Source organism: Manis javanica, chromosome 9, assembly GCF_040802235.1.
Source record: "Manis javanica isolate MJ-LG chromosome 9, MJ_LKY, whole genome shotgun sequence".
Taxonomy (NCBI): Eukaryota; Metazoa; Chordata; class Mammalia; order Pholidota; family Manidae; genus Manis; species Manis javanica.
Window position 1 is genome coordinate 24,069 of NC_133164.1, and position 133,502 is coordinate 157,570.

Genomic DNA, 133,502 nt, shown 5'->3' on the forward strand with positions numbered 1-133,502 from the left:
GGGGCCATACAGGGAGATATAAAGCTGGTAAGTGAGAGAGAATTAATGTTCTTTGAAAATGTTAGCTTTTCACTTCTTTGAAGATTTATGCCCCATGGCTTCTATGCCCAGCACTTGTCTTGAGGTATTATTATCACTTGGAAGAATTATGGTACTTGGTAATTTCATGTATGAGGCACAAATTCTAGTAAAGGGCTGTAATTAGGAAGGAAGAAGAAAAACTATGGAAGTAGCAGATGGAAGAAAACATGAGAAGATTGATTAAGTGTCAAACAGGGTTATTCCATTCAGTATTCCCCTATAATTCTATTTCTCTAATTTTCCTATAAAACTCTTCATCACTAATTTCACTAGCATTACAAAAAAGAGGGGCATTCCCACTTAGGTGGAGATGGGGTAGTCAGTGACTAGCTGCCTGCACATTTTGGTATTCTATGCCAAGATTGCCATCTGGCCTCTGCATGTTCTATTTTTCAGGACCACTATCATGAAAAGCTTCTGGGAAGTTTACGTTCTCCTCCTTTCCGTGCCGCTTAGCAAAGGTTAGCTTAGCCCTTGGCAACAATGCAAGCAAACACAAAGCCAATAGTATAATAGAGAATAACAAAATCAAGGTGGGTAATAGAGGGAGCCAGCTGTGAAGGCCCTTGATTTGTGGGGGGTCTTTCTCCAGCCTGAGCTTTGCTACACAGCTTGAGTAGCATGGCTCCCATCAAAAATGGAATACTACTCAGCTGTAAGAAAAAAAACAAATCCTACCATTTGCAATAACATGGATGGAGCTGAAAGATATTATGCTCAGTGAAATAAGCAAGGTGGAGAAAGCCAAATACCAAATGATTTCCCTCATTTGTGGAGTATAACAGCAAAGTAAAACTGAAGGAATGAAACAGCAGCAGACTCACAGACTCCAAGAAGGGACTAGCAGTTAACCAAAGGGGAGGGTGGGGGAGGGCAGGTGAGGAGGGAGGGAGAAGGGGATTGAGGGGAATTATGATTGGCACGCATGATGTGGGGGATCACGGGGAAGACAGTGTAGAACAGAGAAGACAAGTAGTGCCTCTGTGGCATCTTACTACACTGATGGACAGTGAATGCAATGGGGTACAGAGGGAACTCGATAATACAGGTGAATGTAGTAACCACAGTGATTTTTCATGTGAAACCTTCATAAGAGTGTATATCAATAATACCTTAATTTTAAAAATTTTTTTTAATGGGACACTCATTAAAAAAATTCTCCATAGGCAAATTTTTATGCAAAATTATAAAATTTGTTGGTAAAAGCAAAATCTACACAACCTTGAAGACTTTCAACACCCAAAACAAAAGGCCTATCCACAAAAGAAAAATAATCACATGGTCTTTATAGAATTATAATTTCTACTCTAAAAGACCTTGCTCAGAGAACCAAAAGACAAGACACAAACTGAAAGAAAATATTTTCAAAACACATATTTGATAAAGGATTTGTACTCAAGATATACAAAAATCCATAAAACAAAAATGAGCCATTAAAAATATTTTACGATTTTAAAAAGTCTCACCTTAACATCCAAGAATTACATTGCCCCTATTTAGACAACTGCTTTGAAAAACCATGCCCCAACAAAAGCCACCATGCAATTTTACACAATAGCTCTGTTCATAAAGGCTAAAAACTTAAAGAAATCAGGATGTGTTTCAGCAGATGAATGCTTTGGCAAATTGGGGTACATCCATTACATCTCACTACAACCTGTACAGTGATTTGCCCAGTGAAGCTGGTGCCTTGATCACTGGAGGTTACAGGTCTACACCACGTGAGAAATGGTTTCTAACAGCTTCTTTGGGATTATGAAGGCATCAGCCTTCGGCCAGCAGAAGGCTTCATTCTTCCCTGTGGGATTGGAACGCATCACCCTCCCAGTACATGACATGGATGCGTTCACCAACCTGGAAGCTCTCCAAAGTCCGTATTTTGAGACACTGGTATGACATATTATTAACTCCATTTTGATCCCCTCCCCTTTCTCTGGAGAATGGAGGGGTGAGACTGAAAATCTCAAGCTTCTAATCATGGCTTGGGCTTTCTGCCTGTCAGACACCCAGAAGAACCCACCCAGAACCACCTACTTCGAACAAAAGATGCCACATTTATTCAGGAAATACCCAAAGCTTTAGGAGCCCAGTGTCAGGATTGAGGCACAGACCAACATACATGTGTTCTACTGTACTTCCATGTTCACGGTAGCACATCCCAGGGAGAGGGTTGGGAAGTTGTGCTTCCACTATCCCAGGAGAAGGAGGATTTAAAACAGAAACTAAGTAAAGTTATATAAAAAATATAACGTATAACGTGTGACCCCAAGATGTACAGACTGAGATCCCAAATAAAAGGCCAATTTAGCTATAGAGACAAGTATCAGCTTCCATGGCTATTTGAGAGTCTGACAGGCTGTGTTTCTAACTGTCCATTTGCAGCTCTGGGTGGAGAGTGAAGGCCCCTCCCACAGGGTGATAGAAAGAGACTTGTGCTCAGAGGAGAAGCCTGTCTTTTTTTAAATTCCATCATTAAATAAAGTGAACATTAATAAAATACTAAGAATAGACTTAAGGTGCAAATTTTGTGCATTGAAAATTATAAAACATTGATAATTTAAAAACTAAGTAAGATTTAATACATGTAAAGTCTACTCATGTTGGTGGAAAGACTTAAATACTGTTAGGGTGGCAATGACACAAATGCAACCTACAGAGTCAATGTGATTTCTTTGAAAATTCACAGGCTTTAATGTACCAGCTCATCCTGACACGTGGAATTTCAAGGGAACCCAAAGAGCCCTTGAAAACAATCTTGACAAAGAAAATCAAGCTGAAGGCTCAAAGCCCCCAATATCTTATCTTAGTACAAAGTAACAGTAAATAAAACACTGTGACACTGGCATAAACATACACAGTTGGCCCATGGACAGCAGGGGTGTGAACTGCCCAGGTCCACTTGAGGGGATTTTTTTCCACAAATATATATAAAAAATGTTTAAAGGCTTAAGACGATTTGAAACATTTGCTTTTTTCTAGCGTACCTTACTGTTAGAATACAGCACAAAACATGTATCATGTACAAAATATGTGTTAATTGACTGTTCATATTATTGGTAACTTTCAGTCAAAATAGGCAATCAGATTTAGGATAATACTTAAGTTTGGGGGAGTGAGATATTTTATATGGATTCTGACTCTGTGGGATGTCAGCTACACAAAACCCCATGTTGTCAAAGGTCAACTGTATGTATAGATCGACAAAACTGAGTGGAAAGCCCAGAAGTGACCCCAACCATCTACAGTCAATTGCTTTCTAACAAGGGTGGACTACACCAAATTAGGGAAAGAATGGTCTTTTCAGCAAATGGTGCTGGGCAAATGACTGTCCATGTATGGAGGAATGAAACTGAACCCTTAACTCATGTCACATACAAAAATTAACTCAAAACAAAGGGCTTACATAATAGGTAAAAGTATGGACTCTAGAAGAAAACATGAGGATAAACGTTCATGACCTTGGATTTAGCCATGGTTTCTCAGATCTGACACCAAAGGACAAGCAACGGAAGAAAGCATAAATTACAGTTCCCCCAAATTAAAAACTTTTCTGCATCAAAAGTCACCAACCAGAAAGTGAAAAACAGCCACAGAATGGAAGAAAATATCTCCACATTGTACATCTGACAAGAGCCTGTAACCCAGAAAACACCACAAACTTGTACAAGGCAACAAGACAACACCCAAATGTTTAAAGCGGATGAAAAATTCCAAGCAAGACATACAAACGTTCAACAAGCACAAGAACACAGCATTACTTGCTATGGAAATGCAAATTAAACCACAGTGACCACCCCCTGCAAGCACACAGCAGTGGCCGTCCTCAGGAAAATTCAAAATCACATGTTGCCAAGGATGTAGAGGAATTGGAGCCCCTAACCTTTACTTGTGGAAATATAAAACATGCAGCTTGTGTACAACAGCTTGGCATTTCCTCATAATATATAATACAATTACCTAATTGTGGGTAAAGACCCACTCCTAGATACATATACCAAAGAAATGAAAAAGCTGTTGAAACAGAAACTGGTCCATGAGTTCTTGGCAGCACTGCTCACCACAGCAAAAAGGTAGAAACAACTCAAATGCACTTAACGGGGTGAACGGATGAACAAAACAGGGTTGACCCATAAACTGCATTATTCTGCCAAATACAGAAATAAAGAAAAATGGTCCAAAGCTGCTTTGAAAACTGTGTGTGTGGAGGGCGTCCAAAGAAACTCGAGCACAGAATTAACATATGATTAGCAATTCCATTTCAGGGCATTTACCCAAATGACATGAAAGCAGGGACTTAAAAATTGCACACCCATGTTCACAGCTGCATGATTCACAACAGCCAAAAGGTGGAGATGACCCAGGTGTCCAGACAGATGAAAAAAATGTGGTCTCTACACAGTGGAGTAAAGGAGTTCTAGAACCTGCTGCACACATGGACACCAAAGCCATTATGCTCAGTGAAATGTGCCCCTCAAAGAATGACAAATATTATGTGATCCCACTTATGTGAGGTCCTGGAGAGCCCAACTGAGGTAAAGTCTCGGGAACAGTTCCAGAAAAAGGAAACTGCATCAGGACAGAAAGACGTGTGCACACAGCTGGGGCGGGTGGTGACAGCTGCGGTGGGTCTGTGCATTGGATTATCATGTGGAGACCCTAATACTTCCCTAAATTTGGAGTCAGGTGGTGGTTTCCTGGAAGCATGTCCCCGTTTGGGGTAAACTCTACAGCATTTTGTGTTTAGTGGCAACTGTGGTGAAGTGAGACACTAGGAAATTCAGCATAAAGAGAATCTGTACTGACACTGCAAGATTTCTGTATGTTTGAAATTGCTGGAAAGTAAATTACTTTGCAAAACAACCGTAAGAAAAGCAGAGGAGATATAATACCCTGTTAAGAGAGGCCAAGCCCTCCCCATCCAGTTCACACGAAGGGAATGCTACTCACCTTGCAGGGGTCCAGGGCTCATTAGAAGGCATGTCAGAGGATCACATGTAGCCACTTGTCCTTGGGCATTGGGACGACCTGGGGTACAAACAAGTGGGATTTTAGAATTCCAGTTTCCCACCCAACTCCACCAAAGACCTGTTAGAACTAAAAATGAATTCAATAAACTGGTAAGATACCAAACCAACTGTAGATAAAAGGAGACTTCCTGTGGCCAGGATTTTCATCTGGCCCTGGCTGACTAGCTCACTGCACACCTGTGGGCAATACATGGCTGTTGAGCTCTGCCAAGTGCTGTTGGCGTGACACAGTGTCACTGCTGCAAGGCTGCAGGAGAGCAGAGCAGAGGCTGGAGTGGTGGCAGCGCAGAGGACAGAGGCCCAGAGGATGGCTGTGTGGGACAGCTGTGCAGGCAGAGAGGCCCAGAGGACAGCTGTGCGGACAGAGGGGCCCAGAGGATGGCTATGCAGAGGGGCCCAGAGGCAGAGAGTGGTTTGCTGCATGCATCCTTGCTCTGAGTGAATGGGATTTTAGTGACTGACCTGCCACCTGGAAATAAAGTGGGGTATAATCTTTTACCTGAAGAATTTTGCTGTCAATTTCTTTGGTCACATTGTATCCATAGCAAACTTGCCCAGGGCTGAAACCCATTGGCAAGACACCAGTGGACAAAAGTCGTCTGCTTGTATTCACTAATAACCAACCATCAGAGAGGTTAAGAAAACAATGCCCTTTACAACTACATCATAACTAATAAAGTGCTGTGGGTAAAACTGCAATATTTCCAGAATATCTCGCATGGCCTTAGTGCATCTCCATATGAATAGGTGCTTCCAAGGGGAGAGAAGTAGTCCATCTCTATATCAACAGGTAATTACAAGGGTGAGCAAGGGCGTATCTGGATTGGAGAAGTTCAATAGGGCCCCTTCTTCTGCAGCCAGGTTGTGAGAGACACTAGTGAGTAGAAGTGGACGACTGCTAGTAAGTAATAAACGGGTTTCTCCCACTTTATTTCTCCCTTTGACTGATCTCGGTTCAAAGGTATTTTGCCCTGGGATTTTCCCCAAAGTTACAAGTACCTAAGAACAAACCTAAGCGAGAAGGCGGGAGGCCTGAGCTCTGAAAACTGTGGACACTGCGGACGCGGATGGGAAGAGTTAGGTTACCACAAGTCCCCTCCACCCACAGCAACGTGCAGACTCCGTGAGACCCCCACCGAAATTCCACCGCACGCCTCACAGAAGCAGAGCAAACACACTACAGTCTGGATCTAATCCCCACAGCCGTCCTGGGAAAGCAGAGCTAGGGCGTTGCACGCTGACCTCCCACTACACTGCGGGGCTGCAGCAACTGAGATGCCATGTTGCGCCAGAGCAGACGCGGGTGTGGAAACAGGGCACCACTCACCCTCCGACTCCCCAAACCCGCTCTGACCGAGAAGCCTGCTCAGGAGGCTTGTACCTGGGTTTTACAGCGAGGGAGGTGGACCCTTGCGTCAAGGGGAGGGTGGAGGTGTCAGGGCAGAGCGCCCGGCTACTGCAGTGGGTTTGGCTGACGACTTTTTCCCATTCCTCAGTGCGAGACTTCAGAGACCTTCTGGTCATTTAAGTATGTCCGGGAAGTTTTAAGGACTGTGCACGGGACAAGGGGAAGCCTTGTGGGTTTCCAAAAGGATGATGTTCCTCCTCAACCCAGGGGGACAGAGATTCAACTGGGAAAGCTTTTACTGTGGCTGTAGACTGTGGATATTTATTTCCATCTCTTGCTTGGCCTGAAGAATCTGGGGGGAGGAGGAAGAGCCAGAAACCAAATTTGTGGCAGGGGCAGATGAGTTGCAGGTGTTCGTGGGGTCCCCAGGGCACTTGAAGCCTTAACCTCGGGGATCCCTTGTTCTTCTCACCGCCTTGGAGCATCGAGATCAGCCAGGCTCTAGTTAGCCTGGTGGGTTTTAATCTCAGCCTCCCCATCGAGTGCTGTGTACTCACTTGGGCAGCTGGAGGTGGCAAACTCAGAGATCCTTGGGGCACACTGGCAGGCTCCTGCAGCCCCGGGCCCCAGTCATCAGCTCCCTGCGGTGCCACCTCTCCTGGAGGAGGTGGGCACATGGGGCCCTCCCCTTCTGAGCCTGACGACTTCAGATTTAACACCAAATGTAAAGGGACTGAGGTTGGTAGCAGGATCATCCCTTATGTCCCATAATTAGGGCCCTGTGACACACTGCTTCTGTCATTGTTCTACCCTAGAAGCAAGTCATGTTTCTGTTTTGAGCCCCATTACACAGGGCCGGCAGTCTGCACAGTGGCAGCCCACCTCCAGGGGTGTGAATCTAAGCCAGAGGCTCAAAAACTCACCAACCAAGCACCCGGCTATGCAAGGCCTGTGCCTGGCAGGCACCCCACCCTCTGCCAGGTAGTGCATGTGATCGCAGGGGCCTCCCAGGCGGCCGCCACCCCGGGGACCCTTCCCAGGAAAACTCCCCGTCTGCTCGGCGCACAGCAAGGGCTGCACCCCCGGTAAGCGGGCCGCCTCAGCAGCCAAGTTCTCTGACCCCATTCCTGTCTCAGAGCCTCGTTTGGAAGGAGGCCTGGAGCCTGGCGGGTGTCCCGCAAGTGCGCGGCCAACCCACCCGCTGCACGGGGCCCGGGGCGCGCGGTGCGGGACATGGGATCCTGGGGACGAGCTGGACACCGCCCACCCGCCCCGGTCCCGCCGCGACCTGGCCCGGACTCGCCCCGAGCACCGCCCACCGCACCCGCAGCACGAACTCACCCGTGCCACGAACTCGCCCGAGCGACGCCCGCCGCACCCGCAGCCTGAACTCACCCGCGCCCCGAACTCGGCCCAAGCACTGCCCACAACACCCACAGCCCGAACTCACCCGCGCCCGCCTCGCCCCCAAACTCCGAGAAGACCCCGTTCCCCGCCGCAGGCCTTCCTCCCCCGGCCCCTGGAGGGGGGCGCTCGGCACGTGGCTCATGGGGAGCCTCTCCTTTCCGTTCCGTGGGTCCCGAGGAAACCGAGCCGTCACTGAGGACGCGGCCCGCAGAGTCCCGGGGCCGCCGCGGAGCCGGAGGAATCCCCACTCCCTTCAGCGCGAGGAGGAAAGCCCCGCGGCCAAAATGCACGTGCTCTGCGCGGGTCCACAAAGAGAGCACAGGCTCCGCTTGCGGGCCACGGGGGGCTCAGAGGAAGTGGCGCCGCCTCGTGGCTAAAGTGATGAACCACAACACTTTGGAAATTCAAACCCCAATGGGCACGAATTTCCTAACAATTTGTTGGAGACCATACACAATGAAATTGAAGGTAGATACAGCTTTACAACTTACCCCGAAATTCACTCACAATTCTCCATAGGCAAATATTAAATGCAAAATTATAAAATTCTAGGTGAAAGCAAGAAAATCTACACAACCTTGCTGATGACTTTTAACCCCAACACCAAAAGCCTATCCACAAAAGAAAAATAATAAATTTCGTTGGCTTTATAGAATTAAATTTTCTACTCTAAAATATCTTGTTCAGAGAACCCAAACACAAGACACACAATGGTAAAACATATTTTCAAAATATACATTTGATAAAGGATTTGTACTCAAGATACACAAAAATCCATAAAACAGATAAAAACCATTAAAAATATTTTCCCATTGAAAAGGTAAGTCTCACCTTAGGATCAAAGAATTGTGTCACCAGTATTTAGACAACTGCTCTGAAAAAATGTCCCAAGAAAATCTACCATGCATTTTTTCACAGTAACTATATTCATAGAGACTAAAAACTTGTGCTCTCCGTATTTTGAGACACTGGTATGACCTATTATTAACTCCGTTTTTATCCCCTCCCCTTTCGTTGGAGAATGAAGGAATGAGGCTGAAAATTCAAAGCTTCTAATCATGGCGTGGGCTTTCTGTCTGTCAGACACCCAAGCAGAACACACCCAGAACCACCAACTTAGTATAAAAGACACTCTTACCCAGGAAATTCCCAGGGATTTAGGAGCCCAGGGTCAGGAATGAGGCATAGACCAATATATGTTTTCTGTTGTGTTTCTGCGTTCCCGGTGGCACATCCCAGGAAGAGGGTCGGGAAGTTCTGCTTCCACTATCCTAGGATAAGGAGGATTTACAACAAAAACTAAGTTGACTTATTAAAAATGTTATAATGTCTGACCCCAAGGTGTATGGATTAGATTCCAACTAATAGGCTGAGATGGCTGTAGTGACAAGTATTAGCTTCCACGGCTATCTGAGGGTCTGACCGAGGCAGTTTCTATAACTGTCCATTCGCAGTTCTGGGTGGGGAGTTGTGGGCACCCGCACTGGGGTGGTGGAAAGAGCCCTGGGCTCGGAGAAGAAGCCGGTCTTACACCAGAACTGGAACTTTCGTCTAAAGTTGCCAGACAAACACAAGTTAAATTTGAATTTCAGAGAACAAATAATTTTTGGACATACCTATATTAAAATATTTTTTGCTATCATCTGAACTATATCCTGTGTTTTTACACCAAGTCTGGCAGCCCTACCTTAGGCCAGTCATGTAAATGCTTGGAGCTTCACTTTCCTCATCTGAGTGATAGAATGATGCCCACTGTAGAGTGCTGTGCTTAGTATTGACTGGGGCCACTGCAGGGGGTGGGGAGTTGTTCTTGACCCTCTGAGGGTTGCTGGATTTGAAAACTAAACTGACAAAGATTAACCAGAGAAAAGTGCACCCATTTATTCATAGCTTTTATGTGATAGAGGAGACTTCAAAAGGAAGTGGGGACCCAGAGAAGCGTTTGGCCCTGAGCATTTTTGTGCAGGTTTGATAAGAGGTGGGCAGCTGTGGAGAAACAGGACGGGGTAAGGAGCAGGAGGCAGCGCGGTGAACAGGGGGAGCTTACCAGGACCTGCTCGTTAGGATTCTTCCTTGTGTCCCTTTGTCTTCAAAGAAAAGGATTCTCCTCTCTTCTGGGTATAGGGGGGGTGCCTCCCACATAAGGGGTGTATGATCTGTTTCAGGGGAAAAGGATGTGGAGAAGGTCAGAGTGAACTTCTTGCTTCTTTGATTTTTACCAAACTCCTTCGGCTTTAAATATTCAATATTCCAAGTTACCATCGTTTGGGGTAGCATATCCTGGACCCCATCCTTACAGTGGTTGACATGACCTAGAATCTGTAGTCTTAGGCACTCCTAGAATAGTTCTGCAATAGTTATAAGTCTGTGTGGAGTAACACAAACTTATGTTTTAATTTTTCTACTTAATAGATATTCTTCTTGGATATCCATAAAGTGAGGTAATAATAGTATCTACCTCAAATTATATTTATGAGACTTAAGTGAGTCAATGAATGTAAAACGTTTAGTCCTGAGCATGGTACATTATAAATGCTTAATAAATAATGCCTAGTTACCCCTGCAGTTGTGCAAATATGATGCAATATCATCCAAATGAATTGAGGAGACTTTGAAATGAATCATTCAACTGAGGATGATTTACTGAGTCATATTTCAGCACTGAGTGCTGATGGGCAATACTTGTCCTTCCCATTGGTTATGAGAGAGGGACAGAAATGGCCAAGTTTAGATGGGGAAGACATTCACAAATCTTCCTGAGTATGTAAGAGACAAAGATAACACCTTTGTGATACTTTTCAAAGGATATAAAAAAAATTCCTGAATCTTAGCCCATTCTTTAAACTCAGAAGGAATTGACAGCTGATGCCTGCATTTTACCAGAGGCAAAAACATGCCTCCTCAGCAAACGGTGGGTTGACTGCAGTCTAAGGTGTACTAGCGGCAGAGGCTAAGACTCTCCCTGCTTATCAAATGAAGCTGACCCAGTCTTGGTCACAGCATCGCCGAATGGAAAGCTGGCCTTGCAGGATTTCCCTAAATCCCTGATGGCAGAAAAGAATGAATTAACCAGACAGCCCATCAGGGCATTTCAGGAAAGGCTCTTAATAGAGGAAAGCATTAACATGTAACCACACCGAAAGGCGGAAACACAGCTAGATATTAGTGGCAGCAGTTTCAGTTTGTAACATTTCTTGAGCTTGTTTAAAAAACATGGATATTCGTTCAGCTGCATCTCCTGTACCGTCAGTGCTGACACGTCAGGGACCTCAGAGATTTAATGGAAAAGTGAGCTGAGATGCAAATGGCAGCATCAGACCCGGCAGCTATCAGACAAATGGAAAACCCAGCTTTCCTCCCCAGCCCTGAGCCCATCCTGATTTGGGTTGCAGATTTTTTATGCTCTTTTCTCTCTTTCTCTCTGCTGTTTTCTTTATCAACTTTCTCCATCCTAAAACTTTCACGACCCAATCTCCATGTTGCTGCCTCCTAACTCATTTCTAACATTTGGTAGGTGTACTTGCAGAAATAACTGTGCCTTTCCTTGAACTGATGTGCTGGGTGTGGAGCGGAGAAGTATCTGTTTATAGCACTTCAAGGGCAATAGGCAGACTCACGTCAATCAAGTGACTCAGTATGAACTGACATGTAAGATACCCCTTGGGAGTGATTTTTTGCTTTTTTGATCAGTTGAAGTGCTTGTCATTTCCTTAAATTTCATATTTCTTCAGATGCAATGGAAGCATTGTACTGAATGTAAAATGCACAAGTAAAACATTTACTTAAAAAGCAACAGCCTTGAAACAGTATAGCATTCACAAGTCAGATACAGTTTCTTATTCCACGGTAAGCATTTGCTAATGTGAAGCTTTACTGTGTAAACCCACCTGCATATGCAATGGTACACAATTCCCTGACAACATTGGTGAGTCATGAAATAGTCTTAAAGCTGAAAAATAAGTTACATTTTCCGGTAAGACCTAGGGTCTTCTGTGAGGCATCAGGGGTTTGATTTCCCGTGAACCTCTTTAGATTACCTTGTGGTTCCCAAGCCTCTGTTTTGGTTCTTTTTTTCTCATTTTCTCTTTCTTTCTCCCAGAAAAATTCAGAAAGTCATCATTACTGAACATGTGTTGACTGTTTCCCACCATACTCTCCATGTGGCTTTGCATCCCAGAAGGGGGCAGCTAGGCAGTGGGAGTGGCAGCCTGGGGGCTGACCAGCTGAGCAGGCTGATAGAACCAGTCTGTCACCCTCATCTCCCCTTCTCCTCACTTCCACCCTCTGCCTTCCCACCTCTTCCCACTGTCCCCAGCACTTTAGACAAAGGCAATACAACATGAGCTTTGGGGTCAGGCACTCCTGTCTTTGAATCCTCCCTCCTCCCAAGCTGTGTGACCTGATAAGCTGCCTGCTCCACCACGTCAGTGTTTCTTCACTTGACATGTGGCCAGGGTCACCATTTGCCCTGCTTTTTCTGGGCCAGTCTAGATGTATGCTTTGTGTCCTGACATACTCATCAATATTACCTCTGTTCAATGTCTCAAGTATCCTGAACTGACCGTAAAAATGAGGCATTTTAGGTGTGTAGTATAGTGCCCAGTACATAGTTCCTTGAGATGGTAACTTCTGCTGTTATTCATAATGATTTGAAGTGATCCTCCCACCAGATCTCAGTGGATTACTTGATGTGGTGAGCTGGATGTGAGCTTAGAAAAGTCCATTTTGTTTTTGGACTTTGTTTTAGAAACAATTAATGCCTACCTAATTCTTTTACGATCTCAACTGAATGTAGGGCTCACCAGAATAAAGTAACCAAAGCAAGAAGCTGTAATGACCTGTTTAGGCTGGAAAGGAGAAGGGAAATTGGGCACAATTTCATTGTGAACAGGAAAAAAAGTGACATTTAAAGCAAAAACAAAACAAATTAAGCATTTCAGAGCAGGATAGAATAAATCTCAGGCATAGATGGCTTTTCCAAAAGTAGTTCTCCTCAGTGAGCTCTGTGGGTAGAGCCTGAGCTGAGCAGCCTGCCAGCACAGGGCCTTGGGAAGACGGGTGAGGTGTCTCAGCAGAGAGGAGGGGGCCCCAGTGATGCTCAAGGTAAAACATCATCTATAGTGGAAATGGCAGACGAATCCACAGGAAAACCTCTGTTAGGGAGAAAACCAAGAATTGGCCTTGTCTTAGTTTTTCTGAGTCGTAAACCCACTGCCGAAGTGATTAACTGCTCAAAGTTATGTGCCAGACCCTGAACTACACCCTGGTCATGTGGGATGTGACACACATTCCCTGCCCCAAGTATCTCAGACTACAGACAAGGAGAGACACATGGCAGTGACAGCACTCTGTACTTTGGAAAGGCATGCTGTGTAAATTGGGAAGGGTAACCTCGGTAACAAAGGGCCCCAAGCCCTGTCACTAGCCACAATAGACGGCATTTCCAACTGGTATTGCAGAACAGTGAAGGAGTTTGCAAGATAGTCCTCATGTGGCTCTAACTATTCCCATGGCCTTAGAGTTCTCTTTTGGATACTTCACAGCCTGTCAACAGGTAGAAGAAAGAGGAAACTACAGGGTGTCACAGGAATATTTTTTGGACGAGGTTTGGAAGTGGTGCCCACAAGCCATTTGTCAGAGTTAGTCACATTGGCCCAACATAATGCAGTACCTGGGCAGCCACTTCCTGGTAACAATTCTACAGGATGAAGGGGGAGAATTAGTCTTTTCTGAACAGCCAGCTGTTCATGGGACTTATACATGGAGGAGTATGTGAGGGAAGCTCAGAAGAGAGAGAGAACCCAAACGTGTGTGTGTGTGTGTGTGTGTGTGTGTGTGTGTGTGTGTGTGTATTTCTGGAGTGAGGGATAGATCCTAGCAATGGCTTCATGGAATAATTGATATTTTAACCAAGTTTTACAAGAGAAATAGTACTTAACTCATGAAGGGCATTAATAAAAGACAGTTTAAATAGAAGGAACAGCATGTGTAAAGGTACTGGAGAATTCATTCCATCATTTATACAACAAATCCTATAAAAATGTCTTTGAAGTGCCAGAAATCATTAAATATGTTGGGGATGCTGCTGTACACAGAACAGACAAGGGCTCCACTCTCCTAACCCAATATTCTAGTGGAAGGAGACAAACCACACAGAAACAACTAAGTACACAACTCCAAACATCAAGGAGCATGTTGGGTGGAAGAACCACATAGCTGTAAGCAGGGCAGGAGCAAAGGGTTAATGTTGAAAGTGCAGAAAAAGGAAGTGAGAAATGATGATACTGGAGAAGATGGAAAAGGCCAGCCAGGAAGTTGCCTTTGTGCATTAACAGGTACCAGCAAGAGGAGATGGGCAGAGCTGTGAATTATGGAAGGTCCCTGGCTTGTGACGGAAAGACTCCAGGTGTGGCTGCAGGGAGACCGAGTATAAGGCTGTCTGAATAGCCTCGGTGTAAAGTAGGAGCCATGGTTGGAGGGGTGGAAATGTGAGTGGGTGCAGTGTACACAGGGGGCTTGCCCCTCCTTCCAGGTTTCAGGCAGAAAATGGGCAGAATGTGTTTCCCTAACCCAGTCCAGTCCTTCGGGTTTGTGTAAATTTTTACTTTTAAAATTTTGTATATATACCATCACAGAAAAATCTAAAAGTTAAAATGTTACCCATGTTATTAGACAGTGCTGGGTACAGAGGAATACATGTACATGTCTGTGTGTACACAGACACATATATATTTATGTCTATGTGCATAGATATATTTTGTAAACTCTGCTCCACCTGTGTGTACACAAGCTCCCCCACTGTCTCTGCCCCTTTCCCCACTGCAGATGCTCTCCTCTCCCCACCTGTACTCCGATACTTGCATCAGGTGGAATCACTGTGTGGAAGCCCGCACCTTGCTGGGGCTCCAAGGTAGCCCCCCCTTGGAATTCCCTCCACACCCTGCTCAGGCTCTGACTACCCATCCCATGCCATTCTACCACCTCCTGAGGCTGCCCTCTTTACCCTGCCTGGGCTCTGGGCCCTGCCTCAGTAACCACAGCATTCCCGCACTCTGTCACAGCCACCAACCTCACTCAGACCTCTTGAGGAGCTCTACAACAACACCATTCCAGATGAGAAGGGGGGAAAGAACAAGGGCAAGACAAAAAGTTGAAACACACAAATTTTTTTTAAATCAGAAAATGGAGTTGACAGAGATGGAAGCAAGACCTGTGTGTTTTTATTTAATGTTGATTTTTTGACCAAGTAAATCCTTAAATATTTAAAACAAGAATTCCTAAAATTGAAAGTAAGTATACTTACATCCCTAATTGGTAACAAATACATCAAGAAAATGATTGCTGCAATGCTTTAAGGCAAATATTTTAACATGCTTAGAGGGATGTGTTCTCAGGATGAAAGAGATCTAAAGTTTAACTCAGAAGTTTAAAGTAATAATACTGATATTGTTATCTTAGAATATATGTATTAAAAGATATAGAAATGAATATGTTAATATTAGCAACTGTTTGCAGTGTAAGAGAAAAGCAATGTAAGTATACATTTTTTAAGTTAAAGTAAAACTTCACTATTGTTAAATTTGAATAGAAAATTTCAATATGAACAAAGAATTTAAAAGTACATACATGTGTGTTTTCCCCTACTTTTGCCCACTGAAGGACCTAGAAGCATTGATGACCCAGTGGCAGTGAGCACCCTCAACAGCCAGAGTTATGTCTCTAACTAGTTTCCCCATGAAAGGAACTAGGGCTTTTTAGAGAAGTGACTGGTTTTGGCTCTGGGAGAGGGGGTGCACTTGGTGAGCCGGGGACACCTTTTTGTGCCAGGAAAAGAGGCAGTTTGAAGGGGCTCTTACTGGCCAAAGATGGGAAATTGCAGCTTCAAAATGAATGAAATACACTGACTATATGCAAACCTGTAAATCAATAAAATGATATTCAGAAAAGAGAAAAACAAAGATAAGACAGGCAAAACACATTTGAGGTCTACTTACTATTAAAGGGACAATTCAAATACATAACTATATACCTTGCCTTTCCAGAAGAAGCAGTTGATGAGCTAAATCTCTCCCTCACTCCTTCTCTCCAACAAAGACTGCCAACTAATAAACAAAAGGAATGATAAAAATAGAGAAATCAACATTTTGCAACCCCTGGTGAAGTCACTGCTGGAGGCAAGAATCATCAATGGATGATTAAGCCATTCGGTGATACACTGACGGAGAGCTGGATCCCCTAGTACTGCTCAAGTCTGACTCCACAGATTATCTGATGGTTCAAAAAGAGAAATAGAACTTTATGAGGGAGAGATGAGGCTGTGTTTGCTACTGATAAAGAGTCAGTTAGATGTACCTCATGAGGTAATGTAAAATCATACAGCATCAATGATGATGTCTTGCCTGAAATGTTTAACCTCAGTGTAATCCAGCCTCTGTATCCACACTCCAGATTACAGAGAATTCATGGGTAAGTGAAATAAGGTAAATGCCACCAATAATTCAGAAGCTGGACAAATTCAGAAACTAGGCCATTCTGTGGGACAGCTGGCCTAGTCACTTCACCAAGTTAATGTCATTCCAGAGAAAGGGGCAGGGGAGCACCACTATAGATTATAAGTGACTTAAGACATGTAACGACCAAACACATAAAGGAGTGGATACTGGTATAACTAAAATAGGAGTAACATACGTTTTTTTTGGAACAATTGGCGAATTTTGAATATGGATCAGGTATTAGATGATGATAATAGAAAATTATCATTAATTATGTTGGCTATAGAATGGTGTTGATTTTAAGAAGAAAAAAGTTCTGATTTTCATGGTGTTCATTTAATTTAAAATATTTTGGCTAAAAAATTGATGATGTAAACATGGCAAAACTGTTGATAACTATTCATCTAGGTAACGAATATATAGGCAATCACTATACTCCATTTTCCTGTGTGTTTGAAAATATTTATGATAAAAAGTTAAAAGTAATTCTGATTCCTAGGCCCCAAACCAGACCTACCGAATGAACCTAAAGCCTTGCTGGCATCTGTATTTTATCAAATATCCCATCTTGATGAAGGAATGAGTGAATGAAGGACTTTTTCATCCATTGTAATCTTTTTCAACAAATAAGGCCCCTACTACAGGCCAGGAACTTTTCTAGGTGCTGAAGATTCAACTCTGAACAAAACATACACAAAGGATCATAAACCTGTGGAGCTTGGCACCCCGCCTTGTCCACAGTAGACCTCTTTTTAAGTTAAAGTAAAAATTCAGTATTGTTAAATTTGAATAGAAAATTTCAATATGAACTCACCCTCACCCGGACAGGAGGCACCTCTTTAAAGCAAACCAACTTTTTAAAACTGTTACATATAATACAAACCCAGAAAACTGCCTAAAACAGATGGACAGATTAATGAATTGTTAGACAGTAACACCCCCACCTCCCACAGAACCCAGAACCCTGCCAATCAGCGGGGAGCCTCTCAGGCCCACGCTCACCACTTCACCCTCCCCAAGAGCAGGGCCTCAGATGCCACTGTGAGGATCAGAGGCAGAGTTCAGAACCCGGCACCCAACATTCTTCTGAGCATTACCTTGCCCCACAAAAGGAAGATCCTACATTTTCTTTCCCTTGGGTTCAAAAGGACCTATTGGCAAACTTTTACAGAACAGCACAACTCAGACGTGTATTACACACGTGACTTTCACTTTAGAATATCAAGTAAATGCAGCAGCTCCAGGCAATCTTATACCTGATTCACAGCTAATTTCAAGAACATAAAGTCATAAAAGGTACAGACGCATAATTCTATCATGGTGGGGTGAAGAAACTAAAGTATTATTTAGAATAACCTCAGTGTCAGCCTCAAATGGTAACATCGGGGAGGCTGTCTGCAGTCGTGTGGAGTGATGTTAAGAGGTGACCTGAGGTGTTGCTTGTTACCTAGGCTAGTTGAATCAAATGAGAAATAAGCTTTTCTCCATTTTTTCTTTTTCTAAAAAAAAGAGAACTTTAATCTTCTCTGCATTTTATATGACTTTTTTTCCTCCTCTAATCTAGGTCTTTCAGACCCAGAGCTGAAATACTGTGAAAATGGACCATGTGTCCCCTGCCTGACTGTTCTCAAAATGCCCAAACCTTGGAAACGATGCAAGGATGGAAAAGTGAAGAGACTGCATTTCATGCGGCAGTCTCAAAGCTCTGACACTAGGTGACTGTAAATGCACAGTGACACACCACGTAGGCAGGCTGCCATGAGCATTAGGTAAATAATAGGCACACAGTGCAGCTTGGGGCATATCCCAGGAGAGTGAGAGTTCAGGGGCAGCTGATGAGAGTGGGCAGGTCTCCCCTTCCAGCAACTCCATTTCCTGCCGATGTGGCCTAAGGCCCATGCGGAGCAGAAGCCTCAGCCCCTTGTGAGCGAATGGGGAAAATGCCGATGCCTCCCAGGGATGCCGTGAGGACTGATGACAACTCCCATCCACCTGGTGCCCCCAGGGCCACTCTGCTTCCATCCACTACCTTGCACCTCCTCGAGGTTTCTACCCCCTTGCTACTCTAGAGCAACTAGAAAATGTAGGAAACGCATGTCTTTTTAAAGGGGGCGCTTTTGCCATTTCCACCATCACCAGGAAAGGAGGCACTGTCATTGCATCCTGAGACATCTTTTAATGGTTGTAATCACTTTCAAGCTACGTAATCTCTCTAAATCTCAATGTCCTCACATACAAAATGGGGATGGAGAGGTCCTTGCAAGGGGTCTGAGTGAAGAGTAAATGAGATAGGGAATTTTTGTTTCTGTTAGTGGTGAGTCTGCGATGTTTCCCCAGGTCCCCTGTGCAGACAGGACCCACATCATCCCTCCTGGCATGAACGCGGCTGAGACAGCGGGCCTTGAGATGCAGCAGCGGGGGCTGCAGGGTGACAGACGTGGCCTCGGGGACATGATGCGAAATCCTGCCACAGCCCAGGATCCCCATAGCCAGATCCGGAAAATGTCAGAGACAGAGATGGTCAGGGGAGGTCGCTCTCCACTTCTCTCCACCTCTCCCTGCCTTTCCTGGGCAGTGAGTCTCCCGCTACGACCTCAGCATCTTCCTTGGGGTTTAGACCTTGGCACTCTAAGTTTTAATGAAGAATAATAGCCACATCTGGCTCTTTTTTTTCTCTCTTGTTCAAAGCTTTATATTTGTTTGCTCTCTGGATGAAAAATAGAAAGGTATTATGTCAGTCTTGGGCTGGACATTAAATGAAAACTCAGACAGAATGGAGTGTTGGCAGTGGAGCAATGGGATTTATCCTTGGCTCTGGGCTTCAGGGCACAAGCTTCCTGGCCCCTGAGTCAGTGGGGGGTGGGGTCCCACCAGGAGCCAAAGGCACAGGCAATTTCTTTCTGGAAGCTTCTTAAAGGGCCTGTTGTATCACAAGGCTGCTGGGCTGTGTTCTCAAGCAGCCCTATGTTTTCTCTCTCCTCATGTGCTCACGTAAACACAGGGTGCAGGCCAGGACCAGAGGGAGTCAGGCTGCTCCTGGAGCACCAGAAGACCCTTGCATGCCTGAAGACCTTCTTTGCCCCTGGCCTGAAGCTCTGTCCCTGGCCATTGCCTCCAATAGGCCACTGCTGAAATGCCACCATCAAGAAGCTCTCACAGGCCATGAGGCCTGATGCCAGGACCCCTGCTGCAGGGCTTCTCCATAGGCAGCACAGAAGTGAGAGGTGGGCGTGTGCCGGCAGGCCAGCTCCACGGGTCAGCTTGTGCCACACGTGGGCAACACATCCTGCTTTACTGTCCTGCCAGGAAATACAGAACCAAACAAGACTCGAGTGTAGCCATAGCCTCATCCTCCTGGCTTGTCCCTTACATAAGTCCCTAACCCTGGGTGTTCATCTCCTATCAGGTTTTGTGTCCTAGCCCTGATTCTTTGTTCTTAGTACAGTATGTTGGCATTTTTGTGTATGCTTTCTTGTAGCAAGCTGTGTGGAACATGGCACAGAACGTAAATACCTCAAATATCTCAAGTGATGCTCCCTGCTCCCCGTGTCAGTACTGGCTTCCTCTCTACGGAGGGTATGAGCCTGCATCTTATGAAGGACAGTGCCAAGACAGGGCTCGGCGGCAGACCTCTTATTACATCGTCTATCTGCTTCAGGACATTTTGTGAGCTGCTGTATGAATTCTACACAGAGACCACCTCATCTATTACTCAAGACACCCCATGAAAAGGGCAGGTGAGAGAGTGTGGTGGGTGAGCCAGAGGGGTGCTCCAGCCTGGTCTCGAGAGACTGTGTCCTCTCTACCTGTCTCCCTCTCAGCCTCCCTCGTTTTTCTCCCCCCTCACTCATAGACTATTTAATAAACCAAATCAAACTAGCTCTATTTGGTTTTCCACCTTAATACATAACCTTAAAATGAAACACTACATTGTCATCTAGAGGTCATGAGACACTCAGAGCAATTTCCTAATGCTATTTCACTATGGGATGTCCTTAGGGAATGCTCTGAGGGGGGTCTCCCTCCCACCCCCTCGGCTGGATGCTTCACTTCTGACTGTTATGGTTTAAAATGCCAACCTACAGCTTGATTTCTTAGACCATGCTTATTCGCATGCTCTGTAAACTCTCATAACAACATAGTAAGAAAGGTCACTTAACAATGAGGCAATTAACATATCTCCTCCCCAAGAATGAATTTTGGTGTAAAAAGAAGCAAAAATAGTGCCAGAAACAAATTACTGGCTAATAAACATGTTTATGAAATGCATCATACTTGGAGAAGCAGATGTGAGAATGACAAAGGATAAATGCCAACAGCAGGCTGCTCGGTAGATTCCTTGGCTTGCTGCTGAGAATGAGAGGCTGCACGTGGTGGGAGCTGCCGTGGGGTTACAGGCTCCTGCGGTGCTGCTGCTCAGGGAGCCGTGATCAGTGCCAGGAATTGTCTGGAGAAGTTTTCCTTTGGTGTTAATAGAACAGATGACTCCTTTTAACAGAAAACTTTTATAAGTTCCAATACTTTTCTGAATTCACAATTTCCTTATGTCTTCAATTCCAGTTGTGTGTGACACTTCAATAAATAAGTAAAATTGATTAATAAATCTATCAAACGTAATTCAGGATTACCCCAATTCCTGCCTTTCCTCAATCCTTGCAAATAAAGGACTGTTTGTTCGAGATGGATTAGAATAAGCAGAAAGGACACAATAAAAAGATGGTAACTGTTTTTGGCATTTTTAAGTCATATTTCTGCTACAGAAATTGGCATATCTTGCAATAAAGCTGTTGATGTGATTAGGAGAACTACAAATTCCACACTATAGAGACAGAGACTCCTCCTCATGCACAATTTCCTATTCACAGATCTGGCGTTCTTCTCATTTCCTATTTAGAACAGTATTCTCTGGCCCTGTTGACAAGAATAAGTCATTGGAAGCTCTGGCAAACAATGCTGTGTGGCGAGTCCACTGGAGTCAGCCGCTCCCCTTTGAAAACTGCCATTGCTGTTGGAAGCTCCCAATTTTGCAGTCAGGAGGTCATATAGAATCAATTAAGTCAGAAGATCTCTGGGGAATCTCCTCTGAGGGCTGTTGCCCAACTATGATTATTTGCCAACATGGCAGCTGACTCCCCAACTCCTGTGAAACTCGGGCTGAGAGTCGGCCTCCACCTCCTGGCAGCCTCCACCTCCTGGCAGCCTCCACCTCCCAGCAGCCTTCACTTCACCTCCTGGCAGCTCAGCTTTCTCCCTTGGCCGCCCATGCTGGTCCAGCTCAAGCTGCGTCTCCCCGAGTCTGACCCCAGCTCCACTCTGAGATGCCAGGAGAATGCCCTGCTGTGTGAAGAGGTTGTGGCTCTCAGTTCCTCCTCAACAGCAGGAAGGAAGCTGGAAGAAGTATCACAAATGGCTGCTGTTGCTATGGCAACGAGCTGCTGCTCAGAAGAAAGTGGAGGAAAGTGCCTTTCATCTTTTGATTACCTTTCTGCACCTTCCCCTTCCTTCACCCATTATTAGGCCCCTAAGCAATCATCTCTCCTAACATCCATACATCTCCCCTAAGGCTTAAACATCTGAAGAGCCTTCATCCATTAGTAAGCACCAATTCTTGAACCAAAAGAAGAAAATATCATATTATAATATCTATTATAATTGTATGCACCATTCAGCTGGGTGGAGAAAGTATTTTTATGTACAGGGCAGGAAATTATTCGTTCATTCAGGCAATTAATAAATACTCACCAGTAACTACAATGCAAAATGCTAAGCCCTGGGGATTCAGACATGACAAAACACCGTTTCTACCTTACCGTCTGGTGGAGATGCAGATATGACAATAAATGCCCATGATAAGGCATTTCTGGTGTCTGATAAAAGTCCAACTGGGCCTGTGGGGCTGTGAGCTGCTAGGGGCCCAGAGGGGCTGGGAAACGCTCGCCAAGGAGGTGAGCTGTGAGGCAGACGCAGGCAGGCATGAGCACACATCACCCTGGAGGCCTCTTCAAGGCTCCCCCCGAGCTCATTGCTTGGTCTAACTTATTGGGTGGTGGGTCAATACCCAGGAAGCTCCAAGAGCCTTTATGAGATACAGTGTAAATGATTCAGAGGAAGCCAGTGGTGTTTCATGTGAGTTTTGGAAGGTGGGGATCAGTGTGATGGAAAAAGGGGAGGTGGAGGCTGCAGATGGGGAGACAACTAGAGACCAGAGTGTTACCAGAGACGGGTCCTTGGCTCCTGTGAGGAAGAACTCAAGAACAGACACAAAAGGCAGCTGAGCACTAGGAGTTTAGAGAAAGGAGAACGTACAGACCTGTGAGGTGAGGGCGGATCAGAGGAAGTAGCACTGAGGAAACAATAAGGGCCTTTGTTATGTAAAGGGAGATGAACATTCACTAAGTGGGCTCAGGTTTCAGAGGTAAGGTCTTCTTGGGGTTTGGACTTGCTCTACCCTCACATCCAGGGGAGTTTTGGTTATATTTGGTTCATACTGGGACTGTCATGGTACACGTAGGTGCAATTTTTACCGTTAATGAGGGCATGATTTTGGAGTGAGGTTTAGGCCAACTTCTCCATGTTGGAACCAGCCATTTTCAGCTGGTCTGTTATCTATACCCTCACTGCCCTCATCCCACAAGAACAGCTCACACGGAAATGTGCAGAATGTAAGCACTGGACAGACATCCCCTCCCCCTGCCTGCTCACGTGTGCTGTCTACCTACTCTGACGGGAGGAGTAGTGGGTGTAAGGTAATAAACCCCCTGGGAGTGTGGAAGCCCGAAATTGGGTGGGACAATGACAGGAAAAGACCCATCTGACTGTGATTATGGGCAACACATCTGATTAGTCATGACTCTGCCACCACTATCTGGAGGCGGAAGATGAGTCGCAATCTTTTGAGGCCTATTTTCTCAGCTGTAAAATGGGAAATATAGATCTTCCATTGGTTGACTTCCATGGTCCTCTCTCAAAATTCCCATCTTGAAGTCCTAACCCTCAAATCCATAGAGTTAGGATCTCTAGAATGTGACCATATTTGGAGATAGGATCTCTAAAGAGATGATTAACTTTATGTAAGCTCATTAGGATGGGCCTTAGGTAATGGGACTGGTGTCGTATAAGAGGGAAATGTGGACACAGGCATGGACAGAGGAAGCGGGTACGAACACACAGGGGGAAGACGGCATCTACAAGCCAAGGAAAGGGGCCTGGGGTGGCGCCTCCCTCACAGCCCTGAGGAAGAGCCAACCATCACTGTCAACACCTTGATCTGGGCATTCGACCCCAGAACTGTGAAAGAACAAGCCTGCTGCTCGAGCTGCCCAGTCTGTGGTACTTGGTTATGGCAGCCCTAGGGAACTGGCCCACAGTGTCATTGTGAGGACTGAATAGTTTACACAATGACCAAAGCATGTGATAATATTCAATGTGTGGTGGCTCATATGGTCAGTAACAATACAATTGGCTTTACTTTAAATAAAAACAAACCCCAACTTATTTGCATAATTGGATTTTAAGGCTATCAAGACTGATTTCTCTAGTTAACTCAATGCCAGAGGACCCTTTGTTTCCATTCTGATGCTGAAATCTTTTAAATATGACTCATCCATCCTTATACTATTAAAACTGAACATTTTTTTGATTTACAGGCCCAAGTGCATCTTTAATTCTAAGAGATTAAAACTGAATGTGTACTGCTCCAAAAAAGAAGTTTTGTTTGGGTTTTAATAAGTCAGTTGTCAATGTTTTCTAATGATTTCCTTTTTTTTCCCACAATGAAGTGTTGACAACTCCAGCTAACTTCAGGGTTCTGGACAATTGAACAAATCCAATGTGTCAACATTCTTTACTTTCCATGAACACATTAAGCGAAATAGAGTGTTACATAACTGCCCTACATTGTAAGGACTCAAACTTGTTACTGTAACTTTAATTCTACTAAAAAAATACAAATTACTATCATTTTCTCCATTTATTTTGGACCAGCTGCCTCTGAACAATTAACAAACAGATCATGTAAATGTAATTAGTTACAAGAAGTACCAGGCTCCAAACAGAAAACAGAATAAATTTGATTGTTTACAATCATCCAGACTATGCTTCTCAATTGTGTTTATGAGAGCTGGCACCAAACAGTAAACTGTGCTTTACCATTGCCCTGATCTGACATTTCTAATTAACTTCTAAGAGTGACATTTACTTAGCTTCTTTCTCTCCCTTGGGAAGAAGGTTATAAAACATAGAACAAATTTTCTATCTCCATTGGTAGAGGACCCTTACTGGTGTGTGGATTAAAATGCCATTCCTCCCAAAATAATCGAACACATCACAGAAATACACAAAACTCCCAACAGAAAGGACCCAAGGAGGACAACACCAAGACACATAATAATTAAAATGGCAAAGATCAAGGACAAGGAAAGAGTATTAAAGGCAGCTCGAGAGAAAAAGATCGCCTATAAAGGAAAACCCATCAGGCTATCATCAGACTTCTCCATAGAAACCTTACAGGCCAGAAGAGAATGGCATGATATATTTAATGCAATGAAACAGAAGGGCCTTGAACCAAGGATACTGTATCCAGCATGATTATCATTTAAATATGATGGAGGGATTAAACAATTCCAGACAAGCAAAAGTTGAGGGAATTTGCCTCCCACAAACCACCTCTACAGGGCATCTTACAGGGACTGCTCTAGATGGGAGCACTCCTAAAAAGAGCACAGAACAAAACACCCAACATATGAAGAATGGAGGAGGAGGTGTAGGATCTGAAAAATCAAAAGTTAGCATAAGTGCATAAGTACAGCCATCTTAAAGGGTTAAACACCACCCTTTAGCCTAGGAGAAGGAAAATTATTAGAATCTTGAAAAAAAACAAATTAGTCAGCCAGTGTTAAATGTAGTGACCTTCAGTTAGCTAACCTCAAATCAGTTAATCATGAACAACAGGTGGTGGGCAGCTGCGGCCTTCAGACTGCTAACCTTGGTCGGATAGTCGTGCATACCAAGCTTATCTTGCTAAAACACTGTGTAAGAAAATGCTGTCTTTTTGAAAATGCTATGCTATAAAAACCTCTGGCTTAGACTATTCGGGGTCCTCGTTGAGACCCGCTGCGTCGGGCTAACTTGGACCCCTGCTAGCTGGTTCCTGAATAAATTCCTCTTGCTTATTGCATCAAGAGACGTCTTTCGTGAGTGATTTGGGGCGGCATCCTCCTCTGGGAGAATCCAACATTTTGGGGGCTCGTCCAGGATCGTGCGCTCACCCCGCTTCACTCCCGAAGCCGTTCTTGGAGGAAGAGGTAAGGTTAGTGGCACCTTGAGTTGTCTGTGTTCTGTTTTCTGTTTTTCAGTGAGACCGGTCAGAATTCTGAAAGGGTACCCTCTGTCTGGCAGTCGTCCCGATCCCGTAAAGGGGTCGGAATTCTGAAAGGGTACCCTCTGTCTGGCAGTCGTCCCGATCCCGTAAAGGGGTCGGAATTCTGAAAGGGTACCCTCTGTCTGGCAGTCGTCCCGATCCCATAAAGGGGTCGAGACTGCAGTCGGTAGACGTACTTGGAGCACCGCAGGCTGCAACCCTGGGGGACGCCTCGGGGAGAGTGGAGGGCCAGGGACGCCTGGTGGCCTCTCGTCTGTTTTTCCGGCAAAGTGAACCTGATGAGATAGGGTTGATTTTTGGGCGCCGGGAATATCAACCCTCTGATTCCTTTCGGTTTCTGTTTGAAAATCTGAGAAAAACAAAAAGCAGCCGCTGTGTGTCTAATGTGTGTGTGTCTTTGTTCTCTGTGTCTTTTACGTGCCTGATTATTGTTTTACTGACAATGGGACAGACAGTGACGACCCCCCTTAGCCTGACGTTAGATTATTGGATGGAAGTCAGAGCGAGAGCGCATAACTTGTCAGTAGAAGTAAAAAAGGGACCATGGCAGACTTTCTGTACCTCCGAATGGCCCACCTTCAATGTTGGGTGGCCCTCGGAGGGGACTTTTGATCTCCCCACTTTATTAGCAGTAAAATCCATTGTCTTCCAGGATTCGCCTCAAGGACACCTGGATCAGCAACCCTATATCGTGGTCTGGCAAGAGTTGGTGGAAAATCCACCGCCCTGGGTGAAGCCCTGGGTGCAGAAGAAAACGGGCCCTTGAGTTTTAGCTGCCCAGACCCAACCCCAGAGCAAGGGAAAAGAAACTATTAAAGTTTACCCTGACACTCAAGATTTGCTTATGGTTGATGATCCCCCTCCTTATCCTCCTGCCCCTACGGCACCCCCGGCCCCGGCACCCCCGGCCCCCTCAGTCCCTGATGCCGAGGCAGTAGGGCCGGCTCCGGGACCTGCCCAGGGAACTCGGCGCCGCCGAGGGGCCACCCTGGACCCACTGGGTATTTTTCCTCTCCGGTCTTATGGAGTTCCCATCCTTGGGGAAGAGGGGGAGCCACCCTTCCAACCTTTGCAATATTGGCCATTCTCCTCTGCTGATTTATACAATTGGAAAGCTAACCACCCTCCTTTTTCAGAGGAACCGCAGAGACTAATGGGACTGATAGAGTCCCTGATGTTCTCTCACCAACCCACTTGGGATGATTGTCAGCAGCTCTTACAGGTACTCTTCACCACGGAAGAAAGAGAAAGGATCCTTCTGGAGGCGCGGAGAAACGTGCCTGGAACTGACGGACAACCATCGCAACTTCCTCATGACATAGAGAGGGGGTTCCTGCTGACCAGAACCAATTGGGACTTTAATTCTCCAGAAGGTAGGGAGCGACTAACCATCTATCGCCAGGCTCTGGTGGCAGGTCTTCGTGGAGCCGCAAGGCGCCCCACCAATTTGGCCAAGGTAAGAGAGGTTAGTCAGGGAGCCGCTGAGGCACCCGCAGTGTTCTTAGAATGCTTGATAGAAGCTTTCAGGTGGTATACTCCTTTTGACCCCACTTCTGAGGAGCACAGTGCTTCAGTGGCTCTTGCCTTTATCGGGCAATCAGCACCTGATATTGGGAAAAAGCTTCAGAGACTAGAAGGCTTACAGGATTTGTCACTGAGGGATTTAGTGAAAGAAGCTGAGAAAGTTTATCATAAGAGAGAGACTGAGGAAGAGAAGGAACTAAGGAAGGAAAAGGAAAGAGAAAGTAAAGAGGAAAAGAGGGACAGGAAGCATGAGAGAAATTTAACAAAGATCTTGGCAGCAGTAGTAGAAAATAAGGGATGCCCGCCCTCTAGTGGTAGAACTAGTAAGGCAGGGCCCCTGGGCAACCGGCCTCCTTTGGATAAAGATCAATGTGCATACTGCAAAGGAAAGGGGCATTGGGTGAAAGAATGCCCTAAGAAGCCACCGCGGGGACCTCCGAAGAAAGCGTTGTCTCTGCTGGAGGATGAGGATTAGGGAAGACGGGGCTCGGAGCCCCTCCCCGAGCCTAGGGTAACCCTGAAGGTGGAGGGGCAACCCGTTGAGTTTCTGGTGGATACCGGTGCTCAACATTCTGTACTGACCCAAGCTAGAGGCCCTCTTTCTGGCAAAAAGTCTTGGGTGTTCGGGGCCACGGGCCAGAAACAATATGCATGGACTACCCAAAGAACAGTGGACTTAGGAGTGGGACAAGTAAACCACTCATTCCTTGTCATACCGGAATGCCCCACACCCCTGTTAGGAAGAGACATCCTGACCAAAGTCGGGGCCCAAATATCCTTTCAGGCTGAAGATGCCTGAGTGACAGATCGAGAGAAAAAACCTTTGGGCCTAAGTATTCTGTCCATAAGATTGGAGGACGAGTACCGCCTTTTTAAGGAACCAGAACCCTCCCTAGTTAGTCGGAGGTGGCTCAACCAGTTTCCAGGGGCCTGGGCGGAGACAGTGGGTATGGGGCTTGCCATAAACCAGCCCCCGGTGGTCATAGAATTGAAAGCCTCAGCTTTACCAGTGACTGTGAGACAATATCCAATGAGTAAAGAAGCCAGAGATGGAATTAGGCCCCATATCCAGAGGCTCATAGAGCAGGGGATATTAGTAAAATGTAAATCCCCATGGAACACTCCCTTGCTGCCTGTAAAGAAAGCGGGAACAGGAGATTATCAACCAGTGCAAGATTTAAGAGAAGTTAATAAGAGGACACAGGACATTCATCCCACTGTGCCGAACCCTTATAACCTGTTAAGCTCTCTGGCCCCGGAAAACACCTGGTATACAGTCTTAGATTTAAAAGACGCCTTCTTTTGTTTGCGCCTGCACCAGAGTAGCCAACTGCTGTTTGCTTTTGAATGGAAAGACCCCTCCACAGGAACTACTGGACAATTGACCTGGACTCGCTTGCCACAAGGATTCAAGAATTCACCTACCCTCTTCGACCATCAGGACTTGGCTTTTTACCGAGCCTCCAACCCACAGGTAACTTTGTTACAATATGTTGATGACTTACTGATAGCAGCCCCTACTCAGGAAGCTTGCCAAGAGGCCACTGGAACCCTTTTGACTGAACTTGCTAAATTGGGATACAGGCCATCTGCCAAAAAAGCACAGATCTGCCAACAACAAGTGACTTATTTGGGATATTCCCTGAGAGAGGGGAAAAGGTGGCTTACTGAAGCCCGAAAGCAGACTGTGACGCAGATCCCGGTTCCTACTACTTCGCGCCAAGTTCGCGAGTTTCTGGGGACGGCAGGGTTTTGTAGACTATGGATACCCGGATATGCCACCTTAGCCGCCCCTCTGTATCCCCTAACCAAAGGGGCGGCCCCATTTGTTTGGGGACCTGAACAACAGCAGGCCTTTGATGATATCAAAAAGGCCCTCCTGTCGGCACCCGCTCTGGCCTTGCCAGATGTGACTAAGCCGTTCGTCCTTTTTGTGGATGAACGAAGCGGAGTGGCTCGAGGAGTGTTGACCCAACAATGGGGACCTTGGAAGAGACCTGTCGCCTACTTGTCAAAAAAATTGGACCCAGTGAGTAGCGGATGGCCTGCCTGTTTGAGAGTAGTGGCGGCCATGGCCCTCTTGGTTAAAGATTCTGACAAACTGACACTGGGACAAAAACTCACTGTGGTTGCTCCACATGCGTTAGAGAGTGTAATCCGACAACCACCCGAGAGATGGATGTCAAATGCCAGAATGACTCACTACCAAACCTTACTCCTGAATCGTGATCGTGTGGAGTTTGCCCCCCCTGCCATCCTAAACCCGGCCACTCTGCTCCCCGATTCGGGGAAGGAAGTGCTTCATAACTGCCAGGAAATCCTGGCCGAGGAGACAGGGACCCGCCGGGACTTACAAGATCAGCCCTTAGAAGGACCGGGACTCCTGACTTGGTATACAGACGGGAGCAGTTACATCATGGATGGTAAGAGAATGGCTGGAGCTGCAGTAGTGGATGATGACCGGATCGTGTGGGCCAGCGGACTCCCAACGGGCACTTCTGCACAGCGAGCAGAACTCATTGCCCTGACTCAGGCTCTAAGGATGGCAGAAGGTAAGAGACTTAACGTCTACACTGACAGCCGATATGCTTTTGCCACCGCTCACATACACGGGGCTATTTATAGACAGAGAGGGCTGTTAACTTCTGCCGGGAGAGATGTTAAAAACAAACATGAAATTTTAGATTTGTTAGACGCCATCCATAGGCCTAAGGAAGTAGCGATAATACATTGCCCTGGACATCAGAAAGATGATTCTCCAATAGCTCGAGGAAACCGGAGGGCGGACCAAACCGCAAAGCAAGCGGCTCAGGGAATGAACATTCTACCTCTCCAAGTGTATCCGGAAGCCACCCACATTAAAAGCTTCCAGTATACACCTGAAGATCTTGCTTGTATAAACAAATTAGGGTTCAAAAATTCCTCGCCCCATGAGATATATAAGTCTGAAAAAGGGAAAGTTGTTCTGCCCCAGAGAGAGGCAGAAAAATACTTAAGGCAATTACATCAATTGACACATCTGGGAGCAAAAAACCTAAAGACCCTGGTTCGGGACTCCCCTTATCATGTTATTGGATTAGGAAAATTGGTTGACGAGGTTGTAAGAAATTGTGTTCCCTGCCAATTAGTGAACGTGAGTAAAAATCAAGCAATATCCGGGAAGAGACTTCGAGGAGATCGCCCAGGAGCCTATTGGGAAGTTGACTTCACTGAAATTAAGCCTGCTAAGTATGGATATAAATACCTTCTAGTTTTCCTAGACACATTTTCAGGATGGACAGAGGCGTTCCCCACCAAAACTGAGACAGCTCAGACGGTGTCTAAAAGGATACTTGAAGAAATATTTCCAAGGTTCGGAATCCCCAAGGTAATCGGTTCCGATAATGGACCTGCCTTTGTTGCCCAGGTAAGTCAGGGATTGGCCAAGATCCTGGGGACAGATTGGAAATTGCATTGTGCATACAGGCCCCAGAGCTCAGGACAGGTAGAAAGGATGAACAGAACTCTAAAAGAGACCTTGACTAAATTGTCCATAGAGACTGGCTTATGTGATTGGTTAGTCCTCCTTCCCTTCGCCCTGTTTAGGGTCAGGAACACTCCCGGCTGCTTTGGACTAACGCCTTTTGAAATAATGTTTGGGGTCCCGGCCGCGCTCCAATCAGCTCATCTTCATACATTCCCCGAATGTACAACTAATAAGTTTCTGCTTGAAAGGTTACGAGCCTTGGAAGCCGTGCAGAAAGAGGTGTGGGCCTCCATTAAGGAAGCCTATCGGCCAGGGGACCTCTCAGTACCTCACCAGTTCCAGGTGGGAGACCCTGTCTACGTGAGAAGACACCGGACGGGAAACCTCGAGCCGCAGTGGAAGGGACCTTTTATCGTCCTCCTGACTACTCCCACAGCCGTGAAAGTAGATGGTGTCTCTTCCTGGATACACGCTTCACATCTGAAGAAGGCACCCCCACCGGACCCGGACTGGCGAGTAGCTCGGACTGATAACCCCCTTAAACTCTGTCTATATAGAAAGAACCATGTTGCTAGCGATTCTGATGTTTCTGCCACTTCCAACCCTCCAGAACCCCAACCCCCATCAGCCCTATAGGCAGACATGGATCCTGACAGATGGACAGACTGGTAAAACCCTTAATGAAACTTCACACACTGCCCCTCTAAACATGTGGTGGCCAGATTTGTACTTTGACCTCAGGGAGCTTTTTGGGCTTATGCAAGGGAGGGAACACAATTACCATACCCTACAAAAACGGGCACTCGTTAACACTGCTCAAGGACGAGCACAAGGGTTCTGGGCCTGCCCTGGCAATCTAAGAAATAACTGGAAAACCTGTGGGGGCTTAGAAAGTGTTTACTGCAAAAGCTGGAGTTGTGTAACCTCTAATGATGGGCCTCAGAAGTGGGCAGTTGGGAATCGAGATTTAGTTAAATTCACTTTCAGAGACCCTGACAACAGGGTACCCCAAGTGTGTGTGCAATTTAACCAAGAACAGGCCAAAAATGAAAAGTCCTGGGTGACTGGAATAACTTGGGGTTTTCAGCTTGATATGGGCCATTTCGCTTGGGTCGGCCCTTACCCAAGTGGACTCTTAACTATCAGACTTAAAATCAAAACCCTTCCGGACGTCCCAGTAGGACCGAATATTGTTTTACAAGATCAACCACGCCTTCCAACTCCAGCCCCGAAGCAAACCCTAATTCAACCAGTAGACCCTGTCATTATGCCTGCTGTCCCCGTCCTCACACTTGATTCAGTAACCCCCTTTTCTAGCGCCGGGCAACGCCTCCTTAACCTCGTTAAAGGGGCTTTCCGAGTTCTGAACACCACCAATCCTAAAACTACTGAATCTTGTTGGTTGTGCTTCTCTTCTGGGCCGCCTTATTATGAAGGATTAGGATTGTTGGGCAGTTTTAACAGGACAACCCGTCACGAGATCTGTAGCTGGGGGAGCCATAGGAAACTAACCCTGACTGAAGTAATTGGAAGAGGAAGATGTTTAGGTACAGTTCCCCCCTCCCATAAAGCTTTGTGTAATGAAACCATAGCTGTAACCTCCTCAGGTGAACATGAGTATCTAGTCCCTCCTCCCGAGGGATGGTGGGCTTGTAACACTGGAGTGACCCCATGGGTCTCTACTTCTGCCTTCAACTCTTCCCGTGATTTCTGTATCATGGTCCAGCTGGTGCCCAGGTTGATGTATCATGATGATCTCTCATTCGTAGCTGAATTTGAACCTAGGCGTAGATATAGAAGAGAGCCAGTCTCGCTGACCTTAGCTGTATTGTTAGGGATAGGTGTCGCAGCCGGAGTGGGAACAGGAGCAGCTGCTACTGTCCAAGGGAACCAACATTATGACGGGCTAAGGACAGCTATTGATGAGGACCTAAGGACCATAGAGCAATCCATTACAAAACTTGAAGAATCTCTGACTTCCCTCTCTGAGGTAGTCTTGCAGAATAGATGAGGGCTGGATCTGTTGTTCCTAAAAGAAGGAGGACTGTGTGCAGCTTTAAAAGAAGAATGCTGCTTTTATGCAGACCATTCCGGAATAGTAAGAGATTCAATGTCAAAGCTTAGGGAAAGGCTAGACCAGAGAAAGAAAGAACGAGAAGCCAGCCAAGGGCTATTTGAATCTTGGTTCACTAGGTCCCCGTGGTTTACAATCCTGATATCCACTCTGGCTGGGCCCTTACTCATCCTTGTGTTGCTCCTCACTTTAGGACCCTGCATACTAAATCGGCTGATAACTTTTGTTAGAGAAAGAGTGAGTGCCGTTCATGTGCTGATGTTGAGGCAACAATATCATTCACTCACCCCACAAGGAGACACAAACATTCCATGATTGGAATGCCCCTGAAGAGAAGTGGGGAAATGTAGGATCTGAAAAATCAAAAGTTAGCATAAGTGCATAAGTACAGCCATCTTAAAGGGTTAAACACCACCCTTTAGCCTAGGAGAAGGAAAATTATTAGAATCTTGAAAAAAAACAAATTAGTCAGCCAGTGTTAAATGTAGTGACCCTCAGTTAGCTAACCTCAAATCAGTTAATCATGAACACCAGGTGGTGGGCAGCTGCGGCCTTCAGACTGCTAACCTTGGTCGGATAGTCATGCATACCAAGCTTATCTTGCTAAAACACTGTGTAAGAAAATACTGTCTTTTTGAAAATGCTATGCTATAAAAACCTCTGGCTTAGACTATTCGGGGTCCTCGTTGAGACCCGCTGCGTCGGGCTAACTTGGACCCCTGCTAGCTGGTTCCTGAATAAATTCCTCTTGCTTATTGCATCAAGAGACGTCTTTCGTGAGTGATTTGGGGCGGCGTCCTCCTCTGGGAGAATCCAACAGAGGAATAAGAAGGGAGAGAAGAAAAGAATCTCCAGACAGTGTATATAACAGCTCAATAAGCGAGCTAAGTTAGGCAGTAAGACAGTAAAGAGGCTAACCTTGAACCTTTGGTAACCACGAATCTAAAGCCTGCAATGGCAATAAGTACATATCTCTCAATAGTCACCCTAAATGTAAATGGACTTAATGCACCAATCAAAAGACACAGAGTAATAGAATGGATAAAAAAGCAAGACCCATCTATATGCTGCTTACAAGAGACTCACCTCAAACCCAAAGACATGCACAGACTAAAAGTCAAGGGATGGAAAAAAACATATTTCAGGCAAACAACAGAGAGAAGAAAGTAGGGATTGCAGTACTAATATCAGACAAAATAGACTTCAAAACAAAGAAAGTAATAAGAGATAAAGAAGGACACTACATAATGATAAACGGCTCAGTCCAACAAGAGGATAAAACCATTCTAAATATATATGCACCCAACACAGGAGCACCAGCATATGTGAAACAAATACTAACAAAACTAAAGGGAGAAATAGATTGCAATGCATTCATTTTAGGAGACTTCAACACGCCACTCACCCCAAAGGATAGATCCACTGGGCAGAAAATAAGTAAGGACACGGAGGCACTGAACAACATAATAGAACAGATGGACCTAATAGACATCTGTAGAACTCTACATCCAAAAGCAACAGGATATACATTTCAGGAATGTTCAGCCAGTATAGAATAGAATGTACAACCCACAATCTAGACCTGATTTTAAGTTGTCTTGTCAGCGATACGAAAATGACTTCAGTTTTGTTTAAAGCAAAAAGGTTTATTTGACGTTAAAACCTATCAGCTAAATATGGCTCAGGAGTCATGCTAGCTCCTGGAGCCCGTATAGTGTTTGTTGAGGCCTCTCTGGGGTCCATATCACAGCTCAGTCTCTCCCTTTGCCCAACCCTGCCTCCTTTTTGTCCCTCCGCTTCAATTGGTGTTGATTTGAGACCTCTCCCTAGTAAATGCCCTACATGTCCACCTCTCGGTTCACTTCCCCAGCAACCCAACTTCTGACAAAGGCTCAACTGTGGCTAATTCTTTAGGGAAGAGGTTGGCACAGGGTTGTAAAAACCAGATACAAAATATTTTAAGTCTTGCAATCCTAAACCGTCACAACCACTGCACAGCTAGTCAAAGCTGCAACATATCCAATATGTAAATAAATGGATGTGGCAGTCTGCCAATAAAATTTTATTTGTCATAATAGTCAGGGGGCCAGGTTTGGCCAGTAGGTCCTAGTTTGCTGATTACTGATCTATGGCAAAGCCTGTTTATCACCAACCCTTCACTCTTCAGGTGACATTCACTCCTATTCCTATTGATAAGAAAAAAGAGATGTTCCTCCCTCAATGGTCTACACTATCCATAGTAACTTCTACTTGGCCCCAAGTAAGATCATCATTAACTTGTTCATGAAACAGAGGAAAGGAAAGGGAGTGAGCCTGTCAGAACTCTCCATAGGCCAACAGCATTTGGAGGTGTGGAGATGGAGAAGCACAGGCAGCTGAAAGCAGGGTGCCTCAGGAGAGGGGCCCCCAGAGAAGGTGAGGTGCCCCTGCTCAGCAACTAGCTGGGCCATGATGTGGGCGGCTCTACAAGAAAGTAGGAATGTGTGAAATACTACCATTTTTGTTATTACCATTCTAACAAACACTTTTTTCTGTGATCAAGGAATACCACACTATATGTATATATGATTTGAACTTTAAAAAATTTGAAAATATGGAGTAAGCAGCATAACTTCCAGTTTAAGATGATGAACCTGACTCATCAGGCACCTTTGGCTCTAACCCATACTATCTAGCTTTGGAGAAAGTCTTTTAATCTCTGAGCTTCAGTTTCCTCATCAGTAGAATCAGAATAACGCTGCCTGTGCTAAACGGTTGATGTGATAATGACATGATGTAATGAGAAAATGTCACCTGGTTTGATGAATGAAAGTCATATGGATTTTGAACACAGCCTGCTCAGAGCAGCGCCATTCCACTCCACTTTGGGTTGGCACACACAGTTTGTGAATGTGACAACTTTCCTTACTATTTTTTAAGTCTACTACCTGCTGAAATTTCACCCCCTAACACAGATCCTAACACTGCTGGCCATTTACCTCTCCCTAACCCTGCTCAGTAAAGGCAATCTTAAAACTTCTTTTAGCTACCTGCAAGGTACTACCTATTCCCTCATCAAGCACATAGGTAGATTAAAATTCCTTAAATTCTGACAGTCTACTCTATCTAGGTCCATTGACTCTGAAAACTACATTGAGTATTTTTTTTTATCAATATCCGTAAGAAGCTGGTCTGCACTTCTCTTGCAGTGTCTTTGGCTTTGGTATCAGGGTCATGCTGGCTCCACAGAATTAGTTAGGAAGTGTTTCCTGTTCTCTCCTCTTTAATTCTTTGGAGAAGTTTTACAAGAATTAGTATTAGATTTTCTTTAAATGCTTGGTAGAATTCACCAGTGAAACCATTGTGTACAGGGATTCCTTTTGTTGGGAAAGTTTTGATCACTGAGTCAATCTCCTTACAAATTACAGATCTATTCAAAGTTTCTATTCTCTTGTGACCTAATTTGGGTAGGCTTTGTGTTTCTAGGAATTTGTCCATTTCTTCTAGGTTACCAAATTTGTTGGCATACAACTGTTCATAGCACTCTCTTCTTTCTTTTTTTTTTTTGGTTGTTAGGTGATCTCTGACAAAGAGGCATGTTTGGTTTTCTTTTTGAGAGGGCATCTCTCATATTTATTGATCAAATGGTTGTTAACAACAATAAAATTCTGTATAGGGGACTCAATGCACAGTCATTAATCAACCCCAAGCCTATTTCTCAACAGTCTCCAATCTTCTGAAGCATAACGAACGAGTTCTTACATAGTGAATAAGTTCTTACATTGTGAACAGTGCAACGGCAGTCATATCACAGAAACTTTTGGTTTTGATCACGCATCATGAACTATAAACGATCAAGTCATACATGATTATTCGTTTGATTTTTATACTTGATTTATATGTGAATCCCACATTTCTCCCTTATTTTATTATTATTATTTTTTTAATAAAATGATGAAGTGGTAGGTAGAAGCAAGATAAAGGTAGAAAACAATTTAGTGCTGTAAGAGGGCAAATGTAGATGATCAGGTCTGTGCCTATAGACTAACTATTAATCCAAGCTAGACAAGGGCAACAAAACATCCACAGATGCAGAAGATTTCTCTCAAAACAGGGGGGGTGAGGTTCTAAGCCTCACCTCTGTTGATCCCCAATTTCTCTCCTGATGGCCCCCCTGCGACTGTGCCTATCTTAGGTTGTTCCTCCCTTGGCCCTCTCTTATTTCTGGTGAACTGGTAGAATGTTTCCACTTTCATTTCTGATTGCAGTAATTTGGTCTTCTCATTTTTTTATTTGTCCAACTAGCTAAACTTTTGTCAATTTTGTTGATCTTTTCAAAGAATCAAGTTTTGGTATCACTGTTTTTTTCTACTGTTTTATTCTCTATTTCATTTATCTCTGCTCTAATCCTTATTATTTCCTTCCATCAGCTAGCTTTGGGTTTGCTTTGCAATTCTTTTTCTAGTTCCTGAAGTTGTAAAGTTAGGTTATTGAATTAAAATATTTCTTATTTTTTAATGTGTGCCTTCAATGTACAAACTCCATCTCAATGTGGTCAGAGAAGACATATGACCTGTTGAACACAGACGTATGATTCTTCATTCACTTACACTTTCACTAGGCTCTCCTTCCATAGTAACCTCACATGCTGCACAATCTCACAAGGATCATTAACCTTGTCTTTTACTTTGTCCTCTTCCTTGGAGCTGCTTATAGCACCAAAGTGGGTGTTGGTTGATAACATCTGTGTTGCAGAGCAGATATGAGACATGGAGTCAACACAAGTCATGCCAGGACCCCTGAGGCTGAGCCAGAAAGGTGGAATCGGTATATAATTCTGAGAGGTTTCATGGACTCTCAAGTTTCTGCCCTAAATCCAACATTCCTTTGCCAATAGTATATAACCCATCCCTCACCCAATCAGGCAAGGCAGATTTGGAGGAGGTCCTCTGCCATGTCATTGGGCTGGCCTTCCTATAATAAAACTCTCTCTGCTTCAAACTTGGTGCCTCAGAGATTGCCTTATTGTGCATCAGGCCCTTAAATTAGGATTGTGGGTTCAATAACACTATCCTGAAAAACATCCCATGTACATTTGAGAAGAATGTGTATGCTCTTACTGGGTGGAGTGATCTGTATATGCCTGTTAGATACAGTTGGTTTATTGTGTCGTTTAAACACTCTTTTTCCTTATGTATGTTCTGTCTGGATTTCTATCTGTATTTGTGAGTGGGGTATTGAAGTCTCCAACAATTATTGCCCAACTATTTCTCCCTTCAATTGTGTCAGTTTCTGCTTCATGTGTTTTCATGATCTACCATTAGGTACACAAATATTTATAACTGTATCATCTCACTGTATTGAAACTTTTAACATAATATCCCAAACCAAATCCCTCCCAGACTGAACCTGAAGAGGGTTGAATGTGCTCTGTACCACATGTGAAGTCTGGAGTTGTACTTCGACATCAACCCTTCCTGAAGGACCCTAGATGCCAGATGTCACATCCTCTCACATCCCAAAACCAGTCCCTGGAAGCACAAATTGGTTTGGATCAGACTCGATCAGATCAGCCTACACAGGGCGATTCACAGCTGGCCACCCCCTCAGGAATGACAGCCAACTCCCAGCCACTGCTTGCTTTGTCCTCTAGCACCAGCCAGAGAGGCCACACCCTTTCAAGGCCAATGTCACACTGGTAATGACCTCAGGGATCCCAGGTGACATCCATCAACCACCAAGTGACCACCAAGAGCACATTAGTAGGTGATCCATTTTTCCTGTAGAAATGGGCTTTTACTTCTTTGCTGAGCCTCGGAAAGTGATAAACAGACTCGAGATGATCCTTTGTCTTCAAAACTAATTTGGAGGATGCTAATCAGATTTTGTTATGTAAATTTCCTAAGAGGAGCAGTTAAATGACTATATTAAGAAACAAAAGCATAGTAAATTTAATCTCTGAATTCTTATATAAGTAGGTGTCAGTAGGTGGAATTAGCAGCTAAATACCTCTTGAGTTAGGATTCTACCCGTAACTCCAGCACTTAGTATTTGTGTAACCTTAGACAAGTTTTCTCCCCTTTAACACTGAGACATCTCAGAGGGTTATTTTAGTGAAGAGCATTGATAAAACCCCATGTTATAGACCTGGAGTCTTCACATTAGGCACACAAGGGCACTTGAAGGTCATCCATGGAAACAAGTATCATACACCCTTATTTCCATTCACTAGACTGGAAATGCCTGATAACCACGTCAAAAATATTAGTGGACTTTATTATCATGTTTATGCTTGAATCTTATTTTTATTTAGTTTACAAAATATTGTCCAGAACATGGCAATAAGACAAAATAGTGACTGCATGGCTTTCTGTCATTTTTGACAGGCTAAGGGTTTTTTACTGTTTTATCTATTATTTCTTTTTAATTCAAGCCCTAATTAATTAATTACATTACCCATTACCATGTAGATTTTTGTGCAGTGGTGAAGTGCATGATTTTTGACAACATACAGGTTTATTGCCCTGTGGGGCATTAACCACCTTCGTATGCAATCAGCCTTCCTTTGGCAACTGTATGCACTCAGTCTTAGGGCTTCTATTCTTGACTAGTTTACCTTCCTCTAAGTCACTCATCGATGAGTTAATCAATCTCTGATACATCACACTTCGTGGTTGTGTGAGAGTCATGTTTTTTCCCCTAACTTCGAAAGCATAGTCTGACATTCCCCCAAGTCATACTCATCACTAAAATAAGTAACATTACGAAACGGGGTCCAGCGGCATCTGGGAGCAAAGCGTCAGCAAAGCCGGGTCTCCTTGCGCTGCAACGTCCCGGTCGGGCACGTAAGGGCTACGGGCCTGTTAACTGGAGACCTCAACAAAAGAAACCAGCCTGAGCCACAGAGCGGCCGGGCTCGGCCCCTCAATCTGGCGGGGGGCTAACGGGCCGACCGCCCGCGCAGCGGCTGCGCGGCCCTTTACCTGACAGGCCGGCGCGCGTGCACTTCCGGAGGCAGGACCGCCTCCCGGCGTGCCGGCGCGCTCTCCGCAAAGCGGCGCCGGGCGATCAGCGATCTGATTGGCTCGCGCTGCAAGGAGCGCAGCGCCAAACTCGCTTCCCGTCAGTCCCCGCCCGTCCGTCCAGCGGCCGCGCGCACGCCGGCGCGCCCGCAGCCCGCGCCCGTCCCTCGCCGCCATTCGGGAGGCCGCTGCGCTGCAGGCCCTCACGGAGCTCCCAGGACCGCGAGCCGGCCGCCCGCCGTCTTTCGCCCACCCGGACGCCGCCCGTGGCCCACCGGTGAGAAGGGGTGCTGGCGGGGTGGGGCGCCGTCCCGGCCGCTGACCCAGAGGCCCCGGTCCCGAGGAGGGGCCTGCGTCCCTATCTTCTCGCGCCCGGCCTGCGGCGAGACCCCCTCCACGGAGGCCGCGGGCCCGGTGCTCGCGGGGGGCGAGGCCTGCGTTCTCTCGTCGGAGGCAGCAAACGTTTGAAACCGCGCTGGGAAGTCGGGATCTGGCTCGGCGGGGAAGGCATTCTTCCCGTGTCAGTCCTGGACGCAGTTTTCTCCGCGCTTGGTCTGCGTGGGCTTTTGTCATCGTTGCTACTTAGAAGTCAGGACGGGAGAGAGGTGATCATATATCTCCAAGGGGGTTAGTGTCCAGAACCAATAAAGAACTCCTGCAGCTCAACAGCAAAAAGCCCAGTTCAAAGATGGGCAAAGGACTTGAGTAGGTATTTCTGCAAAGAAGATACACAAACGACCAATGAGCATATCAAAGGATGCTCAGTAGCCGTCAGAATGACGAAATGAAAACCAGAATGAGATACCGCTTCACACCCACTAGGATGGCGAGTGAGAAAAATCACAAGCCTTGGTGAGGAGAAATTGGGACAGTCGTGCATTTCTGCCAGGGATAGAAAGGGTGCAGCCGGCCGCTGAGGACAACGGTTTAGTGGTTCCTCAGAAATTTAAACATAGAGTTAGCAAGACCACCCCGCAACGCTGGGTCTAAACTCCAGCAGCCTCATTAAAACGTCCAAAATGAGGAAACCACGCAAATGTTAATGAGCAGATAAATGGAACACAGATTGTAATATATACAATGAAAGATCATTGATCCTTAAAAAGGAATAGAATCTGATAGGTGTGGCAGTATAGATTCCTAGGCCAACTATGCCAGACACAACAGGAGAAATACTGCACCAGAGAGGCAGGAAATGGAATACTGATCACCAGGGGCTGGTTGGGGGCGAGGGGTGATGAAGAGTTCCTGTTTGATGGACACAGAGTTTCTGTGGTGATGAAAAGTCCTGGAAATGGATAATGGTGATGGTTGTATAACACTGTGAATGTTCTTGATGCTGCTAAGTTGTGCTTTTAAAAATAGGATGGTAAACCTTTTATTTTACCACAAAAATTTTAAATGTATAGGAAGAGGCAAAACTACAGAGGCAGTAGAGATCAGTGGTTGTGAGGAGCACAGGAAATTGTTATGGCAGTGAAATTATTCTGTAGGATTCTGTAATGGTGTACGTGTGACATCATGCCTGTGTGAAAACGCATAGAATGTACAAGTAGTGATCCCTAATGTTAACTGTGGAGTTTACAATAATATATCAATAATCTTAAGTTCTTAAAAATGTGCCACACCTAGTACAGCATGTTACTAATGGGAGAAATTGTGTGCAGGGGAGGAAAGCAGGTATATGAGAACAGAACACTGGTTTTTCTTTACACCTAAAAATTGCTCTAAAAAATAAAATTTACTACTTTTTTAATAATTGAAGAGCAATGCTAGGGTGTATATACAAACAGAACCCAATTAACTTTAAACATGCTCCACATACTGAGTTTTTATTTTAAAAGCTATGCATCAAAATGTTTTAAAATGGTGTTAGACTTCAAAGAAGAAACTGAATGGGAAATGGGTGTGATGCCACAGAACTTCATTCAATGAAAAATATGGGCGATGGGCTAGCAAAATACTAATGATTACAGCTTATGTTTTTTTAGAGACATGCTGTCTAGAGAAGTGAAAAGTACGATGAAGAATTTTGGTTAATCTGTACAAATTAAAGTTACTTTCATAATTAAGCTTAGGAGCTCTGGAATTAAGTAGGGGGTGGCAGGAAATTGCTAGAAGCTTAAAGATGGAAGGAATCTGAGTTACCTGGCCTGTAGCCCCAGTTGAATCGTCTACAGAAAAGACAAGATGGTATTAAAACAGAGATCCAGAATCAGGAACCACAGTCTTGTGTTGCTTCCTCTGGCCAATTGGTGTTATCTTGGAAAAATCACTTATATCCGTCAGCTTTAGTTTTCTCAGTTGTAGAATGAAGAGGTTGGACTCCAGTCCTCTGAGGACTTTTCCAGCCCCATTCTGATAGGCCTGTGGCCTCCGATTACGGGGGGCTCTTAACTAACAAGGCAGCTTATTCTATTTCATGATTCAAGCAATTTGTAAAACTTACGTACTGACCTGAAGTCTGTTTTTCTGCTGGCTCCCACTTGTTCCTACTACAACAGTTTGTGTATTGTTCGTAATTCTTCCCCTTTTGAAGTTAAGTGTCTATTCAAGAATGACATTCTTTAAAGACTGCTTGCCATCCTGGTTACTTTCTCTGACATGTTCCCTATTGTGCAGGACTCTTAAAGTGTGTTTCTTTCCAGAGCTGGAGACAGTGTTCTGCTGAAATACTCCAAAGATGGAATACAGTTCTCTATAGTTCATATTCAGCGATTGATACTTGGAATCGAAATGTTTGGTAAACTTCATCTTGTTGGTTTTGGCCCATTGTACTGGCTTATCAAGAGCTTAATAAATTCCACTATATTAGTTTGGTCTAGAGAAAGTAGAAAGAACCTAGATAGATAGCAGAACTTTATTCTGATATTTCATCAGATGCTCATTATTTGCATGTTACTGTCTAGGTTTGAGTTTCTTCATCTATAAATTGAAGTTTTAAAGTACATGATCCCTGAAGTCTCTTGCCCTAAAATCCAGTGACTCCAAGACTAGATGGTAGATCGGGTCTTTTCTAGTTTTAAAACCACGTGACTCTAAGAGCAGGTCCCCAGGCTTCATAAGAGAATGTTTCAGATTGAACAGGTACTTTCTGAGCACCTAACGTGTACCAGGGATGTGCATGGGTCACAGAGGGGAAATGGGTCCCTTCCCCCAAGAGCCCACAGCCTGGTGTGGAGTCAGGCTCTAGTGCTAGAGGGTGACCATTAACACTGGAGGTGTGCATACAGCAGGGATTCTAAACATGGGTGGGATGGTGTGGGGAATTGGCCAGTATTGAAGAAGTAATCCTGCCTGAAAGGAGGAGAAACTGGTCTGATGGTTGGGTGGCAAGACAGGGAGTGTAAAGGAGAGGAAGTAGCTTGTGCAAAGGCTCAGGCGCTTTAATTGTTGGGAAGTTAATTACAGGTGGCTCAGTGCTTTGAGAACGGCAGTCCTGTCAGGGACCAGACTGAAGAGCTTTATATGCTATGTTCAGATTTTGTGCTGTAGGTCTTGGTAATACCTTGAGGAACTATGAGCAGACAAGATGCACTAGATTTTCACGTAAGGAAGGTGACTGGGAGCAGTGTGAGCAGATGGGAAGGAAGTGGGACTGATGGCAGGGAGGCCAGGTTTCAGAATTGAAGCAGTTGACAGGAGGGTGGTAAATGTGCTGGGACTTAGCAAAAAAAAGTATTGTAAGCCATTATCTAGTTTGTTCATGGGCAGTTTATCCCATTCCGTTCAAGTCAGTTTACCAGACCCTGATGCCATTTCTTTGAAATTCATGTGTGAAAAGGCCTGAGTGGTCCCTGTAGCACCACTATCCTTTGCCCTTTTGACCTTTTGATTATGTTGTCCCTTCCTCTACTCACTGTTAGTATGCTGCCCTGCTGCATGGTCCAGGTAATTGGCAATGTCGCTTGCTTCTGAAGTCTGCACCACAGCAGCAGTCTTCCGAGTGCTTGTCCCTTCAGCTGAGGTGAGATGGCAGGATTGAGAAGAGTTTGTTTATACATGTGGGCATGAATTCCATAGTGGAGTGTTAAAGTGGAATTAGACAAGGATGGCATCCTAAATAGTATCTACTGTCATCTTTGGTGTTTCATTAGAGCAAGTGCCCAGGCTTGGACCCCTCTCACTGTTGGACCAGCAGGTTAGAGAGAAATAGACAGAATTCTATTAATGGGGGCACAGGTCATCACAGCGATAAGAGTTTGATTAACATTCCTTTCGTTTTTTCAGGTTGAACTTGTCATCTTGGTCCTTCGTGTGCTACAGGCTGTTTTCTGTGGTTCAGTCAAAAAGCCACATAGGCTAGCCTGCCCCTTGAAGACCACTGTTAAGAGGGCTGGTAAGTCTGCTAAGGTAAAGCGTGTCTGTCTATATTTCTTCCCCACTCTGAAAGTGCTGTCCTGGATTTATAAAGTGTTGTTCAACCAACATTACTTTGCATATATTTTTGTTGACTTTTTATATTTCTCACTTTCTAATGTTCAGGAGAATATTTTATGATGGGAACATTTTTGAAAAGTACTTAAAAGTGCTCAAGGAAAAACTAAAAGCATAAAGCATATACACCCACACATATAATGATGTACGAACATGTGCTAGTAATGGGTATATATGGTACAATAGGGGGTTGCAGAAAACAATTCTTTTAAAAAAATTTTTTCTTAAGTAACAGATTGTTAGACATGATAAGGAGACTTGATAGGCAGGTGTGGTTAGTAGAGGCTCTGAGATCATCAGCCAGAGTTGGTGGTAGGAAGAGGACAGAGGGAGGGGTGGTTGGGAGACACGGGGGGTGATACAGAAGTCCAGGCTGCCTACAGGGTTTAACACAGACTGAAAGGGAAAGGGAATGGATGATGATGTGTTTACCGGGCGACTCTAGGTGAAAGGTGGGGATGTTGGTGATTAGATGGATTTAGCAGGTAGCAGTTAAGGACAGAAGGAGTCCATTCAGCCAGAGAAGCTAAGGTTGGCTGGAGGCTGCTCAGGAATTAAGCAAAGCTATTTATTCATTAAAAATACAGGCTAATTTATAGGAGCGGCTGTAAAATGCAGGTTAGTATAAAATTTCCAAAAAGGCAAGAAAGGGGGAAGTACAGTCAAAGGAAAATAGGAATAAGGAGAAAAACTGGTAGAGCTTTGTCAACATAAAGGGACCATGAGACTAGGACAGCAGTAGGGAAGGTGGCTGAAGAGACGACCAGCTCTTCCTGCTGTGCTACGTTAGAGACACCACTTAGGAGATGAAGTTTTGCTTTATTCTTTCATTTGGTAAGCTTGCTAGAAGGATTTTTTTTAAAACTTCCTGACCATTCAACAGTGTGCTCAGTCATCTCAGTGGGAATAGAAGAACAAGGCTTTACCCTTACAGTTTCTAAGCTAAACCCTGTATTGTCCACTCACTAGATTCTTTTGATGACCTCTATTTTATGTTAATTTTGGTAAAAGTTGATGAGTTAGTATATAGGAAAGGAAGATACTTGTTTTGTCAATGGGCCTATACATTATGCAAAGAGAGGAGAGGTGTAACTGAGTGCTACCCTGAAGTGAGAAAACAAAAAATACTTCCTTTCTACTGAACTTTGTAATTTTGTAGTGTAATTTGACACTAAGTAATTTGTAAAAGCACCTCCTTTGTAATTTCTTGAGAAGATGGGAAAAGTTTCTATAGGTAACAGTTTGTTTAACTAAGAATAAGAAATTTGGACAGAAATCATAGAAGTAATGCCTCTCTGCTGGTCACAAGTAGGACTTAAGTATCTTTTGCATAAGCTATTGCATGTTGGTCAGCCATAACTTCGCCAGGTTCATCTGAGACTAATTACCAACAACTGAAGGAGCATATTTTTTAGAGGTTACCTTGTAGTTTCTAATATAATAATAATAGGTAACACTGAGTGTTTGCTACGTATCAGTTATTGTTCTAAACACGCTCCAAAATAGTACATGCATTTTACATTTGAGAAAATAGAAAGGTTTTGTAACTTGACAGAAGCCCCATAGTGGAACCAGGAATCAAAGCCAACAAGCCTGAGCTCTTAACCTGTTATGTATAGGATATATATATGATATGATGTATAATGTACCTCACATCTTTAGTATGAGCAACCCTTGATGTATTATTGCTACTTACAGCCACCAGGGTTATTGAGATACATCTTCCCTTTTCTATTAACGTCTTCTGGTTTTATTGAACATTGGGCCCTGAGGTGGATAGTCAACCTTGCTACCTGTTTTCTTCATTATATTTTTAAGTTGAATATTTATTTTAGAGGTTTTCATTCAATACTAAGTGATTATGTTTGCAATCCTTCTAGCCCTAGAAACAGTTTTCTAAAAGACAGGGTAATTGCAGAGTAATTCAGGAAGAGCTAATACTTTATGAAAGCACTACTTTGGTTCATCAAATATCTGTCACCTTCTTAACTTTAGGAACCCTCCCCCGCAAATGCAAATGATAGACTACTGATACAGATGATAGAAAACAATCTTTAAGAACAAGTTATCAAAATAAGAAATATTAATAAAAAATTTAATGAATATTTTTTAATTAGTAAAGGGAGATCCTTTGATTATAAGTTTCTAGTCTGGACTGTATTTTGAGGAGCAGTAACATGGAAAGAGTATATTTTGACTCTGTCATTACCATTTGCACAGAGCACACATTACATGCTCTCAGTAGTATCTGGTACTTCTGGTAAATGATGGTGCATAATTTAGTGAGAAAAAATTCTGTAATCCGCTTGGTGAATAAACTCACTGTGTGTGTTGGTTATAGACTATTCCAGCAGTTGTTGAATTCTCATGCTGAGAAGAGCATATACAAGGTATAACTGGTGGAGAATAGAATGGAGTCCAGAACAGAATTATAATCCCAAGATTCTATAACTACTAAATAGAACATTACACATTAGTGAGAAAAAGCGTTGTGTAATCAAAGTTAAGACAACTGAACTATCCGTTTGGAGTGAAAGAACAGGCTGGATCCCTACCTCACTCCTTATACCCGATAGGCTAAAGATACAAATGTAAAAACAAATTATCAAAGTCACGGAAAAAAATATTGAGTAGTTAAAAAAAAATGGACTGGGAAAGCAACACAGTCATAAGGAAAAAACACTTCGATGTTCTTAGTTCTTGTGTAAACCAACTGTGTGTGGTAAAAAAAAATAAATGCCATAAATAGTCAAGTTAAAAATAATGAACTCAGAAAATATTTTCAGTTAAAGGGCTGATTTCTTTTATATACAAAGACTATTTACAAATAATGAAGAAAAATGGATAAAACACATCCTAGAAAAAGAAATACACATGGTTAAAAAGGAAGAATGTTCCCTCTTTCTCCTTAAAGAAGAGCTTTAAACAATAGTGGGGTACCAGTTTTCACCTAAGAGGTAGCAAGGATTAGAAGTTTAATGATGCTTATTGTATATGAGGGAGGTGGGGACTTGTCCCTCATATATACACTGTTGGTTGGTATGTGGTAGTGTTGCACCTTATTGAGAGTTTAGTAAAATGCATCAATTTTAATTGCAAATAATCTTTTCACCAAGTAATCCACTTCCAGCAATTTTCATTTCAGAAATGCCCTTACATTCAAAGATACATATAAGGAAATGCAGTGCTTACTATATATATAGAAATTTCCTAGAAAATACCCTCTAATTCAGTAGACCTGAAGCCTATTCCTGCCCTTCCCATAGAAAAACAGAAGCTTGGCCCTGTTTTGTTTTCAGAATCACACAAACCTACTCTCCTTACTTGCCTGGAGCCTCAGAAGCCTGGGCCTATTGTCCACAGACACCTTCTCTTCCTTAAATGGTAGCAGGTTGCAGAACAATATGCTTAATACCCCATTTGTGTAGAATGTGGACATATCCATATATATATGGAACATTCTTTCAATGTCATGTAAGTACAGTGGTACCGTGGCAAGTGATAACTGCATATCTTCTATGACATGAAGTATGAGCTTTTTTTTACTTTTAATACCCAAGAATTCTTACTTAAAAGTCATATCTTCTGGTGAGCAAGTTCCCACCTTGGTGTCCTCTGTGGATTGTCCTTTGCTTGGCAAACTCCTTCACGTCGTTCAGGATTTCCGTTCAGGTGTCTTTCCTGGGCAGCCTTCTCTGTGTTGCCATCCACACTCTTACCTCCCCCAGATAATGTGAGCTCCAAATTGCAAGATACCCCTATGAATCCAAGTGCCTAGAAAAGTACAGACACATAAAATGATTCATTTGTTAAATGAATGAATACTGTGGATCAAACATTACAGGGTATGTCGATACTTTTTTAAAGCCATCTTTTCATAGTTACATTTAATTCGTTTAACACATGGGTCTTAAAATTGATCTACAATTTCTTGCTCAGCCTTAAATAGCCTAGCTTTAATTTTTGATATTCACTCAGCTTTCTGTGCTGACAGCTTATTCATTCAAGGTTTTAGAGTTCAAGGTGTAAGGCTCATGCAGTAGATAATTCTGGGATCAGGCTTCAGTTACAGATAGCCCTTTAACCTGGATAAATCACTTCTCTGAACCTCAGTCTCTTCGTCTTTAAGTAAAAGAAACACTTGTATTGTTAGGAAGATGAAGCAAGATGATATATATAAAAAGCAGAGTTCCTGGGACTCAGGTAAAAATTAGTTCCATTTCTCCTGTCTCAAAATCTTTGTACAGATATTATCTAAAAGAGATGCACATGCTATTCTTTACTTAAAATTATGCAGTTACAGAATAGACTAGAACAGCATTTTATTTAAAATTATGTTCCCTGAAAATAATTTATTTCTACTTTATTGCAGCACTGTTCAGTTTTTAAAGAATATAATAGTGTGTGTTATAACAAAGAAAAATGGAAGTATTCCAGGAACTTCATGAACTGTCGGCACGTTTGGAGTGTGACCACTGCAGTTTCAAAGGCACAGATTATGAAAATGTACAAATCCATATGGGCACCATCCATCCAGAATTTTGTGATGAAATGGATGCTGGTGGGTTAGGTAAAATGATATTTTACCAGAAAAGTGCCAAACTATTTCACTGCCATAAATGCTTCTTCACCAGCAAGATGTACTCTAATGTGTACTATCACATCACGTCCAAACATGCAGCCCCGGAGAAATGGAATGAGAAACCAAAAAATCAGTTAAACCAAGAAACTGATCCTGTGAAAAGCCCTCCCCTTCCTGAGCACCTGAAAATGCCCTCTAATTCAGCAGAACTCCTGAATCCTATGCCTGCCCTTTCCATAGAAACACAGAAACTTGGCCCAGTTTTGACTCCAGAATCACCCAAACCTACTCCTCTTACTTCCCTGGAGCCTCAGAAACCTGGCCCAGTTGTATCTCCTGAGCCACTGACAGCTTCTCTTCCTTCTGAGCCTACAAAACCTGCCCCTATTTCTTCTGAGCTTTCAAAACAAGTACCTGTTGTTTCTGAATCTCAGAAGTCAGTCCCTACTCTTTCTCCAGAACCACAGAAACTTGCTCCTGTATCTCCTGAGCAAGTAAAGGCTACTCTTAATAATCCCAAACCCCATAAGCACTCCCATTTCCCAGAAATATTGGGGCCACCTTCAGCCTCATCTCCAGAGCCACCAGTTCTAGCTGCTTCCCCTGAACCTTGGGGGCCATCCCCAGATGCGTCTCCAGAGTCTCGGAAGCCAGCCCGGACTGTCTCCCCTGAGCCAAGAAAACCATCCCCATCAGAGTCTCCTGAACCTTGGAAGCCATTCCCTGCTGTTTCCCCAGAGCCTAGGAGACCAGCTCCAGCTGTGTCACCAGGTTCTTGGAAGCCAGGGCCGCCTGGGTCCCCCAGGTCTTGGAAATCTAGTTCTTCAGCATCGTCAGGACCTTGGAAGCCAGCTAAACCTGCTCCATCTGTGTCTCCTGGACCTTGGAAGCCAATTCCTTCTCTCTCATCTGGACCTTGGAAACCCACTCCATCTGTGTCCCCTGCATCCTGGAAGTCTTCATCAGTCTCATCTGGTTCCCGGAAAACTCCCCCTACGTCTCTTGAGTCATGGAAGTCTAGCCCACCAGAACTCCGAAAGACAGCTCCCACCTTGTCACCTGAACATTGGAAGACGGTTCCCGCGGTATCTCCTGAGCTCCGTAAAGCAGGGCCTCCCTCGTCTCCTGAGCTTCGCAAACCAGGCCCACCGTTGTCCCCAGAGATCCATAGTCCAGCAGGATCTCCAGAGCTCAGAAAACCATCAGGGTCTCCAGAGCTTTGGAAGCTTTCTCCCGATCAGCGGAAAACTTCTGCTTCTCTTGATTTCCCTGAGTCCCAGAAAAGTTCCCGTGGTGGTTCCCCTGATCTCTGGAAGTCTTCCTTTTTTATTGAACCTCAGAAACCTGTCTTCCCTGAGACCCGGAAACCCAATCCTTGTGGGCCAGCTGAGTCCCCTAAAGTGGCCTCTGATATCTGGAAACCTGTTCTCTCTATCGACACTGAGCCTAAAAAACCTGCCCTGTATTCTGAGTCTACCAAAACAGCCTCTCCTGCTTCTCCTGAACCAAGAAAACGCTCTCTTTTTCCAGAGCCTCAGAAACATGCCCTTTTCCCTGAACTTCCCAAATCTGCTATCTTCTCAGAATCTCAGAAGACAATTGAGCTTGGTGATGAACTACAAACAGATGCCATTGATGATCAAAAGTGTGATATTTTGGTTCAGGAAGAACTATTAGCTACACCTAAGAAACTCTTAGAAGACACTTTATTTCATTCCTCAAAGAAGCTCAAGAAAGACAACCAAGAGAACTCAGATGCTGAGCTTAGTAGTAGTGAGTATATAAAAACAGATTTGGATGCAATAGATATTAAGGGCCAAGAATCAAGCAGTGATCAAGAGCAGGTTGATGTGGAATCTATTGACTTTAGTAAAGAGAACAAAATGGATGAGAACAAAATGGACATGACTAGTCCTGAGCAGTCCAAAAATGTACTACAGTTTACTGAAGAAAAAGAGGCTTTCATCTCCGAAGAAGAGATAGCAAAATATATGAAGCGTGGAAAAGGAAAGTATTATTGCAAAATTTGTTGCTGTCGTGCTATGAAAAAAGGTGCCGTTTTGCATCATTTGGTTAATAAGCATAATGTCCATAGCCCTTACAAATGTACAATTTGTGGAAAGGCTTTTCTTTTGGAATCTCTCCTTAAAAATCATGTAGCAGCCCATGGACAAAGTTTACTGAAATGTCCACGTTGTAATTTTGAATCAAATTTCCCAAGAGGCTTTAAGAAACATTTAACTCATTGTCAAAGCCGGCATAATGAAGAAGCAAATAAAAAGCTAGTGGAAAGTCTTGAAACGCCCCTGGAGGAGCAGCAAATCTGATTTTTAAATGGTGTGGCTATATGCTCTACAAAATTGTTTGTTGAAAGTATAGATAAATAGCCTGGTTGGATCAGTAGATGTTGATGTATATGTGGACCATGTTTAATTGTCTCAGTGTTACGAAGAGTAAGCATTTGGTTTTTTTTCATGATCTCTGTTTATGTGGCTATCTTGTAAGTCATTAAATTCATAGCTTTATTCCTGGCAGGTAAAATTTCTCTAATTTTTAGGTGTATTTGAATAATATAAAGAGGTTGGCATTCCATCTAAGAGTGAGTTGTACTCAATTTAAAACATCTAGGTAAAGTGTATGTTTTATGAAACTAATTCAGACATTGGAAATTATTGGCGTATTTAAGAATTAGGCATGAAAATTCTGAGAAATTGTTTTTTTAAATGTGTTTTCAGATCATGAAAGTTATTTTGAAGTTTCTGTTTGATCATATAAAATTAGTTTTTTTATAAATCTTGAGCAGGTTCTAGATTTTTATATTAGCTTTTATGTCATGGAAGATTGGAGTCTCAGGGTTGCTGATTTTCTGCTAAAGGGGGAAATTGAGTAAGCTTAATAGTTTGCAGCCTTCTCCTACGGGAAACTGCGAAAGATGAGTGTGATTTTTAGGTCTTACCCTTAGTTGTTCCTTTGGAGTCTTCCGTTCTGTACTTTTACCCCAAGATCTGGCCCTTGACTTCCCTGTGAGCTCACACCAATAGATGATCCTTAATTGCCAAATGTGTAAGTTGTATGTCCTACTCCTGGGCCTTATATACCATCTGTTGTGACTTCAGACCAGGGTAATGATTAGGAACTGAAAGTCTTCCAGATTCACAATAGAAAATTTTATAAACAGACATTTGTTTGAGGAAACGTCAACTTCATGTTTTCCTGTTACTGTAAATACCTTGTGCCTGTTCGTGGGTATTTTATTCTAAAGTATTTTGTCAAATGTGTATCAACCAAATTAAAAACAAAGGTTTTCATGTTAGCAATATCGTCATAAGTTTGCTTTCTTTTGTATAATTTTCAGTGTGTGGTATACAAATTCCATTATTTTCTAGCATACTGGTTTTTCATGTCAGGAGTGTCAGTTTTCTAAGCTATGCTTTCTGAGTTCTGTGGTCAGTTAAGTTAGGAAAACACATTAGGCACTTGTAAAATATCATCAGTGCACATTAGCACATTCAATTTGTTTAATCCCAGTGGTTGTAAATCCTGGCTGCCTCATTAACAATACAAAGCATTTAGTGTCAAAAGGCTTATTATGTGTAGGCAGGAGTGAGATACTGGCTTTAATTACACTGTTCTCAGATATTTTTGAACAGGGAGTGCTTTTCTTCATAGCACCCAATTGATAGGCCAGTTGGGAAGACCTCATGTTTAGACAGTACTGGGAAGGTCTTTTTCAAAGAAAGAGAATGATTTTAAAATGTTAACTTCATATAATGACAAATATTGGCTTTGGGCAACAGTAGAACATCTTTTACCTACTACCTAACAAACTGGGTAAGTTATACTGCTCAGGAGAAAAAAGCACAGGTAGAATAATAATCATTGTAAAATATAAAGTCAGTGAGTATCACAGGCAAAGCAAAGCATTCAAGCATTCATTCAACAAACATTTACGGAGTTCCACTAATTTGCTGGGCATAAACAGTGGTAAACAACCCAATTCCTGTGTTCATGGAGATACTATCCAGTGGGTGAGCCAGAGAGTTAAATCCAAGGTCCCCATAAAAGTAAACCAGCACAGCTCTTAGGATTTAAACTGGGGACAAGGGAAGACATCTCTGAGGATGTGACGGGTAAACCCAAGGGTCAAAGTGCTCTGCAGAGGCACAGCCTGCAGCTGGTCAGTGCACCAACGGATCTTTCCTGTATCTGAACGGCTGAACGGCATGTGTGACCAGAGCACAGACCAGGGGGTGGAGGGTGCAAGAGATGGCTGGAGCCTCGGGGAGGGTGGGTGACGTGGGGCCTTTAGTCCACGGTAAACATCAACATTGTGGTTGCTGAAGGCAGACTGAATGCAGGGCGAGGAGGGATGGAAGGGGTGTGCAGGTGGACGATGGTGGTGACAGTGAAGAGGAGCAGGTGGCATTAGTGTGTGACACATCAAGGACTCAGAGCTGCAGCTGGACTGTGAAATATCCAGGTTACAGTGGTTGAAGGGACTGGTGGGCACATGGATCCAGAGGTCAAACTATAAACGTGCCAAGATCATAATTTGGGAGATGTTGGTCTAAGGTGATATTTAAAGATGCCAGAATGTTTAAAATCACCAAGGGGAGAGAGTGAGACTGCCAATGTCGACCTGGATGCTGCTGAGAGCCCAGAGGGCCACACTACAGACAGAAGGGCAGTCATGGTGGATAGGCTGGGCAGTGGAGGACGAGATGGGGGCTGTGTGATGAATACAACTCCGGAGCATAGAAGGGAGTAGAAGTTGCAGTGGGCTAGTGGGGTATGTGGGACTAAAGAGGTTTTAAAAACTAAGTTTACTAGTTTAAAACATGACAAAATATAAAAGCTCTACTTCCACAACGTAATCTCTAATCAGCCATTGTAAACTGTAAAAGGTGATCTTCCCAGACATTTCCTGCGTCTGTTAACAGTTTAAAGCATATTCTGTACTTTGAACTCTATGCCACGTTGTGGACATTTCGTGTCAGTGTTCTGTCCTGTGGGACTGTCAGCTGTCCCCCAGAGCGGGGCATGTGGGTCGTTTCCACTCTTCTGCTGTTACAGCAAAGTGCAGTGACAGTTACCTATGTCTCTTTTTTGTGCTTGTGCAGGTCTATCTGTAGGATGTTCTATTAGGAGTTCAAAGGCTGGGTGTAAGGATATTTGCATTTTATGTTTCGATAGATATGGCAATTTTGTCTGAGGGATTCTCTTTGTCACATAGGAACTACCAAATCTTGCTTCGGTGCTGATAGAAACGATCAGGAAGAGGTTGAAGGTCCACGACGGTCCAGTGCTGCAGACGCCACCTCTGGGCTCCTTCCTCACACTTTGTTCCCTCTCGGTCCTCAGGTTTCCCGGGACAGGCGTGTCCCAGCCTGCTCAGGCTGCCGTAACAATACCACCAAGCGGGCTGCTTAAACAACAGATACTGATTTTCTCATAGTCATGGTGGCTGGATGCCCAGGATCCCTGAGCTGGCCCGTTTGGCTCCAGGCGAAGCCCTTCCTGACTGCAAACAGCCACTGTCTGGCTGTGTCCTCGTGTGATGCAGAGAGTAAGTGAGCTCTCTGGTGTCTTCTCTGATAAGGACACTGATCCTATCAGATCAGGGCCCCATCCCGATGACCTCCTTTAACTTAATTACTTCCTTACTCCTAATGCAGCCACACTGGTGGTTAGAGCTTCAACATACGGATGGCAGGAGGACACAACTTGATCTGTAGCAAGGCCTAACTCCAAATATCATGGTTTCTATCATCTATTAAGATACCCTAGAAATGCCAGCAGTTTGATGTCCAAATGGCATCTCCTACATTGGCCCTCACACCCAAAAGTGGCACAAGAATCCTATGTCAAATCAATTATTCCATTTTTCAGTTGAGGAAAGTATGGTGCTAGTGATGTAGGAAATGGCTACTCTTTGACAGTGTTGTAATGGGCAACTATATGTAGGCACACTGCTCCCCACTTGGCACGTTCATTTTTCAACCATGATGATACTTTTAAATTGTTCTAGTATCAATAATTATTATTAATAAATATATACTTATTATTAGTAAATTATTAAAATGGCATTATTGAAAAATGCCACTCCTTCTATGGGATAGACTGCTTGCACTTAACCAGAATGTATTAATGCCTTTTGTGATATGAAGTTACTTATGTAATTATTTTTCCTTTAGATGTGTAACTGAAGAATTCTGGCAAAAATTTAGAACTTTTTACAAGGTGAACATGATTTTGACACAAAGAAGATAGAGATAGCCATTTACAAGAAGCTGCTAGCTTTCCATCAAAATGCAGCCCAACAGAAGGTCCCACAAAGACAGCATTTTTCTAACCCAAACTGAAGTAACAAAATAAAAAAGGATGTAAACTGAAATTTCATATGACACCACATTAGACCTTCTCTATTAGCTGAGACTGGGTCAAAGCAAAGCAATTATCTGGTGGACTTAAATAGGATAATCTATTGTTTTTTTTTAAACTTCTTGACTCAGTACTATTCAAAATATAAACTTCATTTTTCCTTTTTTTTGCTTTTCTATTAACACAGATCAAATACATAAAATGTCTTCTTGATTCTCCACTTAATCTCCGACATGTCCTTAATTTTTAAAATAGGACTAGAGAACAAATCTGCTTAAAGTATTTATTCTATCTTTTTGTCAGAGTTAAGAGTACACCAAAATGAGAATGCAATGACAAAGATGAAAAGAAGAAATCCTTTCTCATATTGTGATGTGAAGAAATTCATGAGCTTCTCCATCTTGGATCCTTGACATGGTTAGAATTCACTTTGTCTGGAAAGAACCGTGTTAGGCACATAACTAGTGAGCTGCTGGGAAACTCACACAGCTGGAGGGGCTGCTGGACACCTGCCATGTGCTCTGCTCTCCTTCCTGAGATTTGCTATTAAGAACCTGTTATTTCATGACTTAACTCACTTTCCATGTGTTCCACTGTTGGGTGCCGCTCGCTCGGGTGAGGAGTGAACAAAGACAACACAGACAGACAGACAGACAATGGCTGCAGCAGCCCCAATGTAGCGCAGCTCTTTTATTTTTATACTGCCTTTCTCGGACCTCAGCCAAGTGCTGTACTCATCTTTCCCTTCTCAGAGGGGGGACAGGCCAGAGCACCTTGTTGATTTTCTTAGAATCTGCCCAGTAAATAGGGGCGGTGTTTTCACACGTCTCCAAGGCCTCCCTGTTTTCAGCGTGAGGCGTCCTGTCTCGTTTTCGAGGACAAGATACGTTTTTGTGGGCAGAAAACTTCCAAGGACGGCACCAGTTGTTCTCAAGCTGATGCTTTCCCGTGCTGTGTTCAGACATGGGGGATGACAAAGGGCCATCCCCTACATTCCACTGCCATGGGATTCATGAAATGGGAGAAGATTACTCAATAAGTGCTATTATTGAACAAGTGAATTTTTGCTTTCAAAGACAGAAAATGAGATTCTTATAAATATCCATATCATGTAAAATTTGGGAATTATTTCAGTTGGTGTTTGTAAAATTTATGACAAAGACTGAGACCAATTAAAATACTAATAAAGAACTTCTTTTTTTGGCTATATTCATGTTTAGAATGTAATTAATAAAAGTACTAAGTTGAATAAAACCAAGAACTGGAATCCAAAATGAGAAACAATAGAAAAACTAAGAGTTTTGCAAAGGAGTAACTAAGAAATAAAAGAACGGGACGCCAAGCCCCACCCCTGGTCACACTGAGGACCCAACCCCTCTCCACGACCATGAGCTGTGATTCCTGTGGGACACACTCATGTTAAGGGTGATTCTGTTTATCTTTTTAAAAACCAGCTCTTAATCTCACTGATCTACTGTCTTTCTAGTTTCTAGTTTATTTCTGCTTTGATCCTTGTTATTTCCTTCTTTGTACTAACTTTGGGTTTAGTTTGTTCTTTACTTCTGAGGTGTAAATTTAGGCCGTTTGGGATCTTTTTTCTTAATGTAGGTATTTATCACTGTAACCTTCCTTCTTGAAACTTTTTGCCGCATCCCCTGAGTTTTGGTATGTTGTATTTCCATTTTCATGTCTCAAATATTTTTTTATTTCCCTTTTGCTTTCTTTGACCCCAGTGGTTTGTTTGGGAGCATGTTATTTATTCTCAACAAATTTGTGGATTTTCAAGTAATCTTCTTTCCCTAGTTTCATACCATTATGGTTGGAAAAGATGCTTGCTATGATTTCAATCTTCTTAAATGTACTGACTTGTTTTGTGGCTTCACACAGGACCTATCTTGGAGAACGTTCCATTTGCACTTGAGAATGTGTGACCTGTCGCTTTTGGATGGCATGTTCTGTATATGCCTGTTAGGTGTCAACTGGTCTACTTTGTAACTTAAGCTCAATTTTTTCTTACTGGTTTTCTGTCTGGATGGTCTGTCCATAGTTGAAACTGATACCCCTACCATTATTTCCCCAATGTCTATTTATCCCTTCATATATGTTAATATTTATATGGTTAGATCCCCTAATGCTGGGTATGTAAATATTTTAATTGTTTAATCCTCATAAAGAATTAACCCCATTATCATTATGTAACACTCTTGTCTCTTGTTACAGTTTTTGGCTTAAGTCTACTTTGTCTGATATAACTGCCCCCACTTTCTTTTGGTTTCCATTTGAAAGGAAAACCTGTCTCCATCTCAGTCTGTGTACCCTTAAAGCTGAAGCGAGTCTCTTTAGGGCAACATAAACTTGGGTCTTGTTTTTTTATCCATTCAGCCACTCCATGTCTTTTGAATGGAGAATTTAGTCCATTTAAAGCAATTATTGGTAGATATGGACTTAAAACTGTCATTTCGTTGATTGTTTCCTGGCTGTTTTGAAGCTCCTTTCCCCCTTTCTTCCTCTGTGATGTGGTGCATTGCCAGAATGGTATGTGTTGATGCTTTTCTGTTAATGTTCAGTGCATCTACTATAGGTTTTTGCTTTGTGCTTACCATGAGGCTTACATAACATACATTATAGTTAAAACATCTATTGTAAGCTGGTCATGCCTTAACTTTATACAGAAGCTCTACATTTTTACACTCCTCTCCCATGTTTTGTTCTTGATGTCACAATTTTCATTTTTTAATATTTGTATTGATGTTTAGGAGTCAGCTAGTTTCTGGATTTTTCTCAGGGAATTATGTATCCATTAACAGATTATTGTAATTACAATTACTTTAATACTTATGTTAGCCTTCATACTGGAGTTAACACTGATTCACCCACTACCATTATAATATTAGAGTATTCTGAATTTAACTATATATTCGCCTTTACCGGTGAGTTTCACACCTTCATCTGCTTTCCTGTTAGTAATCAGTGGCCTTTGATTTCAGCTGAAGAATTCCCACTCACACTTCTTGTAAGGCTGGCCTGGTGGTGATGAAACTCCTCGGCTTGTCAGTTCGGAGAACCTTTTATCTGTTCTTCCGTTTTGAAGGACACCTTCACCAGGTACAAGTGTTCTCGGTTGGTGGTTTTTTGTTTTCTCTTTCCTCCAACATGTTGCATGTATCATCCTACTTCCTTCTGGCATGCAAAGTTTCTGTTGAAGAGAGACGGGCCGTCTTACAGGGCTCCCCTGTACGTTACCAGTTGCTTCTCTCTCACTAGATCGTCTTTAGCTCGTGGCAGTCGCTGTGTCTCAGTGTGGGTCTCTTACTCTGTCTTTATCATCGCTCTTTGGGCTTCTTGGAGCTGGGTGTGTTTCCACAGCTTTGGTAAGGTTTTGGCCATTTTTTTTCTAATAAGCTTTCTGCCCCTTTCCCTCTCTTCTCCCCCTGGGGCCCCTGTGATTCATACATTGGCCAGCCTGATGGTGTCCTCTAAGTCCCTTAAGCTATCTCAATCTTCCATGTTTTTTTTCTTTTTTTGCCCCTCTACTGGATGTGTTAAAGTTTGCTGATCCTTCCCCTCCACTAGATTTGGCCTGTTGAACCTTCTACTGAATTTTTTAGTTCTGTTACTGTATTCTTCAGCTCTATGAGTCTTGTTTGGTGCTTTTTAATAGTCTATCCCTTTGCTGAACTTCTTACTTTGTTCATGCTGAACTTCTTACTTTGTTCATGCACTGTTCTCCTGACCTGGGTGACTTTTGAACTCTACCAGGTAAATCTCTCATCTCCATTTCATTAACATCAGTTTCTGGGAATTTATCTTGTTCTTTTGTTTGGAGCATATTCCACTATTTCTTCATCTTCCTTGACTCTCTGTGTTGGTCTCTGCATTAGATCAACCAGCCACCTTTCCCAGTCTTGACAGACTGGTCTCATGTAGAAATTAAACTTGACAATCAGTGTCCCAAAGGGAAGGATCCCAGTCAGCTTGCACATGCAGGCTAATTGGAAGCTGGACCCTTAGGTAGCAGCTAGGAACGTATACAGTCAAGCCCATTCTAGGGAGAAACTGGGAGATTTCTGGGGTTCTGCCCACTCCCCTGTGCTGAGCCTGTGGTATAGCTCAGAGCTCTGTCACACCTGTAAAGAAAGAACTGCTTATTCGCTGTAGTCCTGTGGGACTCATGAATGCAAGCACCATTGGTGATCAGAGCTAGGTGATCAAGGGGTCTGTCTTTCAGATGTCAGCCACAAAAGCTGGGTCACCAGATCTATGCAAAAGCTCCTTCCATAGAGACGCTGGTGGCTTGGTTTTATCACTGGAGTGAGCAGGCAAAGGAGGTGCCCACCATCTGTCCCAGGCTCCAGGGAGGACCTAGATACGTGCTAATCAGAAGTTGGACCCTCAAGCAGTGGCTTATACAGTATTCAAAGCTCTTCCAAGGAAAGGGTGGGAGATGGGCACTTTTTACTGCTCCCTATACATTGAGCCCTGGGAGGGAGTCGGGGGTAGTCACAGTGTCTGCTATAGGCCTGTGGTTCCCGCGGACATGGTTTACTACAGGCCTGTGGCTCTCGCGGACACAGTTTGCTACAGGCCTGTGGGTCCCACAGATACTGTTAGTCTCAAGTCTCATGTTTTGGAGGCCCATCCCTCACGTGGGAGTCTTAAAAGTTGTGGCACTAGTAGTCCTTCGCAAAGAGACATCTTCCACAAGAAGCTGGGAGTTAGGGCTTCCCTTCCGATTGCATGGCACTATGCCAGGGTTGGGGTTTCTGGTGAGAGTGTTATCAGAATTTCCTACTTGTTCCAAATTGGGGTATTTTTTCATTGCCTGATGTGTACGAGTCACTCAGCTAGTTTCTGGACTTTTCTCTGAGGGAGTGTCTCTGTGTGTAGCTATTCTTCTGGTGTGTCCATGGGAGGAGGGATGTCCTCTGTCACTGCCCTGGCCCCTCCCTCCAGTGTAACTTCTTTTATATTAAGACTAAGACACTCTTCAACTTTTCACTCTGATCCTTTCCTGAGCATACAGTGGAGTTTTCCAGGCGCTACCTGACGTGTGCTGATATTAGTCTGACAGCTAGATGGAACATGTGTTTATGTATTCTTGTGCTTTAAACATTTCTTTTTTAATACTGAATACAGTAAACATTAACAAATATAACCTAGTTGATAAAGTTCTTTGGAGTTGTCAATAATTCTAAGAATGTAAAGCATTCCTAAGGCCAAAAGGCACGAGAACCATTCTTTTGAATCATGGAGTTTGAAAAAGAGTAGTAAAGACCTCCAGGTCTTTGAGCACCAAATACAAACAGGCCAACACAACAAGCTGGGGCCTTAGAAATGACATTCATCATAGCCCCGACCCCTGGGTCTGGAAACCTCCAGATCAGAGTCACAGTGAGCACTAAGGGCCACAGCGGCTCACTGTTCAGGAGATCCAGTCTGACACACTCCAAGCAGGGGGACAGCAAACTATGGTCCACAGGCCAAATAGTCTGCTGCCTGTTTACAGAAATAAAGTCTTACTGGAACACACTCGTGCCCATTCACCACGTTGTCTAAGGCCGCCATCTCACTACAACAGCAGAGTTCAGCGTTCATGACAGAGACCGTACAGCCTGCAAAGTCTGAAATGCTCCTATCTAGCCCCTCAGCCAGGGTTCATTCTACTGGGTCACACAGACCTGGCTGGACCCACAGCATATCCTTTTCTCCCCCCACCAGATTTCCAGAGCTCAGGAGCTCAGCAGTCACTGGTGTTTGGTAATGATAAATGGGTAATTCTTAGTTTTTTGGAAAACATTTTGTATTTAATAAGGAATAGATATAATCAGCAAATATTCATATAAAAAATGCTACATTTAAAAAAGTACTTTTTTATGTGAAATTCTATTTAAGAAAAATACTATAACTAGACTTCAAATTCACAGCAACTAACATTTTTATTTAATAAATGGTTCAAAGTGTCAAAAATACATTAACATTTAAACATTTCACTGAAAGGAAGAAATACTGCAGAACACAGTAGAAGAAAGCATCAGTCGTTTCACATAAGGCTGTGTCTGTTAACCCATCCCCAGAGAACGCCGCCTACAGCACCGCAGCGGTCCTCATGCCACGATGGTTCTGAACCAGGACACACTCACCCGAAGGTTGGGAAACCATTTTCATGACGTCAGTGGCCAAACAGCTGAAAAGGCGGGCAGTCAGTACTTCAGGCTGCAAGGTTCCTATCAGAGACTCTAACACAACAGCTCCCGGGGAAGGCGCCACAGATGGTGCTGAGAGGCCCGTTTACAAAGGTGATGATAGAATGAGAGCTGCTCACTTCCCAGAAACCGGGGTCACAGGAAACAAACAAGAACCACAATGTGCAAGTTATTTCTACATGTTCAAAGTGCTTCAGAATTCACACTGGCACAATGCTAATTTTCTTCTCTGCTTTAGTCATACTTTTCTATTTTCCAAACGAGACTTTTCTCTCTTTTGTGTAAATGACATATGTTAGTTTACAAACGGTAAAATCTATGAAAACTGTTAAACTTTTAAACGGTTCCTTCTTTCTTAAGAATGGTTTCTAGATGTTTCTATGCCACCTTTATGGTTCTAGTTTCTAGTTTCTTTATAAGGAGCAAACTCGCCTGCAGGTTATATTCCAGGTTAATCCGCACGTTTCTGGATGCCCTTTCTAATCCACGGGTTGCTGGATGGCAGTTCACTCAGGTCACAAACATGGCACATGCATCACTCACTCTGCATCTTCGTTCTTCTCAGAACCAGCCGGTTGGATCTTCCGCCTCACCCCTTCTCCCACCACATTCACGAGCTCGTACGCAAGCTCCTGGCTGGTAGAGCAGCAAGGCTGGCCAGTCCTGCTGGGACAGAGGGACGGGTCACTCTTCCAAGAGCAACAACACAGGAGGAAGCAGCAGCTCTTTCTAGGGCCTGGTCATCCTACTTATTTAAAGAGTATCAGTCTTGCACCTAACATTCAGCCTTTTCAGAGCAATAACATAGAAAGAAGGCATTCTAGAGGTAACAACAGCCACCATGGAAAGGAAGACAGTATTTTAAATAACCTGAAAGAAAGTAAAATTGGGATCTGGGAAAATGTTAGTGCTCAAACCTAGAACACTGTGGAAACAGTACAGTCACAGCAATCCTCTCTCAATTGGAGATGAAAATGTAAACACACACATCTCAGTCATATCACGGTGAATGTGACGTCTGAAACAAAGTGAGGCCTGGCCTGTCAGATGGCTCCTTAGAGCAGGAACCCTAAATAAAAGCTAGGGACTCTAAACTAACAACTGATAACACTTATCACTTGTAATAAGCGATTTCCACATACATTATTTCTTAACTGTTCCTTTCACAGGAAATACTAACCCATCATCTTATTATACTCTTAGAGGAGGTGGAATGAAAATGAGGAATAAAGTACATGAAATACAACGGAACTGCTCCGAGACATGAGACCATTGAAGCCAGGGATGGACAGGGATTCTGAAGGCTGGGCCCAGCAGTGAGGGTGGGGGGAACTCCTTTAGGGGAAGCCAGCTAGCTCTAGCGGACAGGGAGGGAGTAGCCAGACCCCAGCCCAGGTCGGCCAATGTCCAAATCGCTCACTGTGGCTAAATTAAAAAAGGCAGCTGAAAACCAAGTGTTCATATGAACGACCCCAACAAGATGACCCATGGCTGCACCTGGGGTACCAGAGGCTCAGGTCACATGGAAACCTTGAGTAGTGCATATGTGATGAGCCGCGGAAGAAGGTGGGAGGGTTCTCTTGTCTGGAGCTCTGCCTTGTCTTTATGGGAAATACTTTGAAAATCAGCATCACTGATGCCTGCAACAACCTGGGTGGGTATGAAGGGAATTATGCTGAATGAAAAAGCCAGCCTCAGAGACTCTATCTATGTGTCCATCAATACAGCATCCCTGGAATGACAAACTCATAGGCACAAAGAACAGGGAGCAGGTACAGGGTCAGGGTGGGAGGCAGGTGTGCAGCCCAGGCAGCCTGGTCCCAGCGGCCTGCCTGGAGGCCAGGCCCTGGGAGACTGAACAGTGCCGTGGGCTGGGTCCTGGTTGGAGTGAGACCCCACTAATAGTGCTGCTATGCGACCACGGGATCTGAATCTGTCTCAAACCTGAAAAATAAGCTGTCTGTTTGGCTAGATGGGCAGCCCAATCCTGTGCCGAGCATGCCCACTGATCTCATGGGTATTTTGAGCCCTTGGGTGGCCATTAGTAATCAGAACACTGCTACTGATGTAAAAGCAAGCGCCATGAAATGTCACTAATATTTTCCTTACTATCTCAGGAGTAAATTTTATAATCTTGCCATTACTTATTCTCAAGCAAATGGTATAAATGTGCTAGTGTTATACTACATAGTTTTTTTTCAGGGTTGGTTCTCTGAGAAAAGAAGATAGCTAACCACATTTTGGGATATACAGCTCCGGCAGACGCAGACTCCCTGGGGCAGCCTGCACGCAGGAGCCCTCAGGACAGGGGCCTCATCAGTGCGCAACCCTACACCTCAAGGCACTGACGGGGTTTTTCCTTCTTGGTTAAATAAAAGGATTTCTGTTAAGAAAAGCAGTTATAAGCCTGTGGAAGTGCAGTTTGTAGTTTTATATGCACTGATGAACAGAAGATTATCAAAAATGCATGAAAGAACCTTGTTTCCCACATGCTCCTTCCTGGGTGCCGGGCCGCCTGCGCTTTTCAGCTCACTCCCTGGTCTCTCTGCTTCCTCTACAGGGGCACCACTGTCCTGGGCCCCCTTCTTCCATCTGTCTGGGATGAATCCTTTCCCCCATTTCAGCTCTTCTTCATGTCTTCTTGAAAGCTTGTCAAACTCATAGTGAGCTCGATACTTTCGGCCATCATCCAAGTGGTATCTTTGAGTTTCCAGTTCTTTCTCTCGAAATCTTCTCTCCACATCCCTTTGCTCTTTAGCACTGTCATTTTGTGACCTGTGATTCAATACAAATTGTCAGTAATTGCATGTAAACTGTGGCCGATTACCTGCCTTCCCTTCCAGACTAGGTTCCCAAACTGACAGGGAATATAAGTTTGGTCATTGCGCACTGCCAAGTGCACCCGTGATGGGCATACCGCAGGCAATCACTAGGAAGCTGTTGAAAGATGAATACACAGTACTAACAGTGATATTTATTGTTATAACCGAGTGACACATGTAATCGGCTCGACGCCGAGGCGCAGCATATGTACGTTTTTCTGGTTCTCAGCAACCCTCCAAAGTGAGTAGGAGTCCTCGGCTCACAGATAAAGTATGAAGGAGACTAGAGGCCTGGGTGGCCTTCCCAGCAGTGCTGATGTGCATCCATCGTGGCAGAGCTGATGCTGACAGCTTAGCTCTGCTTCAAACAGAACTAAAATGAACTGAAATTTAGTAATATCTATGCACGTATCAAACTATTGAAGAAACAGTAAAATAAATGAATGGCTTCTTAGCTTATTTGGTTCTTAAAGTCTTTCCCTCAAAGAGCCACAGGCAAAAGTCTGCACACGCTGTATGTAGCGACCCCAACCCAGAGGCAGCAGGGCCAGTGGGACAAAAGATCTACAGGCAGTGTGAATCTGTGCCAGACATGGCGCAGCTGTACCACAGCAATAATAATACAAACACCTACAACATAAACCAATGCTGAGAGATCACAGATTTGATGATCATGTATAATCTTATAAACAAGAGCCCCTAAAAATAGGGGAAAAAACTTGATCGCAACTCTGTAAGCAAGAAAGACAGGAAGAGTCAGTCACATCACAGTGATTCTGGGCAAATGGCGGCCTAGTCTGAGTGACTCACCATCTCCCCTCCTAACTCAAACCCACTTTCAGCCACCCCTGTGCACAGAGCAGCCTGGGCTACAGCAAGCTCTATGGGTGTCCAGATGCAGTGCATGGGCAGGAGCCCTGCGCCAGGGGGACAAGAAGCCTAGCTGCACCTGGCTCTACTGGCTGTGGGTAGGTGGCCAAACCCTGAGGATGCAGGGGCACGAGGGAGGGGCTCACTCGGCACAAGAGTCCGGCTGCTCTCTCTCAGGCTCCTGCACAGAGATCACTGTACCTGCCTGTTTCCAGAGTAGTCCTACTCAGGCTCCTTCCCTGAGCTGCATGTCATGAGCAGGTAAAGCACGGTGTCCTAAGGACCCCCAGCCAGAGAGAAGCTGGGCTAGTGGAATGTATGTCAGACACAGCCAGGACCCACAGCTGCTGGTCAAATTTTGGTTGGGACCAGAGGCCTAACGACTCCAGCAGAGGAATTACAGCTGTTTGCGTGCCTCAGCAGACCTCCCTGCACCTCAAAGACTGGGTTCTCAAATTCTCAGTTGTGTAGATAAACTGTAATAGGTCTAGAGTATCCAAGAGGCAAGACATCTCAACACAGAGGACAATCACAAACTGAGCAAAATCACCAAGAGACCAGGAACATCCTGAACCTGAAGTGCAGTAACAGTGACCAGAGGAAGGGGCAGGGAGGGGCAACTGTTTGAGAACTGACAGGAGGGCATTTCCCTGGTTTGAAGGTAGAGCTAAGGTTGCAGATTGAAAGGGTTCACTGAGTCCCTACACAGCCAAGGAGAAACAAAGACATGGACAAGCAGACCCTGGGCAGTCCTTGAATTTCAAGAATATCAGGAAATGTAAGCCCTCGTACTGACAAAGGATAGATGACTGACTCAGTGACAATCCTGTGATGCTTAACGTAGTCAAAGAAATGAAAGTGCGGGGCTCACTTTTCCCTGAGCTCCTCCAGGGAGTGCTCCACAGCCCTCGGATTCCCGGTGCGGCCAGCACAGGCCCCCTGCTTTCCGTCTCCAGCATCAGCTTCCTCTCCTCTCTCGTCTGGTTTCTCAGTGGTTGGTTCCTCTCCCTTTTCTGGTTTCTTAAGAAGCTAAGAAATTATAATGGTAGTAAATATCACTTTAAGAGTATATTATGAAAGAAGTTGCATATAAATAATAAAATATATATACCAATATTGAGCCCAAACACTTGAGTAGCAAAAAAGATAAGCTGAAGGTCCAATGACCAGGTTTTTCATTAAATCCACAGGGGAGCATTCAGCCAATGAAAATACCTCATAGTTATGAAAAACCAGTTCATGTGATGAAAAGATGCCCATGTTAATGAATGAAAGAATTCCCAAAAACAATCACGTGAACTTCTATTTCTAGGATACACACACAGAAAAGTGTCTAAAAGGCTTGCACACTGGATTAAAAGTGATTATTTTTAGGTGGCAGAACTGAAATTCTTTCTTTTCATCTACAAGGTCCAGTTTTTCTAAAATGAACAAGTATTACTTTTGTAATAAGGGAAAAAACATTTTTTAAAATGTTGCTTTAAACTGTTGGTATTATAACAGTTCAGTTTCCATAACATTCTCTTTCTTGAAACAGCCTCAGCAGGTCACCGCAATGCATTTGACTACCTGTGTCTGAGTCTGGGACTCCCTCCCTGTTCTCCATATAGCTTCCAAAAGTAGGAAAAAGGGAAGATGATCTCAGCTGGTTATGAATGTCACCGACATACAACGAGAGAGATTAAAAGGACAGAGATATAGGATGAGAGGAAGAGTGGGATGGTTTCTCGAGGGGGTCAGGGAGGACCTCTCTGCAGACACAAAGTGAGAATGGAGACCAGGCGATGAGAAGGAGCCACTTGTGGGTGCCTGCAGAGGAAGCAGGCAGAGGCCTGGGGTGCGATCAACCCGCAGGGAGGGAAGTGAGGCCTGACCGCTGGAAGTGGAGGCCGTCTCCAGGCCTGTGTGCTCCCATCCAGACCTCTTCTGGGCTGGTCCCACATGCATGGAAGCTGATCTACACACACATCTGTACTTAAGATCTTTGGGAAAAAGATGACACGACTTTCTTATATAATGTAATCTACAGCCTGTATACAATCTATATATTCGGTAGTTTTTATTTGCGGCTCTGGTTCCTTGCTTCTCACTTCAGCTTCAGCCTGCTGCTCAGTTCCACTGCATCAAGGGGAAGTGAAAGCAGCCGCTGGCCCCTCTCACAGGGTGCTCTGCTGTACAGCCATGCGGCGTCTCTGCCTCCACTTTCAGACCATTGATACAAATTCTTATAGCATTTCCTCACAGGTTTTTTTCATTTTTTTTTAAATTTAAATTCTCTAAATACATAAGTCAGATTCCCCAATTGAGACAGATGCTTATTAAAAGCTAAACTTTGGCTCAGATATGTACTATTAGATTGGAACAGCAGACACTCCTAAGGACAGATGTGGGGGTTACTCATGTCACTGGGGTCTCACTGCCACCAGGATTCTGTTTTACCAGATTTACAGGAAACCCTTTCTCTTGCTGTGTTTATGTTTTGATTTTTTTCTATATGAAGGATCTACATTTACTTTTATAGACTTAAATTTGTTTTTCTCTGGCTTGTTTGGGATCCTAATTTCATACTCAGAAAAGTAAAAGTAAATCACTACACTCCAAATACTTTGTCTTACTTACAATCATAGTCAAAACTGAAAGCCACAAGTTTTGATGATTCTTCTTGAAAAACTCTCCAAGCAGCTGACAAAGTGCTCTGAGATCACAAAGCATTAGGCACTGGGTTAATGTACCATTCAGAGCTGTATGTGAAAAGGTCAGACAATATGCACATGCCTACAACCACAGCATTTGCATTAGGTATAGACCTGCTTTGCCTCTGGTCCTCATGGAACTGGATTCATATGATGTGGTGCTAAGGTTTCATGTCTCAGTTATCTTTCAAGGGCTAGTAATGTATGCCATGGAGACTACATGTGTTTGTTACAGAAAATACATTTGCTACAACTTTGTTGTGGAGTTATGTGTACACTTAAACCGAACAAACAGAAAACACACTGGGTTCCCTGAGGAACACCCCACCCTTCCTGTCATTAGGTCTGTGTCCTTGCAGATGTGGGACAGACGCTCTTTCACAGTCCTGGCTCGGCTCCTCAAGTTCATCAGTGTCATGTCAGATCACGAGATTTTAAAACAACTGATTGATCTGTCCCATTCTCATCAAAGGCAAGTTGAAAAACACTACTTAGGATGACTTTTTGTGGGAAAATGGTCATCAACTCATCTTGTACGTCAGGGATTTATCTCTATGGCCAATGTGCTTGAGCAACGTGACCTGGTCCACACCTTTCATCAACTTGGGATTTTCAGCAATGTCCTTGAAGAGACACATTCCAGGAGACAGTCTTCCGGAGTCATGTCACTCGCCAGGGCTGTTCATCAGGTGTTCTGGGTTTTCCTCTTCGTGCTTGTTCCACATGCCCCCAACTTGAGATTGGCAGGGGCGTGTAGCTTGTTCTAGGGAGTGAAATGTGGGCAGAAGGGACATGTCGCTCCATGTGGAAGATCTAAGGGCGCAGTCTGCCGTGTACATTTTTCCTCCCTCTGCCTTCCAAGGTTGTGGAAACAAATGCTGAGATGGAGCCTCTCTCAGCCTGGGACACTGAAGGGCTACAAGGAGCAGTGAGTGACGGGCACATGATGTGAATGAGAGCAAAAAGTCAGCTATGTGAGACCAGGGAGATCTTGAGGCTGTTTGTTACTGCAGCACCACCTTGCCAGTCCTGACACAAATGGTTGTGCTTTCATAGGAATACTGTTAAGAAATTATTCCCTCCATTACTAGTAAGCCCAACAAGAACACTTATGGGAGAAATTGTTTTAGACATAAAGGCCTAAAGAAAGCTTTGCTTCTCTGGAAGAAATGACATGTTTCTCTTCAGGGATAACAAAACCTATGTTTCTGATCACCTTTTCTGTTCTGTTGACAGTATCATAAACAAGTCTAAGGCTAAGTTATGGTGACTGTGACCTCCTCTACATCCTTTCTCTTTCTACTCTGTCTTCCCCTAAGTCTTGACCTTTTTCTTCCTTACATAATTTTAATGAATCGCTATGAGCCACCTTAAATCCTCTGTACAGTGAGGTAGGATGGACATTATACTAAAATCTAAGTTTAATAAGGTCATCTCAGCAGAATAAGAAGGTTTAAGGGCTGACTTCAATTTGGAGCAATAATTTTACAAAGAGAAAAATTCCCTCTATGGATCAAGCCACCCTCCTAAATGAATGCATCAGTCAGAGCAGAGACTGGGCAAGAGACATGGAACCCACTACCGCTACTGCACAAGAGACATGAAGGCCCTTCTGTGTTAGCCTTCGTGTGGGAAGCCAGCACACACTGAGCCAATGGTTCTCCTATGAGTATTTTTCAGTCAGGAAATCTTTTCTTTAAAGGAAAATATAAGCGGAAGCTCAATTAATGACATTTAAAGTCAGGCTCCTCCTCCACCCATCCACCTGCCTGGTCCTCCCAAACAGAGCATCCTAGGGAACCCCCAGGCTCATGGCACACAGTTCGAAAACTATTGCTGTAGAATAAAGAAAAGGTACAAAAAAAGAGAGACTACACAAACTGAAAATGTTCCTTAAACCCCTAAAAGGTATGACTCTTATAGCAGAATTATTTTTGGAAAAGAGAAATGTCTTCCCAAGATTACCTTAATCCTTACATCTTTCTCAGCAGCTCTCTTTTCTTGGTCTGCTTCTTTTCTCTTCCAACTTTCCTCTTCTCTTCTTTTTCTTCTTTCTTCTTCCCGTAAGCGTCTCTTTTCCAACTCCCTCCTCCTCCTTTCCTCTCGCTTCTCTTCTCGAATTCTCTAAAGACACGGGAAGGCACGTGTATAAATTATCTGCATGGACATGGCAGAACCAGGAAGGATGTTCAAAGGCCATACCTACCTGCTTTTCTAATTTTCTATTTTTAATATATTCCAAAAGAGGTGTGGTTCTTCTAGCTAAAACACAAAAATTGTAATGCAGTATTTAACTCTAAATAAGATTTCTTTCCTTTATTTTAAATATTTGTTTCTAATTTAATATTTAAAATAATGAGGGGAAGAATATTATCATGTTTAAGTTTATGTGAGCATACACTGCATTTGGGGAGTTCTTGTTCCACCTCTATAAAGTCAAGTGATTTAAGGGTACTGACAATTTTTTGAGGTAGTAATTTCTGTTCCTAAGGGAGTCTTACATATTACAAAGACAGTACACAGCAGAAAAGCAAAATGGGCACAATGCACTGAACTTCCCAAATGTTAGGAGTATCTCCACATTTTTAGGTATTTTAAATCATCACATATTTATATATTTACTTGATTCAACACATACTCTGAGAATTTCTTGCTTTTTCCACCCAATGGCTTTAAGCAATGTGGATTCTTGTAGTTTCTTATAATATACTCTATAAACTAAAATAACCAGATATAATATTTTAGAAAATGACTCCACCACGGTACTGTTGATCTAAAAAGCACCAACTACCCAGGAGTGAGTATCTCCACAAACTCTAACTCAACCCTCCACCTGACCCTGACAGGCGCCCATGCATGGCAGGCTTCCAGCGTTGCCTCTCAGAGGGACTGTTCCCTGTGGCGGCTGAGGACACAGCTGGGAAGGTGGAAGAAGCTAAGCATCTCAGGCTAAAGGGGGAAGGGAGAGTCCCTGGATACACTGCAAGACTGATGCGACAGATCAGGAATTAATTGGGAATTTTAAGAAAGCCCATGGCTAGGGGTTCCTAAATTGGAAGTGAGAACTCCTGAATAACTTGACATTGCGTACTAGATGGCGTCTGCCCCAGGTTCATGGCTGTGGTGAGGAGCTCACAGTACAGATACCCACCTTTCATCACAGGTACAGGCACCAAGAAGAGTCCATGCCCTCCTCAGGGGCTCCTGTGTCACCCATGAACTGGCTCAGAATAAGTACAGCTGATGCCCTTTGTAACAGGCAAGTCACTCCACATTAGGGAGGACTCTTCTCTGCACCAAGGAAGTTCTGGACTTGTCGGCCACAGGCAGGGCCGAGCCCAGGCCTGTCTGCTCTAATGACCTTGACCGGCCATGACACTAACCTGTGACTTTAGAGCCAATTAATATTTCCATTAGACCCTCACTGTTTATAGACTTGATCATAAGAATCCACTGAAGGCAAAAATCTAAGAAAAGAAAAAGGCAATTTGCCATGAATTGCCTGATTAAGATTCAAATTTAAATGGGCAGAAATTGGAACAGAAACACAGCTCTTCAGTTGCCTCCTGGGCTAGTGGATTCTAAGTCATATTCATTCATTCAGCAGATGACCACAATTTATCTGCTGTGTGCCAGGACTGGGCCAGGTGCCAGGAATGGGGAAGCTGTGGGATGGTGTGCGTCTGACCACCAAGGGGCTGTCTCACGACTCCCCAGAAGGGAAAGATCCTGCCATTTTCCTATACGGGGGCATCTAAAACACAGTGGGAAAGAAATGGGAGGGGAGAAAGGCGAATTCTGTAAAAAATATCTAATTTGCTTCTTCTTTTAGCTCTTCTTAAATTTAACATAATTCTAACCTAACTTCTTGACTTGCCCCCATTTTTTCTTCCCCAGGTTTCCCCATGTCAGTCATGGTGCCACAATCCACTGATCTGATCGACTCAAACTCCCAGCAGCCCTGATTCTGTTCCCATATCCAATTCCATTGGCCAGGCCTGCCAGCTCTACCTGCACCCAGCGCGTATGCTGACCGCCAGCCTCATTCAGGCCACCCTCCCTGGACTGCAGCAAAGCCCGCTAACCAGAAGCCCAGCCTTTCTCAGCACCACAGCCAACCATTACGGAGCAGACAGAGCGATGGGAAAATACATCAGACCATGTCACTCACTCACTCAGTGGCTTCCAGCTGTCCCTGAATAAAACCCAAACCTCTTACACACCAGCTCAAGGTAACGTGCCTGCCCACCTGCCTCGGGGCTCTGCTCCTTGCCTGCTATGTGCCAGACACACTGATGGGCGTCCCACTCCTGACCGAGGCTTCAGCTCCCAGTCCCTGCATCTGGAGTTCCTGCTTTCTCCACCTCTGAGCACGGCTGGTCTCAGACGGGACTTTCTTTTTATCCCATTATTCTACTTTATCACATTTGTGGCACTTATCATGAATGGAAATCACAAATGCTCTGACTTGAAACTTGATTATTTCTGCATGTGTTTACCACATCATTCCCAGTGGAAGGGCAACCTCATGAAGACAGAGGTGTCTGTTCACATTCTGTCCTCATGCCTGGGCTGAGCTGGCACCTAGCAACATGTGCTGAATAAAAATGAGCAAATGCATCCTAAGCACATCTTAATAAAGGTTTACTTTACTGATTAAAATTTTTTGAGCCACATGTTAAATCATCTATTAGAAAATTTAAAACTTCATTATTAGATTAATGATGAATGCTTTAATGTTAATGTTCTTATTAATTTACTCAACAAACACCTACTGAATACCTAAACGTGTCCAAGCAATGTACTACATGCTGGGGCTACAAAAACAAAACTACAGTTCCATCTGGGGGAGGACGGAAAAGCAGAATGAGAAGAGAGTTTACGTAGGAGAAGATGGATAAATAAGAAGAAAAATTAAGAACTGTGTGCAGTTGCCCCATCCTGTAAGCATTAGTGGCTGAGCAGGACGCAGCCAGGGAGGGGCAGGCTGGGAGGGGTGAGGGAGGAGCGCTGGGCCTGGCACCAAGAAGAGACGGACAGGAAGGGAGACTACAAGGGTGTCTACACGCCACCAGCAGAGTGCCTGGCAGAAAAAGGTGTTTCATGTCCACTCTCAAGTTTTGGGGACTGCTACTAGGAGTTAACCATTTCTAAAATATATCATTTGCGGGTGTAGGGTGAAGGCCTGATTCAAACCAGATCCTGGGCTCTGGCGGGGTTTATCCATTCATTTGCTTGCTTGCTCAGGGGGCTTGATATTTTTCCGAACAATGGCAAAACAACCTCATTCTTACGCAAAGCATCTCATTTCTGTGACTACTTAGAAAGATGACAAACTTCTACTTAGAGACACAACGCTCCTTCCCTGACACAGCCAGGCGCAGGGCTCTTCCTTGTCTTCTCACTGCTCATTCAGAAGCATCCTAACTTTGAAACAAAATGACTGCAACTGGAAACTCAGCACTCTGCCTGCACAAACGCATACAAGTATTTCCTCATGTTGTCACCTTTTCAAAACTGGGACACACTCCACACTCCTACATGCCAAGCCTCTCTCAAGTGTCAATGTTTTATAATAAACATGAGAAGGAGATAAATATATAACTCTATAAATGTAAATACATATCTCAAAAGAGTGCAGAGAAGAAATGAGCAGAACAGACCAGTAAGCGCCCTCGTCTTTGCCTCTGTGTCTCCCAGGAGAGTCTCAGGACTGGCGTTAGTTTTCTGTTCCTCGACACAGTAAGTTTCTAAAAACTTCTTATACTCTGGGTCTGTAAGTCAAATAAGAATAAAAAAAGAGAGTAAGTATGTCCCTCCCACACATGGAGAGGAACCATATTTGATCAGCGCATTTAAGTTGGTATTTCTATAATCCAGCATTTGAAAAAGGACTCACCATCTTCAATACTTCCAGTTTTGGCATCTTTTTTCTTTAGCTTCTTTCTGGCTATCTTCTGGAATGGAGCAAACTCTACCACTGCAGGATATTCTAGGCCTTTAACAGGAAACAAATTCCAAAAACCATTCTGAAATTCCACTATATTCATTTTGGAAAACAACCACCTAGCTTACTTGAGGAGTGGGCTTACCAATGATAATGTTACTGTTTAAACTCTAATTTAATTATCCTTTCAAGCAACTGCAACCTTAGCATGTCAAACTTCAAATTTAAACCAAGGACGGGTGATTACATATTTTAAAGAAAGATTCCTCACGCTGTAGTGGTGGTTACATGACTGAATACATTCAAAATTCATCGAACTACCTACTTGAGAATAGTGAATTTTATCATATATAACTAATACCTCAGTAAACCTGATCTCCCCCTACTGAAGAGTTTATCATGGAATACCTTTAAATAGATTTCTTAGTAACATTTATAATTTTTAAATTTTAAAAGGTTAATTCGATTATCAATCTGTTATGTGAGTTCAAGGAAATCACTCTGCTTAGAAGAGACACTTGGCTAAAAGGACTTCAAAAGGTGTACATAATACGCAGGAAAAATTTAGTTAAAATAGAAAAGTTTAGAATGGAAGTCATTAGAAATTGATTTTGTTATGTTGGGGAGGAAACACACAGACATGTTCACTAAGAGAATCTGGTATATGCTAATCAACACACACACACTTCTACCTTGGTACTAAACCTGGATGAGTAATCACTTTCACACGTGTCAGGAATGGTCAGGTGACTATGATATTGGAACTCTCATATATCTGGAAGACATCATGCTAACTTCAACTATCCTGAATAAAGTCAAGAACCAGGAAAGCATGGCTTCAGACAGGCAGGGACAAGGTCTAGTTCACCTTCACAATGCCTGGTACATAGTAGATGCTTATTAAAAGAGCAGTTGATACACTTCCTGATTTCAAAACTTACTAAAAAGCTATAATAATTACAATGGTACTGGCATAAACACAGACACACAGACAGAGGGCCCATAAATAAACCCTCACATGTATGTTCAAATTGTTCTCTACAAGGGTGCGGGGAAGGGACAGTTTTTTTTAGCAAACGGTGCTGGGAAAACTGGATATCCACATGCAAAAGAATGAAGTTGGATTCCTAAACCATATACAAAAATTAACTCAAAATGGATCAAATACCCAAAACTATAAAAATCCTGGAAGAACTGGGCATAGAAGCCACAGGGCATAAATCTGCAAAGAAGTAAAAAGCTAACCTTTTCAAACAATAGGGCTTCTCTCTCACTTACCAACTTTACATTTCCCTGTATGGCCCCAGAAGATGACTGGTTAGCCAGAGACGGGTAAGATTCCTCAAGGGAGGAACAACCTAAGACAGGCACAGTTGCAGGGGGGCCATCAGGTGAGAATTTGGGGATCAACAGAGGTGAGGCTCAGAACCTCACCCCCCCTGCTTTGAGAGAAATCTTCTGCATCCGTGGATGTTTTGCTGCCCTTGTCTAGCCTGGATTAATACTTAGTCCATAGGCACACACCCGATCATCTGATCATCTACATTTGCTCTCTTACAGCACTAAACTATGTTTTCTACCTTTATCTTGCATCTACCTACCACTTCAGCATTTTATTAAAAATAAAAATAATAATAATAATAAAGGGAGAAATGTGGGATCAACATATAAATCAAGTACAAAAATCAAACGAATATTCATATTTGACCTGATTGTTTATAGGTCATAATGCGTGATCAAAACCAAAAGTTTCTGTGATGAATGCCCTTGTACTGTTCACCATGTAAGAACTTATTCACTATGTAAGAATTTGTTCACCATGTAAGAACTTGTTCGTTATGCTTCAGAAGATTGGAGACTGACGAGAATTAGGCTTGAGATGGATTAATGATTGTACATTGAGCATTGACCCCCCTATACTGAATTTTATTGTTGTTAACAACCATTTGATCAATAAATATGAGAGATGCCCTCTCAAAAAAAAAAAAAAAAAATCCTGGAAGAAAATGTGGAAGAAAAGCTTGACATTGGACTTGACAATGATTACTTGGACAAGATGCCAAAAGCACAGGCAACTCAAGTAAAAACAAGTAAACTGGATACATGGACACACCTGGGCACCTAGGGCGTGGTCAGGGTGTGAAGGCAACCTACAGAATGGGAGAAGGTCACACAGCTGACAAAGGATTAATATGCATAATATAAAGTCAGCTCAACAACAACAAAAATCATTTAAAAATGGCCAAAGAACTTGGATAGTTCTCCAAAGAAGACATACGAGTGCCGAAATGCACATGGGAAGATGCTCATCATCAATGATCATTAAGGGAAATGCAAATCAAAGCCACATGAGATACTGCTGTACTCCCATTAGGATATCTGCTACCCAAAAAAAACAGAAAATAACAAGTGTTGACAAGGATGTGAAGAAACTGGAACCCTGTGCAATATATAAAATGTCAACAATACAAAATGACGCAGTCTCTATGGAAAACAGTATGGTGGTTTCTCAAAAAATTAAAAACTGAATTACTATATGATCTTACCAACACACTGGGTGTATATCCAAGACTCGAAACAGGACCCCGAAGAGATATTTGCACACCCATGTTCAAAGCAGTGCTATTCACAGCAGCAAAGAGCTGTAAGCCATCCCAAGTGTTCTCTGATAGGTGAATGGGTAAACAAAGTGTGGTGTATACATGCAATAGGTATTAACAAGGAAGGAAATTCTGACACAGGCTACAACATGGTGAACCCTGAGGAAAGTATTCTAAGTGAAATTAGCCAGTCACAAAAAGACACATACTGTGTGATTCCACTTATATGCAGTACCTAGAGTGGTCAAATTCAGAGACAGAAAGTAGAAGGTGGTTGCCAGGCAGAAGGAGACACGGGGAGATGCTATTTAATGAGTGCCGAGATCAGCTCTGTAAGATGAGTTGTGGGGATGGTTGCACAATAATGTGAATATACTCAACACCACTGAACTGTACACTTAAAACAGGACTAAGATGGTAAATTTACGTTATGTGTATCTCACCACAATTTGTAATAAGGAAAACGTCCACTTGAATGTATTACTACAAAAATTAGCATTCAACACAAATGTCAAACAGTTCAAGCATTAAATTTTCATTTACTCACAGGAAACGTCTCTTGGCCTTAGCCTTCTCACTCTTTGATCTTTTCTAGTTTGTCACCTCTCAGTGAAGGAGACGGGGTGGAGTGGAAAGGAGGACAAAGAAAACATACCAAAAGCCGAGCCCAAAAGCAGAGGGTTATACATTCAGAATAGAGGTAAATATTAAATATCCTGTCTAAGCAGGCAATGCTGTTCAACAGGGTCCAAACTGATGTCATTACATCCCCTCCACCCACAACATCATCCAGAAATGGTATGATTATGAAGAGTATTTACTCTCTGTTTAGGGAGACACAGGGGTAAGTAAAAAATGTATTTTAGGAAATTTCTATCATGATTAAAATAATGTAATTTGGGGACATAAAAATGTCAAGTTCCCTTATCCAGAAAACTAATTTACATGAAAAATTTCACTCTGTGATGATAGTACATAAACAGGTTGTCACCATTACACAGCATTGCTGGAATTCTTTGGTATACATATAATTTTAACTTTTAATATAAGCACACTTAAAGTAACAATCAAATTTTATGAACATTATTTTCAATTTGTATCTCAGAACCTCTAGATCAAAACTCACAAACACTCCATTGAAACTTAATGTACTTCAAGATTGTAATAGTTTAAAATGCCTAAGACCCAACCTTTACTGTCAATGAAGACATATCCATCAAAACGATCTCTAAAGGGAAGGATGTCATCGGGATTTCTGAAATTAATGTATGCTCTTGAGTAAAGATGGGGACAGAGACTGAAACAAGAGATAATAGTGAAAATGGTTAGTAAAAAAATCTAAGAATTCTTTAATTTTACTTTTTTTTTTGATACAGTAGACTATTTCAGATAAAACCTTTATGCCAAATAATCATTTCTCATTTAATTATAACAATCTGGATATTCTTCAGCAAATATGTAAAAACAAACACAAAACATTTAAGAGAGATCTTTCTAATGACTTGGGAGAGATAATTTAGGTCAGTTTCTCATTCATTGCACAGAGCCAAGGTTAAAACACTGGTCCTCAGAGGTTGAAAACCAAAGGCGAGGCTATTCAAAGGTCATTCCTAATCATGCATCATGTCTGCACTACAACTTAGTCATAATTCATTCATAGAGGAAAATGTTATATTGTATGAGATTCGCTACTGATTTAGAGAATACTTTTAGGTAAAGTATACTAATTGTATCACACGGCACGGGGTTTGCAGAAACACTAAGCCTTTCTCCCGTCTCATAGCTACCAATTTCCTTCACAGGCAGAAACTTCCAACCCCACTTCACAGACAAGAACACTAAGGCTCAGAGAAATCAGTTCCCTGCCGAGGGTGCAGTTAGTTAAAGGTGGGACTGAGAGTCCAATCTGAGTCACTCAGAGTCCAGTGCCTGCCCTCCTTTACCTGTACCAGTTTACCTAAACTCTAATTATTAGAAAATCATCTGTTTTTTTTACTATATCTATCTTTACCTGATGATGATATTATTTTTTGAAGGACTGACATTTTGTACTCAAATGCAGTTATTCAAAGGGAAGGTTTATATGGCTACCGTGAATGACAACTCAAGATAATGAAGGTAAAAAGGGTAACAATGATACTGAAGAAAATAATGAAAATCACTAAATTCTAGCAGAACTGTGGCCCTCTGGAGGTCTAACCTGGCAACTGCTCTTTTTAATAAAAGGAAGCTTTGAAAGTATTACAGGGTTGTCAAAGTCCTATTACTCCAAGCTGTAAAAGGAAAGTGAAAAAGATGTAACTTGGCAGGAACAGATGGGGTGTTAGTGAAAGGGAGCACAGGGGGCTTCTGGGGTCTGGAATATTCTATTTCTTCATCTGGTGTTAGTTACATGGGCATGTTCACTTGGGAAAATTCATCAGGTTATACATCTATTATTTATTCATCTTTGTTATGTATTAATACAACTTACATTTTTATTATAAATACTTCAAGAAGCTACATGCAGTAAGGCTTATGAATACTAAGTAATATGTTTTCTGTTTTTCTTTTTTGACTATGGTGGTGCTAGTAGAGGCATATTTCATATCTATTTCAGAGAACTGTAACCATCTGCCGACTTACAAGTAACTTGAAGAAATAAAGGTGTGCAATGACTTCTGACTACATGTGGGAAAGAAAACGGAAATGGAGATGGCTTCTGATAGCTACAATTAATTTCCATCAATGCCAACGCCTCTGTTTCTGAATGCTGGTAAACAGCTTCTCACCTGAGATCGGCAGTAAAGAACTCGAAATAATCATGTGCCGGCAGTGGGTGCAGCTGTTCTTCCAGCTGCTCCTTGGTGAGGCTAGGAGGAAGCCGCCGGATGACCACCTGAGGAAAGGACACAGGCTGGGTTCTGACTCCTGTCACTGTATTAAGCACCAATAACCTGAATGCTTGACCATCTGTTTATACTCAGAGACAATCTGAACCAGGGGTCCAGCGGAAACACAGGGTAGGGAAGGTCAAGGCTGTGTCCGAAAGCGCTGAATGAAGCAAAACTGAAGGAACAAAACAGCAGCAGACTGACAGACTCCCAAGAAGGGACTACCGGTTACCAAAGGGGAGGGGTGTGGGAGGGGGAAAAGGATTGAGGGATATTATGTTTAGTACACACGGTATGAGGGGTCACGGGGAAGGCAGTGTAGCTCAGAGAAGGCAAATAGTGAATCTGTGGCATCTCACTACACTGATGGACAGACAGTGACTGCAATGGGGTATGACTGGGGACTTTATAATATGGATAAATGTAGTAACCATACTGTCTTCATGTGAAACCTTCATGAGAGTGTATATCAATAATACCTTAAATAAACAAATGAATAAATAAAATAAAAAGTAAAATACATACATTGATTCACAAATTTTTAAGCACTAAATGTCAATGTCTATGTTATGTCCTGGATGTTCAAAGATGAACAAAATATACGTCCTGACCTCAAACAGATCACAGTCTGCTTGGTCGGATACTTGCCCTTTTTGGAAATATGAAAGGCAGAAAAAGTAATTTTTAAAAAAGGCGCTGAATGACTCAAAAGGGATCCGCGGGTCGAAGCGGCTGTGCCTAACACGTCTGTCCCGCGTGCTCGCCGTGTTACCAGCGGATAACTACGCAACACACGCGCTGCCTTCCCCTTCGCGCTGCCCGCAGGTTAAGCCACACTGGAAGGCCAGGTGGCCGGGCAGCGCAGCAGAAACGCACCCGAGGCGCCCCTGTTGCCGCGGCAGGCACACCCGGCGCGCCCGCCCTTCCCCGGGCCGGGCCCTCCCGTGCGCCCCAGGCCGCGGTCCTCGGCACTGAGGAGAGCCTCCGCTTGGCGCCGCTGAGCCCGCGTCACAGCCCGACCGAAACTCCCACGGCTGGAGTGGCTTTTCTTCCTCCCAGGCCCACAAACATGGCACCCGAAGGCGCCGATTCCCGGCGAGCCAGCCGCTGTCAGCGGTGCTGAAGCCGCCCCGCCCTGCCCTCACCTTGCACAGCACCGTCCTTTTCTTCTCGCGAGGTTTGCCCGAGCCACCCCGTCCTCGCGCCCCTCCACTTTGCTGAATACACCGCCCCTTCTTCTCGCGAGGTTTGCTGCCCGGCCTCATCCTCACCCTGCCCTCGTCCCTTGCCCCGCCCCCACCTTGCTCAGAAACGTCGTTTTCTCCTCGCGAGGTTTGCCTTCCCCGCCCCCAGAGACGGAGGACGAGGCAGGAGGTGACTCCCGACGGAACTGGATTTCTACAGCCGACGGCTTCCCCCTCCAGCTCGAGCCCCGCGCAACGACTGCCGCGGGGCCTCCGGTCCTCGCCTTCTCCGAGCGCATTCCGGAGCCGCCGCGGAGTCACCGCCACCTACCGCCTAAGCCGAAGCCTCGCGAGAACTGGGCCGCGCCGCCCGCACCGCCCACTGCGGCCCCGCCCACGCGGCCGGGCTCACGCGAGGGGCCCGGGCGTCGGCGAAACGGCGACGTCGCGCACCGCAGTCTGGGCCCGCGATCGGAGGTCTTTCCCGCTCAGGAGAGCCGGCCTAGGCTGCACTCCTGAGAACTATAGGCACGTGCCTAGTAAAAGTTATTCCAAGAAAATGTGAAGTTTCATCAGAGAAGGGCAGTTGCATTTTAAGAAAAAACAGGCGATTCGGAGCGCAGCTCCCCACACCGACTAGAACCGGCGCCGAGCCGAGCGCGGAGAGGTTCCTGGGCGGACCGCCGGCGGGAGGCGGCGCTGGCCCTGAGGCTGGGGGCGCGGCGCCCGCAAAACGGCCTCAGGGTTTTTCGTGTGATTTTGCTCGACTTTTTGAGGAGGCTCTCAATAGGACAGCAACCAAGCCAAGCGCACATTTTTGTTATTTTTCCCTTACAAACTATCGGTAACACTTTTGCCTCGAATAATTTATACGGAAGCTTATCACTTTGAAATGGTGCGTTTTTTCAATTTTTAAAACCCAAAACCCATGTTGGCTATATTTTAGATTCATAGCGTTTTTCTCCCATAAACTTCAAGTATAAAGACACTAGAGAATGGAGTCACTGGAGGATACCAGAGGTAAATCCAGGCTCAGCTTGCTTGCCCAGTACTTTATCCTTGAACCGCGCACTACCTGCGAACACACCTGACATGTGACATTTAAAATGGGCCAAGACTAAAAAGCACCTCCAAAACTGAGTTCTTTAAATCGCCCAAAAAGGGGCTCTTTTCAATATTCAGACGCTAAAGGAATCCTATTAGAACCGCGCCTCTGATCCAGTTTCCGTTCTTGTCTCCAGCTCAGAATCGAGAGCCGTTATGCCGATCAGAAGCTCTGATGATCTTATGATAATGAGGATAATGTGGTTGCCAAATATAAAATCATATACTGAGGGTGGGAGGTGAAGGCAGAAAGAGCTGATGGTAAAAATAAAATTAACTCATTTCCAATGTTTTGTTCAACAGTTTAAATACAGAGCATATAGTTGGAATTATCTTTGAAAAAGTCTCAAATGTATTTGCAGGACTTTCTTAATTTCTGTTATTTAAACAATCATCTATCTCAATATCTAATTTCAGCTTTAGTCCTGTTTCTAAATTGGGATAATAAGGATCCTAAATCTCACACATCTGTTCGGCGAAAATTGGTAAAGGGAAGCCTCGGGCGGCGGCGGCGGCGGGGGTAAGGCCTGAAGGGGGAGTGCCCCGCCCACCGCCCTGGCCAATCACAGGAACGGCAGGAAGCGCGGGAAGGACGTCTTCCTACCCACAATATTTCGGCTGCTTTACCGCGATGGGCTTTCTGCTTACTCCCCCTTTCTTTATATAAAGGCACCTCCTCTCCTGCTCGCTGGAAGTGCCTGTGGTTTTGCCGTTGTCCAGGATTGCAATACTTTGCCGTTCCTGAATAAACCTGTTTCTGTTGGTAAAGTAACTGACAGCTTTTTTTTTAAGGTTGACAATTCTTACGGAAGCACCCTTGCTCCAAGAAATTCTGTCACTCAGCAAAGGAACACCGGTCAGCCCAGAACACCTTGGCAGCCAAGGTGGATTCCTTTGCGACGAGACATCGCGCGCACCTCCGCCCGCTGGGTCCTACATAGTGCTCAGTGCTTGAAGGACACTCCCTACAACCAGAAATGTGACTTCACTCAAGTAGGAACTGTCCATCAATTCTGTATGCCCAGCCCAGGCCTGTCTCTGGTACCCAGAGCCACACACATGTGTGTTTTTTATAAATTTAGTTTTTTTTCCCCCAAGTAACAGCCACCACTGCCAATATTTAAAGACCCCTTCGATTCTTTACTTCCTGTTATTACAAATACAGTTCTGAAAAATGGTTTCATTCACAAAAATGACAATTTTAGAATTCAGGTTTGGCTGATGAAAATATCCTTTAAATAAAATTTCAAGATATAGTGAATGAAATACACTTGTAAAATAGCTTTTGGTTTTATATGAAAAAATAAGTATGTCACAAAGAAAATCTAACTTCCTACACATTACTCAGCTTAAAACATCTTGTTTTGCATATGCACAGAACTACAGCAAAAACAAAGCAGTAGTAATCTCCAGGCATCACAGTGAATATAGTAGGTGACTTTGCTTTTGCTTAACAGAACATTCCCCCCATGATTATCAAGGGAAAGTAAGTCCTTATCATAGGAAAGGCTACATTTCACATAGGACCACAGGTCTAACTGGTGGCTGACAGTGCTGACAGCAGCTGGTGACCATAACACTCTCATCTTCCTTTGAAGAATACAGCAGGGTCACTTCAGAGTTCACAAGGATGCCTTTGTAGGGAACTATGCATCATTATGAGATATTACGGAATTGGGTAATAACAGAAAAACATTTGGCAGTATCATTATACATTGCCTTTGATACTTTCTGAAACTAAACATTGGTATTCAACTGCTGCTGATCTGAAAAAAAAGTTTAGTCAAACTTCTTAAAGCTTGTGCCTTCATGTCTTAAAGAACTATCAGTATGGTGAGGGCTCACATCAGGAGTTCACTTTTCCAGAAACCCTAGGCCTCACACCATGGCACCAATGAAGATATCAGTGAAGAAACTAAATGAAATATTTTGGTCTGGTGGGCAAAATAAATGCAAAAAGATGCAAAAACAAGTATTAATACCTTCATTCTTATATACTTTTAAATGATTGTCATTTTATTTCCTGTCCTCAGGTAAGAGAGGGGAGGCATAAAAATAGGCACATTGCATGACTAACAAAGAATAGGTAGAAAAGACATTAAAAAAGAAAAATGAAAACTCAAAAATACACTATTTGAATCTAAGTAGCAGTAGGCAATTCATGGTCTATAAGTGCATTACTGCAGTAAACTGACATTCACTGTGATGAGCTGAGTCAGAGAATGGGGGCTGGATGCATCACTCTGTGCCCAGATTCATCTGTACAAACTTAGGCAGTCAGCATGTGGGGAACTTAAACAACAGCTTTTGTTTGTCTGCCTTATTTATTATACATTTTTTCTGCCTTAGTTACTACATTTTACCTAAAGAAGGTGGAAATATATAGGATACATTTTACATTAAGATAAAAATTTTGGTGTTTAAGAGTATAATTCAGGTGCCTGCAAAACTCATTTCTGTATATCTTCCTTGTTAGTGATGTTGTGGATAACTGTTTTGGAGTACAGTATTTTTCAGACAAAGAAGGATAATTTGCTGACTGAAGTCAGGAAGAGAGCTGAAAGAAAGGATTTCAACAAATGAAGCATATAATCCTATCTCTTTATTAGAATGACTATGAGTTGTTCTCTGATAATATAGTTTTCACCTATGAATCATAGCAAGATTCTTTTGCCAATCTCAGTGAAGAGGTAACAAAAAAAGGTTAAAGGTTAAGCAAAATTTTTTGTATAAGCCATTAAAAATAAAAGCTTCTTAAGGACAAAAATTTGTTAATATCTTTCACAAAATAAATCATTTGCCAGTGTGCAATGCCTTTTAACTTTTCTTTCTTGACCCCAACAAATGTGGCTTATCATTTCAATCAGCTCTCCCATGGATGAAACCAGATGTTCTTACAAGATAGTTATTTAGCTATGATGTAATATTACTGGCAAATCAACTGTTTATTTCAGATGGATTCAGCTTCCAATCTTGTCCCTGTATGAAAAATCATTTTAGCAATTGGGGCTAAAACGACTGAATGAAAGCAGACCAAGAAAGCCTATAACATTTACCAACAGCTAAAGGACATGTCATTAAGTTAGTATGGAAAAAGCAGGTAAAACTCATACTCATCCCCTACTGTCTCCTCAGTGGGTTTCAGCCTCAGCAAGTTCATTCTTGATTTGGTGAGACCAAAAAAATGACAATGGAATATTCTTGACTGAAAGGGTTTATATCCAGCTTTATTCTCATGGTGGCAGGTCAAGCACTAGAATCTTGTCCACTTCAGGGCAAGTCTGCACGCAGCAAGCAGTTCTCTGCCTCCGGGCCTCTCCACCCACGCAGCCATTTCAGTCTTTGTCCTCAGTGCTGCCACCACTCCCACCTCTGCTATCCTGCGGCCGTGCAGCCCAGCGTACAGGGCAGACCTCTTTATATATAGTCATTAACAATGTATTGCCTACATGTGTGCTGTGAGCAAGTTGACCAGGGTCAGGTGAGAATCCTGGCCATAGGAGCTTTCATTTTCTCTACACATACCCACAAGGATGTAGACATTATAGAGAATAATGAATCACATTTATTTTATAGAAAAAAGTTACAATTTAGCACCAAAGTCCACTCAATTTCTTTTAAGTGTCTCAAAATGTGCTTATTAGCCTGTTGAGTTTGTTAGCTAAAATACTATTATGATCTTGGAATGTTTTAATTACTTGTGATAAGTACTGTAGACAATTTTATATGACTCTCAACATTTATCACAGTAGTAACAAAAGATCTAGCTATCATTTTAAGACAGGAGTGATGTCACAGAAAATGGCAGATGATGAAGCTTTAGGAGTTGTGCTTTCACCAAAACAACCTTAAGGATGAAAACACTATCAGAACCAACTACTTTGGAACTCTGGAAGCTGTTAAGCTACTTCACAGCAATCAGACAAGTGCCTGACGATGGAAAAGACGCAGCTGTTTGGCAAAGGCTAGGAATTCACATGTGACCTCCCTGCTTCTTCCTGTCATGCCATCTGAGCAATCAGTGTTCCTGGAGGGCCCAGATCTTTGGAGCTGCGTATCTGGTTGTCTGGTGGTTCCCAAGGACCAGCACAGACGCTTGCCTGGATGTGGCCCTGCTTTGACTCCCTCAGGCCTCAGCAACTTCCTTGCCAGCATCCACCAAAAGATAGAGACATGCACACTTAAGAAAACAAAAAAAGACATGACATTTAAGCAAAACCTCTGTCAGGTCATAGGCTGACTGAACAGACAACAGAGTTGAAGCTTCAGTGATCACACACACAAGGAATACTGCTGTTTCTGGAGAAGTCACCGTACAAATGGACAACTGCAACCCTCAACAAGTAACAAAACCAATCACTGAGTGGGGAGAATCTGATTTCCAGATTTAATCACATTTCAATTTTCAGAATGTCTAGTTCTCAAAAAAACTACAAAACACATAAAAGAAAATATGGCTCTTTTACAGGAAGAAACAAATTTGACAGAACTATCTCAGAGGAAGCACAGATAATGGAATTACTAGTCAGAGATGTTAATCAACGGTATTAAATATGCTCAAAGGGCTACAGGGACCACTGACAAATAACTAAAGAAACCAGGAGAATGGTAGCTGAACCAACAGGAAATGTCAATAAAGAGAGCAAAATTATAAAAAGGAAACAAATGGAAATTCTGGAACTGAAAAGTACAATAGATGAAATTAAGATTTCACTAGAGGGGTTCAACAACAGATCTGAACAAGCAGAAAAAAAAATCAGTGAACCTGAAGATAAGGCAACTTGAACTATCCAGTATGAGCAGAAAGAATGAGGAAAAATGAATACACTATAAGAGACCTGTGGGACACCACCAAACACAAAACATGCATATAGGAATCTCAGGAGAAAAAAAGATGTAGAAAAATATTTGAAGAAATAAAGGCTGAAAATTCCCTGCATTTGATGAAAGACACAAATCTACACATTAATAATGTCAACAAATTCCATGCAGGATAGACTCAAAGAGATCTGCAACAGGCACATTAAAATTAAATTGTCAAAAGATGAAGACAAGAACTAAAACCTGGGTAATATAAAGATAAGCAACTAATGAGATACAAGGGATCCTTGATATGATCATGAGTTGATGTCTCATCAGAAGCCAATGATGTCAGAAGGCAGTGGGACAGGTGACATACTTAAAGCCCTGAAAGAAAAACACTGTCAACCAAGAATTCTATACCTGGAAAAACTACCCTTCAAAAAGGAAGGAGAAATGAAGACATTCCTAATAAACAGAAGTTAAGGGAGTTTGTTACTGGTAGGCATGACCTATAAGAAATGCCAAAGGAACCCTTAAGGTTTAAATGAAAGAATGCTAAACATTAACTTGAAATCATATCAAGAAATAAAGAACAAGGATAGCAATAACTACATAGGTAAATACAAAAGCTAGTATTAGTGTACTTTTAGTTTGTAACTCTTTTAAAGTATGAATTAAGAGGCAAATGAACAAAATAGTTGTGAATCAGTATTAAAGGGAACACAATGAATAAAGATGTAATCTGTGATAATAACAATATTAAAGGGAGAGGAGTGGAGGTATATAGAAGCAGTGTTTGTATGCTATTGATTTTAAATTGGAATTACTCAAATTAGGTTATCATAACCTTAAGATAGAAATTGTAACCCCTGAGGTAACCACAAAAAGAGCCTAAGAACTATACAGAAAAGGAGAGGATCAAAACTGCATACCACACCTGAAAAAATCAACTAACCACAAAATAAGGCAGTAAGAGAGGAACTGAGGAACAAAAGCATGCAAGACATACAGAAAACAAAGAACTAAATTGTTAGGTAGGTCTTTTCATCTTAGTAATTACTTCAAATGTAAATGGATTAAATTCTCCAATTAAAAGGGAGAATAGATTAAGAAATATAACCCATTTATATGCTGTCTACAAAAGACTTTTGTAGATTCAGACACAAAGAGGTTGAAAGTTAAAGGATGGAAAAGATTATTGCACATAAATGATAACCGATAGAGCTAGGCTGACTGTACTAATATTAGATAAAACAGACTTTGAGTTAAAACTGTTATAAGTGACAAAAGACATCATACAGTGATAAAAGGGTCAATCCATCAAGAAGCTGTAACAAGTATAAAATATGTGCATCTAAAAAAACCTCCAAAATATATGAAGTAAAAATTAACAGAATTGAGGGAAGAAACAGTCCTACAAAAATAGTTGGAGACTTCAACACCCCACTTTCAATAATAGAATAACGAGGCAAAAGATCAACAGGGAAACAGAAGACTTGAACAACACTATAAACCAACTAGGCATGACTGACATAGAACACTGCATCTAAAAAATGCAGAATATACAATCTTCTCAAATATATAGGGCACATTCTCCAGGATGGACCATAAATTATGCCACAAGAAAAGTCTTACTACACTTAGAAAGAATGCAATCACCAGGGTATTCTTTCTAACCACAATGGAATGAAACCTGCCATCAGTAACAGAAGAGAAACTAGAAAACTCACAAATGTGTGGAAATTAAACAACACAACTCTTTAGCAATGGGTCAAAAAAGAAATCACAAGAAAAATTAGACAAACTGTAAGACAAATGAAAACAAACATGTAGCATAACAAAATTTCTGGGATGCAGCAAAAATAATACTCAGAGGCAGATTCATAGCTGTAAATGCATAAACTAAAAAAAGAAAAAAAATTGTATGTACACCTTGAACAGCAAACTAAACCCAAAGTTAGAAGGAAAGAAATAATAAAGATTAAAGTAGAAATGAATTAGGATAGAAAAACAGCACAGAAAGTCAACTTGATCAAAAGTCGGTTTTTTGAAAAGATCTCTAAAACTGACAGAGTTTTTGAAAAGATCTCTAAAACTTAGCCAGAATGACCAAGAAAAAAAAAAAAAGACAAATTACTAAAATCATAAAATGGAAGAGGGGAAATTTTTACTGTCTTCAAAGAAATAAAAAAGACTGTTAACAAGATATTATGAACTCTACACAAAAAACTTAATAACCTAGTTGAAATGGACAAATTCCTAGAAACATACAAACTACCAAAAGTGACTCAAGAAAAAATAGCAATCATAACAAAGGAGACTGACTAAGCAATCAAAACCATCCTAACACAAAGGCCCAGGACCAGATGGCTTCAGTGAATTCTACCAAACATTTAAATAATTTACACCAATTCTTCTTAATTTCAAAAAAAATAAAGAGGAGGGAACACTTCTTAGTTCATTCTGAGGCCAGAATTGCCCCAACACCGAAGTCAAGGACACAATAAGACAACACACTAGTATCTCTTACAAATACAGATGTAAACTCAACAAAATACTAGCAAACTGAACTAAGCATTATATTATTAAAAGTATCCTACACCATGACCAAGTAGGATTTATCCCAGGATTGCAAGGGCTGCTAACCATATGAAAATCAATGTAATATACCACAATAATAGAATGAAGGAAAAAAACCTGCAAGATGTTATATACGTGAGCCAAAGATGGTCCATCTATGACCCATATACTGACCCCTATGTTGTTTGCAGGCTGAGATGGTTGGCTCATGCCCACCAGCACCAAAAGCCACACACAACCTGCCTGTTTTGCATGTTGGGCAAAACTATACCTAGCATCATTCAGACTTCTCCGACCCAGAGATCTCTGCTGTGCCGCCACATTAGAGACGTATGACCCCCTCTGTAATACCGTCTCCCCCAGGAATCCTCCTGCTCTCTCCCTTTCTGGGTGGCAGGCCTAGGTGGCAGGCCTACCCCCTATACAACCCACCAAAGCACTCTCAAATAAGGCTACCCAGAATAAAATGTGCCACTCACCTTGTTCAAGTCTTTTCCTTAACAGCCCTGAAATTCCAGAACTCTTTACACATGGCCATCTAAATTGATCCAAAGAATTTTGACAAAATATGCACTTTTCTTATTTAAAAAACAATAAACTAGGAATAGAAAGAAACTTCTCCAACACCATAAACGACATGTATGAGAAACTGCCAGCTAACATCATACTCAATGGTCAATGACTGCAAGCTTCCCCTCCAACATCAGGAACAAGGGTGCCTGCTTTTGCCATTTCTATCCAAAAAAATACTGGAATTCTCACAGAGCAGTTATGTAAGGAAAAGAAATAAAATGAATTCAAAATGTCAAGTAAGAAATAAATATCTCTTTTTGCAGATGACACAATCCTATTACATAGAAAACTAAATACACACACACACACACACACACAGTTAAAGCTAATAAAAACAAATCAGTATACAAAGTCAACACAAAAATCAGCTGTATTTCTATACTAGGAATGAACAATCCAAAAAAGGAAAACTAAGAAAACAATTCCATTTATAATAGCATCCAAAAGAACAAAATAGTTAAATAAATTTATACAGGAGTTGGAAAACTTACAAAAGAAAACTACAAACCCTACAGAATGGTAATAAAGACAACATTAATAAATGGAAAGACATCCAGTATTCATTCATTAGATGACATAATAGTATTAAGAAATACACAAGTTCAAGAAAACCCCCCACAACCTCAAGGGTACCTTTTTGTTGCTGTTGTTGCAAAAACTGAAAGAACTATCCAAAAATTCATATGGAAATTCCAGGGACCCACAACAGCCAAAATCACCCAGAAAAAGAGAACGATCTGTTAGGAGCACAGGACACACGGGGCTTATTCCATAAGGATTCAGAGCCCAAAAATAAGCTCATATTTATCAAATCCTGACTTTCAACATGGATGCCAAGACTATTCAACAGGGAAAGAACAAATCCCTGGACATCCACATGCAAAACAATGAAGTTGGATCCCGATCTTACAACATTACAAAAACTAAGTCAAAATGACTCAAATACCTAAATTTAAGAATTGGAACTATTAAAAAAGTTAGAAAACGTAAGTGAAAATCTGTATAACCTTGGATTTGGTAACAGATTTTTAAATATGACACCAAAGCACATTAAACAAAGAAAAACAGATAAATTAGTCTTCATTAAATTAAAATTATGTGTCCAAGGACACTATGAAGAGAGTGAAAGGATAACCCAAAGGATGGGACAAAGTATGTGCAAATCATGTATGTGGTAAGGGCTTAATAGCCAAAATCTCTAAAGAATTCCTACAACTCAACTAAAAATAAAATAGACAACCCAACTTAAAAAATGAGCAAAATATTTGAACAGACATTTCTATATATACAAATCGCCAATGAGCACAGGATAAGATGCTCCACATCACTAGTCATTAGGGAAACAGGTCAAACCGTGATGAGATACCAATTCCCACCCACTAGAATGGCTATAACAAAAAAGACACAGTGGAGATCCCCAGTGAGGATGTGGCAAAACTGGAACCCTTGTGCACTGGTGGTGGGGGTGTAAATTGGTGCAGCCACTGTGGAGTCTGCTGGCTTCTCAGAAAGCACAGAATTACGATGACCCAGCAATCCCACTTCCTGGTGCACACCCAGAGGAACTGAAAACCAACCATGGAAACCACCTGTGACCATCAGGAAAGAGACAAATGTGACATATTCACCATAAAAAGGAATGAAGTTCTGGTAACAGCCACAACATAGACAAACCTTGAAAACACTACACTAAATAGAAGAAACCAGACACAAAGGACAAACACTGCATGAGTACACATGTATGAAATTACCTGGGATCAGCAAGCAGGCTGAGATGGAAAGTAGACCAGCGGTACCCAGGAACTGGAGGCAGGGGCTGCTGCAGAGTTACTGCTTAACAGTAGTTTCATTTGGGGTAATGAAAAAATCTGGACATGCCAGTGAACTGTACCCTTGAAGATGGTTAAAATGGCTCTGTATCTGTGTCCACACATACACACAGTCACCATGCACTCCCCCAACCCCAGGCCCCGCACCATCTCACGCTGAGGTGGCACCTTCGTTATCAGTGATGATTAATTGAAGGCTACAATTTCACCTCAAGAAAGAAAACAGTGACAACAGAAAAATAAATAGATGGGGCACATCACAGGGACCCAGGGGCCACGCCAGAAGGCCTGGCAGACCAAGCTGAAATGAGCTACAAGATCCTGGACAGGATTATAACCTAAAACACAAGACATACAGAGCGGTCAATACCAGTAAATGAACAGCTGGAGGGAAGAGACAGTTTTCATTACACAATTCCACATGTGACAGATGGTCCCCCCCCAAGGGGTGGGGCTCATACCCGTTCCCCCCGAGGGCAGGCTGTGCTTCTGAAGAAATAGCATGGAGCGGGAAAAGCCGTAACTGTGCCGTCGAGACACTGTGACCCACGGCAGTCGACCAGTCCAGTCACCACCACTTCGTAAGGCATGCTGGTATCTGTGCACCTGACATCCTGTGGTCAAGAGCACTTCACATCTGTGGCATTTTTTCCCAAAACCCCAGTCCAATCACTAGAAACATATATCCAATGAACTCAAATCGAGGTACATCCTACAAAGTATCTCATCAGCCCTCCTCAAAACTGTCCAGGCTGTGAATGACAAGAGAGGTTGGAGACGCTGAGGCAGAAGGAGGCGCCGAAGCTAATGGGGACACTGGTGATTCCCACAGGAGCCTGAGTGGGCTTCCTCATGGTGACCGAGGCTCACGGGGGTGCAAGGCAGGGGGCCAGTGAGGGGCAGACAGGCGTGCTCTGTACTGTCTTTGCAGCTTTTCTGCACATCTGAAATTAGTCAAAAACAAAAGTTTATTGAAAAAGAAAAACAAAGACATAACAGAAGTTTTACCTTCTTTATTCCCCTACATATTACTATTTTGTGGGATCAGAAAACATCTGTTGCAAAAATATGCAATCCTGTCTCTGAAGGCAATGTCCTTCCTCAACATAGAGGTGTGGTCCGGATTCATGTTAAGAAAGGGGCAATTCTGACGGCAGGACGAGGTGTGAGGGAGCACCAGCTACTCTAGGGTCTTCCAGAGTCATGTGCTGTGGTCTGACATAGATGTCTCTAACATCATGTCACTTTCATTCATTTCAATTTCAAAGGTTTCTTCCAAGGAAGGTCTGGAATCTGGAGTTTTTCTTGAGGTTTCCAGTGGCGCAAGCCCCGTTTCTTCCACAGTCTGTTTCTCTACTTCAAATTCCCTGAAATCCCACGGAGGTGAAATAATGTTTTTTAGTGTCTTCATTGTATGCACATCAAAGTCATAACATTTTAATTTGTCTTTAATGTCTGCTCCTAAAAAGAAACACCAGGATAAGAATAAAATAAGAAATTCCATCTATAATTTACATTGTTACATAACACTGCCTCCATCAGTTATGCCAAATGGTAATTGTAAGAGCACAAGTATAGCTCTGAAGGAAAAAAAGTCCCAATTATTTTCCTCCTCCTCTTTTTACTCTTATTATCAAAGGAGACGGTGGGAAGACTCTTTAGAGGCACACGCATTTCAACTCCAGTGCAGTTCAACAGTCCTCCCCTGCACACACACACACACACACACAAAGCCCCCATAAATATTTATAGGAGCCTGTGGGTAACTTCTTGACTCTTACAGATGACTGCCATTGGCCCTGGCATAGTCACAAGTCTCAGCATACAGAAACCACAGTAAAAGGAAAAACATTTTCCACACATCAAAACCTTACTGGAAAGGGCCTTTCAACAGACATATTAATAAGTTCAATCATTCAGGACATAAACAGTAACAAATTTACACAGTTGGAGCTAACAGCTTTTGGTAATACATGTTTTGACAGACAATGACATGCAAGCCTTCTAAAAACAATGGCAGTGCAGCACGGTGACCAGCAAGGTCATCACCACTGGCGTATCTGAAAGGTGCCAAGTGAGCACATCTTATAAGGTCTCATCACAAGAAAACAATTTCCCAGCTACATGTGGTGATGGTGTTGACTGGACTTATCATGGTGATCATTTCACAAAATATACAAACATCAAATCATTCTGTGTACCCCTGAAATAACATATGTCAATTACATCTCAATAAAAAAATAGTACACAGCAAACAACACGCTTGAAAATCTCCTTTGCCTTTGTGAGGCCATGCAAAATGTTTGTCTTACTCAATACTACAGACACCTCCAGGCCTTTTTTCACTTTATAGTTTAGTCTTTAAGCCTCACAATTCCTCCTCGAACAAATGAGGAAACTGAGGCTCTGACTGGCCCCCAAAGCCACAGGGCTACTAGGGCAAAGCTGAGATCTCAACCTAGGGTCCTTGTGCCACCAGGGCCCATGTGGCTCCTTCTGTTTTTTAACTTGTGAATGTTGAGCCGACGTTCCCAGCAAAGCGTCCACAGCTAGATTCTCAAGCGTCCACACCAGACCAAAGCACGTTTGAGCTCCTAGGGAACACTTACCTTCCCAAGCCAGAGGTAACCCTGCTCTGATTTTTCCTATCACCACCAATTAGGTTTTCTTATTAAGTGGAATTAATCAGTAATTTTTTGCATAAAAATCTGTGCAATTCATCTATGTTACCACACAATTCAGCAGTTAGTGCTTTTAACAGTGCAGCTCTCTGTATGAGGGCACTACAGCCTGCTCCTCCACTCCCCCACTGTGGGCATCTGGATGTTCCGGCTGGTGCTCTTGAGAAAAAAGTTGCTATGCTATGAACGCTCTTGTTTGAGGCACTTATTTCTGTTGGGTGGCCACCTGGGAGCAAACTGCCACATGGTCAGATCGGTATGGCAGGTCACCAGCCTCACCCCCCAGGTGAGTTACACTTCCTGACACCCCCGCCTGAGACAGCCCCTCCCACTGTGACACGGCACCTGGTGGCAATGGATGTGCCTTTGTGTGACTTCGGGCTCTCAAGGGCCCTTGAAGCTGTAGCTCTTGTCCTTTGGAACCTGAACCCACATGCTATGAACGAGCCTGGCCGACAGCTGCAGGTGTGCGTGCGACCAGCAGACGAGCTACCAAGCCACTCGCCAGACAGCAGGACATGATGCAGCTGCCGGTTGGAGTCTAAGGCAGCAGCAGACCTAACAGGCGTGGCTGACGGACATCCAAAGAGGTTTCACATGCTTATAATGACCCCACCAATAATCAGAAAGAGTCCAACTGCTCTGTGTCATTGCTGACACCAGGTACTGTCAGTACAATGACACTGAGCATTTTCGCTTGCTTTGCAACTATTTGGATATCCCCTCTGCAAAAGCTCCTGTTCAAATATTTTGCCCATTTTTGACTGACTTGCAGGACTGTTTTGTATTCTAGACACAAGTTCCTGGACAAATCTATGGATCATGAGTAGTTTCCCGAATGACATGCCTCTTTACTCTCTGGATAGTGTTTTTGATGAAAAGATCTTAATTTTACTGAAGCTTAATTTAACAGTCTTTCTCTTACAGTTTTTGGTCCCTCTAAAGAAATCTTTGCCTGTCCCAAAGTCTACATCTCAAGATTTATCCTCCCTTCACCCTCTTTACAGTGTCTGTAACTAGGTGAATGCCCAAGAACAGCAGTTCTGTCCAAAGCTATCACATGATCGCTTATCATCCCAAAGAGCAAAGAATCACACAGCACTGCAGTATGAGTGCAGCCCGCTGGGTCCTGCTCTGAGACTGAAGGTCAGTATGCGAAGCCTGCATCATTAGACACTGAGGCCACTTTCCTTTGTTCTCAGAAAGATATCGCCAAGGCTTTCCATCATGCAGTCAGATAGATTCTTGTGTACCACAGTGCTTTACGCATATTCTAGTGGTATTTGCAGATAGCAAGTATTCAATTATAAACTGAAGCGGTACTTAGTTCCCATAGCATTATCTCAACAAAATAAGGGATTTCTTGAGATTAATGCAGTTATAATGGTTAGAAAGATGAGCTTAGAACTTCACACGAAAGTTTGAGAAACTTTAACACAGATATTTAAACAATGCAACGCTATGTCAGTAAGAACTGTAATCTTACCAATATATGCTTCCGAATCACCAATGTACATTTCAATGCAATGGCCAAGCATTGTAACAGAAAATGTGTCATCTCGCCTAAGACCAAGGGCCTGCTGGAAAAGATTCAGCAAGGTTATTACAAGAAAATGCATGTCTTTTCTTTTGTTTAAAAACATTCTGACAGCCTCTTCAACAACTGGTATTGACAAAACTGGACAGCTACATGCAAGAGAATGAAACTGGATCACTGTCTAACCCCACACACAAAAGTAAACTCAGAATGGATCAAAGACCTGAATGCAAGTCATGAAACCATAAAACTCTTAGAAGAAAACATAGGCAAAAATCTCTTAAATATAAACAGGAGCATCTTTTTCCTGGACACATCTCCTCGGGCAAGGGAAAAAATAAAAAATGAACAAATGGGACTACATCATGCTAAAAAACTTCTGTAGAGCAAAGGACACCAGCAGCAGAACAAAAAGGCATCGTACAGTATGGGAGAATATATCAGTAAATGACACATCCGACAAGGGGTTAACATCCAAAATATATTAAGAACTCACACACCTCAGCAACCAAAGAGCAAATAACCCTGTTTTTTATTTCTTATTTATTTTTATTTTTATTTATTTATTTATTCATTCATTTATTTATTGCAACCAAAAAGCAAATGACCCTGTTATTTTATTTATTTATTTTATTATATTAATTAATTAATTAATTAATTAATTAATTAATTAATTAAGAAATGGGAGGAGGATATGAACAGACACTTCTCCAAAGACATTCAAATGGCCAACAGGCACATGAAAAGATGCTCCACATCGCTAACTATCAGGGAAATGCAAATTAAAACTACAATGAGATATCACCTCACACCAGTTAGGATGGCCACCATAGAAAAGACAAACAACAAATGCTGGTGAGGATGCAGAGAAAGGGGAACCTCCTACACTGTTGGTGGGAATGTAAACTAGTTCAACCACTGTGGAAAGCAGTATGGAGGTTCCTCAAAAAACTAAAAATAGAAATACCATTTGACCACTCCTAAGAATTTACCCTAAGAATGCAGGATCCCAGTTTCAAAAAGACATACACACCCCTATGTTTATTGCAGCACTATTTACAATAGCCAAGAAATGGAAGCAACCTAAGTGTCCATCAGTAGATGAATGGATAAAGAAGATGTGGTGCATATACACAATGGAATATTATTCAGCCATAAGAGGAAAACAAATCCTACCGTTTGCAACAACATGGATGGAGCAAGAGGGTATTGTGCTCAGTGAAATAAGCCAGGCGGAGAAAGACAAGTACCAAATGATTTCACTCATATGTGGAGTATAAGAACAAAGCAAGAACTGAAGGAACAAAACAGCAGCAGAACCACAGAACCCAAGAATGGACTAACAGTTGCCAAAGGGAAAGGGACTGGGGAGGGGGGGTGGGAAGGGAGGAAGGAACAAAGGGAATAAGGGGCATTAGGATTAGCACACATAATGTAGGGGAGGGGGGAGGGTGGCACGGGGGAGGCAGTACAGCACAGAGAAGACAAATAGTGACTCTACAGCATCTTACTACGCTGATGGACAGTGACTGTAATGGGGTATGTGGGGGGGACTTGATAATGGGGGGAGTCTAGTAACCACAATGTTGCTCATGTGATTGTATATTGATAACAAAATAATTTAAAAAAACACATTCATCCAGAACTCAATTCAAAACACTCCAGGGAACGTGGGGTAGGGACAGAGGGAGGCCCAATACCCAGCTAAACAAGCACCCCCTCGAGCCCGAGGCTGGACTGGGGGCGGTGCGTGGACGGCCATCACACTGTTCTCTTTCAGGTCGGAAGTCCCGCCTCCACACAGAGCCCTCTAAGCCTTCCGCATCTAACTCAGAGAAGAGAGGTCGATGACGCAACAGTCACGTATATATGCGCAAAAGATCACCCACACCGGAAAACCGGCCAGGCCCGCACTGCTGCCTAGCTCAGTATTCTGGTTATGACAGTGGTGCCTTCAGGACTCCATCTCACCTGAGAATCTCTAGCCAATCCTTGAAAATCAGCTATAAATCGATCACTCACAAATTTCTTTTAGATTCCATTTTCTCATATTTTCTTTCTTTCTCAAAATACTATTACTTCATTGATTCTAAGAGCTACAGCTGGTGGCTTCTTACTACTGCCATCTGCCGGCCGCGGCTGTGAAGAGGGGTCCCGGGTGGGCAGCGCGGACCCGGTGGCCATGCTGCCACGGTGCAGACTGGGCCCCAGATAATGGGAGAACACTCAGGGCACGGAAGTCGCAGCCTGCATGAAGGCCTTCTGTCGGCATTCCCCGCAGCGTAGGATTTTCAGAGCCAGTGTCTGTCTGGGAGGAACTTGAATCAAGAATTGGATTCAATCATCCAATCAATCAACTGGATGTGTTCTGGCACCAGGAGACTATTTGGGAAACATGAATATTGATCACCTGGGAAAAAAGTGACTCAGAAAACCCAAACTCTGACTGTGGAGACCTGAACATCTTAACTATTTATTTCACATATATTTTCTTTTTTATGTAGGTACTACAGGGGCCCTGGATCAAAATCTATGTCCTAAAGAGTCCAAAATTGCACTTCTTCAAGGTACAAAAAAACTAAGTGATGGGAAAGAATTATGGTAAGTTTAAATGGCAGTGGGTGGTGTGTGTGTGTGTGTGGTCATTACATACAAGGAGGCCTTTGATTTGATGAAATACCTTATTGATTAAGAAGAGATTCTTTCCTTGTGATAAACACAGATTGTTCACCTACTAAACTGATCTAAGAGAATTAATTATAAGTCATCTGTAGAAAGACTAGAATTCCCAAAGACTCTCCCTGCGTGTACAGCAGGAATTTCTGCACCCATTGCCTGGATGCAAGGCCTAGCTCAGACTGGGCTGACAAGCATCATGGACGTGTGTCAGTCTCACTGCATGCCGTGGACAAGTCTCACGTTTGTCCCTATTTGAGGAGTACAACACACACAACACACACATGCTTTTCTCTGCAAAGAAAAGAATAAAATACAAGGTTGCCTGAAGAATTTTAAAATGGTAAAGAAACAAAATATTGCCTAGAAAATACCTTTTAAGAAAAAAAAAGTGATAAATGTTAACTAGATTTAAAAGTTAGGTACAAACAAAAGACATACGGTATGGAAATAATCCACAGCATTTTCAAAGTTGCCCATCAGACTATGGATGTACCCTATGGCGGAGTACGTGGAGGCGTTCTGGGGGATGAGCACCAGGGCCTGCCGGTGGTAATCCAGCGCTTCTGCATACTTCCTGAGAGAAGAGAGGGAGTTGGGGGAGGGAAGCCGATGGGGAGGGAGAGAGGGCACCATCAGTGGGTACAGTGCAAGTACTTAATTCCTAAGGCTCAGAGGAGCACCCCCTGTACCAGAGCAGCTGCTCAGACTGGCAGAGGTCCTCCGTACACACTTCTGTATCTCAGCACCTCCCTGAAATACACCCCTGCCTTGCGCACTCAGCCTGCCGCAGGCACTCCTGCTGTGTTCCTTTTGGTGACTGGCCGGAGACTGGAATCAGAACCCAGCCCTGACTCTCGGGTCTGTGCATCATCACACAGCAAATGCCCCACACCGGGGCAGCTAAAGGCAGCCAGGCCCACAGGAGGTACTTGGAGCAGTGCACCCCAAAGTTCTCTGGAGTACTTGCTCTATCAAATCTTTTGTGAAAAACAGGTTTGTGCTCAGTGAACTTTGGGAAAAGCTTCAGCTCATAATGCATAGTAAAGACTGGACCACACTGTCTTGAGCCTTCAACCAACAGACACAATAAAATTTCCCAAAATCACTTAACCAAAGAATCTATTTTTCCCCTGTCATCCATTTATACACCAAAAACTGGTATCTACAGGAGAATGGTGAGTTAGAATATGGATATGGTTTTAATTAGATCCTGCTATCCTGGTTCTTCAAAATTAATTTTGAACACTAATATTTTTTATTATAAGAAAATAAAAATCATATATCAATTTATCCATTCTCAATATATCCCTAACATGGAATTATACCAACAGAGATAAAAACAATCATTATTTCGATGCTTGTCACACCTGGGCAGCCGAGTACAAGGAAGCTGTAGTGTCTCAAACTAGAGACACAGAAAAGGCTACACAAAATTAGGTAAACTTTTAGTCATAAAGAGTACTTCTAAAAACATACTTCACTTACTTCAGTTTTCTGCAGACATGCCCCAAGTTGTTCAACAAAGGTTCCCATTTGTCAACAGTTACCTAAAACACAGCAACATCAAAACCATGATTGGCAGGTGCACCTTTTCCACTTGACGGGCTTCACTCTGTCATTCCAGGGGCCGAGGCACTGTCTCCTCCTGGTGCTTGCACAGCACTGAGTACTTGTGGGTCCCTTCCACCCACCTTTCCTTCCTACTAGATGAGGCTTCATGAACACTCTTATTTATTAACACGATTTTGTTAAACAGCCCATCTATGCTGAAGAAGTTCTAATTCTGTACCTCTAGCCCAGAGCTTTCTATCTGCTGACTAGCACTTCAAATTCAAGTGGCACATGCTAACCTCCCATCTTCTCTCCTGGCTTCCCAGCTCGCTGAGGTCACTCAGTATATAGTGTCATGTCATCCCCAACCCAACCAGGAGTCACCACGGCTTGTTTATCAGACTCCTTGGCAAAGCCCCAACCCTCTTAGCAAGTCTTGTCCAGGCCAATCACACAAGTGTGGCCATGCCGCCCTTCTTACACCTCTGGTACCCACCACCAGAAGGTGCGACACCCAGTGTCACCTTCAAGGGCCTTGATGACCCACACATAACCCTACCAGTTCTGTTTCTTGACATTTTCCGTGAACTCAAAGTCCAAGCCCTCCTGAATCAGCTTAAGTCTGTGCACACCGTTCTCCATACCCGACGTGCTCCCCGCTCACTTCTGCCTGGCCGACATCTCATCACCCTCTATGACTTGGAGCGTGTTGCTATATCCAGATGGCCTTCCCGAGCCGCCTGCGAGTCTGGGTCAACCGTGCCCCGCATGGCTTCCTTCGTTTCCTCCACCACAGCCCTTTCTGTGCACTGTAGAATTCCTGCCAGTTTACTTATTGCATTCCCTGACAGATCTGAGGGCTGGAAATGCCAGACCAGTTTCGGCTCGCCTCCCAATGCCTAGCTCAGAGCTCAGCACTTGGCCAGCACACATCATATGGGTCTGCAACAACTGAGTAGCAGCCCTCAGCCACGCTCACCCTCCTGAGCCTGCCTCCAGGAGGCACCACTCACGTGAACCAAAGCGAGTCCTTTACGATGCGCAGGCATGACTGCTTTCCTGGGGCTGCTGTGACATTTGCTGCAGTTATAAGTGAAGTCAAACCAAATTTTCCCCTCTTCTTCGGACTTTTTAATGGACATTCTGACAGTTTAACGGTATTGCGATTTGTACATTATTTTAGACTTCGCTGAGACTTCAAAGTGCCTCCTGATCATCAAAGAATAGTTTTCAACTAACTGTGGTTTAAGATGATGTGTCTCAAACTTTTCTGCACATGAGAATCACCTGGGGATCTATTAAAACTGCTGGTTTTGATTCAGGACATCCAAAATTCTGTTTTTAGCAAGCACCCAGGCAAAACTCAGGTGGCTGATCCAGCTTGAGTAGCAAGGTCCTAGGCATTCAATTCTTTGAAAATGACAAGGTGATAAAAGGCAACCCTGAATTATCAAAAACACATGTATATCCAGATCACCCAAGACTGGCTGTGGAAGAACATGCTTTACATAGGCACATGTGCAAAAACACATAAACACGGTGTTTTTGAGAGCTTACAACAGGTAAGAGACCCAAATAAACAAAGCTGTCTTTGGGAATAGGTGACTGACACCTGGCAGGGAGGCCAAGGGATCTGTCTGTCCAGTGAAGAGGAGCTGATGTAACAGCCAGGAAGACATGGGCTGTGGACACGAGCGCCCACACAGGACCACAGTGGGAATAGGAAGTGATGGTCAGAGAGAATAAAACAGAACAGGAGTAAATGCAAAGAACCAGGAACCAGAGAAGCCCCACACAAATCCCCTATGTACCCAAGCCTACAGTATTTCAAGTTCTTCTTATTTTATACCACCAGTGAATACACATCCACGCTAGCAGGAAGGCTGACTCATGAGCACAGATCCATGGGGTACACCTTTCATACAGGAGGACCAAGACTAGGCGAAGATTTCAAACACGGAAAGGTCTAAATATATACAAAGTAAGGAAGAGAAACGACACGTCTGAATCTGAATGACAGCCTGATTCCTGCGGAGCAGGGTCTGCTGCTCACCTCCCCACTGACCAGACGCTGCTCTTCCAGGTCGCAGAGAAGGGCCTCTGTTAGATGCTGCAGCAGCCACCCATGTCCACCGACCATCACTGTTCTCCAGATCGAATAACCCTCAGACCTATTCTGATTACTCCCACATATTAAACCGAGAGTCTCTCAAGAAGCAAAGAGCCAACACCTGCCCTCTGAATTAGAAACAAACTCATTTTGTACCATTTAGTAAAACAGTTAATCACCTGACAATTCAGACATTAAAAAGCCATTTGTTATGATAAATTTTAGGTTATTTACTTGTAGGCAAGAAAAATCGTTTGTCTACATCATTTTCCTCATTCACTAGTAAACACATTTAGGAGTGTGTGTGTGTGTTTACAGATTAACATGGAATACCTCCTTTCCAATTGCTTTAATTTTTTCCAAAGCATCAAGAAACCATTTTTCTGCTGTTTTCCACCTACAATATAGGGAAAAAAGGTTGTAGGGTTATTCAAAATTAGCAAGTACATACATCTTAAGAAAAATTTGAGTATCTCTTTCTAGTAATATTACTATGAAAGGTAAACATCTGTAAATAGTTTAAGACTCAAATTTCAATCAACTAGGTGATTAATTGTATGGCATTGACATCACCAGAGTTCAAGATTTTAGGGGCTGTAGTTTGTTCTCATTATTCTCAGGAATCAATGTTCTTTGAAGTCACTAGGAACAGTGCTTTAGCTGATACTGAACCACAGGTCCCTGTGGAAAGAAAGGGTTAGGCTCCTACAAACCTCATTTTCATCAACTGTCCAACATAAAACTTGTTTACCCAAGTGCTCCTGTTTAACGAGACCTTACTTAACACAAATTGTTCATTCACTAACACTGAGCTTACAGCCTGCAGCCCGGACAGTCGCCTGGGCAAAGCTTCCCTAACACATGTACTTTCTCCAATGCTCATCACAGCCATCCTGTGCTTGGGCACACCAACCAGCACTTCAGCACAGCGTTTGGGGATCATTTTAAATAGTGAAATCAGCAAAAAAAGCACAGAAATGCAAAATATGACACAAAATAGAGGGCAAAAAGAACACTTGCTTACAATATGAGAGCTGAGCTCTGCTGGGAACACACGCATATCCACATATGTGAAAACCTCAAGTACTGATGTTGGGGTACCAAGTAAACTGACTGTATATTAAATTACTATTATACATTATAAAAACAAGCTCCAAACTTTCTTTTGTAAATATGAGATAATCCAATTTTCAGAACATACACATATGCCACAAAAAAGAACTATAGCAGAACTAAGTTACTGTTTTAAATTTATGTATTTAAACTTATGCATAACAAATTCATAGTGCAGAGGACTATAGGTATTTTTCTCTTTGAATATGACCCTGAATTACTTATTCTACAAATATTTAAGGCCACAGAAACACCTTAACTGACCAGGAAACAGATTGGGGCATTTCTAATAAGTTTAATGTTCAGGTTAACTGGCAACTAAAAAGAAAACATTTACTTCAAAAGTGTGGAATATCTTTCTCAAATGTATGAGTCCAAGTCCTCATCAAGGAGAGGACAGGTTCTGCAGTGCCTCCAGGCCACCCTGTGGGGTCAGTCACTTGACAGAGTCGAAACAACTGTCTAGTCTTGGAACCAAGAGCATGTGGTAGCCCACATCAAAGACATCAAAAGGCATCAAAACCTAGTTTAGTATTTTTAAAGAAAGCCAAGATAACACTTCCTATTTCCCTTTTTTTACTGCTTCCTAAAATAGTATACATTTATGAATAAAAGTCTACTGTAGAGTCATTCTGATTATACTCCAGCAACCGAGGCTTTTCTGTTTACAAGGCAACAAGGGCTTTGGCCTCTGGTACTTACTCTCCATTTTGAAATGCAACCACACCAACTTCATGCATCACAAAAGGATCCTCAGGTGCGATGCTCAGAGCTTGGCCAAAGAATCTTTCAGCCAACTTTGAATTATTGGTCAATCCATATTCTAATCCGATATAGAGCATTGGCAAATGACACCTAAAAACATTGGACATTTCACATATTCAATACCAGAAGCTTCATAATTCGGCAGAAACTAATCAACTTCAAATCCTTTCTGCAAAATATTTTTAACAAAGCCAAAAACAGAGCATTAAATTTTAACATTTCACTTACTAATAATGACTGTCTAATGGGCTTTTAGAGTATCAGCTGCCACTTCTGGAATCTATCAGCAATCTACTTACCTTCTCATTACTCTCCATTAAAAAACAAAAACAGAAACGCAACCAAATGCTCTCTAGAGCACAAGGGCAGGGTCTACACTGCCTGTCTCCCTCCACGATGCTCATGTCATGCCCTATCCTGACTGTCTTCCTGCTTCCACTTCACTGACTCTGCACCGTTCATCTTCCACGTGTGTTCAAGTTCCCCTTTATGAGGCTGCTTCTGACTCCCTCACGTGGATTCCCACTGCATCTGCTATCATCCATTTACACTGAAGAGTTCTGAATTAAGTCGTGTTTATTCTATGTCATATCCTCTGAAACAGTTCTAGGCATAGAGTAAGTACTAGCCACTTTTCAATTGAATTTTCTTCTCTTCACACCATCAGACCAGTTAATTACATTGAAGCAAACACAGTAAGATCATCTTTCTTTGAAGACAGATGTAAGAACGTCTACAAATACTAACTGATGGGTTGGTATGTGTTTTGGTTATAATCTAGAATCATGAGTCAAGTTAAGATTCTAACACCTACAGAAGGGTAAGGAGAAATCCTTTAAAAGGATCTACCTGGAGAAAGTACTTCCAAAATGGCAGAGTAAGGACCTACAAAAATCTACTCCTCCAGAAAAGCAACAAGACCAAGAATATGTGGCTCAAAAACATCCCAAATCTCAAAAAACTCCAAGTAGGATAAACTCAGAGAACCACATATAGACAAATTACAGCCAAACCACTGAAAAAGATGACAGCAAAAACCTTTAAAGCAGTAAGAAAATACAACAAAAAGTGTACAAGAGGGCCCCAATAAGATTAACACGTGACTTCTGATCAAATACCTGGAGGCCAAAAAGGTAGACAGATCACATGCAAAGTGCTGAGAAAAAGAATGCCAACCCAGAATTTTATACCCAGCAAGACTATCCTTTGAAGATGGAAGTAAAATTAAGCCACTCCCAGGGAAACAAAAACTGAGAAGTATTGTGGCAGGTTCACCTTACAAGAGAATTCCTCAGGCTGAAAGCAAGTGATCCCAGATAATTTAGCTCCAGATGAAAAAATAAAGAATACCAGTAAAGGTGATTATGTAATTATAAAAGACAGTATAAATATAAATTTCTTCTTTCTTCTCTCAACTGACTTGAAAAGAAACTGTATGAAGCAGTATGTATATAACCATACTGTTGGGTATACCATGGACAGAAACGTATGGGAGTGATATTGGATAGATGGTGTCTCTAACTCAGGAACAAATGAAGAGAACAAAGTATGGTAAATAATAAGGTCAGTATGACGAATGACATACATACTTGCACTCCTCACAGTTCCTTTGAAAAACAGTATTACACACAGTAATAATTATAACAATATGTGACTAAGAGAATTCTTAGCTACCAGACCTGCCCGACAAAATACTAGAGTCTCTTAGGCTAAAATGAAAGGATACCAGATAGTAACTCAACTGTACATGAAAAAAATTTAGTAAAAGTAACCACACAGGTAAATATAGAACAGTACAAATGTATTTGTTAGTGACTTTTTTCTTCTTATTTAAAGGACAACTGAATAAAACAGTAAGTTTTAGATTGGTGTTGATGGGATTATAATGTATAAGATATAATTTCTATGACAAAACAGCACGAAGGAGGCAGGAGGGATCAGAGCTACAATGGCATAGTTTTAGTATACCATTGAAAGTAAGTCAGTATGGCAAAGTAGGAAATGTATCTGGTCTTCTCCCCTGGTTCCTAGCACAGAGCCACTACAAACGCTCGGGATTCCCTACATCACAGGAGCCTTCTGTTATGATGGGCCCCTTTTGATCGCCCCTTATGTTTCAGGCGACTTAGCGTGGGGCCCCTGGATAGCCTCAGGAGCGCGCTGATTATCAGAAAGACCAAGTTATGAGAGTGCCTGCCGAAAGTTCCCACGCACTGACCTCTCTGGAAAGGGACAACTGTTGATTCAGCTCTGTAGGAAAGAACTCTGAAACAATGAAATGCAGAGAGCTTTCCGGCTTGCGAGCCCATGGAGGTGCAGGGAGGGCAGTGCACACAGGGGACACAGAAGCTCCACCCACCCCAGTGCACATACTGGCCCTCTGTGTCTCTTCCATTTGGCTACTCCTAGGTTATGTCCTTTATAATAAATTGGCAGATATAAGTAAAGTGCTATCCTGAGTTCGGTGAGAAATTCTAGCAAATAATCAAAACTTAGGAGGGGCATGGGAAGCCATGGTTTAGTCAGAAGTGTGAATGGCCTAGGGCTGGTGACTGGCATCTGAAAGGGGAGGAAAGTCTTGTGGGACTGAGTCCTTCGCCAGTGTAACTGCAGGAAGGTGTCAGGACCGTACTGCCCTGGAGGACCCGCTGGTGTCTGGAGAATCAGAAGCCTGTTGCTGCTGGAAGGCGCCCGGGTTGCTGTTGATCCAAACTAGATTGCTTTAAGGTGTTGACTGTAATGCCCAAAATAACCACTAAAAAAAATCCTCAAACTACATATTTTAAGAAAAAATGGAATTAAAAGGGCACATTTCATCTGTCATAGAAGAAGGCAGTAATGAGGAACAGAAGAATAAAAAGGGATGACACAAAAAAGAGAAAAATGGTAATCATAAATCCTACCTTATCAGCAACTATATTAACATAAATAGATAAAACACCACCGAAAGGCAAGAAATTGGCAGAATAGATAATAAAACCATGATCCAACTATATGTTTTCTATAAGAGGCACTGTTTAGATTCAAAGTAACAAGCAAGTTACAAGTAAAAGGATGGAAAAGAACACACCCTGGAAACAGTAACAGAGGAGGGCTGGTGTGAATGTACCAGTATCAGACAAAAGAGACAAAATGTGTTACTACAGACAATGAAAGACATTTAATAATGATAAAAAGCTCAATCCATCAAGAGCCTAACATGAGGGACCCAAAATACAATATTCTACAGTATTAGTTGCAGGCTTCATATCCCATTTGCAGTAATGGGTAGAATAACTCACCAGGTGGAAGATCATCCAGGAAGTAGAAGATGTGAACAACACTGTGACTCCATCAGACCTAAGGGGCAGGCAGCTATTCTACACGTACCCACAAGAGCAGAGCCTCCATGCACCAGAACCCAAGATGCAGTGTGTCAGGTAATAAATGGATTAAAATCACACACAGCATGTTGTCCAACCACAGTGGAATTCAATTAGAAACAACAACAGATGGAAATGTGAGAAATTCACAAATATGCAGAAATTAAGTAACACACTCCTAAATAACTAATGACTCCCAAGAAGAAATCATGAACAGAATATTTACATAATTTCAAACATTTACCCAAACACAGGGCAAGTTTAGAGAATGCAAAGCTGTTCTGATGGGGAGGTGAAACTGAGGGAAAAACAGTATTTATCTTGATGAACTAATTTGAAATTTTAATTAAAGTTTGTTAGATTGGGAAACATTAAAGATATTAATCATGTCATCAGTTATCATTGGTTTGATTCTTGGTTAGGAATTATATAATAACTATTCTGGGTTTCTGAGTAGCAGACCCCAGCATGCAACTCAAGGCCAGTTATCAAGATTTTTCTGCCAACTTGTCAGACTGCCAGACTGCGGATGTATGCAGACCCTGGAGTCCAGCTTCAGCAAAGACTGGAGAAGGTCTCACACATCTTCACAGATAAGGAGAAAGCTGGACTGGGCATAAGGACCATTCAGGTGAATCAGTAACTGGTTGAACAATTTTAACCTGGAGGATTATTTCTAGTAATATGTTAGTCATAGACTGAAGGTATGTGTCTCTCCCAAATTCACGTGAAGCCCTAACCCCCAATATGACTGTATTTGGAGAAATAATAAAGGTTGATGAGGTCATGAGGATGGGACCCTGGTTCAACAGGCTGCACCATTTAAGAGGAAGACAGAGCAGGGCACACTCTCCACCGTGAGAGGACGTAGTGTGGAGGCAGCCTCAGCCAATCCGGAGCTCCTACCAGAACCTGAGTCAGCTTGCACTCCGACCACAGACTTCCCAGCCTCCAGAACTGTGAAGAAATAAATGTCTGTTGTTTTAAGTCACCCCATCTCTGGTGTTTTATTATGGAAGCCTGAACTGACTAGGACAGTTAGGAAGTTATTTGACAATATTTTCATGGATGACTAAGTCATGTGTCACATTTAATATAACTTTAAAAAGCTGAGGATAATAATTTAGATGCAGAACTGGGTGCCAAAATCTGATAGTCTGAAAAAGTAAGTCAAACCTAAGGAGATGAAAATCAATACAAATAAATATATGATCCCACTCCTGAACACTACAAGCAAATTAAGGTAGCTAACTTCTACTGAGTGCTTTCTACATCTCAGACACTAGGCAGAGTCTTTAACTGGCATTGTTTCAACTACTCCTCATAGTAGCCTAGGTGTAAGTATTGCTATCATTCCTACTTTTTAAGACGGTACATGATTTGCCAAGATTACTAGGCAGTCTGACTTCAGAAGAGCTCTCCGAACTACCACATTCCCACTACCTTTCCACACAGTTGGAAGCAGTGGTTGGTAGAAGCAGTCCACATGAAAGGGCACTGAAAGGTGTAACCGACGCTGACTCCAAAGAGTCAACTGGAATAGTATCAACAATCTTCTCCCCAAAGTAACTTACTCGTAGGGTACACTTACATCAGTTAACATCAATACATTTACTATCAATACAAATACAGAACATTGGCAAATACAGTTCTGCATTATCACTTGGCCACATCAAATCCTTTCCAGCATGAGTAGGATATACATAACAATTTTGCTCATGACTACTTGCATTCTTGCCTAAGCCCATGAAAACGCGCTTCCCTCTCATCTCTCCCCTCGCCTAACTACCCAGCAGCCTTTCCTTAAAGCAAAAATCATACCACCTGCTTCCTCCCTCAATTCCCACTGATATTTCACAGTCATAAACTACTAACAAGATGCACAGAAGGCATTCTTGTTGCTTAGCAACCACAGGGCAGTGACAGAAACATCAAAACTCTCCTTGTTAGGAGAACAAGCCCCTCTGGAGTGGAGCCCGCCCCGCCCTACCCTTTCATCAGCTGGGCCGCTGTGAAGTAGGCAGCCATGGCTTGGTCATGTTCACTCTCCACTGCAAAGGAGTGCCCGTAGGCTATCCACGCAGGCCCGTAGGTCTTCTCCAGCGTGGTAGCTTTGCTGAAACGAGAAGTTTCACCCAACGACACAGTATTAATTCTTGAGCTGCTGGCTAATTTTATAGAAGCTGATGGCTTCCAGGTCATTATAATTAAATAAATGAGCTGTCAACCTTTGCATTAATTTATTTAAAATAAAAGAATGATTAATAAATAGCACAGGCAAATTTTTAAGAAACCTTAGGAGAGGTCCACTTTTTAGGTACTATAGTTAGCATTCTGTGTAGAATTTACATATATTACTTACTCCCAAGAGCTTTATTTCACAATCTAGTAGATAAATCATGGTAGCAGAACCATGTGCTGGGAGCCTGTTTTGTGCCTGGCACCCTCTGAGATGCCTAATATGCATCATCTAGTCCTAATAAGGTGCAAGATGGGTTATTTGTATTTTGAAGAAAAGTATACTGAGGCTGGAAAAATTAAGTGACATCCTACCGATGGCGATAAGAGAATCACCCAGGTTCCAACAGACTGGACCACACTGTCTTGAGCCTTCAACCAACAGACACTCTGGTGACCCACACAAGGATTGAAGAACACAGACCGCAAACAGGGCAATATAAAGGGTGAGGGTCCCACGTCCTAGCACTTTATGTTCTATGTTTTCTTTCCCCAAGACGTCCTCAGTTTCATGGAGAGTCCAGCACTACATCACAGAAGCAAAGCTCAAAAGAACTATCATGACACGAATCACCTTCCTACTCTGGGAGAAGCACAGAGTCTCTCAGATGCTCAACACCCAGCTGACTGGAGGGCCCCCCACTCTTGCTTCCTAGTGCAGGATCCTCTTGGGTCATCAATTTTCCTAATGATCCTGGGAATTAAGTGTTACATTATTCCTTTTTTTCAGAAGAAAGGGTCAGAGAAATTATCTTTTCCAAAGAATTACAGCTAGTTAAGTATCAGAACTTGATTAGAATTCAAGTCTTGTCAAAAGTTTATGCACTTCCCTGAGATCCATTTTCTATTTTGTTCACACAGAGGAAATCATAGGCATTACTTTAAATCTTTAGTAATTAATTCTTCACATATTAGACATTCTTCTTAAATAAATGAATAATAATGGCTAAGTAGTTTGACTGAGTTGCATGGAGTTCCTTCAACTAAAACCAGAGATCCTTATATAAGCCAGTTTACTATGCCAAGAATTTCGTTTTACAGTTTTAGTGACCCTAACCTCATGTATGATTTCATGTAATTTCAAAACTATTAACAAAAGAAGTCTTTCAAGTAAAAGGTTAATAGAATTTCCGTAAGTGAAAACCAAAACCTCTCAAACTACTTTTTATTAATCTCTACTGTTCCATATTTATTCTTATTTATAAATAAAACTTCAAGTATGTTATGAGCTCCTTGGGAACAAGATGCACAGCAGTGATCACTGGACTCTCCCCTCATGACATCTTATAAAGATGAGGCACGTAACTGACGCAAACTGAAGGGAAGCTGCTAAAGAAGGCATTTATTCTTTCACACTGTGTTCAGAGTCCTTAACAATTACTGTATTAAAGAAGATGAGCAATAAATCACCTCCTACAGGTTCACCCCAGGGGAGGAAGGCAATAAATTCATACCTGAGATATCTTCTGGCATGTTCATTTTTATGACCAACCATGAGATAGTAGCATCCCACTGCAAACCAGGACACCTAAAATGTTCAAAATTTATCATGACCAAAGGTGCTTGACTTTGAATAGGCCATCTCTAATAAATTAGGCCAGAGAGTGGGTTAGACATTCCACCACATAGTCTAGTTAAAATCAGAAACTTCTCTGGGCCAGCTGTCTAGTAACGGACCTCTGGCCTAGACTGAGGTTCTCGAAGAGCAGATGCTTCTCAGCTCAACCTCAAGATGCCCTCAATCATGTCCCTGTAGCACTCCAGACAAGATGGGGCTCCTGAACCCTACCTGCTGTCAAAAACCAGTCTGAGTCCTGATTTCCCACCTGCAGTGTGTCCCCCCGGCTCACCCTGGTTCCACCCCATTAGCGGACTTCTCTTTGCACTGGTTTTGCCTCTTTACAAGTCATTTTCACACCAGCCTAAAAGGGCAGATTCATGTCTAAGACCTAGACCCTGACCTTAACTTCTTTCTAAGTCTTAGTCGTGACCTACAGCAATTTTGGAGATGCAATGATTCAGTCAGGGAACAGTTCAGTAAGTTGCCTTATCTGTGCAATCTGGGAAGCCGCCAAGAATTAGTGCTACTTATGGAGGGTGGGTGAGTGTGGCTTTCACCTTTTATATTTTATTTTTTGGTATGTTAAGTATTTTTAAATAAGCATATATAATTTCTATGATCAGAAAAGAGGATTTTGTTTTACTATTTCAGCAAACTTAAAAAGACCTTCATGGATCAGAAGAGCTACCGCTGCTTTCCAGTCATCACAGGCACTAGGAGATTCTGCTCTAGCAACTTAAAACAAAACATTATTTGCTTGAACTTACATATATGTTACTGTCTAAACAGTGTTAGGCATTTCTTCAAGTCAGGTGAGAAAAAAACACAACAAGGGAAAAAAAGGATTTATATTTACTTACAGGATTACTAGGATATAAATCCACCAACTTATGAGAAAGATAAAAAAGCTCTACATTAGGGAGAAAGAAAAAAAAAGAATTAAATCATTCTATAAAATGAATTTTAAGATACAACTTTCCCCCAGTTACAGTTCTTCATGATCACAAATTTTGTTCTCACAGCAATTATTTCATACTTTCCTTTCTTTCTAGATAAAAAAATCCATTTGCCTAATGAAATACAGAATCTCTGTGGGGCAGTTACTACAGTTGTGTCACCAACCCACTCACAACCCCCTTACCCCATACCAGACCCCTAAGCGGGCAGAGCTCTTGCTGAGGGACTGGAAACTGGGTGAGCGGCATGTGGCCAGGCACAGCACAGAGCCTGTGGGTCATCTCAAAGAGACTCACCCACTGAAACACCCATTTCTCTCACTCCACCAGCCTGTTATGAACCATGCCCACACGCACACCCAGTTGGGTTGGCCAAACTCTTGAGTTTATCAGAGTTGGTAAGATAATTTTCTCGAGTTACATGTATGCAGACCTGGGCTGTGACCAGACCAAGGGGACGGAGCATCTCCAACAGGCCTCCAAGAGCCGAGATGCGCCAGCCCATACACCACACCTTGAGCAGCAGGTGCTTGGAATTCCAGTGGCTCTCCTTCTCCTGACAGAGCTCACAACTTAGTTTAAAAGATTTAAGGGAGAATTTAGTCCAAACACAACACAATGTTTTTGAAATGTTAAATATGGAAAGCACAAGTAAAAAATCTGCCTCCGTCCAGCTTCCAAACAGTTGCTGACTCCTGCTGTACCAGTTTTCTGACAGACTGCAAAAGAGAGGAAAGGAAAAACTGCCCCCCAACACACTGAACCTAACACACCTCAGGCCACAAGTTCCATTTGGGAAAAGGAAGCAGGACGGAGGAGAGAACAGAGCTCTGCTGAGATGACACACTGGGCCACTGGTCACTTTGATAACCGTTTCTTCCCCAGAGTCACTTTCACTGTAGGACCCATTATGTTGTTCCTTGCAATCTCAATTATCCAGAACTTGTGAGCCATTTCAAGAGTTACAGAAAATATTTTGGTCTTATAAATTGTTTAAGAATATTCTTACCATTTGCTTTATTCAGCTCCACAAGTGTCCCTATATGCACAGGTAGACAATTTGCATGGAAAGGGTCTTTCTCCATTGCTCTGAAAGTCGAAGCAGGACATGAGCACCGAGACCGGCCTGACGCTCACCACGCTCAGGGTACGATGTACAGTGTGTACTGACTGACACATCAGACTCATTACAGTGTGCTCGTCACCGCAGCACCGCACACAGCACTGGGCATCCCCACACCTGCTCGCCTTCCTACCCCATCACCCCAGGCTGGTGCAGTTATGGCAATGATCAGGCTATGTGCGAAAGGGCAAATTAAGTATTATCACACATATTTACTTTAAATCAATAAAAACATAATTTAATAAAATAGGTAGTCTCATTGTTTAGGATCAAAAACAATGTATTAGAAATATATTTGTCAATTAAAATTTTTAGGATTTTTAAGGATTTTAAGATCTTTTGGATTCAAAAGATCTGTTAAAAATAGTATATGTAATTTAGCTAAAGGTCAAGTTTGAACCATGTATGCTCGAAAATTGGTGTTGGGGGAGAGAGTTTGGCTAGTTAATGAGCCTGACTAAGCACCCAGTATCTACAGGATTTTAGTAATCTCTACCTTATCAAAGAATGTATTTTATACAACTATGTGCCAGAATGCTCTTTTCAAACTTGCAAATTATCAAAGACTGGTATGAGAGACACATATAATCCCAAGTTAATGGAAAAAACCTATGAAGGTGCATAAGCCTATGCCTGTAAATTGCCCTTTTAAGATACACCCCGTTAGGTTCTCTGCAAATGGTAGAGTACCTTAGATTATCATCTATTAGTTCAAGATTACTTAGAAAACATGTCCCACACATTTCCTAGGTGAAATGGGTTGAACTGTTCCTATGCAAAAAGGAGGGGATATACTTACACAGAAGTGAGCTTGTAGCACATTTTAAAATCACAGTTATAATAATGTCTTTCAGCTAAAGACACCACCACATCCAGGTTCTCTTGCAAACCATCTACAGACTCAGGGATGACAGTTTCACTAGGCTTATTATACTGAAACAGAGAAATGTCAACATGAGCTTGGTGAGCAACACCAAATCAAAAGGCAGGCTCAGTCGGGCCCAAGTGTTTAAAGGATTTGCACAAGGACACGTGTGAGCCTCTGGAAACTTTTTAAACTTCAAATTTCATCAGTGGTCCTCTCAATAATTTTGATTCTCATCTCAATTTTATCATAGAATTCCCGGGTAGGAAGTATTTCACAAATTAGAAGTTCAGGAGGCATTAGAAAAGACATCCGCATTTTCACACAACATCATTCCATTTATCTGATAGTTCAATCTTTTATAAGCAGTCCCTTGGAGAAAGAGATATTTTTGGAAGCTTTCTTAGGAATCATACCATATGCTGTAAATAATCTAAATCAATTCTTGCAAATGTGTTAAATTAATAATTTTTAAAATTTAACTAGCAAAAGAACAGAGGCCAAATTTAAGGAGAAATATGACATTTACATAAAGCAAATACTCTGTATGTTTACTTACCTTTTTTAATTTGTTCTCAAATAGAAAATGTAGCAATTCCTGTTCTTCAGTACAGAGCTTGCTAAGAGGTAGTGATTCAAGAAGTTCTTTTTCTTAAAAATGTAAAGGAAAAAAAGAATGTCCTCATAGTATTTATGGGGGGAAAAAGTCAGCAATGGAAAAATATGCTTCTATAGTTTTTGGACTAAGTAAATCAAACTCAAAAGAGAAAACAACAAGATCAAAATGGACTATAGGAAACGATAACAGTGGCTCCAGAGCCGGCTGCCACCTGATGCCAGTGACGGGAGCCGCCTGGAGGGCTGTGCCATGGAGCCTCACGGGTGAGTCTGGTCACTGCCAGACTCAAGAGCCAGCAGGCCACTGTTTCCGCCTCAGCACTGCTGACACTCTGTGCTGACGCTTCTCTGATGTGCTGGCTGCCCCTGTACCACCGGCTGCTCAGCAGGAGTGCTGGCCTCTACTCACTAGAAGAGGCCTCTGCCCCTCCCCTCTCCCGCCTACTCCCCAAGCTGTGACAATCAAAAATGTCTTCAGATAATGCTGACTGTCCCCTAGGGGGCGAACCACCCTCGGGAAGCATTCCATTAACACAACACCCCCCACTTTCTCTCCGTTTTTCCCACCTACCCATGGTGAGTTACTGCCCACATACTTGGTCAGTGGTTCTCTGGCCTTGATGAACCTCAGGACCATTTGGGAGATGCCAGGGCCCCACCATCAGAGACCGACTAAACTGGTTTGGAGGAGGGACCTGAACTCATGTTTTCAAAGCTCCTCAGGATTTGAAGTGCTGCCAGGTTGAGAATCACTGAGTCAGATACTGAAATCTTGGTTTATACTACTGCACATAACTTCTCAAAAAGATGGCCTCACCACGTCACCGGCCCTGATGATTCTGACGCGAGCGGCACTGCCCAGCACTGTTCTGCAGTGGGTTACATATCTGAAGACATCAGTGAGGTTAATAGGTCTACTTAAACCTGTACACAGCCTGCTCTTGATTCTACAGATTTCAGAGAAAAAAATCCAAGCAATATTACACTAAATATAAAAACACCTGAGTTTCCAAACCTTCTTGGGCTGTCAACATGTGGTGTGATGTTAAAAGATCAAATGCCTCAAAACAATAGACATCAAGCTTCAAAGCTTCTTTATAGCTGTAGGTAGCCAGGGTTCGGTTATCTAGAGCATCATAGATTTTCCCTCGTAAAAGACAAATAGAACTCTTTATCTGTAGGGAAAACATGAGGAGTCACATACTTAGGCCAATATTTTTAAACCTAATTTTTATCAAAAATGACGTATTACCCAAAGGCTGAGACTTACTTTTACATCTAAAAGGATTTGTTCCAACTCTCATAGTATAAATTAATAGAAACATGAAAACAAAGCAAACGTCTCTAATCTCTTCCCTAGGCTCTCCTCACTTCAGAAAATCTTTACAACCAGAGTGCGTGTCACTGCTACTTTGTTCCTGATTTGTTCTATCCTAAACAGGGTGACATTCAGAGACTGCAAACAGCACAAACATATCAGATCAAACTTTTGCCAGTTTGGTAGCCAAATCTCAAGGAAAGAATCCTTGTAAATATTAGACAACTGGCAACAATGTAGTATAGAGGTTAGGAACATGGCTTTCTGGAGCTGGACAGACCTGCGTACAAATCCCAGTTCTGACACTTGCTAGTGACCTTGGACAGGTGTTTTAACTTCTCTTGGCTGCAGTTTCCTTTCCTGGACTATAGGTGAAACGGAGTATGCCATTCCTGTTACATTATATAATCTTGGCCAGCACAGAGTTTGCAGTTCACCCACACATAAAGTCCATAAACCGAAATGTACAAAAATAACATAAATAATAAAACCAAACCACTCCCTGGAAAGAAAGACACAATTTAAGATAATCAGATTTCTTGGAGGGTAAGGGGTTAGCACAAAATTGTCAAAGCACAGTAGGAAGGGGTGGTTTAAGGCACCCCGTACAAGAAGATCTCAAGTCAGTGATTTCAAAGTCAAGCATATGAGCACATGATCACAGCTTCCAACTGATGCTGATACTTGTTTTGGAATCTTTTTGGGTTTGGGTGGGCAAATTAAGGAAGATGGCACCAAAACTGTTTAACATGGTGACACTCAAGTAAAAGAAGGTGCTTTGTGTTTGGTACGGCATGGGGGTAACTCTGACTGACACTACAGAAGCACGTGCATTACAGGGTGACTTACTGAGGACTGTGACACTTCCCAGTCACTGGAGGGGTCCTTCAAGCCACTTTCATCCTTCAAGTGTCTCTCGAATAATCTCTTATTGATTGGCTCCTCCATATCAAGGATATCAAGGGCCTGCTGGTATTCTTTGGCTGCATACTATGTAGAAAACAGAAATGCCATTCACCCCTCATGACTTCTAATGCTAGATATACAAATCCATTATTATTTAAGTTTAAATGTCTAAAGCAGAATTTTCTTCATGCACGTCAGCTTTTAATAAATGGAGATTCAGTATTTTACGTAAATAATTCTTAAAAAAGAAGGGATTTCCTCACAAAATGTTTTAGTAGTCTGCCAAGCACCATCTCTGGAATTCTCACACATGTAAGGGATGCATAACTTCATATAATTAAACTTCTATTAAGTAAATTGAAACCATGAGGGTACTTACATGGCATCTAGCTGCAAGGTAACGACATGCTTCATACAACTAGGAAAGAAATTAATCTATTATAAAAGTGGTCAAGATAGTATGCATCTTCAGTCTAAAGAAAACTCAAGCATGAAGTGAAAAAAGCTATTTTAATAATTTCTCTTTTTACTGTTGAAGAAAATAAATCCAATCTTTTTAACCTATATTCATCATGAACCTACTGTTTTACTAGGAACTGAGGATTCAAAAAGGAGTAATGATCTGGCCTCAAGGAGGTTATAGCAGGGGAGACAAAAACACACCACAGTTTCTTTCTTAACTTTGAAAGAAGAGCATACAAAGGGCTAGCCAGCTGAAGAACAAAACCTCTCCAAGGGGCGGGTGCGGGAGGGACTGGCCAGCAGTCCAGGCACTGAGTCTGAATAGTGGCCACAAGTCTTAGGAACCACGAGCAGTCAGCAGGGCTGGAGGATATGCTACACGTGCTGATTCTGGTGGGCTAGGTGCCGACCAGAGACTATCAAGGACCCTGGGTATCTATTAATCCACCTGATTTTATTCTATAAATGGATATCACTCAGTAATGGGAATTACTGAGTGCTACTGTGACATCACGAGATGTGTGTTTTAGGAAGACTACCCTGTCATAGTTAAAGAGATACTAGAGGGCAGCCAAGGTGGGAAGTAGTAAAAATGTTATAGAAAGAGACAAAAGAGGCTAAAACAACAACAGAGACAAATTAAAGGCTTGACATGCATGACTGGTAATAAGATGGAAAGGAATGTCCATATTTAGGAAATAGATATTTTCTAAAGACCCAATATTTAGAAAACAGAATTTTCAAAACTTAGTCTGCTTGACTGGGGGTGGGAGTCGGGAGGGAAGTAGGTGATTGAAATTAAGAATAAGAAATTTTCTCTTTACATTCAGTAAGAAAAATTTAATCCTTTAAAATAATTTTGACATAAAAAGAACATACACCTATATAATAATCTAACGACATTTTAGGAAGCTCTGAAAAGCTTTAAGTTCATACAATCACTTACTTTGTCCAGTTTCCGTGACCGAAGAGCATGAGCTGCTCTGTGGTACTGTGCGGTCAGGTAAAGGCATTGAGCCAGCCAGTAAATGTCCTGGGGTTCCTCTGGAGAGAAAAATTACAAACATGGGTAGAGGTGCAAGGCAAATAAGATTTTTAAAGACAGAGAAATCAAGAAATAATTAGAATTTATCACTCACCATGTGAGAGTGAAGCTACCTTATCTGCCCAAAATAGAGCACTCTGATACTGTTGCTACATCAAAAAAAAAAAGAGAAAAAAGTCATTGGGTTTGTTATTTCAATAGTTTAAACAAAAATCGAGTATCAGAATGCTATATACATCAACATCACAGTACTTTAATTCAGGTATCACTGATACACAATCTTACAAAGGTTTTACATGAGCAACATTGTAGTTACTACAATCCCCCCTATTATCAAGTCCTCACCACATAACCCATAATAATCACTGTCCATCAGAATACTAATGATGCTATAGTCACGACTTGTCTTCTGTGCTATACTGCCTTCCCTGTGCCCCCCCTATATTATGTGTGCTAATCATAATGTCCCTTAATCCCTTTATCCCTCCCTCCCCACCCACCCTTCCCAGACTCTTCCCTTTTGGCAACTGCTAGTCCATTCCTGGGTTCTGTGAGTCTGCTATTTTGTTCCTTTAGTTTTGCTTTGTTCTTATATTCCACAAATGAGTGAAATCATTTGGTACTTGTGTTTCTCCACCTGGCTTATTTCACTGAGCAAAACACCCTCTTGCTCCACCCATATTGTTGCAAATGGCATTATCTGTTTTCTTCTTATGGCTGAATAATATTCCATTTATATATGTACATCTTCTTTATCCATTCATCTACTAATGGACACTTAGGTTGCTTCCATTTCTTGGCTATTGTAAATACTGATGTGATAAACATAAGGGTGCATATGTCTTTTTCAAACTGGGATCTGGCATTCTTAGAGTAAATTCCTAGGAGGGGAATTCCAAATCAAATGGTATTTCTATTTCTGTTTTTTGAGGAACCTCCATACAGCTTTCCACAATGGTTGAACTAATTTACATTTCCACAAGCAGTGTAGGTTTCCCCTTTCTCCACATCCTCGCCAGCATTTGTTGCTGTTTGTCTTTTGGATGTTGGCAATCCTTACTGGTGTGAGGTGATACCACATTGTGGTTTTAATTTGCATTTCTCTGATGATTAGCGATGTGGAGCATCTTTTCATGTGCTTGTTGGCCATATGAATTTCTTCTTTGGACAAGTGTCTGTTCAGATTCTTTGCCCATTTTTTAATCAGGTTATTTGCTTTTTGTTTGTTGAGGTGCGTGAGCTCTTTATTTATTTTGGATGTCAACCCCTTATTGGATATGTCATTTATGAATATATTCTCCCATACTGTAGGATGCCTTTTTTGTTCTACTGATGGTGTCCTTTGCTGTACAGAAGCTTTTGTTTGATGTAGTCCCATTTGTTCATTTTCTCTTTTATATCCCTTGCCCCAGGAGATATGTTCATGAAAAAAAGTGTTCATGTTTATATTCAAGTAAGTTTTGCCTATGTTTTCTTCTAAGAGTTTTATGGTTTCATGACTTACATTCAGGTCTTTGCTCCATTTCGAGTTTACTTTTGTGTATGGGGTTAGACAATGATCCAGTTTCATTCTCTTACATGTAGCCATCCAGTTTTACCAACACCAGCTGTTGAAGGGGCTGTCATTTCTCCACTGTATGTCCATGGCTCCTTTATTGTATATTATTTGACCATATGTTTGAGTTAATATCTGAACTCTCTATTCTGTTCCACTGGTCTGTGGGTCTGTTCTTGTGCCAGTACCAAATTGTCTTAATTACTGTGGCTTTGTAGCAGAGCTTGAAGTTGGGAAGCAAGATCCCCCTGCTCTATTCTTCCTTCTAAGAATTGCTTTGGCTATTCAGGGTCTTTTGTGGTTCCATACGAATTTTAGAACTATTTGTTTTAGGTTGTTGAGGAATGCTGTCAGTATTTTGATAGGGATTGCATTGAATCTGTAGATCACTTTAGGCAGGGTGGCCATTTTGACAATATTAATTCTTCCTATCCATGAGCATGGGATGTATTTCCATGTTAGTGTCCTCTTTAATTTCTCTCAATAGTGTCTTGTAGTTTTCAGGGTATAGGTCTTTCACTTCCTTGGTTAGGTTTATTCTTAGGTATTTTATTCTTTTTGATGCAATTGTGAATGGAATTGTTTTCCTGATTTTTCTTTCTGCTAGTTCATCATCAGTATATAGGAATGCAACAGATTTCTGTGTATTAATGTTGTATCCTGCAACTTTACTGAATTCAGATATTAGTTGTAGTAGTTTTGGAGTGGATTCTTTAGGATTTTGATGACAATATATTTTTTACATGTACTAGTAGTCTCTCAATCCTATACCTCAGTAAGGTGAGTTTCAGTTCAAAGGTATAATAAAAACACTCAGAAGATCTTCTATGTATGGTTCAAAAGATAGTTTCTTGGGAAAAACACATTGCAGAAAACTTATCATAGGCTATCTAAAACAGATCGTTTAAATGAATATTTTGCAATATCTGGTTACTAGTCATGGTTCTGTCTTTTTACAATATTTGCCTCATAGATGGCACTCAGGCAGGAAACTGGCTGCCAGTCAGTCAGGGAGGAGGACCTCTCAACGCATGGCTGCAAGCCAGCTCAGAGTTAGATGAAACGATGGGGAAACGCCCCTCAGGCCGCCCGGCATCTCACACGGGCAGAAGGCATGTGCTTAGGAAGCACTAGCGGTAAACCGAATGCGGCCTCCAACGCAGGGCAAACATTTGGCGGCATCTCTTCACACCCAGTCTGAACACTTCACATTGAACATGCTTTTCCTCCCCTTCTTGGTTTCTAACTTACTTGGAAAGCATGTATTTCACAAAACTAAGTGATGCGGCTGACTCTGGAGACACTTCTTTCCTAAACACTGCTTGTTGTTCACTCAAGGGGAGTGCAAAGAACGCAGATGTAGTTAACGTGGATTTTTTAAAGTTCTGATCTGAGACAACAGGCTTGTTTTTATCTTTACTGACTTAAATTCAGCCAAATAAGTTACAACTCAACCTCTCAAAAATTCTCTATTAGCTAAATTCACAGACTACCTGCAACCGTCCTCCCAGAATAACCTCTCCCGGCCCCCTCGGCACCGAGCGCTCCCCACCCTCCCGCGCAGAGCGGTCCCAGTTCTCCGTCCCCGGGCCCCCTCCCTGACTGCGAGGGGCGCCAGGACCCCGGAGAGCTGTGCCTGCGGACGGCGGCTGGAGGCCGGCGTCCCCGGCCCGGGCCAGCGCCGCGGCCAGGACGCCCACCTGGTCCAGGTACTGCCGGACGCGCTTCCGCAGCCGCTCCAGGTTCATGGCTGAGCGGCCGCCCCGGCGCGCACCCGGCTCCGCGCTGCAGCCGCCCCGCCGGACTACACGCCACCGCAGGTCCTGCGCCCCGGCCAGACCTAGCCGGACGCCGCGCTGTCCCGGGATCTTCCGCTCTCAGCCAAACCCCGCCCCGGAAGTCCTCCAACGCGTCCCTCTGGCGCCGGAAGCGGGCCTCCTGCTGTTGGTTCCGACGCGCCCTCTGGGTCCCTGACTCCTGTTCCCGGGCGGTGCCAACCGCGCGAGTCCGGGGCGTGGGCGGGTGTGCCCATCGTTAGTGCGCCTCGGCGCGGCGTCGGCGCCGGGGCCCGGAGCTCCCTGAGCTCGAGGGCAGCCTCCCCGTGCGCCGGTTGCGGGGCAGTTGGGCGAGCGCCCCCGATTACTCAGTGACTCGTCTTCCTCGCGAGTAGGCCTGAGAGGACCGGCTCTCGGGCCCCGCTCGGGTCGTCGCCGCGCCCAGGTGCCCCGCTTAGGTGGTCTTTTAGCAGCTCGGAAGGCGCACCCCTCACTCGCAGGTAGAGGCAGCTGTGATAAAAAAACGTAAAAACTGAAAAACCTGATTGGTTAGAACCTCGAATTCACACAATGGGATATTATTCATCAATAAAAACGGGTTGTTAGCCCCTAAAGCCACATGGACGAGCCCTGGGCTTAGTGAGCAGCCGCCACAAAGGGCCCGTGACTCACTGACGGAGGCGCTCATCACCACTCTGGCTCCCCGATTCGGACTTCGCCATCCTTTCTGCATTGTCCACTTTGGGCAAGAATTCTGATTAGTGAGTTAAGCCAGAATCCCCCACCTTGGACATGTGATCACCCTCCATAAAAGACCAAATTTCTCATTCCCTACCACCCCCAGGTGATGTCTGATCAACCCGTCCTGCCTTCCCCGGAGGCTCCTGCTAGGTTGGTTTTAGACAGAATCCCCCCTTTCCCATTTTTTCTTAGCAATTTCCATGCATAAACTCCCACCCTGCCCCTTGGCTGTAAATTCCCACTTGCCTATGCTGTATTCTGAGTTGAGCCCCGTCTTCCTTCTGCACTGCAAATCTCATCACAGCGGACCCTATACCTATAGAGATACCTCCTCACTTTATTCAAAGATTTAAATAAAATCTTTCTACTATGCTTTGACAAATGTCATTTGAATTATTTTTCTTTAACACCATGTATATGAAATATCCAGAATAGGCAAATAAATAGAGAGAGGTAGTTGATGCAATTGTGAATGGAATTGTTTTCCTGATTTCTCTTTCTGCTAGTTCATCATTAGTATATAGAAATGCAACAGATTTCTGTGTATTAATTTTGTCATCAGGGGCTGGAGTGAGGATGGGGTTGGGTGGATGATAAGTGACTGCCAAAGTGCATGGAATTCCTTTTAGGGTGATGACAGATGTACAATCATTTGCAGAGTTGACTGTATAACTGCATAAACTAAAAGCAACTGAACTGAACACTTTAAATTTTGCAGTGTGTAAAATATATCCCATAAAGCTGGTTTAAAAAAAACCTTCTTTGACAAGTTGAATGCAAGAAGAAATATTCGGGAAATATTTTTTACTTGGCTCTGTGCACATGGTGCTGAAGTAGGTGTGCAAAGATGAGAAAGCACATGTACAACCTCAGAGAACGATATGTGGTGCTGCGTGTAGATTTTTCAGTCTAATGGAAGGAAACAGATGTGTGAATATGTAAGTGTAATAGAGGGTCTAACAGCCAATACTACCCAAGAGAAAAGTCAAGTGGCAGGTAAGCAATGGAAATGGAGGGGACAGAAGCTGAACCTTCCTTCCTTCCCAGTACTGAAGATAAAATTTTTAAATAGAGGTGATGCATTCTCGTTACCACCGCCCCCAACAAAAAAAAAAAATGAGGTCAAAAGACAAGCCAAGGAGAAATTAGAAACCTACCATAAAATGCTCATTTCCTCTAGACATAATAAGCCAACATAAAGAGAGCAATGGCCTAAAAAAAAAAGAAAGGAAGAAAGAAAGAAAACAGGTAAGTGATATAAAAATGTAGTTCATAGGGAAAGATGAAAATGGATTCTAAACATAAGAAAGAAATCTAACTTCACTCATAGTAAGAAAAAATTATAGTAGGGTGCCACTTTAAAAATTTTTTTAACTTTAATTTTTTTATTAAGGTATCATTGATAGGCACTCTTATGAAGGTTTCACATGAAAAACATTGTGGTTAGTACATTTACCCATATTATCAAGTCCCCCCCATACCCCACTGAAGTCACTGTCCATCAGTGTGATAAGATGACACGGAGTCACTATTTGTCTTCCCTGTGCTACACCATCTTACCTGTGACCCCACACACACCATGTGCAGGGTACCACTTTTCATACATGCCAAAGATCAAAAAGGTTGGTGATACTTTGACAAGAGTGGAGAAACAGGTCCCCTCATATATTGCTTTTTTGAGTGGTAGTGGTATACTCTTTATGGTGAACAAGTCAGAATGTCCTCCAAAGTATAAATGTACAAACATTGCCCTAATGCTTCTAATTCTAGGAGACATCTTATAGAGATGCAATTTGCATGTGTGACCTGCTTTGTAAGGATAGTTATTACAGCACAGTCTGTAAAAACAAAAGGTTAGGAACAACTTCATTACCCATCTGGTGGGAAATGATCAAAGAAGTCAGGATGTGCTCACGTAATGAATGGAATGCCGTGCAGCTGCTTCACAGAACAGGTCTGGCCTATGTGTTTGGATATGGACCAATATCCAAGATATCAAGAAGGAAAAAGCAACATATAGGAAAATGTTTATCATATGCATCCATTTAGGTAAGATAGATAGCTAACTAAAGAATGGGTAGAAAGATCCTTAAAGTGCCCCTGGAAGGACACATTGGAAAACTGGCAGCAGTGCAATGGCCTTCTGGGAGGAGTGCTGGTAACTAAAAGATGGTGGGCATGTAAAAGACTTTCCCTGGATATCTTTCTGTGCCTTTCTAATTTCAGACTATGAATATATGTTTCCTTTAAGAAGTAGATATAACTTTTATAAATACCAAAACCTAAGAAAGAAAGAAAATGCTGAGAAGCAAAAAGAACATAAAACTTCCTCTAAAGAATCCCAACCACTCAAAAATTCTTCTCTCACTACTTTTGTGAGTAACCTACCATACCCTTTTCTATGCCTACATGTACACTGGGTAACATTTTGAAATTGTATTTTTAACTTTCTTGTCCTGCATCTTTCCCTTCCCTTCTCCTTTCTCCCCACCCCTTTCATGCGAACAGGTTGTGATCAGCTCTATGCTTGTTAACGTGGGGAAGGCATGCAGCAGGGTGTACTTTGAGCTTATTTTCAATTGCTTCTTTCACTTAATGATACTTATATATAATTATGTGCATATTACCTCCTTAGGTTTTGTCTTTTGTCATATGTTACACATGAACACTCTCTTTACTAAAAATTTCCACGATAAAACTGTTTACAGACTGGGAACATTCCCCATCTCTCCTCATCTTCCCAGAAAGAGTCACTGTGAGTTGAGCATTTTCTGCTCTCTGCTCTGTGGTTTGAATGGAATGTACTGTGTACATTTACAAATATATCTATTTTTCTTTTCTACAAAAATGGGTCTATAGAAAATGTAATTATTCTGAGAATGGTCTTGTTCACTGATATATCTAAGAGATCTTTCCGCATCAGAACCTGCTTTGTTCTTTTTAATGACTGAAAAGTGTTTCATGTTATATTCATCAGACTAGTCTGAGTTATAATACTATACAAATTAGCCCTTCAGGTCACACCTGAGTGGCTATAACGGTTAATTTTATGTGTCAACTTGAATGGAACACAAGATGTCCTTATCTTTGGTCACAGATTATTCTGGTTGTATTAGATGAAATTAACATTGAGTCAGTAGATTGAACAAAACAGATTTCCCTACCCAATGTACATGGGCCTCATCCAATCCATTAAAGGCCTGAATAGAACAGGAACAGTAGAGTAAGAGGGAATTTGCTCTCTGTCTAACTGCTGAGCTAAGACTTGGAATTTCTGCCTTAGACTGGAACTCAGGGCATTGGCTCTCCTGGGGCTCTGGCTTGCCGACAGCAAATCATGGGACTTCTCAGCCTTCATGATTGCATGAGACAGTTCCTTTTAATAAATTACATATGTACACACACACACACTCACACACATATTTCCTATTGGTTCTGTTTCTTAGGAAAGCCTGGATTAATACAGTGGCCAGTTCTTCCAGGAAATCCTTGATCACTCCAACTTGGGCTTCTGTGTCCTTCCCACACTTTTTAGTAACTATTTCCTCATAGAAACACAATTGTAATTGCCTCTTTATTTTCTGCCACTATAGTCTGCAGACTCCTTAAGGGCACATACTGTGGGAGGATGTGAGGAGAGGAAAGCCAACAGAATGTCCTCTATTAGTCAAACCACCCTTGGGTATTTGAATGTTTAGTAGAGTCCCCGAATCTCCAGTCATTACCTGAAGTGGGTCTCCCCAGGCTAGCATCAAAATGCTGGCAGGGCCACCTGCCTTCTAGGAAGAACAGAGACCTTGCCTTTTCCAGCTTCCAGAGGCCTCCCATGTCCTTCAGCTCACGGCTTCTTCCTCCATCCTCAGCAGAGGACTGTCTTCCAACCTCTCTGACTCTGACCCACCAGCCTCCCTCTTTCACTTAAAAGGACCCTGGGGTTCCATGACATAACCCAGAATACCGCTTTATTTAAAACCCTTAACTTAGTGATCTCTGCAAGGTCTTTTTGGTTAACTTGTAACCTATGCACAAGTTCCAGAATTAGCTGTGGATGTCTTGGGGGCTATTACTCTGCCCACCACATTATCTAAAGAAGTCATCCATCCAAAGTCAAGCCTTTGTCATAACAGTGTAAGAAAATACAGATGGATCAGAGAAAATCCATCCTTTCTACTGGAAATGAACTCAAAGTGCATGGAGCACCCTCCCCAGGACCATCTCATTTCTTCTTTCCAACACAGTAGCCAGGAGATTTACCTGCTCCTTACCAGATCCTTACCAGCTATGGGGTGGGGCGGGCAGACCTCTAAGATGCAGCCAAGCAGGAGAGTAATAAAAGTGAAGGCTGAAGAACCCCTCTGAAAGAATTCGGAGCCTCCCTGCAGGGCCACACTGAGGGCAGAGACAGGAGACAGGCATTATGACTGATTTTCAAAATAAGCCAAGATATGAACAGTATAGTAAGAACAGGAGGGATTCCATCTTAAGGCTAAACATTCAATTATAAAGAAAAAGCAGAATTGAAAAGCAAGATTCCTAACATATTCTTTCGTAAACAGCCAATACCTGAACCCACCTTAAAGGCAAGGCAAACAGTCTTAACTAATATGTTCCCAGAGGGAAGCACTATCCTGGAGAGGAACCATATCAATAAATTTCTTGTGTTAAGTTTATTTTACAGAATTATCTGGAGGACTAATAATGGAAGAGATGTGGTGTTCCTCACCGGAGATAAGCATCTTGAGATCGCTTGACAAGTTTACAGCCTCTGACCCTTTGTCACATTCCTGAAAATCTTTAAAGGACAGAATCCACAACCTTTTAACTGTGCCTCCTCTCTGAGGTTGCCTGCACTCCTCTTTCTTTAAGTGTGTGCTTTTAAACAGAGCTCTCTCACTGCCCAACTTAATGCGTTTTGTCTCTCTGCACTTCCAGTGGTAAGCGTCTTTGTCTCTTTGCTATTTCGTTTTATTTCCAAGTCTTCACTCTGTCTCTGTTTTACTCCAGATAAGCAGGGAAGGGCCGCCGAGAGCTCTAATTTGGGCCTGCAAGTTCCTGTCTCCTGGGTGACCCGGACAGAACTGCAGCTGTAAAATCACACTCCTTAGTAGCCTGCCCAAAAGTCTCCTTTCTTTGGGAAGCTCTCAGAACATCATCTCATTCCATTCTGTCCTCTGTGGCTCCCCCAGATCCTGGGATGGTAGGGTCTTAGTCCCCATGCCATGCAGATCCAAACAGACATGAGATGCCAGGTGATCCTGGCCTTAGGAGTTGGCAAGGGGATTTGCCATGTGCTGAGCAGGAGTTCAGTGAGTGTCTCTCTCTCTCTCCTCACCCACCTTACCCTCCCTCTGCCCTTTCCTGCTCTCTGCTGCTTGCAAGGCAGCCGCCATTCACTGCTACTCTTGCTCTAATGAATTCCTTCCTTACCTACACTTGTCCAACATGTTTGAGAATTCTTTCTCATCCAGAGTCAAGAACCAACGCCCCCTGCCCCATCCAGGTTGAGGTTTCACCTGGTGTGCAGGGAGAGACATCCCTGGATGCAGCTGCCCAGCACCACCACTGCAGAGAAGGCAAGAAATTTGGGGAGGAAGGGCGCCCTGGAGTTAGACTGCCTTGGCTCAAATCTCAGGCAAGTTCCTCATCTGTAGAATGGGGATGATAATTATTCATATTTCATTGCAGTGATGCATATAGGATTCAATGAGATAATTTATGTGAAGTGCTTAGAATAATGCTGAACGTATTGTAACAATATATACCAATATATATTACATTCCATTATATTATTAATAGCATTTATTAGTAGTGCTAATAGCCAGACAGTCTTGCTAATAAATCTTAGAGACCCAAACTAGCTGCATGGAAACCTATCCAGCCATTTTATGGCATCCATCTCAAAATTAGACAGTTTGCCCCATTTGGACGAAGGCAGTTCTTGCTTGTCTCTGGTCTGCTCAGCTCTATGGAATGGCTAACTAGCAGTAACCGGGCGAGGCCTCAGACGGGCCGGGCGTTTCTCCATCATGGTGACTTGGGCTGGGTGGTTTGTCACACCCCATTTCATGTTTACAGTCTTTATCGAACATTTCTTATTAACCTAAATGTCCTAGTGAAAGCCATATTTTTGAAATGAATAATTAGTAGAGTGAATAATAAGTGGAATTACAAAAATGTCCAAACTTTTCTTTTGATCAAACTCATTTTTAAAAAGAAAAAATAAAATGTGCATTTAGTTTGGATTACAAGCCCTTAGCAAATGAATCATGTTGACACTTGATGTTTGAAGTCCATACATCTTTTATTTCATTCTGTGTGGCCAGGATCCTCAAATATTTTCATATGTTAGAAGCTTTGCAGCAAAAGTGTTCAGTAAAGGAATCAAATACCATTGGGAGCATAATTAATCACTTTCTTCCATTTTGTTCTTTTCTGCTCTTGATGGCAGCTCCAGAACGCACTCCCTGTGCACACATCAGAACGCTGGTGGGACGCTGCCTCTCTGAAGAACCCAAACCTTGGAATGTTTCATTCAGAGCCACCAGAGGCTCTAAGTAATGACCAGTAACCACATGGGACCTCTCCATCTCCACACTACCTTTCCTTGGGATGCCCTGCCCTCGCTCCCTCCCTGGCTGCCGTGGTGGCATCAGCTTCATGGCACAGGACAGGTGCTGAGACTGCCCCAGGGGCTGGCCGGCTCTCTCAGGGCTCCCCACAGAAGGTGAGCAGTGTTTTTGGCTATAGTAGAACTTATATCAATGGGTCCCAGAATGCTCTAGTTATTATAATTTCTTGTTTCAAATGTTGTTGCTGGAAATATTTAAAATCCATATCGGTTTGCTTTAGTGAGTTAATCAGTGTGATAAAGGAAATATAACGATGGAGGCTTGACCTGCGGAGTGCTGCTCTAGGCTGAGCAATGGCAATGTGACAGTGGGTCACTGCAGGGTGCCAGGGGAAGAGCACAAGAATAAACTCTGTGCTGCGACAAACTGAATGTTGGCATTCCCTCCCAAATTCTCACATTGAAGCCTAACAAAGAATTTGGTGTTACTAATGCCTGCTCCCCACCTGCCCGCAGGAGGGGCCTGTCCTTTGCCCAGCAACTCCAGGCCTGTCTCAGCCTGACCGAAGATCCTCTCTTCTTCTTCAGTGGCCACAGTAACAGTGAGAAGGTGGCATGGCCTCCCTTTCCCACAGAAGCTCCATTGCCCACTGACCAGGTGTACAGGCCTGAGCCCTCAGGGGTCCTGGCTACCAAGACCCAGCCGGCCATTGTAGGGCAAGTGACCTCAAAGGCCACCCACCACTATTTCCTCTCTGGAACAATAGCTTAGTCTGGATTTGGGTTTGCTTGCTCTGCCCTTCACGTTTCTTCAGATGACCACCTGTGGGCTCTGTGACCACCTCATCTGCCTTCAGGGTTCTGACCAATGAGCTGAAGTAGGACAGCAGCTTGTGCCCGCAGGCCCTCTGGGCTCACCACTCACAGGTGGTCATGCTTGTTCAAGTATCAGCAGTTTACAAAGAGGTACAAACAGGATGCGTGTGAGTGCATGCATGCATGCTGGTCTGTATATGAGAACGCGTGCATGCAAGTGTGTACGTTGGGGACCTACACCTGTGCCTTAAACTCAGGGATCAGATGTCACTGCTCAGGTGTCTAGGGGTGATAGAGGTCAAGAAACAAGGGCCAGGGCAGTGTACCATGGGGGTAGGCAGAACAGCTTGTCTTATGCCCCTCAAATGGCCTGTTCTCCTGCAGGAATAATTTCCACCACCTTCAGAATGGAGCAAGGCAGGACCATCTGTAGAAAGAGAACCGGACATGGACAGCAATCAAGCCGAGCATCACACTGGAACTGCTGATGTCAGCGAACGTCACACTTGGTGATGGGACACTTTCTTCCTGATCAGGGCTCAGTATTCTGCATTAGTACATATTGGTTGTGAACAATCAATTATTTTGCTACAACTTACAATTTGATGGAGATATTGGGGAAAACATGAGAAAAAATGTTAATTAGGGAGGTTGGAGTTGTGGGCTCCTTAAAATTTATTGTCAAACATGTGCAAAGAGGAGATGTGACATTCAGTGCCCGGGACCGGTGGTGCCGGAGCCCTGGGCGCAGAGGGCAGTGCAGGTGATGCTCCTCCCTAAGGGCTGTGGGGCCTGGCTGGCCTGGGGCATTTCATTTCTGTGGACATCCTGGCCAGGCGGGGTGCACATGTCAGGTGGGGTCCATGGAAGTGCATCATGAGGCCCAGGTCTCAGAGCCTCGGAGCCAGTGAGGACCCTGCTGGGGTTGTTTGCATTTTAGCATGGTGGACACAGCAGTGTGGGTCACTGTGCCCATTTTGTTGCAGATATGGAATCAGCCCTAGTCTCAGGCAAAACTTCGAATCATGGACCACAGAGGAGAAGGCATTTGTCTGGCACAGGGCCCTTGAGGGAGGATGGAAATGCCCCGTTCTGGCTCCTGGGCAACTCTCCTGCTCAAGCCCTGGAGCCGAGCGCTCAGGGACCGCAGGCTTGGTGCTCCGCGGCAGCAGAGTCCCAGCTACCTCCTGTGTGTGTGGTTGAGTCTGCTTTTGGTCTGTCCCCCAGTCCTCATGACACAGGACACCTTCTTCAGCAGCGGGCGGCTGTCCCTGTCCAGCTGAGGACAGACAGAAGAGGCCATGAGTGAAGCTAATGCTGTTCAGCCATAAAATCCAGATGTGAAAGGATTCTACACACTGACATTAGAAAGTAACATGACGTTTTGTAAAATTTAGAGCTGAGACCTAAAGAAGTGAAGTATCTAAAATTAATCTTGGACGCACAATGGTTTCTAACGTTTCTTTTTTCTATTTCAATAGCTACCTCTTTCAAAGTTCCTCTTTTTCAGAGAAAATTTCTTGTGAACAAATCCAGATTAGACATTAGGGATTTATTTTGTTACCTTCCTGTGCATTTACATTGAAAAGAAGGAAGTCTACGATGAAAGTACAAAGTTCTGAACAATAAATCTTGGAAGCATAACTCACCAGTGGGTGGATACTGCAGGTCAGTGTGGTCCCCAGGTGAGCCTCTTGCCCAGGTTTGCCCCAGGACTGCTCAGAGTTTAAAATCAAAGTCCCATTTCTGAGAACCCCCTCAGTGCCCAGCAGGTTAGGAATGTTGGTCACTCCATTCCTGGAGCAACAGCAAAGCATCATATGGGAACTTGACAGGGGTGCAAATTCTGGGCCTGCCATGGACCTGCTGAATCAGAAGCTGCCCTTCAGGACATGATGATGCAACTTGGGACTGGGAACCTGCTCCAGGAGGTGCAGGGCTCCTGGCTAGTCTGATGAGGGACCACAGAGGGCTTGAGTTTCACAGAAGCACCTCTAGTAATGCAGTGGCTGGGCAGGATCTGGAATAACTCCACAGGGCTGGTGAGCCTGTGGTTTGCCCACCAGCTCGCCAGGGAGCCATCCCAACTCAGCCCCGGACCTGCCAAGAGTCAAGAGCCTGGGTTTGCCTGGGTTGCTCTGGGCCACCTTCCAGGGTTCTGTCTTCACTTGTGGGCACTGTCATTATTTCCAGCAGGTGGCACGTGCTAATTACTCTTGTTAGAAATCTGAGTGCACCCATGGTTGACTTAGTTACTGAGACACCAGGTGTATGTATCTGTAAAGCACTTACAGTCAAATCATGCCATCAGCAGTGATGTAGAGAAGCTTGTAATTGGCGTAATTAGTACTTAAATGCAGTAGTGCGTAATTAAAGAGAATATTCTCCCAGGCTCCCAAAACACCAAGACTGGTTACGAAATATTTTTTTGAGGGAAAGGAAATAAAGGATCACATTCTGAAATTTAGCAACTGTTTACTGATCACATTTTAATTTACTGTGTTTTATAGGTGACATGCTGATGCTGCCCAGTACTGGTCAAAATCTGTGATGTGCCTCCACTGGGCCAGAGAAGAGAATGAGATGACTCAGTGATGTGTGTGGGTGCCTACACACAATCTCTTTTATTTCTTAAGGAGAAAATTTGAGACAATGTAAAGACAGTGGCCTTATAAATTGTGGTCTCTCTCCATTATTCAGTTCCCTTCAAATAAAACACGATATAGGTTTTCTGCCACCTGAGAAATTGTCCCACGTGGTGCCAACTCCCAGTGACTTTCATGTGTGATCGCTTGCATGCTCAAGGATCGGTGTCTTTTGCAAAGGAGTAGAGAACAATGATTAGGGGCTGCTCTGAGCAGGAGCATGAGCTGCAGGCAGAGGGGCTCCCAGCCTTCAGATCTGCCATGCGCCAGCACAGGATGCTCAGCGGTTACAGAGGCCTGATGGGGCTGCAGGGGGTCCCTGAGAGTCCCAGCTCACAGTGGCGTCCCTGAGATGCGTAGGGATGCTCTAGGTTCCTGGCACTGTGTCTGCAGGGTGCTGGCCCTCGGACGCCGTGGCTGGTCTCATTCCCAGATTCTGTGAGAGAAGTTAGGTTGGGATCCGCAATGACATGGGCCTCTCAGAGTTTTGAGCAAATAGTCCTGTAACTCGTCCTAGTAACTCAGCTGGGAATAATGCACTTCATACAGTGCTGTGGAGTCAAATACAGCTGAGCCCCCCACCCCCATCCCTGCCCAGGGCTCTGTGTGGAGCTGGGCCTCGCCTGTCAGCTCTGAGAGTCTCAGAGAACAGCCAAGATTCAAGGGCATCATGAACATGGTTGGGGATTTAAAAAATTCTGTGTTTGCAGAAGGCTTTGAATACCCGAGTCTGTGTGAACAGCCTCATGCTGGTGATCACACAGCACTGCTTATCTATGTGTAATAAAAGCCAGCATTTAGCTTAGACGACAAAAGGAATTATGAAAACAAAGATGAAACAGAAGTACAAGGTCCCCTCAGGAAAGAAGAACCAGATACCGTCCTTCTGAATAGGGATTTCAAAATGCTATACAATCATTTTTTCTGATTATTTCATGGGGAAACTAAAATGCAGTGGTGCTGACATCTTAGCAGGTGAGAACAGAGCTGGGAGCAAGACGTCAGTGCTCGGGGTTTGTTGTGAGCACCTTCACTTCCCAACCCTCTACCTTAAACCCACATGAGTTAAAGAAAATACATCTGTGATTCCTGCTCCAGGCCATCTCAGTTGCCTTTATAAACTCAGCATTGAGGGCGAGAAAGGAATTTGGGGAAACCCACCAGCAAGGAGCTCCCCTTGGGTTATGGTTCAGAAACTGTGCTGGCAGCTTCCTATCTGCTCGCCTGACAAA

General features: G+C 43.1%; 3 protein-coding genes across 26 annotated transcripts; 1 reads left to right on the top strand and 2 right to left on the bottom strand.

Moving 5' to 3' along the window:
* Window positions 1-39,227: 39,227 nt before the first annotated feature.
* CHAMP1 (chromosome alignment maintaining phosphoprotein 1) lies at window positions 39,228-72,449 on the top strand. 12 transcript variants are annotated; one of them, XR_005063106.2, is made up of 6 exons: window positions 39,232-40,076; window positions 42,448-42,542; window positions 44,030-44,138; window positions 54,180-54,384; window positions 58,187-58,304; window positions 71,685-72,449. XR_005063106.2 is itself a non-coding variant. In XM_037024939.2 (4 exons), the coding sequence occupies exon 4, from the start codon at window positions 48,659-48,661 to the stop codon at window positions 51,143-51,145; it is 2,487 nt and encodes an 828-aa protein (XP_036880834.2). In that variant the 5' UTR covers window positions 39,238-40,076; window positions 42,448-42,542; window positions 44,030-44,152; window positions 48,609-48,658; the 3' UTR covers window positions 51,146-52,131. The 12 variants fall into 12 exon arrangements, 3 of the variants coding, with proteins under 3 accessions (XP_036880834.2, XP_036880833.2, XP_036880835.2); XR_005063109.2 differs by lacking the exon at window positions 54,180-54,384 and having other exon boundaries at window positions 39,228-40,076; XR_012120943.1 differs by lacking the exons at window positions 58,187-58,304; window positions 71,685-72,449 and adding an exon at window positions 55,013-56,408 and having other exon boundaries at window positions 39,231-40,076; window positions 44,030-44,152.
* UPF3A (UPF3A regulator of nonsense mediated mRNA decay) lies at window positions 47,075-80,990 on the bottom strand. Of its 11 annotated transcripts, none has more exons than XR_012120944.1 (11): window positions 80,508-80,964; window positions 79,106-79,212; window positions 77,525-77,631; window positions 73,687-73,785; window positions 73,451-73,561; window positions 69,994-70,049; window positions 69,753-69,911; window positions 65,966-66,123; window positions 63,880-64,177; window positions 61,340-62,065; window positions 47,075-48,010 (listed from the first exon to the last, which is right to left on the bottom strand). XR_012120944.1 is itself a non-coding variant. In XM_017665047.3 (10 exons), exons 1-10 carry the CDS (start codon window positions 80,688-80,690, stop codon window positions 61,964-61,966), a joined length of 1,368 nt encoding a protein of 455 aa, XP_017520536.3. In that variant the 5' UTR covers window positions 80,691-80,969; the 3' UTR covers window positions 61,117-61,963. The 11 variants fall into 11 exon arrangements, 9 of the variants coding, with proteins under 9 accessions (XP_017520536.3, XP_017520535.3, XP_073068385.1 ...); XR_012120945.1 differs by lacking the exon at window positions 47,075-48,010 and adding an exon at window positions 58,381-58,395; XM_017665047.3 differs by lacking the exon at window positions 47,075-48,010 and having other exon boundaries at window positions 61,117-62,065; window positions 69,765-69,911; window positions 80,508-80,969.
* Window positions 80,991-92,278: 11,288 nt separating this feature from the next.
* On the bottom strand, window positions 92,279-121,619 carry CDC16 (cell division cycle 16). 3 transcript variants are annotated; one of them, XM_017665054.3, is made up of 18 exons: window positions 121,426-121,617; window positions 118,265-118,319; window positions 118,072-118,169; window positions 117,043-117,081; window positions 116,607-116,747; window positions 115,455-115,614; window positions 114,381-114,472; window positions 113,756-113,889; window positions 112,843-112,922; window positions 111,738-111,787; window positions 110,771-110,844; window positions 109,069-109,194; window positions 103,654-103,806; window positions 102,172-102,235; window positions 99,663-99,724; window positions 98,616-98,751; window positions 95,448-95,541; window positions 92,279-92,741 (listed from the first exon to the last, which is right to left on the bottom strand). In XM_017665054.3, exons 1-18 carry the CDS (start codon window positions 121,471-121,473, stop codon window positions 92,482-92,484), a joined length of 1,866 nt encoding a protein of 621 aa, XP_017520543.1. In that variant the 5' UTR covers window positions 121,474-121,617; the 3' UTR covers window positions 92,279-92,481. The 3 variants fall into 3 exon arrangements, with proteins under 3 accessions (XP_017520543.1, XP_017520544.1, XP_036880761.1); XM_017665055.3 differs by having other exon boundaries at window positions 95,448-95,538; window positions 121,426-121,616; XM_037024866.2 differs by lacking the exon at window positions 95,448-95,541 and having other exon boundaries at window positions 92,502-92,741; window positions 121,426-121,619.
* Window positions 121,620-133,502: the final 11,883 nt, after the last annotated feature.

What these genes read in the sequence shown, in the direction of transcription:
- CDC16 (XM_017665054.3), bottom strand. Translation starts at nt 121,473, where the DNA reads ATGAACCTGGAGCGGCTGCGGAAGCGCGTCCGGCAGTACCTGGACCAG. An exon ending in TTGAGAACAAATTAAAAAAG is followed by an intron (nt 113,890 to 114,380) that starts GTAAGTAAACAT and finishes TCTCTGTTTCAG; the next exon opens with TATAATAAGCCTAGTGAAAC. An exon ending in CATGCCAGAAGATATCTCAG is followed by an intron (nt 109,195 to 110,770) that starts GTATGAATTTAT and finishes TTCTCGTTTCAG; the next exon opens with CAAAGCTACCACGCTGGAGA.
- UPF3A (XM_017665046.3), bottom strand. Translation starts at nt 80,690, where the DNA reads ATGCGCTCGGAGAAGGCGAGGACCGGAGGCCCCGCGGCAGTCGTTGCG. An exon ending in TTCTTTACTGCCGATCTCAG is followed by an intron (nt 77,632 to 79,105) that starts GTGAGAAGCTGT and finishes CTCTTGTTTCAG; the next exon opens with TCTCTGTCCCCATCTTTACT. An exon ending in TGTCTTCATTGACAGTAAAG is followed by an intron (nt 73,786 to 77,524) that starts GTTGGGTCTTAG and finishes TTCCTGTTAAAG; the next exon opens with GCCTAGAATATCCTGCAGTG.
- CHAMP1 (XM_037024939.2), top strand. Translation starts at nt 48,659, where the DNA reads ATGGAAGTATTCCAGGAACTTCATGAACTGTCGGCACGTTTGGAGTGT.